Source organism: Equus quagga, chromosome 9 (genome assembly GCF_021613505.1).
Source record: "Equus quagga isolate Etosha38 chromosome 9, UCLA_HA_Equagga_1.0, whole genome shotgun sequence".
Taxonomy (NCBI): Eukaryota; Metazoa; Chordata; class Mammalia; order Perissodactyla; family Equidae; genus Equus; species Equus quagga.
The window spans coordinates 57778868-57923046 of NC_060275.1; positions in this window are offsets into that span (position 1 = coordinate 57778868).

The window sequence follows — 144179 nt, forward strand, 5'->3', positions numbered from 1 at the left end:
AGGGCAAGGTTTGTGGGAAGGGACACAGAGCTTCCATGCTTTCTGAGAGCACCACTCTCAAATCTCCACATGTTCACCAAGCCGAAAGCTCTCTAAACCCAGTCTTTCTGGAGTTTTAAAATTTTTTTGAGGAAGTTTGGCCCTGAGCTAACATCTGTTGCCAATATTCTTCTTTTTGCTTGAAAAAGATTGTCCCTGAGCTAACATCTGTGCCAATCTTCCTCTATTTTATATGTGGGATGCCACCACAGCATGGCTTGATGAGCCGTGTGTAGGTCTGCTCCCGGGATCCGAACCTGCAAACCCCTGGTCACAGAAGCAGAGCACATGAACTTAACCACTACGACACCAGGCCAGCCTGCACGCCCCCTTTTTAGTTTTTATGGAGGCTTCATTACATAGGCATGCTTGATTAAATCATTGGCCGTGGGTGATTGAACTCAACCTACAGCCCCTCTCCCAACCCTAGAAGGCAGGGAGTGGAACTGAAAGGTCAACCCTCCAATCACAGGGTTGGTTCTCCAGGCAACAAGCTCCCATCCTTTCCGAAAACTGCCGCATTAACATAAACCCAGGTGTGGTTGAAAAGGGCTTGTTATGAATAACAAAAGACACCTTTCTGGCTCTTATCACTTAGGAAATTACAAGGGTTTCAGGAGCTCTGTGCCAGAAGCTGAGATGAAGTCCAAATATATACTTAATCACAATATCACAGGTTAATAGTATTTCATGCCTCGAAGAGCTGTTGTGAGGATGAAAAGAGATCATATACATGAAACACACAGCCTGGGGCCCAGCACATAGTAAGCCCTCGACTAGTGCTTGCTATCATTATTATGGAAGTTCTTTCTTTTGGGATCTTCAATCCCTCCAGATGAAATTAATTTGAATTCCCCAAAGTCCCAGCACTAGTGCAGGGCAATGGGTAACCAAAGGAAAAACCCAGCTGTAAATCTGTCACATTTTCTGTTGATGCAATCATTTTTAGATATTCAAATATTCATGAGTTTGGCAAATGCACTAGGGCCAGAGTGATAAATCTGAAACATATGGATGGTTATCTGAGACATTAAAGGAAGACAGATGGTCTTTGGGGCATCAGAGATTGACCAAATTCACATTAGGAATTCAGACTGTTACATGTTATCAAGTTCCGAGCCACTTTTCTTTTCCTTCTCCATTCGCTGCAACAGTAGGTACATTGTATGGATGAGAGCAAAGTGTAATGCGGATCAATATGATCAGCTTTAAAGGGAACTGGAAGTACAGAGAATGTATACCTTGAAAAATCTGATTTTCCTTTTAATGGGAAATAGCTTTATTATTTTAGGTATAGGTCAGTAGATTCTATTTCCTTAAAACACATTTTAAAAAGTTATACAAGCAATTTATTTTTTGGGGAAAAATCTTTGGAATATAGAGAAGAGAAGAAAAAAACTTTACACAGTTTTCCACTCCAACACATCATGTTAAATATTTTGCTACATTTTTTCCAATATAAAATTTCTTCCACACATAAAGTTTTTCTGTTCTTTGTTATGAGATATTGTATTGTCGATGAAAATAATCCATAACCAATCTGTAAATGAAAATTTGGGTGAGTTTATTCTGAGCTGAAATCTGAGGACCATGGCCCGGGGCCTTTCTTCCCAAAGGAAGAAAGGGCACCGAAGAAGTGGGGTGCACAGAGTGGTTATATACCCCCAAACAGGGTGTTTCACATATGATTGAAATGTCCCTCCCACAATAGTCACAAGATTGCCATGTCGCACAGCGCTTGATGGACACAGCAGGTAGTGGGTCTGCTATCTTCGTGGGCGTAGCAGGAGGCAAGTCTATTGTCTCGAGCTGGGCCGTCACAGGTGAGCACAGCAATCAGTTTCTAGCCTAAGGAAAGATGCTTAATCCTTAAGGAGACGCCAACGTTGGGAGGGTGAGGGAAGTTGCACCTTTATCTCAAGGGCCTTTGCTCTTGCCATAGGGAATCTCTAAAGCAGATATACAATGCATGCTCAACAGCCACAGTCAGGCCCTTTTGGAAAGACAAGGTCAGGCCGAATTAGGTTTATACCAAATGGCTTCCTCATATTCTCCAATATATCCTATTGCTTGCCATTTTTATTTGTCAGTATTGTCAGTGCAAATAATCTGTAATTAATCTATAAATCAAATTGGAGTGAGTTTATTATATGAGCCATATCTGAGGACTAGCCCGGGGCCTTCCTTCCTCACAGAAGAAAGCACATCAAAGAAGCAGGGGGTACAGAGAGGTTATGTACCACCTTGGAACAAAGAGCACATATCACATATGGCAGGAATGTCCCTTTTACAACAGTTATGAGGTTGCTTTGCTGGCACAGCAGATCAGCGGTCACAAGGTGAACACAGCAGGTGGGTAATTAATTCTTAGTTTCTAGGAAGAGAGGTTTATCTTTAAAGAGATGCCAATATGGGGGGAAGCCACATTCCTGTCTTTAAGGGCATCGTTCTTGTCTTTGGGACATTGTAAATGTTTAAAGCAGATGTACATTGCATGCTCCAAGGCCGTGTCAGGACTTTTTAGAAAAACAAGGTGAGGCTGAATTAGTTTTAAACCAAATGGCTTCCTCATATACTCCAATATATCCTACTGGATATATTTATCAGTATGCATCATTTATTTTCTAATTCTCTTCTTTGTCATCTATTATTATTATGTCATGAACATTTGAAATTGTTGTAATGTTAATTAATAATTATTATGATAATTAGCTAACATTTATTGAATGCTTACTATGTATCAGGTAGTGTTTAACCAACTGCATGAATGAATACATTTACTCCTCATGACAATCTTCATGGGCAGATACTATTACTAGTCCCATGTTACAGACAGGAAAACAAGGTCCAGAGATGTTTCAATAACTTGCCTGAATCATAGACAGCAGTGAGCGAGAGAGCCAAAATTTACACCCAGACGGTCTGGATGCAGACTCTGACTCTTAACAACTGCTCTAAATCATTGTAAATCAAATGATTATTAAGTTAGGAGGCAATATTTATTTTAAACAGAGGCATTGACAGTTATCACATGTCTAATCATGTCATATTAGTGTTTATATGTCCATCACCCACTAAAGGAACTCAGTACTTTTTTTGGGGCGGGGGCAGGGAGGTAAGGCCTGAGCTATCATCTGCTGCCAATCCTCCTCTTTTTTGCCAAGGAAGACTGGCCCTGAGCTAACATCTGTGCCCATCTTCCCCTACTTTATATGTGGGATGCCTGCCACAGCATGGCTTGACAAGCAGTGTGTGGGTCTGCACCCGGGATCCGAACCAGTGAACCCTGAGCCGCCGAAGTGGAACGTGCGAACTTAACCACCATGCCACTCAGCTGGCCCCTCAGTATGTGTTTTATAAATGAATGAATGAATTTCTAATTTGGATACAAGGCACTGGCGAAACTCCGTAGTAGATAAATACACTGTGTGGATGCGATGAAATCCAGGTGTGATAGAAAATATTTTCCAAAAATGATTGCAAAAATATTTCCTATCCTACTTGCTCTACTAGAACCTTGCCAGTCCCCCACCAAAAGGTGGAGTCTCTGAATCCTAGTGGTCATTTGTGACAGCCTCAGCAAGGGGAACACAGGAGAATTGACGCCATGTGACTTCTGACTCTAGGTCGTAGAAGGTGAAACAGCTTCTTCGTCGCTCTCTCTTGAGAGCCTCACTGTTGAAACCCAGCCATCATTCTGGACAGAAGGCAAACAGCCACATGGAAGGGCTGTGGGGACAGCTGGTGTCAGCCTCCAGACAGGTAGACTAGTGGGACTTCAGATTTTGTCAGCTCCCAGGTGCTGCTCCAAATGATGCCACATGGAGCAGAAGTGAATCAGTCCCTCTGACCCCCCCTGGTGCAGGTCTGTGAGCTACATACCACTTGTTGTTTTAAACTATTGAGTTTGGGGTTGCTTGCACAGAGGAGGAAAACTTTTCCCTTCTTCCCTTCTCAGTTGTTTGGTTGATCTAATAATTAAATTGACATAAGACAGACTAACAGGAGGAAAACAAATTTCATATGCACACGAGCCCAAAGACATGAGACCCAAAGACAGTCAAGCCATTGAGGTGTATATGCCATCCTGAGCTAAGGAGCAGCAGGTAGGGGCCGGGGGCTTCAAAGGGGAGGAAGACAATTGACAGGAAGATGAGAAGAGGAAATGGCTGGTAAACAAATGTTTGCCAGGCCACGCAGAGAAGTCTTTCTGATGAAAAGTTATCTTTGATGTTGGCTCTCTCCTAGTACAGGCCTTGTATCTAAATTCTTTAGGCGGTTAAGGAGAAAAGAAACAGCTCTTTGTCAGGCCTGATTGTTTTCAGCTCAAAATAATCTACATGCCAAAGTGGCATAATTTGGGGTCACATATTCTGTGCCCCTCCGTTTGTTATACAGCATTAGCTGGCTGGAACATCAGGCCTGCTCTCTAGATTTAAATATTTTCCTTATGTTTTTAAGAATCATTTGGATAAGTAAGTAGTTGGAAATCAATTTCTGGATTAAAACAGCATCAATTAATTTGTAAAAGTTGTGGTATTTTATTTAGACTTTTACTATCACCTGCAGAGGAAATAGGTCAACACCCTGATTGTGTAAATCACTGACATTTCCAGCTGGGCAATTATCAGTGTTTTCACTTCTAAGAAAACTTTCTTTTCACTTTTAAAACAGAAACGTAGACTTTGTGTGTGTGAAATGTTCAAGATTTAACTGTCATGATCATGTAATGATCTTCTCTTCTGCTAAAAAGATCAAACTCACACAAAGCCAGCAAAAACAAAAACAGCAACAAAGAAACACAAATGGAAAACTCTGCCTTTGAAATCATAGAGCTTTGCTTCAAAAAGAACAAAAAGAAACATCCAAAGAGAATTTGGCTCTACTAATTTTATAGTTAGGTTGATCTATGACTTTTTAGAAAAGCAGTACACTTTATTGATTTATGATTCTAGTTTTTGGATTTGTATCTCTAATTATTTAAAATATAGAGGCCAGATCCATGGCTGAGTGGTTAAGTTCGCACGCTCCGCTGTGGCGGCCCAGGGTTTGGATCCTGGGTGCGGACATGGCACCACTCATCAGGCCACATTGAGGCAGCGTCCCACATCCCACAACTAGAAGGATGTGCAACTAAAGATATACAACTGTGTACAGGGGGAGTTTGGGGAGATAAAGCAGAAAAAAAAAGAAGGAAGATTGGCAACAGTTGTTAGCTCAGGTGCCAATCTTTAAAAAAATAAAATAAAATAAAATATAAAGGAGGTGCGCACTGAGCTAGAGAAAATTGTTTCAAATCTTTACATACATCATCCCATTTAATTTTCATACAACCCTCTGAGGTAGTACTAACATTATTCCATTTTTATAAATGATAAAATGCAGGTTTATAGAAGTGACGTGATTTTTTACAGTCTTACCATAAGTAGAAGGGCTGGCGCCCAGGCCTGGCAGACCCCCAGGCTTATGCTCTTGCAGGGGAGGAGGAACAAGTCCTCTGCCCTCTAGGTCCTCTGGCTCGCCTAAGATTTAAATTAACGTGAGACAGAATAACAAGAGAAAACCAAACACAGTTTAATAACACGTATATAGAGGAGAAACCTAGGAAACCTGAATAACTTGCCAAAATGGCAGAAGCCACTACCTTAAATACCATCCTCAGCTAAAGACAAAGAAGGATGTCAAGGTAGAGGTTTGGCACTTCAAAGAGGAGGAAGGCAATTCACATGGAGATAGAAAAGCAAATGTTCGGTAAACAAATGTTGACTATGCCTTGCTAAGACAGTGAGAGATGGCGAGGACTCTGATTAAATGGCCCTCATTAGGGTCCCTCCTGTCTGTCACAGCTAGTTTATATTATACTCCAGTTGTGGTATCAGCTCCTTCCTGGAACAGGCCTTCTCTCTTAAACTCTTCTAGGCAGTTGAGGGGATGGTCAGAGTTTCTTCCTGAGTCTTTTGTCCTTAAAAAGTAATCAAGCCAAAGGAGACACATTTTTGGGTGGCAAATTCTGATCCCCACGTTCTTAATTAATCACTCTCCTCTAAAGCCTTCTTAGTTCAGAAAACTCGGTAAACTCCTAGCCAATCATCTAAATCCTTAATTAATTGGATTACTCTTCTCTGCAAACATTTTAAAAGGAGGAAAATAATAAGAAATCAATTTGATGACAGAATTGTTTAGCAAGTCAGTTCTGGTGTCAGCCTTGGGTGCAACAAACAGCCAGATCAGGAAGGATACAGCCCTCAGACTGAGAGGCCCAGGGACATTCTGGGACCAGCCCGGCTGTATCAGAAGCCAAAGGTAATACGACCGGGACTGAAGGAGGCATCTAAGTGAACAAGAGAACCCCAGAACAAAGCAGAGGTCCAGGACCCAAGGCATGAGTGGTCCAGGAGCTCAACAGTAGCTGACCTTTCCCAGAGGTCAGGGTAGATTGTGGATAGGACGTCAAAGAGTGAGCAGGCAAGCCTGCTCAGTCATCGAGTGGTGTTGCCGACAGCTCCTGATCGGGGCTGAAGCTTCCACATGATCCCTATCAGAGAACATAAACAAATCATCAGGTATCGTTGGGCACTTGCCATGTGCAAGGCACCGATTCAGAATGTGGGTGCCAAAATGAAGAATGAAAGAGGACTGCTTGCCACGCACATGGACAACCTAAGGTCCTTAGCAGGCCACAGCATGGAGCAAGTCCCCTGAGAATTCTTCCAGAGGAGATAGCCACCTCCACCACGAATCAGCAACACCAGGCTGCTTTCTGTTCCCAGGACACCGTCTGTGCCTGCCCTTTGCTCCCTCCATCGGGGATGTCTTTTTCGACCTGTCTGCCTGCAAATCTCACATGCATGCTGATAAGCTATCTCCTTGAGGGGCATCCTCTCGCCCCTCAGCATCTGCAGACACTTCCACATCCCTCTGGTCACCTTGCATGGTGAGGTTGCTTATTTGTTTGTCTCTGCCATCAGATCATGGGATCCTTAAGAGCAGGGTACATCTCTGTTTTTCCCGCAGCCTGCCATTTATTAAGTGCCTATATGGACCAGATATAAGGTTAGGTGCTTTATGTATACAATCTATTCCATAATTTCTTGCAATATTCTGATTTATAAGAAATATATTTTGATCATTCAGATGACCAAAATATATTTCTTATATATATTTGGTCTTTGTCCATGATTCCTGGCTCATAGCCCCAAAACCCTTGGAATTTTCTGATTCATAAGAGCAATGGGAGCATCTTTTGTTGTATTTGGTCTTTTATCCTCAGTTCCTGAAAACACTTCAGAGCCATCAAGGTGAAATGGGTGTCTTCTTCTTCATAATAAGCCCCTTTCCACCACAACTGGGTTTATGTTAATGCCGTGACTTTCGGAAAGCACCTAAGAGTCGGGGCTCGTTGCCAGGGGAACCAACCAGGAACAGAGGGTTGGAACCTTCAGTCCCATCTCTTGATTTCCGGGGAAGGGAGAGTGGCTGGAGGTTGAACCCATCACCCACGGCCAATGATTTAATCAAGCATGCCTATGTAACGCAGCCTCCATAAAAACCCAAAGGAGGGGTTTCGGAGAGCTTCCAGTTTGGGGAACCAGAATGCATCCACATGCCACCGTGCCAGGCCCAAACTCCACGAGGACAGAGGCTTCTTTGTTTGGGACCTCGCCCTATGTATGTCTTCATGGGGCTGTTAATTTGTATCCTTTAATATCCTTTGTAATAAATTGGTAATCGAGTGAGTAAATTGGTTTCCTGAGTCTGTGAGCTGCTCCAGCGAGTTACGTGAACCCAGGAAGGGGTTGTGGGAGCCTCTGATTCACAGCCACTCGGTTGGAAGTACAGGTAACAACCTGGATTTGAGGCTGAGCCTTTAACCTGTGGAATCTGATGCTATCTTTGGGTATATAATGTCGGAATGAGTTAAATTATCAGACAACCAGCTGATGTTGAAGAATTGTTTAGTGGTGTGGGGAAAAATCCTCCTCCCCATGTTGGAATTGGGTCCAGAACCTCCTTTATTACCCCCCTTCGTGACTGGGAAAACCAAGGCTCAGAGAGGTTAAGTAACTTGACCAAAGGCACACAGCTACTAAGTCTGTCTGACCTTTTCCGCTAAATGGTCCCAAATCATGTGTAATGAGCAAAAAGTGTGTGTTGAAAGACTGAATGAGTGACAGCAAATGGGTGGCTGAACCTGACTGGAAAGGAGAACCCAAAGGTGGCTGCTAAATGCAGTCCTACAAAGTGATCACAGGCACTGGAAATTTATGTTCCAGCTCTCCCTGGAACAGCAGAATCTACCTTTTAACATTGAAGACTCAGTTGTGTTTTCTTCAAGTCTGTCCCTGATGTACAAATGCTCTCTTGTTCTCTTTGTCCTTGCCTCTTGCTATTTCTTTTTTCTCTTCATTCATTCATTCATTCATTTATTCGCATATTCATTTATTCACTCAAAAGGTATTGATTCTCTACTAGGTACCAGATACAGGATTAGGGTTAGGCTTAGGGTTAGGGCCTCCTTTACTACAAGGTGGGTCCCTTGATCTGATGCAATGATATGTGGGGTGCTGTGTCAGATGGTCAACTCTCTATGAGCCATCAAATAGTTGTTCTGACTGAGGCCCATTGGGAATGTGTACTTATTTCAGCTAATATGAACCACTGCCCCTTCCAGGGGAGAAGGGCTCAATATTATCAACTTGCCATCAAGTGGCTGGTTGGGCTTCATGAGGGATGGCACCATATTGGAGGCTAAGCATTCGTCTCTGTTGCTGGCAGGTTGGACATTTGCCAGTGGCTGTAGCTAGAACAGCCTTGGAGAGTGGGAGCCCATGCTGTTGGGCCGGGGCATCTTCTTCATCCATGCTACCATGGCAACTTGGTTCATGAGCCGACTGTGCCACCGAGGTGGCCTCTGACAGAGGCTGGCTGATATCAGCTGTCTGCGTCTCCTTGGGTCTTTAGTGCTTCTTTCATGGTCAATGCTCTCTGGTGGGTGTTCTCATGATATACAAACACCTTCACACTAGAACCATTCCCACATGTCCATCCATATGCCTCTTCTCCAGAACACCTTGTCCCTGAGAGTCCAATGCCTCTCTTGAAGGTCCCTGACCAACCAGCCAGGCCATTTGCCGCTAGTCATGAGTCTTTGTATATTCTGACCTTGATTTCCTCTTCTCTCACCCCAAGTGGATGACAAGATACACCATTCAAATTCTGCCCCTTGGGAGGCTTTCCTTCATCACTGTCAGGACCAACCACTGCTGAGGGGGGTTGTATGTGTTTTGGCTTCACCTGCAAGCGGAGCTCAACCATTTATGAACAAAGTTTGGCCCCTTCCCGCTCTGTCAGCTGATCGTAAGGGACCCTCACCTCCAATGTGGTGGAACGTGTGAGCTGAGAAGCAACACTGCACGTGTATACTCGGTCCGTCCCCTGAGAAGGCAAGCTGCTGCTGGGCCTTGTTACTGACACAGATGGGAAAAAAATGCATCTGCCATATCAGTGGCTGAAAACCACATACCTGAAACCATGCTAATCTGCTCTGAGAAAGATAATGTATTTGCAGAGAAGCTGTGGCTGGGGATACTGCTTGGTTGAACTGTATGCAATAGTTCAGTGTCATCCATCAGGATCTATCTGGATTTTGTGGGGGCAAACTGGTGAAGAAAATTAGGATATATGGAGACCACCACCCCTGCAATTTTAAAGTGCTCAGGGTAGCACCATTCCCTGTGGGATGTGATAGCTTTGATTCACTGTATAGCAGTGTGTTTGTAGTGTGTCTGTGTAGTGGTTTCAGTGGCTTCCACTTGGCCTTCTCCACGTGCCATAGGCCAACAAACTAATGTCAGTGGTACGTTCACTATCAAGTATGTTCATTCTAATTACATTTGGGGCCCAGTGAAATGATCAAGGATCCAGAAGGCCTGTTTAAGGTTGGCCCTGGGCCAGGACTCTATTACCTGGGCTCATACATTCCATTCTAACAGGGGTGATGTGATGATGTTTTGGGTCCCTAGGTTTCAAAGTCAATTCAGACATTGTGTCTAACGGTGCTGGAAGTGTTTGGGCATTCTCTTTTCCCCACTTCGCAATTCCCTAAGTACATAGCCATGGCCCCTTTGGGGAAGGACTGGGGGAATCAGTGCCATATGCACATGTTTTAGAGTATTCTAGGCATTCCTCCTCGTGGGGACACAACTGCTCCTTCAATCAAAGGGCACCGAGTAAGAAAACTGGCAAAGGGATTGTGACTTTTTATTAAGGCAGCTACTCGAAGTGCCCTAATCATTCATCTTTGATGTTTAGAAATTGCGTGTTTTGAATAATGCTCGTGTTCAATGCCTTTTCATCTTGCCCCTCGGACACTGTTCTGTTAACCATCTCCACAGTTCTTTCCAGGCGAGGCTCCTGGCTACCATTACAGTCTTGCTCCTCATTTTAGTAATTGCATCCACCGTGCTGCTGACAGTTAAGTGCTGACACCTGGTTTCCATCACGTTTTGATCCCCGTCAGCTCCATCACTGTCGGTTCTGTAACAGCATCTCCTGTGATCACTCTGCCTGCAGCCACCTCTGAGCTTCCCAGTGATGCCAATGTTCCTCTCACAGCACATCCCTTTTCTCTGGTAAACAGAGTGTCCTCTGGGTCCTTGCTTGGAGAAAAGCGTATTGGGGGGGTTGTGGCCTTATGCAGAACCTCTCCTCCAGGTTGTCCACTCTGCAACCTTCTGATGGACTCTTCTGTTCTCTGCTATGGCAGTTCTGACATTTCCACTTCATATAGCGTGCACCATTGTTACCCAAGCTTCTAAGAACCATCCTACCGAGTTTCCTGCTGAATGTTTAATTCTGTATTAGAGGAAAGTGTTCTCATTTTAATGTACTTCCCCTTTTCCAACTTCTATATTCTACCACTGTTGATCTAGCACCTTCAGTATCCGGCCCCACATATGCTCTCCTGGCTCTTGCTGGTACAAGTTGTCTTACAGCAACTTCAGCATATTGTCAAACTTAGTGGCTTAAAACAAGAGCTATTTTATTATCTCACAATTTTCTGGGTTTGGAATACAGGCAGGACGCAGCCAAGTGACTCTTTGATTCCATAGACTTCAGTGGAGGTACTTGGTGATAGTTAGCTGGATAACAGGCTGGTCTGGAGGGTCTGAGACAGCTTCACTCCCGTGTCTGGTGTCTTCACAGTAATGGCTGCAAAGGCCTCCCCAGCATGGCGGCCTCAGGGTGACAGACTTCCTACAGTGTCTCAGGGCTCCCAGACAGCATGTTACAAGACACCTGAGCGGAAACTGCGAGGCTTCTTATGACTGAGCCTCAGAAGTCCAAGCACTGTCTGTTCTTCCACATTCTCTTGATCAAACAAGTCACTAAGTCCAGCTCAGATTCAAGGAGAAGAGATTAGACATCATTTTTTAACGGGGAGAGTAGCAAAGAATTGAACACCATCTTTAATCTATCATACTTCCTGAGCAGACCAATGCGGCACTTACCTGACTAAGTTATGTTTTCTCTTGACCCTTGTTATTCATCGGTTGGCCTGGACAACATCTGGGGATGAATTCTGTGGGTGGTACCTATTGCCTTGCAAAGCAGAGGCCTCTGCATTGACTTTAATCAAGTGGGAGCACTAGTTGTTACCAGGGAGGAGAGGGCCCTGAGTGCTCAGGGAAATACAAGGACTCAAAGTTTTCCCAGATGCTCCCATCTCCATCTCAGGACCCCCCTCTCTGTGTGGGGCCTTGACTTCAATATGTCAGACTTGCCAGGTCTGAGTGTTCTGCCCTTTCTGGAGTCAAGGCCTGCACTTGGAGGAGAGGAGAGCCCCCTTCTGTGTTGCTGTGGTGGCCTAGTGACTCTCACATTTTATACCGTAAGTAGGAGCCTCCTTTAAAGGAGACTTTCCTGTCTTTCTGCGATGCACTGATGGCTCTCAGCAGAGCCATCTGGTTCCCTAGACCTCACAGTTACTGCCACCAGAACCTCTCCAGTGTCTCTGAATCAGCACCCAGCACTGACTCCCTTCATAGCGACCCTGGCCTAGGTCACTTCAGGGGACCCTTAGCAGTGGCCTCGCTACAACCTGCCAGGGGTCATCACTGCTCCATCTGCCACCAAGTGGGAGCCTTAGTGCCAGGCAGAGAACAGATGAGTGAGGTCCCAGGACCTTCCATCAGATTATTCCCAGCTCCAAATGCCTTAGTTTGAGTCCTCCTGGGAAGGGACCCTGAGGCGGATATTTGCATGCAGGGTGGAGTGGGGAGCGGTGCTCTCTGGAACAATATCTGTGAGGGGTCAGGGAAGCAGGATTGAGTGAAAGGAGAAGCTGAGCTGTCCTCAGCTGGCCCTTCAGGGACCTCTGGAGCTGCCACATCACAGAGTGAGTGACGGGCCCAGGCCTTTGGCTCCTGTGTTGACCAGCCCCTGCATGCAGGCTGTCCCCAGCATGGAGGCACGACCTTGGGCCAGGCAGCTCCCTTCAGCCAAGGGCAATTGCTGGGGGGCACTCGGCTGCGATCCGTCAATAGCCAGCATCCCGGCAGCAGGAGAAAGAGTGCCTCAGCTCTGAAGGGAAAGCGGCTTGGTGTCCAAGAGGATTTACTACGCAACCATCGATTCGGTCAGTGGGACAGACACTGGTGACGAGAATAAGCAGGCAACTGAGACTGTGCGCAGACCGTGGCCGGGAAGTCCCGATCACAGCTCTGAAGCAGGCTGACTACCAGCAACAGCCACCAGACAATGAGCCACAGCAACATCGCGGTCTCGCAGTTAGAGCAAAGGATTTGTTGAACGAAAATCTTTGAAGGACTCGAAGGTCAGAATGACAGAGAATCGGGACGCAGGGGGCAGTCTGGCTGGGTTGACTTTGGCAAAATTCATCTTTGGTGTCTGAGCTGGTTCACCCCGTTTGGAGCCTCTCAGTCAAATACAGGGTGAGAAGTACAACGAGTCCTGCCTGTGAGGAGGATGGGGATGGGCAGCTTCCACGTCGCAGCCACGACTTCAGGTACGTGATGAGTCCGCGATACTTTACAGACTAGCTTGAAACAGCAACAATTTCTAATTGTGTTTCTATGCGATAATGTGACTAAAGTTCTAAATAGTCCATTAAAAGTGAGTTTTTGGGGGCCGGCCCAGTGGCGCAGTGGTTAAGTGCCCACGTTTCACCTTGGCGGCCTGGGTTCGCGGCTTCGGGTCCTGGGCGCCGACATGGCACTGCTTGGCAAAAACCATGCTGTGGCAGGCATCCCACATATAAAGTAGAGGAAGATGGACATGGATGTTAGCTCAGGGCCAGTCTTCCTCAGCAAAAAGAGGAGGATTGGCAGCAGTTAGCTCAGGGTTCATCTTCCTCAAAAAAAAAAAAAAAAAAGAGTTTTTGAAATAAGCTTATTTGTCTTAAGTTAGAAAGTGCTTGCGCTGTACTTCTTGAGGTGGGGAAGCAGAGTAATTCTAGAAGGATCTCAGCAGCAAGGACTGAAACAATAAGAGACTTCTGGCCAACTCAGTGGCTCAGCCAAATATCCATAGCAAATATAGCTAGGGGCAGAAAATTAAAGATCATATGTTAGAAAAACACGTTATTTGCTCCCTTGTCAGCGACATTTGGTGAAAGTCCCAGTAGAGCATGTATTAAAAACAGTGACAAAGATTTGGGCATATGCCCAGCGTCAGGAGAATTAGGAAAGCTGTAAACTGAGGGATATTGATACGAGACATACAGAATTCAGCAATGGGGCTTTGAACATGAGTGGAGAGAACGATGAGGTTTCCCCAGCCCCTAGCGCAGAGGGAGCACAGGAAGGCATCCCGGTCCAGCCCCACGGCTTTCAGATGGCTGTGGCTCTGAACGTTTTTGGTAAGACAACCTTAGCTTTTAAAAGAAACTGTTTTTCTCTCTTGAGTCTTGTCATTTAGTCCACTTTATTAGCTAAAATGTTGATTAAAAAAATCACTAAAGTACACAGTGCATTTTTGAGCCATCCTGGATTTTAAAGCAAGGGTTTGTTTCTTATAGGGACATTTAAATATATAAAAAAAATTCAGCCCTACTCAAAATGGCAAAAAATGAACATTCCAAAGGCATTTAAGCTTCAGACATGAATAAATATATGCTTTGAATTGGTCTCTGTACCCGTCCCGTATTGAGAATGAATTGCCAAGTCAGCAGTCTAGAAAGCAGAAAAATAATAACTTTCCTGTAGATTTTTGAATAAGTCGAAAAGAGTTTTAAAAACTTAGTGTTTGAGCCCAGGAAGCAAATTTCCTGGAAACATTTATAACCCTGGGTTTGCCCTAGAGCACCTAGGGAACTGCAGAGGGTCGAGGCGACTCGCGAAGGCATCGGTGCCAGTCCTACCAGGTCTGGGCGAGACATCGAGCTTTGGGGAGGTGATGGGTCAACTTGCCTTGTTTTGCTGCGGCTTGTGAAGGACTCTAGTCCTCTCCTCATGGTAGATATTTATTGAAAACACAAATTAGGGGATAAAACATTTTAGATCAAAATCAGTCTTCTGGGGAGTCTGGTTAGCAGTATGACATACAAATTTCTATGTAATTTGCCAGAGTTTGGGCCTACTGTTGCATTAGAGTGAGTGATGAATGTCAAGTTGGATGACCTGATCATCAAGGGTCACATGCGGGCTTTGCCATTTAACTGGCTGAGTGAGCTTTATCATCTCATAAAGTCTCCGAGCTTCCTTTTCATCACTCGTCAAACTGAGAGAGTTCCCATCCCATAGAACAGTTGTGACAATCTGTGATGACGCAGGTAGAAGTGCAGTGTCCCTGCCAGGCATCCTGATCGATGCCCCAAAATGTTAGTGTCTTCTGAATTTATTCAATGAAATAGTGCATCGTTAGCGTTTAGCATAATGCACATAATGTTTAGCATTTAGTGAAGAATCAATATTTTTTTTCTGAAAATTCAAAACAAGAAATTTTCCCTTTGCTGTGTATGTTGGGTGGTAAGGTGCACTTATAAAAGAGAAGTCAATAACAACAACTCCTTATTCTTCATTCATTAGCAAAGCAGTTTTTTTCATGAGCTCTACACTTTGCTCATGCAAAAATATTCTTTTCAACAAATATTAACTATGCAACAGTTATGTTCTGGACCCTGTGTTGGATGGTGAGTACACAACGATGAGCAAAACAGACTTGGTCCCTCCTCATGGGACCCAGGGTTGCGTGGAGGGGAGAGGCATGGACCAAACAGGTAGGGAGCTCAGTCTCTCAGTTTGTATTTACCAGCTGTGACGAGGTCCACGACAGACAAGTCATAGGGGGCTGTGAGAGTTTACCACGAGGGTAGGGAAGGATGTTGATAGGGAATGATTCTGGAGCTGCGATCTGACAATGAGCATCAGCTAACAAGAGAAACCGAGTGGGAAGAAGGCAGGATCTGGAGGAAAAGGAAAGGAGGGCATGAGGCACTGTCGGGGCCAGGGTGGGCTGGAAGCAGGAAGCAGGGGAATCACATGGGGCCGGGCAAGGTGTCCAGGTCACTTGAGGGATTTCCACCTAAGGGCAGTGGGGCTTCAGAAGGAGAACATACTGGTTCAGTATCAACAGCAGGTTTTGGAAGGCAGGGGTGGATTGGGGCCAACTTGAGGGGTCATTTCCATAGGCCCACGTGTACTGTAATTATAGCTTGGACTAGGGAGCGGCAGTGGAGATGGAGAAAATGAAGGGATTCTGTAGATGTTTAGAAATTTAAATTTACAGGACCTGCTGATGAATCGACTATGTCAGGTGGGGAAAAAGGAGTTTTTAATGACTATTCCCATGCTTCTGGATTGTCGTGTGGTAGGACGACTGTGACAATCACTGGTGCAGGAGACACACATGAACCTGTGAAGATGCGAGTTCCCTTTGGACACATGGAGTTGGAGGTGCTTTTGGGACACCCAAATGATGGACATTGGGTCTGGAACTCTGTGAGGGTCTGGCCAAGAGATGGGGGTTTGAAGTGACAGTCCCATATGGGGTCTGGATGAGAAGCGAGAAGAGAAGAGGGTCTGGGTGGGCCTGGAGGAACTCCACTGTTCGTGATCTTTCGGGGCCCAGGCCCAGGAGCATGGTCAGGAATGTAGTGGACTGTTGATCTACTGAGTTTCTTAGGATAAGAAATTCCTAAGTGATTGGATGCCACTTAATGGCTGCTTGTCTAGAGTCAAGAAGGGGCGCAAAGGCAGGAATTCTCTCCCTTACAGCTCTTGGGGATATGGTGTGGGCAGTATGAGGGGGGCATGACCTATGGTTTTTAGAATGGAAGGCGAGAATCTGAACAAAATACTAATGTGAATGCGTTTCTGATGTTCTGTGTCTTCGTTGCTGGTACTGAAGTTTGATGCATACGGAAACCATTTACACATGGTCTTTGTCGCATGCAGAAGGAAGTAAAGGAAAAGGATTGATTTCAGTGTATCATCAGTTTCTTTTTTAGAAGAACTTATGATTAAAAAGACAAATACACACATGCAGTTACACACACATGCACACACACACATAAAACTAGAGGAAGGTCCATGTTAGTTTACACATTGTGAAAGGTCACTCAGAAAAATGAAGGAAAATGGCTCTAATTATTTTTCTGTTAGAGGACAAAATATAAGGATGTCAGGCTGCTTGCTTATGAATTTCCTCTTTTAATTAAGAAAAAACAGAGAAAACTTTCTCAGTCAGGAATTGTTGAGTCATGTATATAATGATTGCTAGAAAGGCTGGCAGCCTCAAAATGTTTGCTCAAAAAGCCACAGGAATAAAGAGCTCTGACTGGAAAAATGCCATAGAGCAGTAGGCATTCAGATGGGCACATCTTGACCTTACCTCAATGGATGTCTTTTGACTTTTTTTGAAAGAAAATTGCTTAAAAAGGAGTGATGTCGGCAACATGGCAGAGTGACCTGTTCCCTTCATCTCTCCCCCTTTTGAACTACAACTGGACATTCACTGACCAATGAAGGAAGTCCACACAGCACAACAGGACACCTGAGAGACACATGCAGCTATACAACTGAAGGTGGATGGACTGGCTCCCTGGGAAGTGGTGGAGTTAGGTGAGCACACTCTGCTCTCCCTTGGTATCTCTGCGCATGCACACAAATGCTTTCCAGCCTGGTGCAAGTTCTTGGAAAGTGGGAACACACAGCAGAGCAACTGTAAGAATTGGAGGTGGTAAACCTTAGCCTAAGCTCATGGTCATTCTCCTGGTGGAGAGAGGGAGCTGACCATGCCCCATGCCAAAAAGGAGCAGTCATAGCCTGGGTCCCAGCAGGGAAGCCCCACCAACCAAGCTCAGCAGCCCTGTGGCCTGCAGATCATAAACAGGGACTTCAGCAGATTTCCACGCTGGGGCAAACACTTCCCAGGTGTGTGCAAGCACTCACAGTGCAGCTGCACTCCCAAAGAGGGAACGTGTCCTGGGCAGCTGCAGGGATAGGCACAGTAGCTTTGAGCCCACTGATGATCACTTTCTGGTGGGGAGGGGGAGCTCAGAGCACCCCTGAGGTGCCAAAGAGTGGCCCTAGCCCAGTGAGGAAGCCCTGCCTGACAAGGACAGTCCACACAAGTGCCTGAACACATCCCAGGCTGGGGCAAGCTTCCAGCAGACGGGGTGGGGCTTGAAATACTGCTCCTGCTCCCCTCTAGTGGTAACAGGGGGAATCTGCATCCTAAGAATACCACAAATGCCCCAATAAAAGATTAGTTCACCAAAAGCCATGAGAAAGTGCAGCAACAATTCAGACTGGAAGGAAAATGACAATTCTCCAGAAACCAACACTGGAGACACAGAAGTATACAACTTAAATGACAAGGAATTCAAAATAGCTGTCATAAGGAAACTCAATGACTTACAAGAAAACACAGAAAGACAATTCAAGGAGCTCTGCAATAAAATGAATCTCTTCACCAAAGAGATTGAAACTATAAAAAAAAAATCAAGGAGAAATTCTTGATATGAAAAACACAATGAAATTAAATAATAATCTAGAATCATTGAGAAACAGAATTGATCTTATGGAGGAAAGAATTACTCTTCTTGAGGATAAAAATGTAGAAATTCTACAGGTGGAGGAGGAGACAGAACTAAGATTTTTAAAAAATGAAGGAATTCTTCGAGTAATATCCAACTCAACTAGGAAAAGCAACATATGGATTATAGGTATCCCAGGGGGAGAGGAGAGGGAGAAAGAAGCAGAGAGCTTATTCAAAGAAAGAATTGCTGAGATCTTCCCAAACATGGAGATGGTTTCAGATTTACAGATAAACAAAGTTAATTGAATGCCCAACTTTATCAATGTGAAAAGAACCTCTCCAAGGCATATAATAGTAAAAATGGCAAACGTCTGGGATAAAGAAAGAATATTAGGAGTAGCAAGGCAGAAGAAAATAGCATACAAAGGAAACCCTATGAGGCTTTCAGTGGATTTCTTGGCAGAAACCCTACAGGATAGGAGAGAATGGAATGATATATTCAAAATACTGAAAGACAAAAACTTTCAGCCAAGAATATTCTATCCAGCAAAACTTTCCTTCAGATATGATGGAGGAATAAAAGCTTTCCCAGATAAACAAAAGCTGAGGAAGTTCACACCACTAGACCTCCCCTACAAGAAATAATTAAAGAAGCTCTCACAACAGCAGCAAAAAGGCAAAGGTCTATAAAGCTCTGAACAAGGAGATAAATAGACAGACGTGATCAGAAACCTGCAGCTCTCCACGAGAACAGGGAGGCAAAGACTCAATTACAACTTAAAAGAGAGAGGGAAAGAAGGCATCAAAAGTAATGATAAACACTTCAACTTAGCCACAAACTCACAAAATTAAAAACACAACAATGTGTAACAGCAATTACTCAGAATGGGAGAGGAACGGGAAGGAATCTGCATAGAATAATAGAGATAAGAGGCTATAGGAAAATGGACTATCCCATCTCCAATATCTTTCATACAATCCTCATGGTAACCACTAAACAAAAAATCAGAGCAGGGCCAAAATTCACAAAAAGAGAGAGAACTGAGAAATCTCTCTCAGAAAACCAACAAAATGAAATGGCAGTCAGAAATATGAGGGAAAAGAAACAGTGGAAACATAGAATAACTAGAAAACAAGAGATAAAATGGCAGCATTAAGCCCTTATATAATAATAATCTCTAAATGTAAATGGACTGAACTCTCCAATCAAAAGACACAGAGTAGCTAAGTGGATTAGAAAAGAAGACCCAACAATATGCTGCCTCCAGGAAACACACCTCAGCCCCAAAGACAAACACAGACTCAGAGTGAAGGGAGGGAAGACAATACTCCAAGCTAATGGACAACAAAAGAAAGCAGGTGTTGCCATACTTTTATCAGACAAAGCAGACTTCAAGTTAAAAAAGACAATGAGAGACAAAGAGGGGCAGTATTTAATGATAAAAGGGACACTCCACTAAGAGGACATAATACTTATTAATATATATGCACCTAACAGAGGGGCACCAAAGTACATAAAGCAATTATTAACACACCTAAAGGAAGAAATTAACAGCAACACAATAATAGTAGGGGACCTCAACACCCCCCTTACTTCAATGGACAGATCATCCAGACAAGAAATCAACAAGGAAACAGTAGGTTTAAATGAAACACCAGACCAGATGGACTCAGACATATATAGAGCATTCCATCCAAAAAGAGCAGAATATACATTCTTCTCAAGTGCCCATGGAACATTCTCAAAGATAGACCATATGTTGGTTAACAAGGTAAGCCTCAATAAATTCAAGAAAATTGAAATCATCCCAACCATCTTTTCTGACCACAATGCCATGAAGCTAGAAATCAACCACAAGAACAAAACTGGGAAAATCAGAAATATGTGGAGGCTAAACATGCTATTGACCAATCCTTGGATCATTGAAGAAATCAAAGAGGAAATTAAAAATACCTGGAGACAAACAAAAATGAAAATACAACATATGAACTCTTATGGGATGCAGCAAAAGCAGTCATAAGAGGGAAATTCATAGCAATACAGGCCCACCTCAATAAGCAAGAAAAATCTCAAATAAGTAATCTTAAAATGCACCTAAGAGAGCTGAAAAAGAAGAACAGACAAAACCCAAAGTCAGCCGAAGGAGGGAAATAATAAAAATTAGAGCAGAAATAAGTGAAATAGAGACGTAAAAAACAGTAAAAAGGATCAATGAAACTAAGAACTGGTTCTTCGAGAAGATAAACAAAATTGACAAACCCTTAGCCAGACTCTCCAAGAAAAAAGGAGAGATGGCTCCAATAAATAAAATTAGAAATGAAAGAGGAGAAATTACAACAGATACTGCAGAAATACAAAAGATTATAAGAGAATACTATGAAAAATGATATGGCCACAAATTTGATAAACTAGAAGAAATGGATGAATTCCTAGACTCATACAACCTCCCAAAACTGAATCAAGAAGAAACAGAGAATCTGAACAGACCAATCACAAGTACAGAGATTGAAACAGTAAGCAAAAACCTCCCAAAAAAACCAAAGTCCAGGACCACATGGCTTCTCTGGAAAATTCTACCAAACATTCAAAGAAGATTTAGTACCTATTCTCACACTATTCCGAAAAATTGAAGGCGATGGAACACTTCCTAACACATTCTATGAGGCCAACATCACCTTGATACCAAAACCAGACAAGGACAACACAAGGAAGGAAAACTACAGGCCAATATCAGTGATGAACTTAGAGGCAAGAACCCTCAACAAAATATTGACAAATCGAATACAGCAATATAGTGAAAGAATTGTACCCCACGATCAAGTGGGATTCATTCTAGGGATGCAGGGATGGTTCAACATCCACAAATCCATCAGTGTGATACACCACATTAACAAAATGAGGAATAAGAATCATGTGATCATCTCAATGGATGCAGAGAAAGCATATTACAAGATCCAACATCCATTTACAAAAAAAAAAAAACTCTCAATAAAATGGGTTTTGAGGGAAACTATCTCGACATAATAAAGGCCATATATGACAAACCCACAGCCAACATCATACTTAATGGTGAAAAACTGAAAGCCATCCCTCTGAGAACAGGAACAAGACACGGGTGCCCACTCTTGCCACTTTTATTCAACATAGTACTGGAGGTATTGGCCAGGGCAATTAGGCAAGAAAAAGAAATAAAAGGAATCCAAATTGGAAAGGAAGAAATGAAACTTTTGCTATTTGCAGATGGTATGATTCTATATATAGAAAATCCTAAAGAATCCACCAGAAAACTACTGGAAATAATCAACAACTACAGCAAAGTTGCAGGGCACAAAATCAATTTTAAAAAAATAAGTTTCATTCCTATACAATAACAATGAACTAGCAGAAAAAGAAATCAAGAATACAATCCCATTTATTATTGCAACAAAAAGAATAATATACCTAGGAATAAACTTAACCAAAGAGATGACCTGGACACTGAAAACTGTTAGTTGTTACTGAAAGAACTTGAGGAAGACATAAAGAAACGGAAAGATATTCCATGTTCATGGGTTGGAAGAATAAATATAGTCAAAATGTCCATACTACTTAAAGCAATCTACAGATTCAATGCAATCCCAATCAGAATCCAAATGACATTCTTCACAGAAATAGAACAAAGAATCCAAAAATTTATATGGAACAACAAAAGGCCATGAATAGCCAAAGCAATCCTGAGAAAAAAGAACAAAGCTGGAAGCATCACAATCCCTGACTTAGAAACATACTACAAAGCTATAGTAATCAAAACAGCACAGTACTGGTACAAAAACAGACAAACAGATCAATGGATCAGAATTGAAAGCCCAGAAATAAAACCACACATCTATGGACAGTTAATCTTTAAGAAAGGAGCCAAGAACATACAATGGAGAAAGGAAAGTCTCTTCAATAAATGGTATTGGGAAAACTGGACAGCTACGTGCAAAAGAATGAAAGCAGGCCATTGCCTTACACCATACACAAAAATTAACTCCAAATTGATTAAAGATTTGAATGTAAGAACTGAAACCATAAAAATCCTAGAAGATAATATAGGCAGTACACTCTTTGATATTGGTCTTAGCCACATCTTTTCAAATACCAAGTTTACTTGGGTAAGGGAAACAAAAGAAAAAGTTAACAAATGGGACTACATCAGACTAAACAGCTTCTACACAACAAAGGAAACCCTCAACAAAATGGAAAGACAACCCACCAACTGGGAGAAAATATTTGCAAATCATTTATCAGACAAGGGGTTGATATGCAAAGCGTATAAAGTACTCACACAATGCAACAAAAACAAAGAACCCAATCAATAAATGGGCAGAGGATACGAACAGACATTTTTCAAAGGAAGATATACAGATGGCCAACAGGCACATGAAAAGATGCTCAACATCACTAATCATTAGGGAAATGCAAATCAAAACTACAATGAGATATCACCTTACACCAGTCAGAATGGCTATAATCACCAAGACAAAAAATAGTAAATATTGGAGAGGATATGGAGAAAAGGGAATGCTCATACATGCTGGTGGGAGTGTAAACTGGTGCAGCCACTATGGAAAACAGTATGGAGATTCCTCAAAAAACTAAAAATAGAAATACCATATGACCCCGCTATCCCACTACTGGATATCTACCCAAACAACTTGAAATCAACAATCCAAAGTAACATATGTACCCTATGTTCACTGCAGCACTATTCACAATAGCCAAGACATGCAAGCAATCCAAGTGCCCATCGACCGATGATTAGATAAAGAGGATGTGCTATATATATATATATGTATACACACAATGGAATACTACTCAGCTATAAAAAAGACAAAATCATCCCATTTGTGACAACATGGATGGACCTGGAGAGTATTATGCTAAGTGAAATAAACCAGACCGAGAAAGACAAGCACCATATGATTTCACTTATATGTGGAATATAAACAAACACATGGACAAAGAAAATAAGTCAGTGGTTACCAGGGGTAGTGGGGTAGACGGTGGGCACAGGGGGTGAAGGGGAGCACCTATGTGGTGACAGACACGAAATAATGCACAACTGAAATTTCACAAAGATGTAACTATTATGAATCTCAACTAAAAAAATATAAACATATGAAAAATAAAAACATTTTGAATCTTGAAAAAGAATTTTTTTTCGATAAAAGTAGAGCTCTAAATTAAAACTTCAGACCAATACCTAATTTTGATTTAATGGTATAATTAGTTAGAATAAACAACTTTAAATTGTTCTGTTTTCTTCTGTGCCTTTTGTAAGAGGTTTCCTTGTGTAACAAAAATATATACTATGAATCAATATGAAAATAAAATAATTATTTCTTTAAAAAATTGCTTAAAGAGATCAATAACCAAAAGAAGAAGAAGAAGAAAATAACTTATGATAATCAATAAACATTGCAGGAATACTTATTGCATTGCAGTATTTGTAGCTAGGAAAGAATTGTACGAGAGCCAGTGTTCAGCAGTGGACAAGATGGGAAACCTCAGAGTTGGTACACAGACTCAGGAAAATCAGAGGATTGCTTAGAACAGTAGAGAACTGCTAAAATCAGGATTTTCCCAATTATCTTTCTTCTGAGGACTTCAAATGGCATCATGCGGTTCTTGCGTCACAATACATCCCTCTAAAAGAACCAGATAAGCAGGACATGGGTTTTGACCTCAAGCTCTAATAAGAAAGGTACGTAGATAAACACTGGAAAGTGAAGACAGCTTCTCCTCCCTCTAATATACGATGTGTGTATTCTCGCAAACTGTACAGTTTGAGTAAAATCCTTTCCCCTATTTTGTCTCCCTTTTCTCTCTTATTCTGTGAAATTTTAGGCTGCACATTGCTCATAACTCTAGATAGGCATTTTATAATTTTAGAATGGTTGAAAACAATCATTTTTTTAAAGAGAAAAAAGTGCATTGCTACTAGGTTTTTTAAAAGCTCTATTTGTTTAATAAAAAATATATGGGAATTTAAACTTAGCTTTAAACTTGAAATAAATAAATTACAACAAACTGCGAATACAGGACTCTGAAAGGGAGGTCTAAGCTTATTTTCATGTTAAAGACTTAAGTTTACCTTTATGAAGAGAAAAAACATTTTTAGGCCTATTTTGCAGTAAAGTAGTTTCAGAACTGGTTGGAAGGAAATAAGGTATTTGCTAAAATGAAAGGCAGTTTTTGTTGCTGAAAACATGCTCTGCTGCGACCGAGAGCTGAAGGTATTTTAGCCTCTTTGAAATTTGCTTTTATTATTTCCACAAGCAGTGACACTGATGCATCTCCAAATTAACTGTAATTTAAACTATTCTATTGGCCAATGGCCAGATCACTGGCCCTCTCCTCAAGAAACGGGGAAGGATCTGTATTCTGCCTGTGGATTTGTCCTTTCATTGAGCTCCTTATTTACAAATTTTCAGTAATATTGTGTGTGCATTTTTCAGCAATGCAGTTTTTGAAGAGAGAGCTTCATGGCTTTCATATCCTCAATGGGGTGCGTAATCCTCTCGAAATGTTAAGGACTGAATTCGCTTTCACGAAACGCCACTAGAGGGCGCGCGTCAGCCAGCAGAAGGAGCCAGGATCGCCTCCATGTCCGGCAACACGGAGAGCAGCCTGGACCTGCTCCCCAGGGACGAGGGGCCCTTGGAAGAGTTTAAGTAGACACAGTTTAAACAGTTTTCCTGTATTCTTTCACACAGTGTGCTTTCAGGTATTAACAATAGTCAGTCTGTGTCAATGAAAGGGTTTGTTTTTATTTGATGCTTTATATTCATGCTTGCAATCTTTGCGATTATGAATTAGGAAATATTAGCTGAGAGAAGAAAACCAAATTGGACCTAAATATTCTATTGGCTTTTGGACGTTATATTTTCAGACTTTCTTTATGTTTGGATTTTATAAAATCTATTTTGAGTCAGTGTGATTTAGTGGGAAATCTGATTAGTAGTATATGACCTCGGGCAAACGTAATGAAATTTAGTTTTTCATCTCTTAAATGGGTTCTTGGTGCCTGCTTCACAGGGATTCTGTGATGATTAAGTGAGGACGTTTTTGGAGGAACCTAGCCCATAAGAATTGCTAAAGAATTGAATAAATCAGAATTAAACACTAATATTAATGATTTTCCCCATCTTTAGTTATTTTATATGCATTGATTAAATCATTTACGTAAAAATTTTTAGAAACTCAAAAGAAATCTCTCTTTCAGAAAAGTTTTATAATTTTCTGATCACAAATAACCAAGAAGTTCTTATCCAACTTTCTATCTCCAATGAAATTAAGTATAAGACAGAAAACAGAATATAGTTTCCAACGTAGGGTGTTTATAGCTTTGATTTTAAGGCCAATAATTGATTGAGAAGAATTTTTAACACCTCAAAGTATAAACTGTGCATTCCTGACCAGCAAATCAGCTTTATCAGTTCAAGAAAAACATTGTAGTAATTGTGATAATTTTCAAAATTAAACACACTACTTTTTTGACAAGAAAACAAAAAGCTTCGTAAATCTTGTGTTACTCATTGTTCCAATGGAAGTTTGAATTTTGGTTGGAAATCCAGTGTTCATCCTTAGCTATTAAGCACAGGAGAAAGACGCTGCCAGCACCTGATCTGAAAATTCACTCAAGAGCCTTTGGAAAAGTTGAGCTCCTTTTATGAGAGAGTGAGTTAAGCCTGCCGCTCTGTTAGGCCTTGATGACTTGATTGATGATTAGTTAGGGGACTTCGGTCTTGCTCCAGAAAAAGATGCTGAAGTTGCCAGATTTCGGCATGCCCTCCATCCAGAGTTAGAATATAAGCAGGTGCTCCTTTTAATACAGAAAAATTGGGACAAGTAGTGTCAATGGCAGGCAGAGAGTGGAACAGTGTGCAAGGAACCTCTTCCTGGCCTCTGTGTTTCTTCCCATGAGGTGGCCAGGCTCTCAGGTTCTGAGGAAAATTTTCCTTTGGGCCAGACAAACCCAGCGCTCCAGGCCAAGGCCAAGTTCAGCTCACGGCCCTTGACAGTTCTTCAGCTTCTCCTGGGACACTAGAAGAACGGCTCCCTCTCCTCCAAACTTCTCATTTCAAATGACTGACTCCGCCCAGACCCTCACCCAAGGTACAACTCCCATTGCTCACTGAGAAATCTGACCCACCAATGTCAGATGGATGATGTCAGATGGATGAGATAAGAGGGGGCTCGTGTCTCTCTGTCTTTCTACTTGCAGCAAAGGCACACATGGTCCTACCATATCTGCTCACCCAAGGCGGCCACGTGAATCAGTCCCTCTAGGGACCCCCACCTCTACGGCACCAAAAGCCTAAAGCACCTTTTGCTACATTCTCAGTTTATACCAAACCACTGGGATCGAGTTGGTCTTCAACAACAAAGTATAGTCCTGCCAATATGGTGGATGGGTCAGAGGGAACCGGCCACCTTCTAAGTGACAGGATCACAATTTAGACTTCTTCTCAATATGCTGTATCTGAACTCGTTTGCTCCCCAGGGGAAGCCACCTTTAGCCTATGAAACTTGAGGCAGAGGTTGTGACAGGTGGGGTGGGATTTGATGAAGTAGAAACCTACCAGTCCTGCTCCCAGCCTCTAAGCCAGAGGTTGGCAAACTTTTTCTTCAAAGGGCCAGATAGTAAATATCTTAAGCCTTACAGGCTGTATGGTCTCTGTCACAATTCAGTTCAGTCATTGTTTCACGAAAGCAGCCATGAAGAATACGTAAATAAAGGAGGGCATGTGTGTTCCCAATAAAACTTTATACAAAGTGGACCATGGGGGCTGCAGCTCGCCGCTCCTGCTCTAAACCATCCCACTGCCATTAGCTCCACAGGAAAACGGCCAGGAAAGCACCTCTGACAATAAGACAGAGAACAGGAAAAGGAGAGACGGGCATCTATTTCACTCTCTCAAATCCTTATTTGGGTTCTTGTTGCCTCTAAAAGCCTCTGAAGTCCTAACAGATGGTGGGCTGGATGCTTTTGCAGGCGGCCCTCTCACAGGGACAGGGGGACAATGCCACCATCTGGAAGGGATTAGGAGCCCACTCCTGACATACATTTGTAGACTAATGCTTTGTCCATTTTGGTGGGCCTGGGGGCAGTGGGCTCCTTCATAAACAAGCATTTCCCCATAGATTATTTGCAAGAGAGACGTTTTTTTCTCCCTCCTGAACTGCACTGCAAAATGTACGAGCTGTGGAAAATTCTCCAACTAACACTTAATCAAGTGGCCCAACAGGCCACTTTTCCTTTCAGCTCGCCTCCGGCTTTGAAGATAATCACTGGCACCAAGCCGGGCAGTCCCAGGGCTCAGGCCTGGGTCAGGGATTCCCCTGGAATGCCCCTGTGACAGCCCAGGAAGTCCTGGGACACTTGCTGTCTGACTACCAACATCATGCTGTCATATACTCAACGATTTAATGTGCATGTTGCAATCTTTAAAATGGTGGGACAAATATTGTAAACGAATTAGGTTTTGCCTCCTTGAATGTTCACATGTGGTCTTCTGATGGGATCCTTGTTACGATGCGCAGCACGCTCTGGTGAAGTCAGCCTTGGCTGAAACCTGAGCGCTGGAGGCAGCGGCTGGAGGGATGCTGGCGTCGGCCGCAGGATTGACGAGACAGGCCGGCACGTGGTGATCTGTTGAATCACTCTACTTCTTGTTATTAAATAACTTCTTCCAGGGTTGTTCAGATGGGTGGAGGATTGTGTTTAAGAATAGTAATTGTTGCTGAAAACCTTGAATGATAACTTGGAAGTGCATAGATTTTCTTCTAAGAAGTAAAATCTGTCTTGTAGATGTTATTTTGATAATCTTCATTTTTCTTTTGAATTCTAAACAATGTGGCCTATAAAACTGAAAAAGCAGCAAAAAATTTATTTTGATAATGATTTCAATATTATTGTTTCCCCTTTCTTGAGGAATTTTTTGTTTTTGATAAATTACAGTTGCTATGAGCAACCCATAGTGTAAGACCATGGTCCTTTTTTCTATAGTAGAACTTGTTTCTTTTCAACACTCCTACTCAACCCAAAGTTTGCTTTCTTTTGCCCCTTTCATCACATTTCTTTAGTCGATGTCTAGAGTGTTCTGTCTGATCCAACCTACTAGTTGACTTACCAAACCTGCTGGTTGACTTACCAATCTTCAACATTTCTGATGAAATAGAAGAGGAGAGTTAGCAGCCTATTGCTTCGAGTCTAGACTCCTCTATCCACTTCTCTCCTTCCTCTCTCATTTCTTTTCCCCCTTTCTCTCTCCCTCCATTTGTTCAAATAGTTAAAAAATGCAGACAGTAAAACGTAAATCTCCTGCTCCCGCCCCAGACTCCCAGGACCCCTCCTCTGAGGCAACCACAAATAATAGTTTGCTGTGTGTCGTTCAGAAGTTTCCCTGCTCTTGTAAGCACACAGGCCCATGTAGCTTGTTAAAGAAGCAGTGTGTCATATAAAGTCAATGTTTTGCGTTTTGTGCTTTTCAGTCAACCTTACGTCTTGAAGATTGTTCCATATCAGCACTTGTGGGTTGACCCAAACTTCTTCGTGGCTCGAGCAGTTTTCAGCGTCCTCCATAATCAGCTCCTCCCTTTCCTAATGCCCATTAGTCCTGGCTGGTCCTCAGTATCCTTGAGTGCAGTCGAGCTGGCTTTCTCCCATCCCTCAAGGGTTGTGTCCTGCTCTGATGTCACATGCTTCCTCCTGCTTCATCTGATGCTTTAGTGTAAGCATCCTTTAGGACTCACTCATCCCGTTCCCTTTGTAAGTCTCGCAAGGCTGGGCTGGTCAGGTACCTTCAGGACTGACGGTGTCCACACGGGTAGTCGCTTCGTTGTTTCCTTTGTGTCATCTTGTTTCCCTTTGATAGGGCCTTAGGGGCATTATGTCCCTCCTGGCAGCAGCTTCACCCATATTGTTCCTTCAAAGTGACTAGCATAGAGCCAAGAACTAATTTCATGTGATTTTCCCTCAAAGGGGTGGCCTCCCCCGTTAGTTTCCCTCTCCGGTGTGAGTGTTTGTAGGGAAGGAGGGAGCTCCTGCCTGGTTTCTAGATTGCTCAGCGCTCCCAGGAGCCCTCCTGTTGCGTACACTACAGGTAAAGGCCGGATCCAAGTTTTATTGATCTTTCTTAATTAGTTATTTACTGTCACATTAAGGTGGAGGCTGAAGCCATGTTTTATTTTACCCTCTATGTTATGGTTTTCCCAGGTTGCTTATAAAACTCTCAAATTTGCAGAATGGTTGGTTCAGGAAACATTGCCTCACTTATGGGCAGTTTCACATCCACTGAAAGATGCACCAAGATCAGAATGTAAAGTCGTTGAAGTTACACCGTTTTGGAGAAAGGGAGATCTCAGCATCTTTTCATGCAGTCTCGTCTTATAGATAAGGCCAGTGAGTCACCTGGAGTGACCTTGACTTAGTGAGGTTAGCGCTCAGGCCTGGCCCTCCAGGCGGTGGGTGGGCTCTCTTTGGTACACTCTGCCACTTCTTCCCTGCTGTCTTTTCCCCCACCCCTGCCCACGTGTACTAAGAGTCTTTAATTTCTGTTGTGTAGTTGTGGCTTCTCTCATGGCTTCTCCCTCAGGAGGCAGAAGCATTTACGATTCATCTACAAGCATTGACTGCATTTGCTTCGGGCTAACTGGACCCACTGGTCAGAGTTGGCGGCTTTCTCCATCACCAGGGCCAGTATTGTTTGGTAACTCTGCGGCAGACCACAGCCTAGACATCACTTGGAGACCCTTCTGTCGTTCTTTCAAAGTTCTGTCTCTTGAGACAATTTTCTTGATGTCATTTTTCTTTAGAGTCTTTTAGTCCCTGGAAACAACCGCTAGGAGGCTGTACCTTATCCAAGAGATAAAGAACTAGCACATTTAAATAAATGAATTTGCCCTCTCTACTTGCGCTAAGCCCTGTCTACTCCCCTTTACTGTCTCCGTGGGTGCTGAAGGAGTTGTGATCATTCCTATATTAAGCACTGTTTTCCCATGCCACTTTATTTTCCAACTTTCAAAGACAAAAACATCTCGGAAAAAAAATAGTGATATCATATTTTTGGCAGATAAGGCTCCATGGAGGTGGAAATTCATGTTAGGATTAAGCAAAGAGTGAGCATATAAACCAGGTGATCACAACAGGCAGAAAATGCCTGGTAGATGAGATGTTGGAAAAAGGATGAGAAAAATGAAGAATACATCTGAAAGGCGAAGTGATAAACATGTCTTCTATATATTCATCAATGTTTGTGTTCACAAAATGCCTTAGGGGAAATGAAGTGTAGTCCAGAAAATATCATGAAATAGTTTCAGAATGGTTCCTTCAGGACAATAACAACTAATTTGTACCCTCTAAGTAGACAGTAGGAGCTCAAGAAGTGTGTCCTGGTCCCAGTATAGAAGTGGTGCAACAAACTTCTCCTAGATGTGAACTATCAGGTGTCTCGTTACCAAAATCCCTATAGTTTTACTCCCTTTTTTATAATATCTCTGTGTTCTATAAAATGCATGTATAAGCACAAACTCATAGACATAAATAATAAATATTACAATATCAGTTGTGTTTTTATGGCTTGAAAAGTCATTCTAATTTCCCATTACAAGGTCTAATGAATTAGAAAAAGGAGCCACCTGGAGATATCAAGGTAAGGATAGTCTATAGAGGATTAGAGAAAGAATGCTTATTTGTTTTCTTGTTTAGAAATGTAGATTGCAAGCAATCTGTGTCCAATTTGTAAACTGATATTTAAGGTGCTTCGAATCAATTCAGTGGTAAGTTTTGGGGAGGCTGGGTAACTAAAGAGCATACGGATTCCATTAATGAAGCCATTTGCTTTCATCTCTTGATGAAATTTGACTTCTTAACAAGCCACTACATATAACAAAGGTCTAATATTCTAAATGCCCCTGCTCATGTTGCTTTAAGAGGATGGATTCAGCTGGAATTAATACTGTATCTTGGAGCTGCTGTTGCTTGAAAATTGGATTATCTTGCTCTAACAGCATGGTTGTTATCCATTCTCAGGTGGATCTCTGATGAACATTGATAGCCGTGGGTGAATCAGACAACACGGGAGAGCCTTGCTTTCCAGATCACAGAACTCCACCCTTCTTCTTCATTTTTCCATTAACCCTTTCTTCCCCCCACCACCATCTTGTCCACTGAAGTGCAGAAACTATACCTTTTCTACAGGATAAAGAAACTTACCTTTCCTACAGAGTTGGCACACTTGAGGGAACACGCTAAATGCAGTTCAGCAGTGAGCTTGGCCCTGGCTTGGAATAGCAAGCAAACCTTTTGGATTGGTGCCTTTCAGACCTGCACACACCTGGGAGCAACTGCAGTGATGGGAACAGATGAAAGTTGAATGCCCAGCGACAGGGAAGGAGGTAGGTGATCTCAGAATTTAGAGGCTGCTATGACAGGCACAGACCTTGGTCCAGAACAATCCTATGATGATGAAAGGGGTTTCGTTGTGCTACATTTTTCATAGTGGACCTGTCTGGACTTAGAGGAGTATAATATATTATCTTCTCATTTCCTTGAAACAGAATGGTCAGCTAGAGAGGGAGGACGCGCTATGCCAAGAATTATCTAAGTGAAACCAAATGCAACTGTGAGAAACACTTGGACTGGGTTGTTTCCAGAACCTGCTCTTCCCTTGTGGAATGAAACCAGCCCAAGCTGCTGTCTGGAATGTAATAAGGATGGAGAGGGTGTTCTGCTTTTAACAATGTGTTAGAAGAAAGTGTTTCGAGGCCAGCCCTTGTGAGGTTATGTGATATACTAAGTTTTACAAGCCTGGTGCCTTTCTCGGGAGGGGAAAACCGATCAAGGAAAACTATTTTGCCAGGGACTTGCCACAGTGTACGCTTGGACCATCTCTGTTCCCATAGCCTGGCTGAGAACCGGCTATGACAGCTGTGGGCTTTCGGTCATTCTGTTGCCCAGTCCACTCCTCTATTAGTTTCAACGTGATTTGCAGGCCAGAAAAATAGTGATGAGAGCCTCGAAGTCTGCAGTCTAATTTAAACAGATTTGCTTAATAGAAGTGGATATTTGAGGTCAGGAGCAAGGGTTTCATTAAAAATGCTTTTGAAGAATAGTTTTATAGAAATAGAAAATTTAGAAAAAACAAAAATGCAAAAAAAAGTAGATTTTTTATAATACTTTACTTGTCTTGTTCTGAAGTATATGAATTAAAAAGTAAAGCTCTCCCTTTTCCTCCCACTGACCCCTGAAGTAGCCACAGTTGATAGGTTAGTAACCATCACCGCAGACCCTTCCTTGTGCCTCTCTGTGGCTGTACACATATGCACAGACATAGTTTTACGGTGTTTTTACTATATTCAATCATGCCAGACATTTCGTTTGAAAGCATCTCTTTTTACTTAATTTTTGATATGGATTCTTTTCAAATCTGTTCATGTAAATCTGCTCCATTTTTAAAAGTTGCTTCGTAGCGCTGCAGTGCTATATACTGTTGGTCAATTTCTACAAACATCTGTGCTGGGATTTTTGCTTGTCTAGACTCTGTAGATCAGCTTGGAGAGAATGGACCCCTTAACCATACTGAGTCTTTTGATTCATGAAGATAGCATGTGTCTCCATTTATTTAGGTCTTCTTTAATTTCCTCTCAGCAATGTTTATAGTTTTCAGTGTAAAGTTCTTTCACCTCTTTTTAAGATTTATTCCTAAGTATTTTATATTTTCTAATGCTATTGTAAGCGGTATTGTTTTAATTTAAATTTCTAACTGTTCATTGTTAACACATAGAAATACAATTGATTTTGTATATCTTATATTCAGCAACATTGCTAACCTCTCCTGTTACTTCTCATAGGTTTTTTTTTGAGATTCTGTAGGATTTCTACACAGATAACCTTGTTGTCTGAGAATAAAGAGTGTTTTCCTTTTTCTATTTCAACTGAGATGAATTTTACGTCTTTGTCTTTATTGCAGAGGTTAGAAATTCTAGTACAAAGTTGAATAGAGGTGGTGAGAATAGACATTCTTGACTTGCTTCTGATTTTAGTGGGAAACCATAAAGTCTTTCACCACTAAATAGCATGTTTAAGGATTGTTTTAGCTGTAGGTTTTTTAAAAGTCTTTATTCTTTCAGAACCACTTTAGGTTCACAGCAAGATTGAGAGGAAGGTACAGAGATTTCCCATATACTCACGGCCCCACACATGCACAGCCTCCCTCATTATCAACATCCCACCATGAGGGTGCATTTGTTATACTGATGAACCTACACTGACACATCGTTATCACCCAAAGTCCATAGTTTACATTAGGGTTCACTATGGATTTGGACAAATGTACAATGACGTATATCCATCATTAGACAATCACACAGAGTATTTTCACTGCCCTAAGCTGTAGACTTTTTACTGCTGCTCTTTATCATGTTAAGAAAGTTTCCTTCATTTCTAATTTGATGAGCATTTTTGTCAATAATATATTTTGGATTTTTTTAAATACTTTTTCTGCATCTATTGACATAATCATATGCCTTTTCTATTTTAGTCTGTTAACATGGTGAGTTATATTGACTGATTTGTGTGTGTGTGTGTGTGCTGAGGAAGATTGGCCCTGACCTAACATCTGTGCCAATCTTCCTCTTTTTCGTATGTGGGACACCCCCCAGCATGACCTGATGAGCAATGTGTAGGTCTGCGCCTGGGATCGGAAGCTGCAAACCCTGGGCTGCTGAAGCAGAGTGCCTGAATTTAACCAGTATGCCACTGGGCCAGCCCCCTTGATTGACTTTGTAATGTTAAAGCAACCTTGCGCTCCTGGGATAATCCCACTTGGTCATGATGTATTCTCCTTCTTATGAATGGTTGGACTTGGTTTTGCTGACATTTTGTTTATAACTTTTGTATCTTTATTCATGAGGGATATTGTTCTGTAGTTTTCTTTTACTGCAAGATCTTTGTCTGGTCTTGATGTTGGAGTAATTCTGGCCTCATAGAATGAGTTGGGAAGCATCCCCGCTTCTTCAACCTTCTGGAAGAGTTTGTGTTCAAGTGGTATTGCTTCTTCCTTAAATGTTTGTGGGAAGGGTTAGAACTACAACTCATTTTTCCAGTACATAGAGGGCTCTCAGATTACCTATTTCTTCTTCAGAGAATTTTGGTAGTTTTGTTTCTTAACAAATTTGGCCATTTCATCTGAATTATCAAATTTATCAGCATGAAGTTGTTCATTATATTTGTGTTCTATTCTTTAACATCTGTGGAATCTGAAGAGCTGGCATTCCTAATGCTGGTCATTTGTTTCATCTCTCTTTTTTTCCCAGATTAGTGGTACTAGAGGTTTGTTGCTTTATTGATCTTCTTAGAGAACCAGCTTTTGGTTCCATTGATTGTATCTCTTATTTCACTGTTTACTATTTAAATGATTGTCACTCTGATATTTATTATTTCCTTCATTCTGATTGCTTTGGGTTAAATTTTTTCTTCTTTTTAATATTTCTTAAGCTTTTCTAATATATGTGTTTAGTGCTATAAATTTCCCTCTACATACTGCTTTAGCTGTGCCCCACTAATTTTGATTTGTAGTGCTTTCAATTTCTTTTAAAATACTTTATAATTTAATTTTGATTTCTTTTATTTTTAGAGGAAGATTAGCCCTGAATGGTAAAATCTGCCACCAAGCCTCCTCTTTTTGCTGAGGAAGATTGGCCCTGAGCTAACATGTATGCCCATCTTCCTTTACTTTATATGTGGGATGCCTGCCACAGCATAGCTTGACAAGTGGTGCATAAGTCTGAACCCAGGATCCGAATTGGCAAACCCCAGGCTGCTGAAGCAGAACATGTGAACTTAACCACTGTGCCACTGGGCCTGCCCCTGATTTCTTTTTGATCCATGAGTTATTTAGAAGTATGTTATTTAATTTCTAAATATTTGGGGGTTTTCCTGATATCTTTCCATTATTAATTTGTAGTTTACATTGTGCTCAAAGAATATATTTTTTATGATTTGAAGGCTTTTAAATTAATTGAGACACTTTTTTATGGCCCAGATTGTGGTCTATCCTAGAAAATGTTCTATGTTTACTTGAAAAGAATGTGCTTCTGCTATATTGTCAAGTGAAGTGTTCTATAAATGCCAATTAGGTCAAGTTGGTTGATAGTGTTTTTCAAGTCTTCCATATTCTTTACTGCTCTTTTGCTTACTTTTAAAATCACCTGTGGAAAAGAGGTGATGAAATCTCAGCCTATAGTTGTGAATTCTTCTATTTCTCCTATAAGTTCTTTCAATTTTTGCTTCCTTTTAAAACCTTGTTATTGTTTGCATAAATATTTAAGAATCATGTCTTTTTGAAGATTTGACCCCTTCATCATTAGGAAATAGCCATCTTTATCCTTGGTAATATTCTTTGTTCTAAAATCCTACTTTGTCTGATATAAATATAGCCACTCCAGCTTTCTTTTGATAAGTGTTACCATGATATATATTTTTGCATCCTTTCACCATTAATCTATTTTTGTCTTTAATTTATAGCAGGTTTCTTGTAGCCAGCCTATAGATAAGGTTTGATTTCTTTAAATCCAATCTGACAATTTTCTGTCTTGTAACTGGGATTTTAGACCATGTACATTTAATGTGATTATTAATGTTGCTGATTTTAAATCCACTATTTTGCTATTTTTAAGAAATTCTCCTGTTTTTTATTTCCTTTTCTCTCTTTTTTCTGTCTTCTTTTGGACTGAGTATGTTTTATAGTTCCATTTTGTGTTTTTTGTTGATTTGTTTTATATATTTCTATCTTACGTTATTTCAGTTGTTGCCTTAGGATTTATAATATGCATCTTTAACTTTTCACTGCCTACCTTCAAATGAGAATAGTTTTTCATGTATCACATAAGAACCTTTTAATAGTGTACTTTTATTTTTCTCATCTGGTTTTTGTGTTATTGTTTTCATACATTTTACGTTTTTTTTTTTTTTGAGGAAGATTAGCCCCGAGCTAACTACTGCCAGTCCTCCTCTTTTTGCTGAGGACGCCTGGCCCTGAGCTAACATCCATGCCCATCTTCCTCTATTTTATACATGGGACGCCTACCACAGCATGGCTTGCCAAGTGGTGCCGTGTCTGCATCCGGGATCCAAACCGGCGAATCCTGGGCCGCTGAAGTGGAACGTGCGCACTTAACTGCTGTGCCTCCGGGCCAGCCCCCATACATTTTACTTTTATATATGTTATAAATCTTCCAATAAAATTTTATTATTTTTGCTTTTAAACAATTTATCTTTTCAGGATGTTTAATAATAAAAAGTCTTTTTAATTTAGCTGCATAGTTAGTTTCTGGTGCTCTTCATTCCTTTGTTTAGACTTTGATTTCATCTGGTTTCATTTTCCATCTGCCTGAAGAAATTTTTTAAAAAATCATTTCACATGATGCTTATCTGCTAGTGATGAATTCTTTCAGCTTTTGTATGTCTGAAAAGTCTTTATTTTGCTTTGTTTTTGGAAGATATTTTGACCGCTTTTAGATTTCTGCATTGAAATGTTTTTCTTTCAGTATTTTAAGTATCTTGCTGCACTGTCTTTTGGCTTTCACTGTTTCTAACAAGAAGTCTGCTGTCATTTCTATCTTTGTTCCTTTGTCTAGAATGTGTCCTTTTATTCTCTGGATGCTTTTAACATTTTCTTTGTCACTAGTTTTAGGCAATTTCATTATGATGTCCCTTGGGGTACTTTTCTTTATGTCTCTTTGATTTGAGTCTTTTAAAAAAATATCTTCCATGTCTCTACGTAGCATGTTTCATCTTCCCTCTAACTTCTTGAACATGTGGACTGCTTTTATAAAACCTGTTTCAAACCAATGTCTAAAAAACCCTTGCTTCATATGTTGTTGTTTTAGGAAGGAGGGTGAATCGTGCCCCTGTTACTCTGTCTTTGCAGGAAAGTCCCTACTTGTCTGTTTCTTCAGAGAGGATCTTGGTTGTTAGTATTTGGAGGCTTCTATAAGGTTGCTTTTCCAAAAAGACCTGCTCCCTGCAGAAGGAGTAGCTAGTGACAGACCATGGAGCAGGAGTGTATCTGGTGTGCTTGAAGAACGTTCAGAAAGCCAGAGTGGCTGCAGTGGAGGGAACAAAGGGAGAAAAATAGAGGGTGTATTCAGAGGAGTAATGGGGGGTAAGATGGTATATAACTTGGTGTGCCTTTGAAAGGACTGTGGGTGGGTTTTTTAAAGAAGGATTTTTTTGTTTTTTCATGAGAAAGATTGGCCCTGAGCTAACATCTGTTGCCAATCTTCCTTTTTTTCTTATTTTTTTGGTCCCTAAAGCCCCAGTACATAGTTGTATATACTAGTTGTAGGTCATTCTAGTTCTTCTATGTGGGATGCCACCTCAGCATGGCTTGATGACTGGTGCTAGGCCCATGTCCAGGATCTGAACTGGCAAATCCTAGTCTGCCGAAGCAGAGTGTGCAAACTTAAGCACTTGACCATGGGGCCAGCTCCACTGTGGGTATTTTGAGTGAGGTTTTAGAGAGTTTAAGCAGAGGAGTGACATGATAAGACACATTATCTGACATAATGATTAGAAACAATTGTTCTGACTTTTGTGTGAAGAATTGAATCTGGGTTGGGGACAAATGTGGAAAAAAGTTGCTGAGTGAGGGGGCCGTTTCAATCATACATCTATCCATCCATTATATACTTATAGAATTTCCACAGTTTTCTAAACATTTTCAAATTTATTTAATACCCATTCATCAAATAACATTTGAGTACCTACTAGCTCCTGGTAATCCCACAGTGAAAAGACAAATATAGCTCTGCCTTCATGGAGTTTTTATTCTAGTGGAGGATATGGACAATAAGCAAACAGTTTCACAATTAATTACTTAGCAACAGTTGTGAAATGTGCTCAAGAGGAGGTTATGGATGCTCTGAGAACAGAGAATGGGGGATTGGATCTAGCTGGTAGAAGGTTAGGGTGCAAGGTCAGAAGCCTTCCTGGAGGAAGAGGCACCTCACTTTAGCTTAAAGGTAAACTGGAGTTACTGTAAAAAGGGCATTTCGAATAGCTTATTCTTTTAGAAGTAACTGAAGTCAGTGTCGCACAAGACCAAGGGAGCAGGAAGATGGGCCAAGTCTGATATGAACCAGGACTTTCCAATGTATCCTCAGGGTTCTGGCCTATGTCATAAGGGCAATGAGAAGCTACTCAAGGATTTTTATGCAGAGCAGCTGGCGTCAGATTTTCATTTTGAGAAGATCACTCTGGTGACCGTGTGGACAATAGGTTAGAGGGAGCAGGAAAACAAGAGGAGGTTCCTTTAGGAAATTATTGCACAGCTCAGGAGAGACAGTGTTAGTGTGGCCCCGCGTCATCCCAGAGGATATGTTGGGAATACAGAGGTTCAAGAAGATGACCTTATCCTGATGGGGCTTATAGTCCAATGGAGGAAATAAGCACAGGCATTAGCAATTCCTCACGGAGCAGTCAAGTTTACGTTTGCATTATGTTGTGTAGGAGATGGAAGCACGGAAGGAATGCACGCAACTTAGACTCTGGTTCAGAGAAGGCTTTCTGGACAAGGAGACACAGGGGCTGTCTTGAAGGATGAGTAAGTCACTTGAAGATACGTGCAGAAGTATTTCAGGCAGAGTCTTCATTCTTTTGGTGAAGAGATTAACACTGCTTCCCTTTTAGTCACAGGTGGTAATGCACACATCGCCACTGGCATTTGAGACTCTCTCCAACCGGAATTCAATAACTGAAGTTTTAGAGTTTTCATACTGACTCTGAAAGTGAGGTTATCGTGAGAGTCACAGAGGAGGGTGTTGAAATTCAGGGAGTTTAATTGATTTGCACAGCCCCTCCCCCAGAGGTAAGGGTGCTATGACTGGCCACTCCCTCTGCCTCTTCCGTCGCTGAGGCCAAGGTGTCCCTAAAAGTTGTTCCCTCTGCTCTCTGAGGATAAACTTCCCCAGCTCCTATTTGTAAGGTAACGCTTTTGAACATTTTGTTTGATTAAGGGGGAATGTTGGTCAAAGAGTACAAACTTCCAGTTAGAAGATAAATAAGTTCTGAGGATCTAATCCACAGCACTGTGCTTATAGTTAACAATACTGTATTATATACTTGAAAGTTGCTAAAAGAGTGGATCTTAAATGTTTTCACCACAGAAAAGAAGTGGTAATTATGTGACATGATGAAGGTGTTAGCTAATGCCTTGGTGGTAATTATACTGTGATATATAAGTATTTCAGATAACATGTTGTACACCTTAAACTTACAGTGTTATATGTCAATTATATCCCAATAAAGCTGAGAAAAAAAGAAAAAATCTGAAAGTGACTTTTCATCTTGCAGGTCACTCAGTCTTGCTGGAGACGACATGGAATGAAAACGTTATTTTCATGAGTTGATAATGAACCACACCCGCATCAGCACTTCAGCTTTCCTTGAGAGTGACCATGGCATAATTAACAAATTCTTTTGTGGTATTTAGTTTAATCAACTCTCTGTCATTTGTGTGCAGCGTTTTCTTCCTGAGGGTTCTCCATGGTGAGCATTTCGTCCTGTCTTCCTGCCTTCAGCCAGCATGCACGGCCCATGTCAACGTGCTGATAGCGTCCAGGGCCAACTCCAGGAAGAAGTGTGAAGAGTTTCCCATGCCACCTTTTCCTTTTCTGATGAAGCCATCTCATCCGCTCCTGCTCTTCTCATGTTACCCAGGTCCTCAGTCAGGAGAAAAATATCTGAAGAAATAGCTATCGTTTTGGCGTGAGTTACTTAATATGTCTAGCCTCACAGGAGCGTTTAAAAGAGAACCGCAGAGGAAGGAACCCAGAGAAAGGCAGTCAGAGAAAGGCGCAGCGGGGCACCAGGAGGGGGGTGATGTTCAGTAGTGCCTGCGAAGCATGCAGTCTCCCACTTAGGCATTCATAAAGTTGGCCCTGGGCGCATGTTCAGGAGTGCAGACTCGTTTCAAAATTAGTATCAGCAAAGCAAAGTAGAACCAGCTGCCCAAAGTTTGTTTACCACATCATAAGGTGAGGTGGAAAGAAAGGGTTTTCCTATGAATAATGTTTGTTTCATTTAAGCCATGGAGCCCCACCAACAGTGCTGCTGCTACTACCGTAATCACATGTCTGAAGGACAGCAGAGCCGCGTTACTGAGGCCACGGCTAGGTCTCTCCATCACTGGAGCATTCATTTGGACATAAACTCTCACTTTCCTCTTCAGAGTTGAGTTTGCTCCTTGCAAATGAGAGGGAGAGGGGCTCTTTGGTGTGGAAGAGGGGCCAGGGGAGGTGGGCAGCTCCGGGCGTGAGCTTCACTTAACCACATAACCCCTTGGGTTAAGTTTTAGCCATTTTGGGTTAAATTAGGTTTGGTTTAGTAGTCTCTAAAACAATGAACTGAAAGAAGGGATTGCTAAGAACTCCTATGTCCTAATCTCCTTCCATTTTATGGATGAACCGCCCCCTAGCGCTGACCTGTTGAACAGCACCACAGCTGAAACCTGGTGATTTAAAGCGGATGAGAGACTGAGAACACAGGCTGGAGCCCGGCGCTCCCTGCTGGAGACGCGCAGCACCTGGCCTCCGGGCCCCATGGGTGTCATGTCTGTGTGTGAGCTGGCTGGCACTGTTTCTGAATAGCACATTGTAGTTGGGTATTAATGGTGTTAAAATTTCTATTATAAAAGATGTTTTGGGTTTAAAAATGACGCTCCCTAACTTAGACCAGATTTAAAGTGTTTGTAAAAGGAGAGTAAAATGTCAAAGTAGGTGTTCCTATAACTGCTCTTCTACCTAAGCAACTGCAAATGTCTACAGGTGACTTTAATTTTCCACTGGGAATATTGGGGCTGCCTCTGTCCCTGTCCTCCTCACTGTCTCACATTTGGGTGAGTCTTACGTAATTGCTCCTCTAAGCAAGTGCTTTATCTGTCTCATGAAACCTACACCATCGCAGGGGACCCTTGGGATTATCCAGGAAAACCAGAGGTGACACTGCCAGCCCTGGTCCTCTCTGGGATAGGGCTCGTCTTATCTTGGAGAGTTGACCCTGATGTCCCTCTCTTTGTCATTTTTATTCTGTGGAGACACCACCTCCCACCCTCAAGGCCCAGCACGTCAAGACAGCCTTGTGTGCAGAAGTTTCTGGTAACATAGGACTTTGTTACACAATTAGTTCTACCTCAAATTGTAGAGAGAGGCTTTATCCTTCCAGTTATTTCTGGAAGGAGTAAACAGGGTGAAAGAGAGCCAGGTGATGAAGCCCTCCCTATTGCCCCAGATGATAACGTAGACTTCCATGCACTCCTTTGTAAACGGGGCTATGTGTGGACCTGTCTCAGGGTTGTTGTGCATGTTGAAGACGCAGGGGTCCGCCCAGCACAGCACAGAGCCCAGCGTGCATGCACTTAGCAGGGATTATCTACGCCAACCGCCCCCACTGCTGAGACTTCCACTTTTGTCACTTTAGGTTCTTTAGAGAAGGGCTCCTAATAACCCGCAGCCCGGGTGGGCTGCCTCGTGTGTAGAGATTGCTAAGGTCTGAGACCCAGAGAGGCCTGGATGAAGTCTTCTCCCAGTTTTTTCACCTTTTAATGGTGCTAATAACGCCTGATTCACATGTGAAGATTAAATAATCCATGCAAACCATTCTGCAAATATAATTATTTAACTAGTGGAGAACTAGTTAGTGCAAAGCGAGAGCCAGGTTGGGAAGCTAGGTTTTATTGGTGCTTGTTTCTAAGTGTCTCAGAAGCCCAGCTCCCTGGATCCTATGCATTGTTTCCTATGCAGCGGGTGACCAGTTAACCCGGAGGCAGAAATTCCTGCTGTTTGTAGATTTGAGGTTTGTATCATAAAATTGTAAGCAGATGACCTTTTATCAGAGTGCAGACTTTCTGCGCAAACAAGACATTACTTTGAGAACTGGTCTTGTGTCTGGAAAGGGCAAGTTGAGGTTTGCCCCTAGTCTCCTCTTTTGCATGCCTGGATCATCCGTTCAGGCAGATGGGTTCACCAAACAGCTTCTGATTAACATCAAAGCCAAGAGGTGGTGGAATGAGTGGTGTGCACCCTCGTGCTGAAGGGCTTTGTTCTAGTCTCCTCTGCTTCTCCAAAGTCCCAGTTATAGTACTTAATTTTGTGGAAATTACTCTTAGTTACAGGTGGAAAATTCTGGAAAAAAGAAGAGATATCAACCGTTGGAGGGAAAAGAGAGGTTCAGGAGGTGAGCACCTGCATGGGATGGATTGGAGCTCCTAAAGATTCCAGAACTACGCCTTCAAGAATTGATTCAACTTGATTCATCGTGGGCGGACAGATGAATCATAATTTGCTGCAACGTAGGAATAGTTTTAGTGAGGCTGCAGCCCCAGATGCTGCTGGGAGATGGCAGCATGTTGTGTTTCCAGCACGGCTTGTTGGATACGTGGGCACGGATCGGCCCTGCGCTCCGCCTGAGTTATGCTGTGTGCGTTGTGGCTCTGAGGCGAGTGACCACGGGGTGTCACTCACCAGTCTCCATGATCTTCCTGAGAGCATCCCCTCCCCCTCCCTGGGGAGCATCTACATTTAGGCCAAACATTAGGAATTTAATATTTAATGTTAAAAGAGAAAACTGTTTAGAAAGTCTAGGAACCTCTCATGTGCCTAGTGGCAATTATGAGATCCCTGGGCCCCCCTTAAACAAAGAGCTTTGTTCTTTTAAAGCAATTACCAGAAGTAAAAAAGCAGTAATGCCAGTCAAACTTTTTAAAGGCACATCTGCAGAAAGAAGATTTGAGTTTGGGCTATCTGTGGGTAGCTGGATAGCCAGCTGTGACCCCGGAAGAGCCTGTTGTCAGGAGTGTCTGTAAGCTCTGTGTCCTTCCTTTGAAAGGCCATCTCTGGTTCCTGCAGATGTTAGCACTTAGCTGACACTATTACCTGGTTGGGATGGAAGACATTGCATCAGTTACACAGTCTGTGGGAGAATAACTGGGTCTATAACAAGTAACCACTGTTACTTGTTTACCAGTTTGCCAGCATCTTTAGTAACAAGTTATAATCAGATTAGTCAAGTGATTGAATCAACTAAAAATAGCTAAGCATTATGAAATAATTTTGCTTGTGAATCATCCTTTGTTCATTGGGAAAAATGCCCAGGTCCTGGCGTTCACACTAGTGTCACCTGTCCCAGGCTGCCTTTTCAGCTTCACACCAGATTCCTGCCGTGAGCCGTGCCCACTGGAAACTCCACCCCTGCTCACCTTGACACCCCGCCCTTCAGCCTGGACACCGTGGCTGCAGGGGCCTTGCTGCATGTGAGGGTCTGCTGGCCGCTCTTCCACTGATGTGAGCAAGTCCACCGTGGGAGAAAAGGGCTACAAGGATGCAGGGCAGGTCGGCGGAAGGCAGCTGATCCTTATCTCCGGAGACTATTTGCTCATCTGACCTTCTCCCCCAGAAATCTGCTTCCTGGCCTGGTTTCCTCCGGCAGGCTCTGGGCTCTCTGCGACAGGGGCTCGTCTAAGAGAGGTTCCAATCCTTTGCAGGTAGAACAGGCTAGAATCATAGCCTTTGACAAGAATCATTTTTGGATAAGAGCAGGCAGTCTCTTTCTCTATTTTTATTGACATGATGAGATTTATGTATGTGTGGTGGGGAGAGCTGTTTTAAAAACTATTAAAATTATAGAAGTCCTCTGAAAATTTATTTTCATCCGTCTGAATACCTGATTCACTTACCTTAGTTAAAAAGTGACAGAATACTCTACTTATATTTCTCCGAGTTGCTGTCTTCAGAAAACATTATGTTTAAAGATCTGATAAACAAATGGCAAGCAATAGGATATATTGGCGTATATGAGGAAACCATTTGGTATAAACATAATTGGGCCTGACCTTATTTTTCCAAAAGGGCCTGACGTGGCCGTTGAGCATGCATTGTGTATCTGCTTTAAGCATTTGCTATGTCCCAAAGACAAGAACAAATAAAGATGCAATTTCCCCCACATTGGCATTTCCTTAAGGATAAGCGTCTCTCCCTAGGCTAGGAACTGATTGCTGTGCTCGCCTGTGACCACCCAGCTGGAGACAACAGACCTGAGACAGCAAACCTGCTACCTGCTGTGTGACTCCCTGTGCTGGCGAGGCAGTCTCCTGACTATTGTAAAAGGGACTTTCCTATCATATGTGATGCCTGCTCTTTGTTCCAAGATGGTACATAACCGCTCTGTATACCCCACTTCTTTGGTGCCCTTCCTTCCTTGGGGAAGGAAGACCCCAGGCTAGTCCTCAGATCCAGCTCACAGTAAAGTCACCCCAATTTTGATTTACAGATTGGTTGTGGATCATTTGTGTTGACAATTCTTTCCATGTTAGTACATATAGATTAACTTCTTTTCAACTTTTGCATATAATGCTATACTATGAATTTATTGCTGTATGTAACTATTTCCCTATTGATGGAAACGTTGGGACTGAAGTGTATATTTCTGTCAAAAATATTTTAATTATTTAAAAACACTTCTACAGTTAGATTAAAAAATACTTTCTATAGAAAGTCAAATTCTTATTTTTTAAGGACACTACCATTTGAAAGGTAGTAGTTCCAGGAAGATATGGAGTAGCTTTGTTTTGTAAAATAATCAAGTCTCATTTCGCGTGTGTTTTTATTAAGTTTCGGTTGAATGAAAACTCTATACCAAGCACTGTGCCAGGCACTGGGGACACACGGAGACGGGTGAGCCCCAGCCCTGAGGAGCATTGTACCATCTAGACCACTAGTTAATACCAGGCAAGGGAAACAAGTACTATTGTTTTCTGAAAAAAAGGAGTGATCACTTTGACCAGGGGAGCAGGCATAGGGGCAAGCCCAGGTCTGCGGACAGGCCGTGGAAGGGTGACACAGGCGCCTGGGGGGATCTGGTCCCAGTGCTGGCGGCAGCCACGCTGTCTGGGCTAGAAGAAGCTGCCTCCCTCTTCCTCAGGCACAGCTCCCCTCATCTTCAAGTAAGAGGGTGAGGGAGCGGCGGGCTCTCAGTGTTGCTGAAGGCTGGGATGGAAGTTAGAAATTTAAAATTACCTTTCAAAGGTATGAAAAGAATGTCCTGAGAACATATGATCATTTAGTTACCAGGTTTCTGCGCTTCAATCTTTTTACCTATAAAACGGGGATGATAATGTCTACTTCATGCTGTTACTGTGAGACTTAGCAATCATCTGTTCAACGGGCTTCGCAATATGCTTCGCCCAGAGCAGGCCTTCAGCAATACTACACATTATTATATGGATATGATATGGATATACTATATTATTATTCCATTGTTAATGACACTAAGGATATGAAATTCAGACTCAAAGATATTTGCTGTGTCCACTAGTAAGTGGTAAAGCCAGTATGGCCACTGGGTTTTCTGACACGAAATCACTGCTTGTGCCAGCACACTGTGCTTCCTCTTGGCAAATGCTCTCCAAAAGGGTATGGGGCCACATTTACTCTTCCAGAAAGCCGCTGACTGTTTATTTATTAGGACTAGATAGAAAGAAATACTGCAGTCTAAAAAGTAGGTTTTTTTCCAAAATGTACATCTCAAATGCTTATTTTAAATTTAAAAATGTAATATATATTATGAAGTAGGTAGAACTAGATGATTTTAAAAGCACCGAGTATTTAAAGAAATGTCTCCAAAAACTGAAAATCCCTTCGCCTTTACCCAGCAACTATATACTGCTACATTTCCTCACAGTCTCTTCTTTATTAAATTTTAAAGTTAAATTTCCTTTCACAAATGACATAAATAGCACATTTAGACAATGCCCAAGAGGAGAGAAACAGCTCGGAAGACCCTGACACCGTCCCCTCCTAAGTCCCCCACTCGTGCAGGACAGCAGCCATGTACGTGTTCTTCTGCACTTTCCTTCCAGCTTACAGGTAACGTGTAATTGTTTTTACAAGAATGGACTGTCCATATCCATAGATAGATGTAAATAGAGATGTCTGAGATAAGTAGATATAGATCTCTACATCTATCTCAGAATTTTCTTTTTAAATCACACGTAAATGTAACAAACATTTATTTTTTATTTATCTTTACATACTGATATTCTTGCTTCCATTGGATAGATTCCTAAAAATGGACTGAAGGTTATATATAGTTTTTGCTGCAAGTCTTACTCCAACCAATGGCCTTAACAGCACAATTTCTGTCTCTTATGATAGTAATTGTGCAGGCTACACAGTTTTAACGGTTATAAACCTTTGTTTATATACCTTCCTAACCTTCATATTTGTGACCTTTTAATGACTTCATTTCCTTTCATTTATGGAATGTTCAGTAAAGGCTGATGTTTCCTCAGCTGTTCAGTGTAGTGGGTGAGGAAGACAGTGGACCCCTTGTGAAGAATACTCATTTATTGCTCTTTCTCTTCCTGACCGTCCACACACAGGGTGACTGGATTTCCTGAAGTGGTAGAGAAAAAACCCCACAGGGTTATTTTGATAACACAAAGTACTTGAGCCTGTCCTGTCATCTTTGAGCAGGAGATTGTGAACACTTGGGGTATGTTCTATTGATAGAAAAGAGCGTTGGTCCTCCAATATGTCAACAAGACTGAATTTACTACAAATTAAAAAAGGATTAATGAATTTTGATTTTTCAGTTGTCACATCTGTAGCACACTAGAGAGCTATTTCCTGCTTTGACATCTTCCATGGGGTTTCTTTGTTTCCAAATTGAGCCACTGAAGGCTTCAAAGAGCCTCATTCAAAGTGAATATCTGATCTACAATGTGCAGTAACGCCACTGTTTGCTGCTTCTATTGTCAGATCACTTGGTCATTAAAAAAAGCTGCATATACAGCTCTTTTTTGCTTTTGTTTGCTTCTTAGAACGTCTATATTACAGAGTTTATCATTCCTGGAGGGCAACTAAAATCCCGACCAAATATGATTTCATTGCCCAGATAGTGGAAGACGATGTTGGATTGGAATGTTGAGTGGTTGCCTTTGGTTGCTGAAGCCCATTTTCCAAAAACAATATGGTGAAAATAAAGTTATACACTCTATTTTTCCAGAAAGCACTGGGTATATATTATATAAAATACAGTCCTTGGTTTAAGACTATTTGTTTAAGATGTTTTAGGAGGCAGCTTTGTTGTCTCCTTGTAATAACATCAAGGCATTTCACAAACCACTGTTCGATATGTGGGGCTTACCGGTCTTCTGGTTTAAGGGTGGGAACAGCAAAACCAAACTGGAGTCAGCCTGGAAACACGGCTGCTCCCAGGGGTGCTCTGACCCTCTGCAGCCCCTTGGGAGATGGGGTTTTAGTCTAGAGAGGACTCGAGTCAAGTCCTTGATGTGAGTGACTGAAGGTCATGATGGCCCAGTCAGGACAGGTCCATGGGACACTAAAAGTTAAGGTCAGCTTCATGGAAGATATTGTGACTGTGAAATGTGAAACAAAATGGAGTCACTTATGTCCAAGGGCCTTACAACAGAGCTAGGAGGCTGTTAATAAAGTGTATCTTTGCGTGTCCTCATCGGGCAAAACGTGAATTTTTGAACAGAGTCAAGACACAAATATTCTGAGGACGCTGCAGCTCCTCACAGCGATGGGCTTTTGCCTCCCTCTAGCCTTAGCAATCAATTATGTTTAGCCAAGGTTAGCTTTCTGCCACCAACCCCAATTAATGTTCTTTGCAATGCAAACCTCCCTTCTTGGCCTTTAAAAGCCCCTGACTTTTGCTCCCTAGCAGGACACTATTTGGGTTTCTACCTGAATGTGTGCTCCCCAATTGCAATTCTTTGATCCCCAAATAAATGCGTCTCTGCCTCTCATTTTGACTCTTTACTTTTAGGTTACCATGACTTAGGGGAGCTTCTAAGAGACAAAAAAGTGAAATTCTTTTAAGTTGATGTAGATGGATGTAATATTTAGGAAGGTGCTAGATTGCAATAGCATTCAGCACCTTTGGGAAATCACAGCGATATCAATCAAAATGGGGAAGCGCCAAAGAACTTGCTTCCGAGTGAGGCCACGTGGACTTTGGCATTGGGTATATTTGGTTGCACTAATAGCAATTCTCCAAATCACTGTATTGAAATGCAGATTTCTAGGTCCTCACCCTGTCCTAGTGAATTAGGATCTCTGGAAGCGGGTCCTGGAAACTTAATTTTTAGCATGCTGTGTAGGTGATTTTTAAACATAGCTAAATCTTTAAAAAACTTACTATGTGCCAGAAACCGCTGTAAGTGCTTTGCTTGCATTATTGCACTTAGAATGTGACACGACTCCAGGAGATCTAATTTTTATATTCTCCATTTATAGTCAGGGAAGCTGAGGCTCAGAGTGGTCATTGAACTCGCCTGCGGACACACAGTGAGTGATCAGGCAGGAGTGGACACATGAATCTGACTTTTGAGTCCTTGTTCTAAGCACCACTCAGCTTTTTATGTCCTTTATACTTTGAGAGCCACTAAGCAAACAAATTCTTCTCCGAGTGTTGATTTCCTTATCTGTACAGTGGGTATAAACACATCTAAAGTGTGAAAATCAGATAATGAAGACAAGTCCAGCAACCCTACTTTCTTAAGGTTTGAAGAATGTCTATATTAATTCAATATTCTAAATTTGTTATTTGCATATAGACAAACTTCAAATACGGAAATAATCGTGATAATGAAGGTAATATTATTTATATTTTTGTATAGCATGCATTCTTTTCCCCCAACTTTATTGAAGTATAATTGATAAGTAAAATTGTATAAATTTGAGGTGTACAGCATGATAATTTGATTTACGTATATATATTGTGAAATGATCCACAGTGAAGTTAACACAGCCATCACCTCACATAGTTACCTTTTGTCTGTGTGTGGTCAGAAGATTTAAGATCTACTCTCTTAGCAAATTTCAAGTACACGATACAGTTTTGTTAACGATAGTCACCATGCTGCACATTATGCCACCAGGACTTGTTCATCTGATAACAGAGACTTATGCCCTTTGAACAACATCTCCCCATTCCCCCACCCTGCAACCTTTGGTAACTACCATTGTCCTCTCTGTTTCTCCGAGTTCAACTTTTTTAGATTCTGCATATAAGTGAGATCATACAGTATTTGTTTTTCTCTGTCTGACTTAATTCACTGAGCATAATGCCCTCAGGCTTCATCTATGTTGTTGCAAATGGCAGGATTTCCTGTTCACTGCAGCATTATTCACAGTAGCCAAGAAATGGAATGGAAACAACCTAAGTGTCCATCGACAGATGAATGGTACATATACACAATGGAATATTATTCAGCCATAAAACAGAAGGAAATCCTGACATTTGCAACAACATGAAGGGACTCTTGAGGGAGTTATGCTAAGTGAAATAAGTCAGACAGAGAAAGGCAAACACTGTATAGCGTGTTTCCTGAGCCAGCTCCTGTGCTGAGTGATCTCATTGTGGCTAAAAGATCTGGATCCCTTCCAATCTGAAAATTTCTATTTTCTTTTCCTTTTTAAAATTTTTTTTCCTGCTTTTTAAAGTTCTTAGCCTGATAAAGATGAAATGCTTTCTTCTTCAGGTTAAGTATTTAAAAGTCATCCAGTTTAAACACAGGCATCTGTATAACCCCTCGTAAATCAATCATTCTCTTGTCTGCAGTGAGGAACTTTGACTAGTGGCCTACTCTCCACTGGAAAAATACGTGAGGCTTATGGCCCCTCCTTGTTGTCCTGGCAGAGATAACCAGCCAGAAGTTTGGTGTCCTGACTTTTTCCTTTTCAGAGGATAAAGAGAATTATTTGTTTTTAAAATTAAAATCTTTTTTATAAAAGTGACTAAGTACCCTATTAAATTTAAGAGCAGGAACTTAATTCAAAAATACACTTACAAATTTATTGCCTGTTGCTGAGGCTAAATATGACAATGTGACCTTTATCCTTTTATTAGTTATTTGGCTGAAGGATTTGAATCTCTGTCAAGACTGTTCTTTCCAGAACCGCAGGGTGACTCATTTGAAGCCGAGAGCAGGTACCTTGGGTATGACTGCCCTGGGGCACAGCTGTGACCTCTATTTTAGATTAGTCATCTTTGCAGCTTACTTTCATGAGTCTATTCTCATGTGGCATTAGGATGATGAGAATTGATCAAATCCTCAAACTGATTTTTGTTAGTGGTTTTAATATCTTCGCCAGAAAAATGTTTCTAGCATGAGGAGTAAGTAGGCAGAATAAATGGCCCCTTTTGTCTATCTCTGGAAGGAGGGTAAGTTGTCTCTGGTAGCAGAGATGAAAATATTTAGTGAAATTGGTGACGTCAGGCTGGTTGAAGGAGGAGGAGGGCGTAGGTGAGAGAATCTATTAGGCTGATAACTTGGGGACAAACTATCTACCCCTGAATAATCCAGTTCACATCTTGGAAATCTTCAGGGAAAGGGTAAAAATATTGACTGATATTTACTCAACAAATATTTATCAAGCGTCTGCTATGTGCCAGGCCGTGGGCTTGGCTCTGTAGATTCAGTACAGAAAACAAAAAAACCAGGCGTGCTTCCTGCTCCCATGGAGCTTAGAGCTGAGAGCCATACAATCAAGTCACCACAGAAACGATCGTCCAGGACTGCTGTGGCAGGTGCTGCAAAGGCAAGGCAGATGGAGCTGTGAGAGCACAGAGTGAGCAGCCCCGACTCAGACGGGGGTTCCAGAAAAGCTCTCCAAGGGAGTCGTGTTTCAGCTGAGAGCTGAAGGAGAAACAAGACTTAACCTTTCAAAGTTTGGGAAATGCCTTCTAGCTAGAAGGAAAATGGATTCAGGGGCCCTGTGGTGGTGGCAGGGGCAGGGAGAAAATTAGTGCCTTTGGAGAACTGAAAGCACATGGTGTAGCTGGTGTTGGGCATCCTAGGGGTGTGGCTAGTGCTTGGGCATCCTGGGGATGTGGCTGGTGCTTGGGCATCCTGGGGGTGTGGCTGGTGCTTGGGCATCCTGGGGTGTAACTGGTGATTGGGCATCCTGGGGGCGTGGCTGGTGCTTGGGCATCCTGGCATGCATGGTGGAGATGAAGCTAATGATTTCAGGATGGGCAGACCATAAAGAGCCTCTTGGGCTTTGAAAAGGGAGTTGAGGTAAGCTACTGGAGGGCTTTAAGCAGAGGGTGATCTAATCAGATTTGCATTTGGTAAAGACCTTTCTAAGTATCATGTGGAGAACAACTGCAGAATGGCAGCTGGGTGTACGGAGACAAGTTGAGGGGTGGTGGCAGAGGTAGGCAGTAGATGTGGCTTCTAGGATGAAGGTGGTGGTGAGGGCAGAGATTGAGATACCCGGGAAGTTAAAAATCCTCCTTCATTTGGAGATGGATCACTTACGGGGGTGAGAGAGAGGAAGTCTGTAGATTGACTCCCAGATTTTGGGCTTCTCCAAATGGCTGGATGGTGGTCTAATTCACTCACGTAGAGACTGCTGGAAGAGGATGAAGTTTTCTGGGGAAATACTATCAATTTATATGTGTATAATGTTGAGTTTGAAGTATATATTTCTGATATATTATTGGAGACATCTGAAGACAGTTGATTATATAGAAATGGATCTCATAAAAGCTATTGAAATTGGATTTAGGAATTCGGGAGTCTTTACATGGCCATGGGTAGTGAGAGAGTGTGAAATGAATGAACTATAAATGAACTTTGAGAAATTGCAGCATTTAATGACTGAGTGGAGGAAGATGAGCCAGCAAAGACTATTGAGAGGAAAATGTAGGAGGAAAACCAAGAGACTATAGTTTTCCTGGAAACCAAAAGAAAGTGGTGTTTCAAGAAGGAGAGAATAATACTCAGTGGTGCCAAGTGCTACAGATGGTCAAGTAAGATGAGGACTGATCAGATTCCACTGGACTTAGCCACATGGAGATTCTTGGTCACCTCAGGAAGATTAACTTCAGAAATTAAAGTGAAATCCCAGTGAAAATCCAAATTTTTACCCAATACAAAATATAACAATAGCTTTAGAGCACTGACTGTGAGTTTAAATCACAAATAAACACTGAACTCTGGCCTGGATGATTTCACAAAGAGATATGCCTTATGAATGTTTTTGGAAAGATTTGTAACTTTTTGAATAAATTGGTGTAGGGAAAGAGGGTAACAAGTCCAAGTGTGGAGGAAAAAAGTAATCAGAAGACCTTTGGTCCTCCTTCAGCTAACTGTTATAACTCCTCTTAGCAGCTCTGCTTATCTGTCTGAGCTGTGGCTCTTGTGTCTAAGGCTGCAGGTTAGGAAAAAATGATTCCTATAGCCCCTTAGGTACCAGGGGAGCTCTTTCCTATGGGGACAGAAGGGTGTGAGCGAGAGTTCCCTTCTACTGCTGGCTCTGCATTCTATTGGGGTAATTTACTCAACTTCTCTGGGTTTCAGTTTTTTCACTTGAAAATGAGGCTACCTAGGCTCTTTTTTGCTTTTTCCCCCCAAGGCCATTGAAGTTTTGAAACTGCAATAATTAGGTTCATCAAGGTGAACATCTAATTTTGTCTGCTCAATTAAGCTAATTAGGATTTGCTAGAATATCTTTGTCACTGGATGAGCAAATTCTTTGTACATTTTTCTAGAATCATAATATTTTGTCTTTCCACTTGCTTTTTAATTCTCTGTGCGTATGCAAGTGAGCTGTTGCTCTCCTTCCCAGTGGCTGAGATCATGTTTACTCTCTCGAGGCCTTCTCTGTGTAATCAGGGTCTCTCTGTAACACTAAGGCCCAAATTTTCAGGAATAAACACAGTTGGGACTAAATGATTCCCTGGTTTTATAAAACCTCTAAGGAACTTTAGACAATATTCTTTATAGAAGTAAAACTCAATTATCCTCTGTGCCAGAAGTTGTTAGGTCTCATAAGACGTTGTACTGGACGGATCACTGGGCATTCCAAAGACATTTGGAAACAATGTACTGATGGAATTGTCTTCAATGGAAAGTTGTTAAGTGTTTGTTTATGACTTTTGTGGGTCTATTAAAACCACTTAGCCTTATCATTGTTGAATTTTGGAGTCAATTTTTTAAAAAGTGTTGGAGGGAACTAACTTTGCAGCAAAGGGATAAATCCTCTTGAGTACTAATAACTCACTGAATTCTGGAAGAATAGGAGCTTGAGAGTTATGCCTCATTGGGAGAAATAATTAGACAATTTTAGTTGCTTTGTATTCTATAGTGCCAATGGAATAATTAAAAACATGGTAATTTAAGCTGTCTGTGGATATGAGGGAAGAAATATTAAATTTCATTTGAATAGGGTGTTTAAATTTTTTCAAAAATTATATTGAAATCTTAGGAGACAATGGGAACTGATAAAAGTTAATTCACTGACTAAAAAGCACCTGCACAACAAAAGAAATCAGAAACAAAATGAAAAGGCAGCCTACTGAATGGAAGAAAATATTTTCAAATGTCTGATAAAAGTTTAATATCCAAAATATTTCAAGAACTCATACAACTCAAAAGCAAAAAGACAAACAATCTGATTAAAAAATGGGCAGAGGAACCTGAATAGACATTTTTCCAAAGAAGACATACAGATGGCCAACAGACACACAAAAAGATGCTCAACATCACTAATCATCAGGGAAATACAACTCAAAACCACTATGAGACATCACTTCTCTCCTGTTAGAATGGCTGTTATCAAAAAGACAAGAGATAAGTGTTGATGAGTCTGTGGAGAAAAGGGAACACTTATGCCCTGTTGGTGGGGATGTAAATTAGTGTGGCCACTATGGAAAACAGTATGGATGTTCCTTAAAAAATTAATAATAGAACTACCACATGATGCAACAATGCCACTTCTGGGTATTTATCTGAAGAAAATGAACATAGTAACTCAAAAAGATATATATACCCCATGTTCATTGCAGCGCTATTTATAATAGCCAAGATAGGGAAACAACCTAAATGTCCATTGATGGATGAATGGATAAAGAAGATGTGATTGACAAATACACACACACACACATGCACGCACATGCACACACACACAGACACTGGAATATTATTCCGCCATAAAACAAAAGGAAATCTTGCCATTTGTGACAACACAGATGGATATTGAGGGCATTATGCTGAGTGAAATAAGTCAGACAGAGAAGGAAAAATACCATATGATCTCTCCTATACATGGAATCTAAAAACAACAACAACAACAAAAAATCAAGCTCATAGATACAGAGAAGAGATTGGTGGTTGCCAGAGGCAGGGGGTAGTGGTGGGTGAAATGAGTGAAGGGGGTCAAAAGGTACGAACTTCCAGTTATAAAATAAATAAGTCCTGGAGATGAAATGTACAGCACAGTGACTATGGTTAAGAATACTGTATGTGTATTTGAAAGTTGCTAAGGGAGTACATCTTAAAAGTTGCCTTCATAAGAAAAAAATTTGTAACTATTTGTGGTGACGGATGTTAACTAGACTTATTGTGATGACCATTTTACAACATGTACAAATATCTGATCATTATGTTGTACACCTGAAACTAATATAATGTTATATGTCAATTATACCTCAATTAGAAAAAGTGGATCCACTGGAACATCTTTAATACATATCTTATACACACACAGGAAAAAATATAATATTTAGAGCAATGCTGGCTACCCTTCTGCGTGTCATGGGTACCTTTGAGAATTTGATGAAAGCTGAGTGTCTTCTTTCAGATGAAGGCAGATACCCACAAAAGCCAGGTACACTGCCCAAAACTGATGGGGCAGGGTTGGGCATTAACCATCAGCGACCCAGCGTAGGATGCAATTCTGGCTCACGAGGTGTTTTAGCACAAGGATGTTGCTCATTAGGGATGCTTCATAGTGAGCAGTTACCAGCTGGCACAATCTCGTATTTTTTCAATGTGAAACAGAGAGGCAAACTAGCAAAAGCAAAAGATAAGCGCAACAAGAGGCAGGAGTGAAAGACTTGGAGGAAAGAGCCACAACAGAGAGGCCTCGCCATGGGAATGATATAGTCAGTCAAGAGGAAGAGGCCAGCATCTGCTTCTGGAAGCTATTCAAGATGGCGTAGTCATGCTGCGTTCAGACAATGAGGTGCATGTTCATTTCATCATGAGAGCTGGCTGTGCTGCTTCTGAGCTATTTTCTGAGTTCCCTTTAGTCATTATCATAAACCTCTAACACCTAAAGCAGGGCGCCTCAAAATTTCAAATCTAATTATCTCCAGTCTGAGAGACATGACAGGGAGCTCTGGAGGTCTGGGGGCCTGGGCCAAAGCTGCAGGCAGCAAGTGAGAGAGAGTCCTTCATTTTTCTTATTATCTCAAAAATTACCTGATTTTCATATTTCAATTTATAATATATTTATTTCATGTAAAAAGACTATCATCCAGAAAACTGATTTAATAGGAAAATGCTCTGCTGTTTGTATACCACATTTGGAGAATTGATTTAAGCATCCTGGCACATCTCCATTCTTTACAAACGAAATAGCCGGGAAAGAAGATGACCTCACTCTTTCCCAGAAAGCAGAGATGGTCAGTTGCAGCCTCTTGCAAGATTGCAAGGGGGTCTGTCAGCCAAGCTACAATCTCCGCAGCTGTAGCTGGCCTTGGGATCCTACTTAATAGTCCTCATTTCCTCTCTTTACTGCCCATTCAAGGTTTCCTCACCATTAACCAGCACTTCAGCCAAGCTGGGTGCTTTGATTGGTGGAGTAACCCAAGCCTTTAACCCCGATGGGTCTGAAATCTTAGTTGCCTTGTTCTTACAGGTGTGTAGTTGCAGACATTGCTATTTACAGCTGGCATGGAGCATGGAAGCACCTGGAGAAGCCTGGAGGGCCCTCCTGATAGTACAGAAGGCAAAGGTGCAGATATGAGAGATGCGTAAACAAAACCCGACATGATAACTCTCTGTGTACAGTGGCTCATACTCCTTGACATTTTGCTTTTCCCATGTAAGGTTTCATAGATGCATTTCCAAGTAGCAATAGAATTCACATTTGAAACAGACCATTTTGGCTACCTGCAGTGTTTAAGTATACTGATGTGTCACAATTTCTTTAGTTGGTATTCAACTACAAGATATTTGTCTCCCTAGTATTGTTTTGCTCTCAGCTTTTGGAGTATCCATCTTCCTTGGGTGAAACTCTGCACGATCTTTCCAGCTGGTCATTTTAAAGTACAGGGGAAATGATTACATCTTAGATTCAAAAATCCACTTGATTTTACATCAGCTTAAAAATTCAGACTAAGGAATTATAAAATTTCAAAACCAGAGATCTCAATCATCACCTGAACTTATTTTGTAGATTAAAAATAATTCCAAGTATTTGAAATGGCCTGCTTTACTAATAAGATGTGCTGTCATAGATATATATATAAGTGCTCAATACATGCTAGGTACTGTGCTAAGCATTTTATTTGTATGACCTCTTATAGTAATCTATTTCTACCCACAATTTACAGATGAGAAAACATATCTAACCAGTAGTGGAGCTAGGACTCAAAATAGACACTGTGTGACTGCTAACTCCACACACTCTCAACACTGCACACCCGCTGCCATGGCCAGTGCGAGCCGGCGGCCCTGGAGGTGAAGCCTCGGCAGGCGTGCAGGTACGCCCTTGGATCACAGCGCGAGAGAGCTGTGCCCGTCTATACCGATGCTGAACCCACTGAAATGTCAAACAAAATCCCGTCAAAACCGTCGTGAGCTAAGTCTAAGAACAAGAACTGATCGCAGCACACAGTCCATATAGCTGCAGCCCTGCAACTTTTGGGGAAGCATTTTGAAGGCACTTTCTCCGCAAAACAATTTAAAAAGATTACTCTAACCAGCAACTCGATAATTTAAACATGTTGCCTTAGTCGAAATACTTAGATCACAGTCAGATATTTGGATATTATTTCTCTTTTGAAATATTTTCCAAATAGATATCATTTTCTTCAAGTAGACTGATAAATAGACAATGGTAAAATATCTGATACATGGGTTTATTCTTTGGCTAGAATTTATTATATTCCTTTTGGATAAGCAGAGTTCCTGTGGGATAGTGACCAGGAAAGGAAACTTCCATTTGCTTAACAATCACTTACTCATTTATCGAGAATTTGAGTCCCCACTATGTGCCAGACTTGCTATTTGTTGATGCGGGTACAAGTAGCAGAGAGCAGAATTTTCCTATGCTGTACACTGCATAGTTTAAAACTGTTATTGAGGAAGAATTTCCACAGTGCCTCTGTAGAGGTCGTGTCTTTAGAAATTTCCCATTCTTTGCCGTTATTCTTTAATAGTACTGAGATCTTGAACAATGACATCAAAGGCCTGAGGATGTCATCCTACAGTTGTAGAGTTGCATATGGAAGCACATCATAGACGCTTTCTTTATTCCACAAAAAGGAAATAGAGACCAGGGAGTAAAGTGAGCTGCAAGAGGTCGCAGAACTAGTTAGGGATGTAGGCTGGAGTGGAAACCAAGTCTTCTGATTTCCATCTTGTCCTTATTTTACTACACTACTGAACAAAAAGTCACATATGTTCACCTTCAAGGCGATAAATCTATTTCACCCATTCCAGATATAGGAGAAATTATTAATATTTCCTACAAGCTCATAATCCTTCAAATAACTTCAAAGAGTTGCACATGTTGCCAAGAAATTCTTCATTATAAGTAAACTAAATTCCTTATTAAGATGTTAAATTAAGCTAAATATGTAGGTTAATCCAATATCTGCTGTGTGTTTTTATTTCAGTGAAAAACTGGAATTGATGATTAGACTAATTTTGATAAATGTTCATGATAATAACAATAAAGTGCTCTAACTTTTGTAACTTTGGGGGATGTATTTTGAGGCTGCTTGAAATAATAAGTAATTGCTCAGTTTTAGATTTAACATATATGTAGGATCCATAGATAGTATATGTAATAAGATGGCACATGTCAGATCTAGGTTGACTTCGACTCTGGATGTCTTTCCTTCTTCTGTATTGTAGATATAGTAATTTGGTTCCCTAGGACACTGACTGAGATTTACGTGTGGGTGGTTTAATGGGGAAGGCTTTTGGGGAACAGCACCTGTTAGAGGTAAGGTGAGCAGGATCGGGCTGGGGAGAATTTGAACTGTGAGGTGATGCGGTAGAGGCCTCAGCCAATCCTGTGAGGAGTTCTGGGGCCAGGCCAGGCTGGCTCTTCAGAGTTATCTGGCCTTGAGACAAGGGTCGAGGCCTCTCTATGCCTCACTCCCTGTCTTGTCATTGGAAGGGGGATGCCCCTGGGAAGAGAGCGTAAGCTTGGGTGAAGTGGCCCTTTTTAGTTGAGGGCAATTCTTGGAGAAGGACTCAACTCCCAACACTTCCAGCAGCGGGGACATTGAAAGCTACAATCCTACAAAGGCACATGGAGCAGCCACTGAAAGGAATGAAATTGGTTTGGAACTTATCTGTTGTTGAACTCATCTTTGGAAGATGAGTGGCTGAAATCACATTAAGAAAATGAGAGTTGAAGCAATTGGTAAGTTATTGTTGTTATTACCATCTTAAAAATAGTTAATAAGGCTGAAGGTGGAGAGATGAGTTGTAATTTGAATGTATCTTCTTTTTCAGTTTCACAACAAGGCAATCCATAGTGTTTTGCTGGAAGGGAGATGTGTAAATGGCATAAAACAGCTGCCCCTTCCAGAATTCTCCTCGATTGTCTGGAGCTGTGGTTGGGAAGCCCAGACAGGCAATGATCATAGATCACTTGCTACATTGAGACATTTTTTATTAAAGATTAACTTTCAAGTAGGATTTTGGAAACAGCCCAGTTCTCCACTGACTTACTAAATGCCCGGAAGATGAGAATTAAAAGCAGTAACGTCTATCAAAAGGCTCGGGCATTGAGACGTGGGCGTCTGGGAGGACGGCCGCAAGTTCTTTACGATCAAGCATTTCCTGTGCACTTTGGTATCACGGCGTGATGAGAAATGCTTTTGGGAGGCCAATCCAGCTTGAGTGTAGGACAAAGAAGTTAGGAAAGAAATTAAGAGTTTTAAAGAGAATATTTATAGATTTAGGAAGCTAAACAATTCAAATTTTCAACTCTGAAAATTAAAAAATCTCCTATGCCTATTTTTATGGAAATACTGTCTGTTTTCTATCCAAGTCATAATTATAAGGTGTGATTCTAGTTATTTGTAACATATTTGAACAGTTCTCTTGGGCCACCAAGATGTTGAAGGTCAAAAGACTATGTCACAAATGGACTAATTGAAAGAAAAGAGAGTGTTCAGCCTGGATCGCTCCTTACAAGAGAGCTGACAGTGGCCTTCAAACATGACATTCTGACCTGTAGAAAAGGAAGTAAATGTATATTGTGTTGCTCCAGAGAAAAGAACAGGAAGCAACGAGCAGACACAGGGAGACAGATTTTGGTCCAACCTGAGGAAGGACCTTCTGACATTAAGTTGCACAGCATTGCACCCCCACCCCAGCTGGACTTCCTCAAGCAGAAGCTGAGGGCGTCTGCAGGGGGCTGAAGAGGTGTTTCCTTGACCGAATGGGAGGTCGGCTGTATGTCTGCTGCAGACCTGCCTTATCCGAGGATTTCATTACTCTGAGTCCTCAGAGATCAATTTTTCTGCCCGCTGCCCTGGTTTCTTTCTCATTTTTAGTTATCACCATTGGGACCGTGGCTGGTTCAGAATGTAAAGCTGGCTATCGTTTGACTTGGCACGTCCCCTGCAGCCCTAACTTCGGTGCACCCTGGGGCGCAGGGCAGGGCGTGTGGTAGTAAGAGTCTGACTGGGAATGGGGCAGAATTTTATTTGAATTCCTGCCATTAGTTTGCCTCCGGTCAGTCACTTCACTTTTCTAAGCATTAGATTTCCCTCCTTAAAGTGGCCACAATACGTAACTTTAAAATGTCTCTGTGAGAGTCAGGGGAGAGGGATTATTTCAAAGTGACTAGTTTGATACCCAGCCCAAGGTAGGCACCCAGAAATGTTCACTCCCTTTCTCCAGGACCCCTCAAATTTCCCTTCTAATTACGGCCACTATAGAATCACACGTAATGCGCAGTAACTTCAGCCCCACTCTGGTACTGCCTTTTGTCAAAATTCGGTTTCAGAGATTTGCTGCCAAAAACAGTCAGGAAGAAAAATAGAGGGTCCGAGAGGGAAAGCACTGCGCACCCGGATATTTCTCATCATACTCCAAACCAAAGGCATCGTCTTTCTCACCCAGTTGTGCTTGAAGATTTTAGGTGGATGTTGGTTTGAACAATTTTTCTTGCAGAACCATTCTCGTAAAACCTTAGTCAGCTGTCTGCCAATTTCGCTTTTGAGAACTCTGTTTGCTAGAGACTAACATCGGGAACATTGCTGTGGTGTCTCTGTGAAGCTCCTGGCTTGATAAACTCCCAGGGCTAACTCATACCTTTGGGGCTTCTGACTTTTAGTGGAAACTCTGGGCCTCCACCTATTTCGTGTTTTCTCTTAACAACCTCAGAGCACGAGTGAGATATGATGGACTGGAGTTTTGGTGTGGGTTGCAGGGAGAAGTTCTCCTCAAACCTGCTTTCGAGTGTTGCCAAAATGTTTCATTACAGTCAACTGAGTATTACAAAGGGAAGCATCATCATCGTTTCTGCTTGACAATGGAGAAGGTCCATCGTAAAGGGTTTGCTAAAACTTCCAGCTCCTCCTATGTATCCTCATTCCAATTGCTAGCAATCCTGTTTGTCACACACACGGACACACACGCACATGAATCTGGCCCCTGCAATGTGGCCAAGCTAACAGTGGATTTGTGGCCTGGAGCCATGCGGTCTCCTGGGGTGCCCTCCATTCTCTCTGCATTGGTTTCCACGGGGCAGCTCTAGAATGGAGTTCACGTTGCCTCTTGCCTTTACTGGAGGCCATCAGGAAGCACTAACACAACCTGATTTTCTGGCACTTAAGAAAATGAATTCCCCTAAAGCCTCACTGTCTGATGACATAGGGGGTCTGAATCCCAAGAAACAAGACATATTGCTACCATGAAGCATGCATTGCCAACTCTCCATCCCAAGGCAATAGACTTCTTGCTGCACCCAATCCACCTTGGCTCAGTCAGTCCCACATTTGCTCTGCAACCCCATTCCCAATACTAATTTTCTTATTAATTTCAATGGTTTGTCAGCAAGTGATAGAAATCCCCCAAACTGAGGGAAGGCTAAAACAGGATGCAGTAAAGTCTGCTGGAATTCTAGGGTAGCAATAAACCCAGATCTCTGCTGCACTTGCTATGGCTGGCAAACAACCCCAAAACTTGTGGCTTAAAACAACCATTGTATATGCTCACAGATTCTGTGGGTGAGTAATCCACACAGAACACAGCAGGGTTGGCTTGCCTCTGCTCCACGATGCCCGAGGCTTCAGCTGGAAGATTTAGAGGCTGGGGATGCATCGGCATTTGGGGCCTGGAGTTCTGGAGGTGTCATCGCCCGTGTGTCTCATGGTTGAGGCTGATTGTCAGTGGAGCCTCATTTGGTGCTCTGCTGGAACATTTATGTGACCTCTCCGTGTAGCTTGGGCTTCCTCACAACGTGGTGGCTTCAGGGTACTCAGACTTCTTCTGTAGTGGCTCAGGATTCCAAGGAGAGTATTCCAGTTCAAAAGGCACAAGCTGTAATGCTTCTAGTGACCTAGCTTCAGAAGTCACATGCCACTAAATCTGCCATGTTCTATTGGTTACAAGTCAAGCTCCACCCAGCAGGCTCTAGAGGGAGGAACCGGACTCCACGTCTTGATAGAGATGTGAATGGCAAGGCTTCGGAAGTGCATGTGGAATGGGGGACACAGTTTTGGTCATCTTTGGACAATACCATCTGCAGCTTCTCCTTAGTACTAAAGTTAGCACTCTCAAAACCATCAGGTACCAAGCAGCTTCTCTCTTTACATCTATTTCCTTCTTCTCTCCTTTTGCTTCCGACTCTGCTTTTCAGTCTCCATGTGGGACAAGGGAGGAGAAAGATGTATTATTCCATGGTCCTCAATATCATGTTGCTGAGGTGGGGACAACAATCCCTCATAAATTTTGAGAATTATAAGATACTCTGTATAAAAGAGATTAGCACAGACTAAATTAGAGTTGTATAGCTCTGATGACAAACTGTCAGGAAGGATAATCTTATTTTCCAAAGTTGGATCTGGTATCCTTCTGGTTTCAGTCAGCTGTGGCTGGGACCAGGGTTATGGGCCTGACTGTGAGCTCACAGGCTGTCCCTTAAGCCAGGCAGGCAATTTGAAGGAGTCTGCTATGTTTATTACACCATTTTACCTCCCCCAATTTATTTTAAAACTGTATTGTCAGACTCAGAATTTCTATTCATCCATTAAAAGTATGCACCCTCTTAGAATTCCCCAAGTACCCTTTGCAATTAGCAAAGCCTATGTAAATAGTTAATGAAATTTATTAGACTTACTATAGAGATGGCAGTGTTGCCTTAGCAAAGTACTTTATGGGCATCAATTTATTTTTGTTTCTCATATCATTTTTATTTGAGCCAGGCCTGGGACAAATCTTGAAGTTGGCAAACTTGCCTCGGTTTTCTTTGTGTGAATGCTTTCAATATCCATTCCAAACATAATGCACACACACGTGCATGCACACACACACACCTCATGGGTTCAGTGCCTAGGATCTTCAGGCTTCATACTTTCCTGACAGTCGTTTATACTCGTCCTGGCCTGCTCTCCGCGGGCAATGTTCATCATCTTCTGGACATGCTTGAACAAGCTCTTATTCCAACCCAGTTCTAAGTGGGCTGTAACATCAAAACTAACATCAGAGGCTTTTTAGTTGTTCACAATCACAATAGAATGCAAACTGTATAGGGGCAGGGACTTCTGTTTGTTTTGTTTATTGCTGTAACACCAGCATCTATAACAAAGTGGACACTCCGTGAATATTTGCTCAACGTGGGGTGCGTAGAATGTTTAATGTATTCTCTCTCCAAGGAATATTGGTACTTTTGTGTTCAGTCCTTTGATAACTTAAAAACATGTTGAAGTAGATTGCTAATCATAAACTTTAAGGCAGAGCTATTGCTGAGGCCCTGTCCCCTCAGTGTCCCTTCAATAATAGTTAGAGGCTACTTTCACCCCTCAATCCTCGCCTTTGCACACACCATGCCCACTTTTCCTCACTCGTATTCTTGGACACCATCTATTCAAATTCAGCAAGAGGAAAGGGGGTTCCTGGTTTGCCAGTCTGCGCCGTCGTGGACCAGTGACTCCCCTGCCTTCTTCTGTGCTTGGCTCGGGAGCCTTGGGTTTTGCCTAAATTATGAGATGAGGTAGTTTCTATAATGGAGGCTGGCCTAGCATTCATCTCTTATTCAGTTTCTTTGACTTTTTTTTCCCCTCCAGCGGAGTCAGGAGTTAGAAGCAGAAACTAAAGGATATGCTTTCGTAAGATTTTGTAAGGCTTTAGTTACACAAAATGTTGGTTTGAGGTTTAAGTGGCAAAATTCTGTACAGAACTGGGAGAATTCTGATCGCTCTGGCCCACCCCAATGGCCTCTTCCAGAAGTCACGTCCCTGCCTTCGTGGCCAGATTAATGAAGTGCTGATTAGACGTCACCAAACTCCAGAGCTGCGTTTGCCCCGGTTTCTGAGACACCGACTGGATAACCCACAGCTCCCGCAGGACCGTGTAGGTTGACTTTTTAGGTATGTTCTTAGACTGTACAAACAACAAGGCAGAAAGAGATCTGTAGAGTTGTTGATATTATTAATAAAATTATCAAAGAAGAATTCTATTGTATGCATGCTAACATTTATTGCACGTCTCCATTTACATTGTCAAACTGGTTTTTTGTGATCAATTGTACATGCAGAGCAGCAGTTTCCATTTTTTTCCCCATAAATCACTAGTCTTATATGATGCTCCTTCAAAAATAATTCTGCCATTGAATAAGCTTTCGGGGTGTGTTTCGTATCATATTACCCTCTAGGAGAGGTTCACTATGCATTAGCATATTAAATCCCAAGGAAATCTTTAGTAAGGAAATATTATTCCTTCTTAACCTACAATATCTAAAGCTTATATGACCAGATGAACCCCCTCAACCACATTCTTTTCTTCCTGAGGACCAATCACTATCTGGGGGAACTAACAGACTCAGAGCACTTGTGGGGGAACCCTATCTTTGTTCATATACTTCAAAAGCAAGTCCTGGATCTCAGTTTTTGTGGTTAGAAGGACTTGTAAGGAAGTGTTGCTCTTCCTATGGCCACCGCTGCTGATGCCATTCATGTACTGAATCTTTCCTGTGGATCAGGTGCAGGGCCAGGTCTTTACATATGTTTTCTGAAATCTTTACAATATTCCAAGCAGGAGAGTGTGAAAAATCTATTTTACCAATGAGGAAACTGAGTTTCATGGAAGTTGAATAATTTTCACAAAGTCCAAGTGAATCCAAGTCTGTCTGCCTATGCACACGTTGCCTATGCATTGTTATCTTTCAAATAATGCTCTTTTTTGCAGCCCAGAGTCACCCTCCGGCAGTCAACCAATAAACACACAAAGTCTTTTCTCATTGTTTAAGATGAATAACTTTTCCTTGTCCATTAGTATAATTCCTTGTTTAGTACTGCGTGCATGTGTGGTAGTCATGGAGCAGGAAGGTACCTACGGTGATGGATTATGCATAGCCTCCTTAAATAATGGATTACAGACAGACATAAAAGGTTATGTGTTCAGCTGCTGATGTAGCATGAGGAAAGTGGATAATGTTGGATCAGGAGAGCAGAGGAGCTAACAAATGCTTCTTTCTGTGAACTTGCTGAGCAGCAAATTTGACGAAATCGCCTCTCTAGTTCTCTTGATGGTTTCCTTCCTACCTCTCCCCACTCTAGCTCCAAACCTGCTTTTCCAGCCATCTGAGGGTGCCTGAAAATCATTCTGATAGACCCTGTTGTTGGCTTTGGGGGCGGGGGCTTTGTTTAAGGCTGCACTAAAACCAAAGTTTGGGCTGCTGGAGGCTATTAATGGACTCATATCGGTTTTCCAGGTGCCAGCATTTTGGAAAATTCAATTTAAGCAATCATACAGTACAAACCTGCATGTGAAACACCATTCATTTATTTTAAAACAATTTTCTATACGTTTTAGGAACAAAAGTGATTATGCTCTCTTTAGAACAGCTGTATATATGATGGTCAATTTTCTCTTTATCTGAAGAAAATTGGGCCCTAATTTCTTCAGGGGCTCAGCTAAATGATGTTTAGCATCTCTTGTTGATTAAAAATCCTATGATTTTATGATTTGGGCGGTAGTTTATGATTGGTGAGGGAATAGTCATGTGTGTGTAGAGACTTCTTTCTCTTCTTGAACATGTTACTATGAGTTGCAGTTGTAATTATTATGTAGATCTGTGGGTAAGGCTCGAAGAGCAGGTGATATCCAATGGCTCAATCTATAGAATGTGTTCTTCATGGTCACCTTAAAGTAATGTCACCAGTATTAGTTCACCAACAGAAATGTTGAGATTAAAAACCATACTCCAAAAAATGTATTCCAAAAATGAATCATTAGAGAAATTTGAAGTGTTACCTCTAGTATTTATAAAGTTACAAAATGCCAGATAATGCTCTCATTTCTCATATGTCTCAAAGACAATCAACTTCAATAAAAACAAATAAACAGAGAAGTGAGAACTAAAAATCACCTTAAAAAACTACATGTTACTACATTTTAATTTTAAAATGAATTTGTTTGGTTATTGCCTTTTTCCCCACCATCAAATTTCCTAAGTCCTGACTAAAATATATCACAAATTTTAATCTTGGGAAGAGTAGCAAACCAAGAGGTAAAGCGCAGCATTCAGGGGAGACCCAGAAGTCTGAAGTGATTCTCAAATAATAAGAAAGAGAGACAGTGAAGATATGAGCTTGTCTTTTATTTTGATTACCCTCTGAACCTGTTCTCTGAACTCTTCCTATTACTATCTACACATAAGGTCTACTCCAGAAAAAAATTCTCTTACAGCTATGTATGGTTTTCTATGTGTTTGTGTTGGAAGCGCCGTGGACAACAGACCTTCTCCAGTTTGTTTAGCTACTTTTTCTTAGAGGGTGAGAATCTCCTGGAGGCCATGGCTGACCACAAAGCAGCCATGTTGTTTTTCTGAAAAAGCTGGTTGTTCTTGCTGTGCTTTTCCTGATACAGGGATTTCATTTCAGGCCGTGCAGATGCTATGTGATGGTGAGCCTTGAAGCAATTCCACCCCATGATATGAGTAGAATCAAATGTGCTGAACTATTTGTGTCACCCATCTAGAAATTTTTAAAAAATAAGTATAGGAAAATTTACTTGAAGCAAATTATCTTTTTTCCACCCCTGAAACACAAATCTATATAAATCTTTTAGGCACCTGGTTGAAAACATGAGAAGGCAGATAACAGATATTCATCTTAAACTGGAAAGGATGTTTGCTTCCTACTTTGGAGGAGTGCAGCCACATCAAAATTTCTAATTTCCCAAGGAAAGAGACTTATTGGGCTGTTCAGTCTCCACAATTAGAAAACTGGTTGCCTCTTGAGTAGCTAAATAAATATTTCCCAACTCAGCTTAAAAACCAGGGTTATATCAGTCTTGTCCAGTCAATTTTGGAATAGTCCTGGGGTTAGGCAAGGTTAAAATGAAAAAGTAGAATGCGTGCACAAAAAAGATCATATAAAACTTTAGAATAAACAGATCTACAGGTTGCCTAACTGTAAACATGGTCACATTGCCCATAAGAAGTGCTTCGTTTCTTAAAAGATTCTTAAAAGTCTAATGATTTATCGGTGTGTGTTTTAAGTCAACTGTAGCAATTCTTCTCTAAGAATGTTATGCTTACTGATATTATTGCATTTGTTCCCAAACCTGTGTGTGCCTATTGAAATTATTATTGTAAGTAAAATAGTTTTCATATTATAACCCAGCAGAAGTAGAAGAATCTTAATTGCCAGGCATTTGAAAAATGTTGTATTCAGGTGAAAGCCTGTGTTTCTCCATCAACTCTCCAAGTTGTCTGTGTGTAGAGAGATGGGTTTTTTATAAAAATTAAGTTGGATGTGAAAAAATAGTGTAAAAGAAAGAGCCTTCACTTGAGTTGATTTCCAGAATGTTTTTAATATCTTTCTCCACTTCAAAAAAGAAAAAGAGAAATCCTTAGGTGATGCATTATAGGTAGTTTATGCAAGAAAGATCCTGCAAAACTCCAAATTCAGAACCACACACAAAGAAAATGTCTTACCTGTAGATCAAAAGAGGGACAGAAATGTGTATTTACATCTTTTTCTTTAAAGTGAAATGCTAAGGTATAAATATATCATTGTTTTAAGATTCTCTAACTTAACGTTTTTACCCTACAATTCTACTACCAGCCTGAATTTTAGTAGACAGGTGGGATTTCATTGCTGTACTTACCTCTAAGGTAGCAGGTCTCAACATTCTTGGTCTCAGAACCTGTTTACACCCATAAAAAATATTGAGGACCCCAAAAAGTCCATATTAGTTTCCCATATTAGAAATTTAAAATGAGAAACTCTAAAATCTCCCTATAAAAGTCATTTAAAACTAATATAAATAACATACTTTTTAATGAAAAATAATTATATTTTCCAAAACAAAGAAAATATTTAGAACACTGGCATTGTTTTACAATTTTCCAATCTCTTTACCGTCTTCTACGTCTCTTTAATAATAGGAGACAGCCAGATTCATATCTGCTCCTGCATTCAATCTTGTGCTATGTTGTTTTGATTAAAGTATATGAAGAAAATCTGGCCTCATATTTTAATAAACTTTTCCGATGGATGTGGGTACTGTTCTTTGATACTACACCAAAACTCAACAAGTAGTAGTTTCTTAAAGGCTAGTTGTAATGTATAAACTGAAAGTGTATCAGTAAACTTTTCATTCTGGATTACATTAAAATTCCTTGGTCTATCTGGCACTTTGAATGGATCTTATACTCTGAAAGATTTTGTAACATCATGCATATGTTCACTGAGTTATCTAGATCTTCCAAATGTTGACATGCCTTATTACATGATAACACAAAAAATCCCATATTCATTAATATTACTACTGATTTCATGTAAAAAGACTCTAAGTGTTGAAAACATGTCAAGTTCACTATAATAGGTATTGTTTTTCAGCTTCTAAGTTTTGCTCAAAGGCTCCAATTTTTTCCTTGGAAACAAATACTCAGTTGTTTTTCTTGAAGTTACATGCTTACTTCGTCATATTCAAGAAAATGTCTGCCAGATATCCATTTGAATAATCACAGTTGATCAGTAGGTCAGTCTTTCAAGTACTATAGAAAATGGCATTCCAAGAAAAGAGCAGTTGGATCAGCTCATGACTCAGACAACTGTACAAGCCCATTTCCTCAAGACAGCTGTCATCTTCCATGTATGGTAGAGGGTGTTTTATGAGAACCTCCCATTTATCTCATGGAACATTAAAAAGATGCATACTTAAGGGTGAAAATTTAATAAAATAAGTTTTTGTTTTACTCCTTTAGCAAAAACATTCTTAAGTAAAACTGGCTTTTTAAAAACCTTGTAGTGCTTGGTGGTGAAGAATACCATGACTGCCCACATGGTTTGGTGCCACTGCACTGGTTTGTGGTCAGGCACTGCAAGTTTCACCCCCTGTTGCTTTTGTGCCCTCAGTGCCCATGTCAACACAGTGAGAAAGGCAAACAGTGTCTTCATAGTATTATAAAAATTATTATAAAGATTATAGAAGTAAAAATATTTTAAAACATTAGTAAGGTATACAAAATATAAAACAATTATAAAATATTAAAATAAAATAATAAAAATATGAAAGTGCCCTGAGGAACTCCCAGGGATCCATGGACCACACTTTTGGAGCCTCTGATCTAAGAGTTATGGAAAGGGTTGAGTGAGTTAGTACACAAAACACGTGTAGCACAACATGTATGAAGGACACAGAGGCGCCATTGGTTATCATAACTAACTTTCTTAATGCTGATGCCCCGCCAAAAATGCCTCAAGCTCATAGATATGTCTAGATTCTGTCTAAGGGACTTTGGCAATTAGTTTGTGATTTTCCTGGGGAAAGGACAGCATAAGAACTAGCATTGAAAAGAAAGGATATAATCAGTTAGATTTGAGCTCAGGGTCTTAATTATTCAATTCATTTCATTCTAGTATTTATTATCACAATGGAAACTTGTCAGGCCAGGGCACATATGAAGAGTGTCCTGTTGCCCTTTGGGGTGTGGAGGTCTTAATGCTAACCAGTCCTGGCTCTGCCCATTGGTTTGTTCACCCATCCAGGGGTCAGTCATAATCTGAGAAACCAGCCATACATAACTCAAAAAATTGATTTGTAGCAAAAAGGCAATTTGCGCTTTGTGATAGGCAGTAATTAAATTTCCTTCTGGGAAGGCCATGAACAATCACATTCTGACCAGGGGCACTGAAAGTTTGCTTTCTTTGAGATGTATTTGAGAGGAGTGTGAATTATGCTGAGCAATGTTATGTCTAGAATAATGACTCCTTAAAAAGGGCCTTACTTTAAATATTCTTTTGGGTTTGGACAGTTTATACAAGGCATGGATGGGCTTATGCATGTGCTTGAGTATGCATGTAGTTTGCTAGAAATTCCATTATTTCTCTTGATAAGTTTTGGGAAGAGCTGATAAGAATTGACTGTGCTCGACTCACCTTATATTTGTCAAAGAGTCTGCATAAAAGAGAACAAGAGAGCCCGAGTCCTCAGTAATGTGTACTTAGCCTGTTTCTTTTCCAGGATGTCAGCAGTTCCTTTTCTTTCCTGAGGGAGCTAAGGAGCACTTGCAAATAATTTGATCCAGAGAAGATTGATGCTTTTAAAGTCATATTCCTTTATCTTGCTAGTCACCTCTCTGATTTCAGATCTACAAGCAATATTAGATCATCTCTTAAAGTAAAGCCTTTGGCTATGGCACTTTTGGGAAAACACTGAAATGTTGCATAATCTTAAACATGTTGACGTAATACGTACCTTAGAAATATGAATTAGCATTAGAATATAGTTTAATAAAAAGTTATTTTAGAATAACACATATAAGCATGAAAAATACAACTTAAATTGTACTTCCCAATGTACATGCCATTTTCAAACACGATTTAATGTTTCACTACAAGATGTGGGTGCATTCATTTGATAATCATTAAGATTCCTTATAGCTCAAAAATTCTAAGGCTGCTTTGGTTTCAATCATAGTTCATAGATGATTTGGGCATAGTGATCTAACCACAGTTTCTTCGCTATGCACTTCTCTCTGTGTGTGGTGTTCATCTGATTTTGAAGATGAGCCAGCTTTGGCGTCTGTGATCCTAGTGTGGTTCCTTGGAACATGAGATGTGGCCCTTCTGAGACTTCTCTCAGAGCTCATGTCCCACTAACAGTCATGCCAAGTTTGCCCACTTGGTCTTCATGGTGATGGGAGGGACTGAAGAGACAAAATGAACCTGCTTAGCTACTCCTCGTATTCAGGATTCATGGATAAATTTGAGTAATTGCCATAGTTTACCCAGCTCTTTCTGTTCATTCCTTTATGGGTATCGTGGAAAAATGCTTCCAATACAATGTGTTTTGTTTTTCAATTCTATGCTTCCAGGGAAGCATGAAAGAATACTTTTTAAATCCAATTTGCAAGTTTTCTAATTCTCAAGAATTCTCTTGTAATCCTTCTTTTGGATCTGTCAGCACAGAAAAGCTAAAATGTTATTTTTCATATAAATGGGTCATTTTAGTTGTCATTTCGAAATGCCTTCTATGCTGTAGTTTATGGATTTTGCACTGCACAAAAACTACTGTTCTAAAAATTAATTTAGTGAGAGTCTTATTTTTCTTTTAAACTGGGCTACCTAAAGGTTTCTGACAAACATCCATGATATTCATTAAGAAAAACCAACGAAGTGAAACAACTGCTTTTCCATCCTTCATGCCACACCCTAGAGAACAACACAGCTATGATTTTGCCATGTGAAAAATAGACCCTAAGCAACAAAGCGTCTTAATTGACCCAAATATGAGCTAGTATCACTTGTAATTGCCCAGATGAACTATTACACCTGCAATTGAAAGATATTTTGTTTGTTGTGAAATAATCTGAGCAAGATAATTAAAGATGAAAAGATTTAGGTGCAGAATTTGTGTGAGAATAAGAGAACATGATCATTACAGGACGCAATAAGGGTTCCCATTGTGACTGTCTTACACCTTCCCAAATTTGGGTAAAGGTTTATTGCCGAACTTCGTTTATTGTGTTTGTTCAATTATATATAATATGCTCATTTCATACACTTTCTAATTTGTGCCCACCTTAAGAGAAAGCTTAATATTGGGCATTTGGTAGTGTTCTTACAACTGAAGTTATATACATCAAGACAAAGAAAGCTATGAATTTCTTCTAGAGTGAACATAACTTTTAAAAGCTAAAAAAGAAAGTTTACAGAATTTCAGAAACCTTTTCTTTTTACAAGACCTGGAGGTCTGGTCCTTGCATTGTCATTGATCATCTATGCACCTGAAATGGTCACTTTGTCATGTTGGGTTTCAGTTTCTTCCTCAGTGAAATAAAGAGTTGGGACTAGATTCATTTTTGTGTCTCTTTATCTCTAAAATTCTATCTTAAAATGGATGGTGGAATCCATGTACACACAGACAAAAAGGACGGAGAGCTTCCAGATCTCGGGCCTGAGCGTGACTCCTGTGCAGCCCTCTCCTTTTGAGGATAAGCCGGACTTGACTTGCTTCTAATAAACAGAATATGCTAATGAGATGTCAGTCCCTTGATCAGGTTAGAGTGCATCATGACATTGATGGGACATCACTCCCATGATTACATTATGCTGCATAAGACTCCATTTTAGCAGGCTGGAGGAAGGTTCTCTTGCTGACCTTGAAGAAGTGAGCTGCCATGTTGTGATAGAGCCAAATGGCAAGGAGATGTGGGCAGCTCTAGTAGCTGAGAGTGGCCTCCAACCGACAGCCAGCAGAAAACTTTAGTCTTATAACTATGAGAAACTGAACTTTTCCAATATTTACATGAACTTGGAACAATATTCCTTGTTCTAGAAAGAAATGCAGTCTGACTGACACCTTGCTTACAGCCAGTGAGACCTCGAGCAGGGGATCCAGCTAAGCCATGCTGGCACTCCTGACCTGTGGAGATGGTAGGATAATAAATGGGTGCAGAGGGTTCCCCTACACTCTTCATCCAGTTTTATTTTCCTCTAATATTATCATTTTGCCTTATTGTGGTCTATTTATCAAAACTAAAAAATCAACATTGGTTTACTGCTATTAACTAGTCTCCAGCTTCTCTTAATGCCCTTTCACTGCCCCAGGTCCAGTACAGGATCCCGTGTTTAGTTGTGGTGTTTCCTTACTCTCCTGCAATCTGGGACAGTTTCTCTTTCTTGCCTTGTTTTTCATGACTTGACATTTTGAGGAAGACCAGTCACGTAGTTTGTGCAATGTCCCTCAGTTTGGATGTGTGATGTTTTTCTCATCATTAGACTTGGATTATGGATTTATGGAAAGAATAATGAGGGAAATTTTTGGAGTGATGGAAATGTTCTATATTTTTTACTGTGGTAGTGGTTACATGGGTGTATACGTTTGTCAGTGAGGTTTTTGGAAAGAGATGTTTCATCCACGTGTACATACATATAATGTACACATACATCAATCAATCAATCAGTCTGTGTTAAATAATATTTAGTTGGTTCTCTACTGCAAGACTGCCCAAAACCTTTAAGATTCTAAATGCACTAATGTTTTTTGTGACTTTCTTAGCATTACGCATCATATGCAGCATTTCCAAACTTTCTGGAGTATAAGACTCTTTCTAGCACCTCCTAGAATCTGAAACACAGATGGAGAAATGTTGGCTTAAGTAAATTATAGTTGAGTTTATAAAAAAAATAACCAAAGTATGGAGAGTTGTTCAATTTTTCTACTGTGGCTGGCCGAAGACTAGGAAAATGTTTTTGTCCATCGAAGTGAAGATGTCTTTTGGGTTTAGCATGTGAGTGTGAAAAAGTAATAACAGTTTAGAGCTGGAACATATCTCTCACTAAACCTAATAATCTGTATATACACATTATTGACAAGTTGTCTTAGAACCTCTTTGGAGACAGGCACGACAGAGGACTTCAGTGGGTGAATGGAGGAAGCCAGCCCTCTGGCAGCCTAGCACTGCATGGCAAGAGCTGCTGAAGAAGTTGGGGCTCTTTTTACCCTTTGCCATTGCTGAGTACTCAAGCCCAGGATCTGTATGGATTTTGGACAGGTCTCAGGGTGCTAGGGCCCGTTGCTGGGGGCCTGAGGTGATGGCCCTTCCCTTACAAGTGGGAAGAAGAAAGTACGGGAATGCTGAGCCCTGGAGGCAATTCTCCTACCCAAGGACACCCCCTCAGGCATGCAGTTGTTGTTTTTGATGTGGTGCCCTTGCTGATCACAAAAAGCTATTTACTTGCTAAACAAGGCTGCCTGTGTTTCTGTGAGCACCAGTGGTTCTCTGTTTGGAGTCTGAATTCGTGGATGAAACAGCTTTAGTTGATTTAGGTTTAGAAGAAAGGCCCTCTAATCTGAAGTTGTGTTTCAATACCTTGACAAGACTTACTGGCAGGTTATGATTTACAACTTGTTTCACGTGATCCATGGGTCATGTTCGCAATTATATTGATAAAATAAACATTCCTTGCATATGCAGTTCCATTACGCACTTAAATATTGAGACAGTATTGAATGCTTTCAAGCTTTTCTTGTGGATCTCAGACCCGAAGTCTGCAATAATAAAGATTTGTAATGTTTGGAGAGGCCGTAAATGTAGTTAAAAGTATTCAACCTTTTATAATTGTGTTTGCTTCTTCCTGGCCAGTGCTGTGTCTTGCGACATGGCTAAGCATGGTCAAGGTCACCTTGGTGACAGTACAGGTGCCAAAGTGTGTTGAGGCGGGGGGGGGGGGGGCAGCAACTGGGAAAGAAGTTGCTGACTTGGATGGGGCAGGTTTGGAACTTAGCCTCAGTCTGAGACACTGGGCAAAAGTCTAGTCTGGGGATCTGGATGGGATATTTTAAAGAGGTGGTGCATAGGGGGGCTCTACCCTAATGTAAAGATAAGGCATGGGGCGGGGGGGCGTTTCTGACCTAAAGGGACGTGGAGGTTGCATGCTGCAATTAGAAAGGAACAAGCAAGGAGACCAGGAGGCATCCTGAAGAAGGCTGGCTGTCTGCCAGGCGGGTCTCCCCAGCAGTGCAGGAGGCAGGTTAACCTCTCCTCACCTTTGGCTTTCTGGACTCAGAATACAATAGTGTTCTCAGAAGTAAATGAGGTGGAAGACTGACTTCCACCAACTTCAGAAGGGACTGATAAGTAAAAAACAAAATACTAATTTACTACTTTACACTCAGAAGTTGAAACAGAAGAGATATTAGGTCTGCTGCCTGGCTTATTTTCTCTTTGTAGACAAATGTACATGGGAGCCATTTGATAATCAGTGGCTGCTTGTGGTGATGGGCTCTTAGCAAGAGGAGGTGTCTGATGTGTTAGTCCCACGCACTCACCCCTACTAATGGAATATTCGGCCCCATGAACGGGTTTCTGCTACCTGACATAGGGCATCATCTCCCTTGCACCAGACAGGAGACACAGTGTCAGAAGTTGCCCCTCCCCTGCCTTTTTCTCTGCCTGCATGGCTGATCATTCCCTTTCTTCTTGGCACAATATTTCTTGAGACAAGCCAGTATCTTTCTGGTTCTAGTCACGTATTGCTGACCTGGGACCAATTCTGCCTCTTGAGAGTGAATTGGAGTAATTCTGTCCTCATCAATTAAATGTTTGTTGTAAGGTTTTGAGCTTAGAGATTATGCACTTTCCAAGTTGCTAGGGTGGGGAAGTTGAGGGAGACAATCCCCTCATGGTTGAACCTAAGCACCACCTATGGTGAGTAGCAAAGCAGACTGATAAAGATGCCAGAAACTGCCATGTTTAAAGCCTTCAGCCATAGGAAAGTGTCTAAGAGAGCTGAGAATACCATCATGTTCACTGCCACATCACTTTTGGTATTCCAATTGGCAGAGGCACAACCCTATCTTTAATTAGATTTGTTACTGCAGATGAGAAAGCAAAAACATTCTTTCTTCCCTCTCTCATTCTTTCCTCTCTGTTCCTTCCAACAATTAAAGGCGTAATGGCTTCCATATACAGTTGCTGAAACTACAGTTGCCACATCTGAATTCTTTTTAACGACAATTTGCATTCTGGATCTGAAATATTCACGTTTACTTGATGTTGATACTATCGTCTGTGTGTTATGCCCATCCTCTATCTTGGAGATTTCTTCATATAGATTGACTTTGAGATGGTAGGAGTAGATATATTTCCCCTTATCCATCAACTCCATCTTGACTTGTTCCTTAAGAGATTTTTTATTATTATTATTTACCTTCTTCTGGTCTTGTTCTTTCCTCCCAAGAGGATGATGCTGGATGGATGCTTCATTTTCTTTACTGATTGTTTTACTGAAACATTTGCTTCAATTAGAAGAATTGGCAAATCTAAAAGGTTCTTAAATATTTCAGAAAAATAAATGGCAGATAAATTTCCTAAATAGTTAATTGTTGGGGCTTCTGGGAAGATGGAGTAGATATAGTTTTCCTTATTCCTCCCACTAAGTACAACTAACACCCTGAATATTATATATATAACAAATAGGAGAAGACTCTGAAAGGTGCAGAGAAGAAGGCAAACTTGCTAGGGAGTGTGGACACAAGAAATAGCATAGTAATGGATTCCTTGGGCCTTCTTTTTTGCCTCATGTATTCCAGACTCAGAGCTGAAGAAGTCAGCAACCTGGAAACACCAATGGGCACAGACAACAAAATCCTGCTGTCTCTAGTCAAAGGTCCAGGCAAAGGTCAGCTTGGTAAGACAGAACACTGTTAGATAATAACTGCTCTACTGCAGCCAAACATCAAAGAAAAAACCGTGGCCTCACCTTCACCCACAGGGGTCAGGTGGGGAGCTTCGACTTCCACTCTTATCAGGCTGTAGTGAAGAGCCACAATCCCCCAAAAGGGGTGATATGAGAGGAAGCAGAGTAGAAAGCTTGGACTTCCAGCCTTGCCAGCCAGCTGCAGTGGCAGTGGAGGCCATGTGGGAGGCCTGTACTTTCTCCCTACCAGGCAGAAATGAGGATGGTCAGAGGAGCCCTACTGGAGACTCAGGACTTCTGCCACTGTCTAGGAGTAATGAGTTCCCTGGTGTCAATGAGGCTATGTTGGGAACAGTAATGAGGCATTTCTGCTACTCCCAGTCAGGGTCATATCAGCAGAGGCCTAGTGGAAAGCTGAACCCCCCAATTCTGCCCCACCATGTTGAGGATCCTCTCTTCCTCATGTGTTTCAACAGAATCTGAGTGGGAAACCTGGACTTCTACCCTCATCTGGTGGTAATGAAGCAGTGCACTCCTCCTTCCTCTGTTGAAGTGGTGTCAGAGGAAGCCAGCTGGGATTAAATATGATCCAGAGTTTCATAAGATAACACTCTGAATATCCAGCCTTCAAAAGATAATCACTTGTCATTCCAAGAATCAGGAAAATCTCAACTTGAATGAAAAAATATAATCAACAGATGATAACACCGAGATGACTTAGATGTTAGAATTGTATGGCAAAGGTTTCAAAGCATCCACAATAAAAATATTTCAATAAGAAATTACCAACATGCTTGAAACAAATAAAAAGAAAGATTCAGCAAAGAAATAGATGATATAATGAAAAACCAATTGGAAGTGAGAAAAAAATATAATAACCAAAATTTTAAAAACTCAACTGATGGACTCAATAACAGAGTGAATATGATGGAGGAAAGAATCAGTTAATTTGAAGAGAGAGCAATAGAAATTACCCCATCTACACAATAAAGAGAAAATAGACTGAAAAAAACCCCCCAGAATCTGAGGGACTTGAGGACTACAACAAAAAGTCTAGTATTTGTGTCATTGCAGTCCTATAAAGAGAAAAGAAAGAAAGCAGGGCTGAAAACTGCCCAACTTTGACAAAATACATACACCTATAGACTCCAGAAGCTGAGAGAATATCAAACACAACCAACCCAAGAAATCCATACCCACGCACATCATAGTCAAACCACTAAAATGTAAAGACAAAAATCTTGAGAGTGGTGAGAGAGAAAGACACCTATAAGGGTGAAGGAGTTCAGGGCAGGTTGCCCCAAGATGTACTGCTCTGTATGTCGATTGTTTCAAGCTGAAAACAATCAAAGCCCAGAAGGCTCAGAAAGGAACTATAGCCTTTCCCCTTACTGCCTAAAAGAATTTAAACATAGGGTACCAGTTCCAAGAAGAACTATCCCCATAGATAGCTAAAGTAAAATACGAAGTAGGTGTGATAGACAGGGAGGAACCTAACAAGGCCCACTTGATCGAAGTCCCCTCTGTGGCCCATCCTCTTGGCATGACCTAGCAAACATTTGTTTACTAAAACTTAACTCTCTTCATCTTCCTGTGGATTGTCTTCCCTCCCTTTGAAGTCCTAGACCTCTACATCCTCTCCTTAGTTTAGAATGATATATATGTCAATGAAAATAATCCACAACCAATCTATAAATGAAAATTTGGGTGAGTTTATTCTGAGCCAAAATGTGAGGACCATGGCCCTGGTCCTTCCTTCCCAAAGAAAGGAAGGGCACCAAAGAAGTGGGATGTACAGAGTGGTTATATACCTTCAAAGAGCATGTTTCACATATGATTGAAATGTCCCTTTTACTATAGTCATGAGACTGCTCTCTCGGCACAGCAATTGATGGACACAGCAGGTGGTAGGTCTGCTGTCTCGGTGGACACAGCAGGGTGTCAGATCTGCTATCTCGAGCTGGGTGGTCACAGGTGAGCAGAGCAATCAGTTCCTAGTCTAGGGAGAGATGCTTATGGTTAAGGAAATGACAATGTAGGGGAAGTTGCACTTTTATCTTATGGGCATTTGTTCTTGCCATAGGAAATGTTTAAAGCAGATATACAATGTATGCTCAATGGCCATGTCAGGCCTTTTTGGAAAAACAAAGTCAGGCCAAATTAGGTTTACACCAAGTGGCTTCCTCATATACTCCAATATATCCTATTGCTTGCCATTTCTATTTGTCATATATATGTCTCATTTTGCCTGATTGTCTGTGGAATTTTTCATGCTTATGTGAATTTCCTGTGTCCACACATTAAATTTGATTTTCCTCTGTTAACCTGCCTTATGTCATTTTAATTGTTCAACCAGTCATAAGAACCAAGAGGAGAAGGGGCAAACAATTCAAGTACCAGTGTATTTGTCATCAGAAACCATGCAGACCAGCTGGAGGAAGTAGCACAGCATTTTTTGAAATGTTTAAAGAAAAAAAATGTCAGTCCAGAATTCTATAGCAAGTGAAAATACCCTTCAGGAATAAAGGAGAAATCAAGATGAAGGGGAAACTTTCAGATGAAGAAAAATGAAGAGAATTTGTCACCAGCAGTCTTACCTAAAAAAACAGCTAAAAAAGTTCTTTAGAAAGTAAGGAAGTGATAAGAAAAGGAATTTTTGAACACTAGGAAGGAAGAAAGAACAACGGAACGAGTAAAAATATGTGTAATACAGTGCATATTTCTTTTCCTCTTTAATTTTCTAAATTATATTTGATGGGTAAAGCAAAAATTATAGCACTATGTATCTAAATGTATGTCTAGAAAATATTTAAGAGAATTATAAATGGGTAATGATAAACAGATGTAGAGGGAGGCAAATTTTCCATGCTTGAATTGGTAAGATATTGACAGCAGTAGCCTGTGGTAAATTATATATATATAATATAATAGCTAGAGCAACACTAAGATACATTAAAAAACACTAGAGATAAATGAAAGTGGAGTTGTAAATAAATGTTCAAGTAATCCATAGGAAGAAAGGAAAAAGAAAACAGAGATGAAAAACAGAGAAGACAAATGAAAGACAAAAACCAAATAAGTAAAAAGGCAACTTAAATTCTAACATATCAATAATTACATTTAATTAAATGACTTACATATACCAATTAAAAGACAGAAATTGACAGAGTTGGGTTAAAAAACATGGCCAGCCATATGCTGTCTGCAAGAAACTCACTTCCAATATAACTGTACAGAAAGGTTGAAAATAAAAGGATCCAAAAAGATATATCATGTAAACATTATTCAAAAGAAAGAAAGAATGACTGTATTATTATCAGATAGACTTTAGAGGAAAGACAATTGCCAGAGACTGAGAAAGACATTATATAATTATAAAATGATCAATCCACTAAGAAGATGTAGCAATCCTAAATGCGTATCAAAAAGCAACAGATTTGCAAAATATGTAAAGCAAAAACTATTTGACCTGAAAGAAGAAATAGGAAAATCCATATTTACAGCTGAGACTTCAGCACTCCTTTCTCAACAGCTGATAGAACAACTAGATAGAAAAGCAGCAAGGTTAAAGAAGAACTCAAAAGCACCATCAATCAACAGGATCTGACTGACATTTATAGAACCCTCTACCCCAAACAGAAGAATATATATTCTTTACAAACATCCATTGAACATACTCCACTATAGACTATATCCTGGGCCATCAAACCTCAACAACCTTAAAAGAATTGAAATCATACAGTGTGTGTTCTGATCACAGTGGAATCAATAAGAGAAAGATAATGGAAAAATCTACAAACACTTAGAAAGTAAACAATGCCTTTGCAAATAATCCATACATCAAAGAGAAATTATCAAAAGATGTTAAAAAGTACACCGGTTGAACGAAAATGAAAATGTAACACATCAAAACTTGTGGGCACAGCTAAAGCAGTACTGAGAGGGAAATTTATAGCATTGAATACTTACATTTTCTTGAAAAGAGCAAAAATCTCAAATCAATAACCGAAACTCCTGTCTCAAGAACCTGGAAAAAGAGGAGCAAAATAAACCCAAAGCAAGGTGAAGGAAGGAAATTATAAAGATAAAGAGCAAAAATAAATGAAACTGAAAACAAGAAAATCAATAAAACAAAGAGCTGGTTCTTTTAAAAAATCAATAAAATTGACAAACTTCTAGCAAGACTGCCAAAGAATGAAAGAGAGGAGGCAAAATATTGATGATGAAAAAGAGACTATTACTACAGACCCTGCAGACATCAAAAGGATAATAAAGATAAGTACTACAAACAATTCTATACACACACATTTGACAAATTAAATGGACCAACTTTAAAACCAATCCAAACTGTCACAATACTCACACAACATGAAATTCATAATTTATATACTCCTATAAGTATTAAAGAAATTGAATTTATATTAAAATTCCCCCCAAAGTAATCTCTAGTCCCAGATAGATTCACTGGATAATTCTACTAAATATTTAAAGAAGAATCAACACCACTTCTACAAATCTTCCAAAAACTAGAAAAGGAGGTAAACTTATTCATTTTAGGAAGCTAGCAGTACACTGATACTAAAACCAGACAAAGACAGTACAAAACAGAAACCTACAGACCAATATTCCTTATGAATATAGATGCAAACATCCTTAACAAACTATTGGTAAACAGAGTTCAGCAATATGTGAACATAATTATTCACCATGGACAAGTTTTTCTTCCAGGTATGCAAGGCTGGCTCTAAATGTGAAAATCAGTCAATGTAAGACACCATATTAACAGGCTAGAGAAGGAAAATCACATGATTATATCAATTGATGCAGAAAAAATATTTGATGAAATTCAATACTTATTCATGATAAAAATCTTCAGAAAAATAGAACTACAGGAACTTCTTCAACTTGATAAAAAGTCATCTACAAAATATTTGCAGATAACATTACACTTAACAGTGAAAGATTGAATGCTTTCTTCTAAATTAGGAACAAGATGAGGATGTCCATTCTTACCATTCTTATTCAATATAGTACTAGGAGCTCTGGCCAGTGTAATAAGACCAGAAAAGGAAATAAATGGAATGCAAATTGAAAATGGAGAAATAAAACTGTCCTTTTCTGCATATGACATGATTGTTAATGTAAAAAGTTCCAACAAATCTACCCAAAACTCCTAGAACGAATAAATGAGTTCAGCAAGGTTTCAAAATACAAGATATATATGTGAAAATCAATTGCATTTATATCTACTAGTAATGAACACAAGGACACTGAAATTAAAAGTACAATACTATTTACAACTTGTCAAAAAAATGGAGCAACTTAGGTGTAAATCTAACAAACATTCAGTTGTATGCGGAAAACTACCAATAACTAATAAAAGAAATCAAAAAGAGACATAAATAAACGGAGAGACATACCATGTTCATAGACTGGAAGACTTAACATAGTAAAGATGTCAATTTTCCCCAAACTGATAGACAGGTTTAATGCAGAGACGAGATTTTTCTAAAATTTATGCACAAATGCAAAAGAACTAGAATAAATAAAATAATTATTTAGAAGAATAAAAAATTGGCAGATTCAATCTACCCAATTTCAAGAATAATTATATAGCTTCTGTATCAAGACTCTGTGGTATTGATGGAGTGACAGACATACAGATAAACGGAACAGAATTGAAAACCAAGAAATAGACCCACACAAAGATTCCCTACTTTAGTTTTGACCAAGGTTCAAAAGCAACTCCATGGAGGAAAGACAGCCTTTTTAACAAGTGATGCTGGAGTAACTGGACATCCATAAGCCAAAAAATGAACCTCAACCTAATTCTCACAGTTTATGTTAAAATTAACTCAAAACTGATCACAAGCTTAAACATAAACTTTAAAACTATAAAAGTTCTAGAAAAAAGTGGGAAAAAATCTTTGTTATCTGGGGCTAGGCCAAGAGTTCTTAGACTCAACACTAAAAGCACAATCCATAAAAGGAAAAAGTCATAAACTAGACTTCATCAAGATTTAAAACTTCTACTCTGCAAAGAACCCTGTTAGGAGGCTGAAAATACAAGCCATAGACTGGGAGAAAGTATTTGAAAACAACATCAATCAAGGTACTTATGTCTAGAATACATAAAAAAATCTCAAAAATCCACTATAGAGAAAAACCTCAATTAGAATATATATAGAAACATGAAGAGAATCTTGTCCAACAGAATATACAGATGGAAAATAATGTTCAATATCTTTAGCTATTACAGAAATATAAGTTCATACTACAAGGAGATATCACTACACACTTACCAGAATGACTAAAATACAAAAATAGGAATCACACCATATGCTGGTGAGGACGTGGAGAAACTGGATTACTCATACATTGCCGGTGGCAAAGCAAGCTGGTACAGCCACACTGGACACACTGGAAAATAGTTTGGAGTTTTTTTTTAAAACTAACGTATGACCCAGCAATTGCATTGCTGGGTATTTATGTCAGAGAAATGAAAATTCATGTTCACAAAAAAACTTGTACCTGAATCTTCATAGCAGCTTTATTTCATTTTATGTTTTGCATTTTTTAAGATTTACTTTTACACGTGGTACAGGGGAAAACCTACTGTTCAGACAGTGAAAAGAATGAGATAGTTAACCTCTCCTCATCTGAAGGGTTTAGCTAATTTATTACTCTGAACTGTCTTTCCCCCAGGAATCATTTTCCTTATTTATTTATTTGTTTGTTTATTTATTTAGTGGAAAACATAAGGGAGATGGCTGTTAACATGATAAATCTGTTATACCAAAAGGAGCATTTATGTATACTGTTAAAAAATTGCACTACATCATTGTTTAAATCCATGAAGAAAAATTGTAACAGGAAAAACAGAATCTTATGTACCTTCTTTGACATTTTCTTAAAACAATCCAGGACTTTATGTCATTGTAACTGATATTTTTCCTTAAAGGTTCTCCTCTTTGAATACAAAATCACATTGTATAAAATAAGATGGAAAATTTTTTCTGTGGGTTACAAGGAGCATATTGTACACTGCTGGAAACAAATCATCTGAGAGTAAACATATTAGGAGATACAAATGCCTTTTTTATACTCATAAAGAAAGACGGCACCAGACGCCTGGAGCTTGACGTGAAGGCTTATATATTAAATGTGTTACCTCACCTTGTCTCTGAAGCATAATGACTTTTACATGAGATTTCAAAAGTGGGCCATGGCCTCTTTGCTCTACTTTAAGTGGAGTTGAAGCAATTTTGCTGCTTTCTTAGTTTGGCACCGATTCACATAAATATTGGTGTATTTTGGATTTCTAAATTATTTCAGGCATGGAGATTGAACAGCAGCACCAGACGTTAGAACTTTTTCTCTCTATATAGAAGTGTGAATATCTTTATAAACTGGAGTGACGCTACTACAGGAAGCCTTTCATGCAGCCGTTTATACAGGTCACCAAAGTTGGAGTGTCCGGGTGGGTGAATTTCATTCTTGTTTTTGTAAACATAATTACTCAGTGCTAGACAATAGGAAATGGAAAACACTCAAGTGGGGTTATTATATCTGGATTTCTTTGTTTTGTTTTGTTTTCAGGTGATAAGAATTTTTTTAATTTTTTTTATTGAGTTAATGATAGGTTACAATCTTGTGAAATTTCAGTTGTATATTATTGTCTGTCAGTCGTGTTGTAGGTGCACCCCCTCACCCTTAGTGCCCACCCCCCACCCCACCTTTCCCCTGGTAGCCAATAATCTGTTCTTTTTGTCTCCATTTTTAAATTCCTCATATGCGTGGAGTCATACAGAGATTGTCTTTCTCTATCTGGCTTATTTCACTTAACATAATTCCCTCAAGATCCATCCATGTTGTTGCAAATGGGACGATTTTGTTCTTTTTTATGGCTGAGTAGTATTCCATTGTATATATATATACCACATCTTCTTTATCCAATCATCTGTTGATGGGTGCTTAGGTTGCTTCCACGTCTTGGCTATTGTAAATAATGCTGCAATGAACATTGGGGTGCATGGGACTTTTGGGATTGCTGACTTCAAGCTCTTTGAATAGATACCCAGTAGTGAGACAGCTGGATCGTATGGTAGTTCTATTTTTAATTTTTTGAGGAATCTCCATACTGTTTTCCATAGTGGCTACACCAGTTTTCATTCCTACCAGCAGTGTTTGAGGGTTCCTTTTTCTCCACAACCTCTACAACATTTATTACTACTTGTTTTAGTTATTTTTATCATTCTAATGGGTGTAAGGTGATATCTTAGTGTAGCTTTGATTTGCATTTCCCTGATGATCAGCAATGATGAACATCTTTTCATGTGCCTGTTGTCCATCCATATATCTTCTTTGGAGAAATGTCTGTTCATGTCTCCAGCCCATTTTTTGATCAGGTTGATTGATTTTTTGTTGTTGAGTTGTGTAAGTTCTTTATATATTATGGATATTAAGCTTTTGTCAGATGTATGACTTGCAAATATTTTTCCCCAGTTAGTGGTTTTTTTTTTGTTTGTTTCAATCCTGTTTTCATTTACTTTGAAGCAGCTCTTTAGTCTGATGAAGTCCCATTTGTTTATTCTTTCTATTGTTTCCCTTGTCTGAGAAGACATGGTGTCCGAAAAGATCCCATTAATACTGATGTCAAAGAGTGTACTGCCTACATTTTCTTCTAGAAGCCTTACAGTTTCAGGTCTCACTTTTAGGTCTTTGATCCATTTTGAGTTTATTTTTGTGAATGGTGAAAAAGAATGGGCAATTTTCATTCTTTTACATGTGGTTTTCCAAGCACCATTTGTTGAAGAGACTTTCTTTTCTCCATTGTATGCCCTCAGCTCCTTTGTCAAAGATTAGCTGTCCATAGATGTGCGGTTTTATTTCTGGGCTTTCGGTTTTGTTCCATTGATCTGTGCATCTGTTTTTGTACCAGTACCATGCTGTTTTGATTACTGTAGCGTTGTAGTATGTTTTGAAGTCAGGGATTGTGATGCCTCCCGTTTTGTTCTTTTTTCTCAGGATTGCTTTAGCAATTCAGGGTCTTTTGTTGCCCCATATGAATTACAGGATTCTTTGTTCTAATTCTGTAAAGAATGTCTTTGGGATTCTGATTGGGATGGCATTGAATCTGTAGATTGCTTTAGGTAGAATAGACATTTTAACTATGTTTATTCTTCCAATCCATGTACATGGAATGTCTTTCCATCTCTTTATGTCGTCATCCATTTCTTTCAGAAAAGCCTTGTAAGTTTTGTTGTATAGGTCTTTCACTTCCTTACTTAAATTCACCTTAAGGTATTTTATTCTTTTTGTAGTGATTGTGAATGATATTGTGTTCTTGAGTTCTTTTTCTGTTAGCTCGTTACTAGAGTATACAAATGCTACTAATTTATGTAAATTGATTTTATATCCTGCATCTATGCTGTAGTTGTTGATTACTTCTAAAAGTTTTCCAGTGGATTCTTTGGGGTTTTCTATATATAAGATCATGTCGTCTCCAAACAGCAAGAGTTTCACTTCTTCCCTCCCTATTTGGATTCCTTTTATTCCTTTTTCTTGCCTAATTGCTCTGGCCAGGGCCTCCAGTACTATGTTAAATAAGAGTGGTGATACAGGGCATCCTTGTCTCGTTCCTGTTTTCAGGGGGATGGCACTCAGTTTTTGCACATTGAGTATGATGTCGGCTGTAGGCTTGTCATATATGGGCTTTATTATGTTGAGGAAGTTCCCTTCTATCCTGATTTTTTTCAGAGTTTTTATCATAAATAGCTGTTGGATCTTGTCAAATACTTTCTCTGCATCTATTGAGATGATCATGTGGTTTTTATTCCTCAGTTTGTTGATGTGGTGTATCACATTGATTGATTTGCAGATGTTGAACCATCCCTGTGTCCCTGGTATGAATCCCACTTGATCCTGATGTATGATCCTTTTGATGAATTGCTGAATTTGGGTTGCCAAAATTTTGTTGAGAATTTTTGCATCTGTGTTCACCAGCAATATGGAGCTGTAGTTCTCTTTTTTCGTGGTGTCCTTGTCAGGCTTTGGTATCAGCATGATGTTGGCCTTGGAGAACATGTTAGGAAATGTTCCATCCTCCCTAAGTTTTGGAATAGCTTGAAAAGGATAGGTATTAAATCCTCTCTGAAAGTTTGGTAAAATTCCCCAAGAAAGCCATCTGGTCCTGGGGTTTTATTCTTTGGGATGCTTTTGATTGCTGTTTCAATCTCTTTCCTTGTGATTGGTCTGTTCAAATTGTCTGCTTCTTCTTGACTAAGCTTTGGGAGATTGTAAGAGTTCAAGAATTTATCCATTTCCTCTAGGTTATCCATTTTGTTGGCATAGAATTTTTCATAGTATTCTCTTATAATCTATTGTGTTTCTGCAGAGCCTATTGTTATTTCTCCTCTTTCATTTCTGATTTTGTTTATTTGAGCTTTCTCTCTTTTTTTCTTTGTAAGTCTGACTAGGGGTTTGTCAATTTTATTTATCTTCTCAGAGAACCAGCTCTTTGTTTCATTGATCCTTTCTACTGCCTTTTTTGTTTCAATAGGATTTATTTCTGTTCTGAATTTTATTATTTTTCTCCTTCTGCTGACTTTGGGCTTTGTTTGTTCTTCTTTCTCTAAATCAGTTAGGTGTAGTTTAAGATTGCTGATTTGGGATTTTTCTTGTTTGTTAAGATGTGCCTGTATTGTGATGAATTTTCCTCTTAATACAGCTTTTGCTGTATCCCATGTGAGTTGGTATGGCATGTTATCATTTTCATTTGTCTCCAGGTATTTTTTTATTTCTTCTTTAATTTCTTCAATGATCCATTACTTGTTCAATAGCATATTGTTTAGTCTCCACAACCTTGTGCCTTTCTCAGCTTTTTTCTTGTAATTAATTTCTAGCTTTATAGCATTATGATTGGAGAAGACGCTTGTTATTATTTGATTTTTTTTAATTTGTAGAAGCTTGCCTTGTTTCCCAACATATGGTCTATCCTTGAGAATGTTCCATGTGCACTTGAGGAGAATGTGCATTCTGCTCTTTTTGGATGAAGTGTTCTATATATGTCTATTAAGTCCAACTGTTTTAGCTTTTTGTTTAGCTCCACTGTTTCTTTGTTGATTTTCTGTCTGGATGATCTGTCCATTGATGTGAGTGGGGTGTTGAGGTTCCCTACTATTATTGTGTTATATTTGATATCTTCTTTTAGGTTTGTTAATAGTTGCTTTATGAAATTTGGTGCTCCTGTGTTGGGTGCATAGACATTTATAAGTGTTATTTCTTCTTGATGAAGTGTCCCTTTGATCATTATATATTGGCCCTCTATGTCTCTCTTTACCTGCCTTATCTTGAAGTCTGTTTTGTCTGATATAAGTATTGCAACACCTGCTTTCTTTTGTTTGCTATTAGCTTGGAGTATTGTCTTCCATCCCTTCACTATGAGCCTGTGTTTGTCCTTGGAGCTGAGGTGTGTTTCCTGGAGGCAACAAATTGTTGGATCTTGTTCTTTAATCCATTTTGCCACTCTGTGTCTTTTTATTGGAGAGTTCAATCCGTTTACATTGAGGGTGAGTATTGATGCATGAGGGCTTAATGCTGTCATTCTGGTGCTCATATTCCGGCTTTCCTGTGTTTCCTTTGTTTCTCATCCTGTGTGTTTTAGCCTACCCATTGACTTCTGCAATTTCTTATGCTGGGTTTCTTAGATTTTTTCTTATTTATGTTTTGTGTCTCTGTTCTGTTTTTTAGTTTAGTGGTTACCCTGAAATTTGTATTCAGAATCTCGTGTATAACATAGTCCATTTTCTGGTGATCTATTACTTCCTTAGCCTAGACTGTTTCAGTCCCTTTCCTCCTCCCCTCCTAAATTATTATTTTCATCTCTCATTCCACCTTGTGTTGTGAGTTTGTGGTTAGAGTGATAAGATTGTCTTTGCTTTGGTGATTTCCTTCCCTTTATCCTAATGCTATAGTTGAATATTTACTATCATATTCTGATCCTATCTATTTGCCTCCCTACTCTGTGTTTTGTGACCTCTTTCTCCCTTTTATTTCATTTTTCAGGTATCAGAGCCATCTTGAGAATTTCTTGTAGTGGAGGTCTTGTGGCTACGAAGTCCCTTAGCTTTTGTTTGTCTGGAAAAGATTTAACTTCTTCCTCATATCTGAAGGATATTTTTGCTGTATAGAGTATACTTGGCTGAAGATTTTTATCCTTTAAAGTTTTAAATATCCCATTCCAATCTCTCCTAGTTTGTAAGGTTTCTATAGAGAAATCCACTGAAAGTCTTATAGGGGTTCCTTTGTAAGTTATTTTCTTCTGCCTTGCTGCCCTGAGTATTCTTTCATTGTCATTCATTTTTGCCATTTTTACTACTATATTCCTTGCAGCAGGTCTTTTTACTTTGACAAATCTAGGAGCTCTGAAATCTTCCTCCACACATATTTCTCTCTCAATCCCTAGATTTGGGAAGTTCTCTGCTATTATGTAGTTGAGCACACTTTCTGCCCGATTTTCCTTTTCCACGCCCTCAGGAATTCTGATTATTCTTAATTTGCATTTTCTCATTGAGTCAGCTATTTCTTGGAGATTTTCTTCAGTTTTTTTAAATTCTTAGTTCTCTTTCTTCCACTGTCTGGAGCCATTCAGCCTGTCTATCTTCGATTATGCTATTTTGCTCCTCTATGGTGTCTACATGGGCATTCAGGGAATCCATATTCTGTCTTATCTGATCCATTGTATTTTTCATCTCTAGTATTTCTGAGTTGGTTCTTCTTTATAGTTTCAACCTCTTTTGTGAAGTAACTCCAGAACTCATTGACTTGTTTCTCTATATTTCCCTTTATCTCATTGAGTTTTTTGACGATAGCTACTCTGAACTCATTTTCACTTAGTTTACCTATTTCCAAGTCCTCAGGACATACTTCTGTGTTTTTATTGTTTTTGTTTTGGACCGGAGCTTTTATAAATTGCTGGATGGTAGAGGAGCAGTTTTTGCACGTGATGCTATTATTCAGTTGCAGTTACAGCCTGTCACCACTAGATGGGGGTCGAGAGGCGCACATTCTGAGCCATCTGCCTTCAGCCCCGATGGCGGCACACAGCACGGGTTGGGGGAGCAAGGGCACTTTCACTGGAGCCCCTGGATTCTGATCAGCTCTTGCTCTCTGGTTTCCTGGGGCCCTGGCTTGATGGGGCCCCCCCACGTGAAAGCTTTCTCCCATTAGAGGGTTTCTGCTGCACAGGTGGTTGGAGTCCTGGACAATCCCGTGGATGTGCAGCCCCTCCCCTGCTCCTTCCCTCACCTGCGCAGCCATCCCAGTCTCCAGGGGAGGGAACGAAGATCTCTCTTACCCCGTTGCAAGTCCTTCGAGGGTGGCTCCGGCCTCTCCACCTTCTGTCATTTGGCTGTTGTGGGTCTCTGATGATTTCTATTAGGATTTATTTTTTTTGGCTGGAAAGCAGTTGCTCTTTTTGGTTGTAATTTGGAGGGAAGAGAGTCCCTGGCAAGGTCACACCACCATGTTGATGACATCACTCTTGTTTTTATTTTTTAATTATTTTTTCTAATTCACTGTTTACTTATTTTTATTGAAGTATAATTGATATATAACATTATATTAGTTTCAGATGTACAATACAATGATTTGATATTTGTATATATTGCAAAATGGTCACCACAATAAGTCTAGTTAACATCTGGATAGCAACTTTATTCATAATAACATCAAACTGCTGACAATCTAGATGTCCCTCTAGATGGGTGGGTGAATGGTTAAACTAACTATGTTACTACATGGAATACTACTCGACAATGAAAAATGAAAACACTGGTTATACACACAATGCCTTGGATCAGATTCCAGAGGGTTATGCTGACTGTAAAAAGTTAATTCTTCTGAATGAAGAGTCGATTTTGATGTAAATTTCATTGTACACTGAGAATGAGTCTCTTTGGAGTATTTGTCTTGTATTCACCTTATTCCTTGTCATGAATAAGGATGAATTTGCATTTGAAAGTTGCTGAGTTTTATTTTTATGCTTAATTAATTTATCCACTGTTCAAGAGTTATCTCTTCATAGTATTGATTATTGAGTAGAAAAGTTGTAATTAGTAAAAGAAAAATGATAAAACTTAGTCAACAGTGTATACATTTAAACCTATGAGACTCTGAAAATTGATTACACTTAGAATTTCAGATTTTTCTTGCCCAAATGATGTGGATTTTATACCCTAATATTTGCTACCTTTCTATTTAGTTTTTAAAGATAATAAGTACAGTTTTACTTTACACATATTCTATCTGGCATTATAAAGGAGCAGAGGAAACATGGAGCAACGAGTTGTAACAACTAAAGGGAAGTGGCATTATACAAGAGAAATTTCACTGGAATTTGAGCCCTTGTCCACTTACTAACCGAGCAAGTAAATTACTCTCTCAGAGGCTATTTCTTAATCCATAAAGTTGGTAATATAATATCTATTTTATTGGGTTGGGAGGAATGCTTCATGTGAAAGGCTTCATAAATTGTGAAGTGCTCTGCAAATGGGAGTGAAGGCTGTTGATATCTGATGCAAGTGGGACAAGACTAACTGAAAAAGCCCGTCATACAAAAAGGAGTATGGATGATGTAACGTTTACATAGATATTAGAAGACAAGCAGGGAGGCATCCTTGGGTAGATTAGTAAAGTACTTGGAGATCTTGCTGAAGTTTTTGTTATGGGAATATTGGAGGTGGAGCCGAGATAACGAAAGGTTGTGTGTGGGAGGGCATCTTCTCCTGCCTCCAACTTTGCAGTTCCTACATTGCGGTTACTGAAATTGTGCCATTCAGTTTATATTTAAAAATGTTACTGATATGATTGAATGTGTTTTCAAATATTTATAATTGACCTATATTTTCCCATGTTCTTTATCCATATATCTTTTAGGGCCTTATCATGCTTATTCATCTATATAAAAATTTTACATGTTGACATTTGTTATGTTTGTTACAAATCTTTTTCTTTTTCTTTTTCTTTTTTTTTTGAGCAAGATCAGCCCTGAGCTAACATCTGCTGCCAATCCTCCTCTTTTTGCTGGGGAAGACTGGCCCTGATCTATCATCTGTGCCCATCTTCCTCTACTTTATACATGGGACGCCTACCACAGCATGGCTTGCCAGACGGTGCCATGTCTGCACCTGGGATCCAAACCGGAGAACCCTGGGCCACGGAAGAAGAACATGCGCACTTAACTGCTGTGCCACTGGGCTGGCCCTCCACAGATCTTTTTCTTTTGATCAGTTGTTTTAAAAATTTCAGCAATTATTAGGTGCTCGGGAATTTTTGATCTTTATATAGTGGAAATTTTTATTTTTTCTTTGCTGATTTTTCCATGTCTTTAAAATGTCCTAATCATGAGATGAAATGTATATTTGCTTCTCCTTTTAATAACTTAATGTTAAATAATTTTTAAATAATTTGCTTCTTTTTAAATTTAATTTTATACACTTATTTCTCTAATCTATCTGTCATTCGCGTTTATGGTGTGAGGGAAATATCTCTGTCATTTTAACTTTCAAATGTTTGTTTTAGCTCTAAGTTTCACTCTAATATTCTCAGTTCTTGATCAACTATAAATAACTGGGGTCAGCATCCATTCATAAATATAATTTCATTCAATAGCTTCAACTGTTGCTTTCACCAAACCTCCTATTGATATACTTGACTGAAAACCAAATGAGTTGATACACTTACTATACTCTTCTGCTGGTGCAGTTGCAAATAGAAGCTTTCTTCACAGGAAAGTGCTCACGGAAATTATCTGCAGGAAGCTAGCAACAGATGAGTATGGTACTCTGGGATGAACAATTTACTCCACTTAGGGAATTCAGTTACACTTGCTATGAGAATCACGAAATGTAAAGAAAACTGAGACTAAAGACATTAATGGCTAGACCAAGTTTACGAAACACTTTAGAGGCAGGACTGTATTAAGAAAACTATTGCTCATTCCTCTGGTCAATGCTCATTTATCACATTGCAAATGACCTTTAGACTGCCCATTTATCATAGATCCTGGGTTTTGAATCCTAGACAGAGTAATTTTGTTATTACTTATTCAGCTTATTTTACTATTGGGTTCTTCTTGTCTGGTTAAATGATGGGATTAAAAAACATGGCTTGTAAATCTTTGGGTATTTATAAAAGAAAAATAGCCATCCTATTTTTCTCTAATTTATTCTTTTTCAGTGAATTTTTAAATCTCCTCTCAATTTATAATTTTCAAAGTTGAATGATGAGAACAGAGCTCACAATAGGGAATCAGGGCCAGTAATTTGAGATCACATTAGAATGTTCCATTAGTTTTATACTTATTTTATTGAATGGCCTTAACGTTATTAGCAATCTTTTAAAAATGTTTCTATATCCTGTGAAAAGGACAACAAATGATTTCATTATCTCTTAGGATCAATACTTCTTAAGTTTCTACAATTAGGTTATGTAGAGCCAGTGGAACTGGGCGGTTATAGATTTAGTATGGATGTGATTAGAAGTGTGAGAAAACTCCTTGGCTGCATTGAGATTCCCTGACTAAATGACTAAACAGGGGGCACGAGCACAGGCGCGTGTGCTCACACACACACACTTCTCTTTGAGGGCGGTGTTGGGACAGAGGAGTGGCAAAGAAAAGAGGAAATAATGTGAATTGTTTAGAGCATATTATCACTGGCTGTTTTTAGAGACACTGTATTCTAGAGGTTTCTGATTTAGGTGTCCAAGAAAATTAGAATCAATACTAGAAATCATAAAATGAAAATTGAAACTATTTGATGCCTCATTAGTAAAGTACTTCTAATTCCTTCTTGTTTCTCAAGTATTTGACTATTCTTGTGGGAGGCACTGATGAATGGCTGGTCTGGAGCCTTCACAAAGGCACAGGGAGCTTAGACAATAAAACAAAATTCTTTGGCAGGGAAGAGATTGTTTATGCTTTTCTTTTATTGCTTGCTAAAGGCCAATATTCTACTTTAGAGAGATCAATATTCCTGAATTGCAAACTTTTGAGAAGCCTAAAGGAAATGGATCCTTGTCAAGCTTAATTGTTAACCCTCTGTCTGCTATAGGAGAGCAAAGCACTTTCTCCCCTGCAATTTAATTTTGCTCTGATTTGGTAAAAAGAAGAGATAACCTCCCAGGAGCCCATAGCTGGTTAGCTGTAGCTTTAGTATTCTAACCAGCCCTCTCCTTAAAGAATGTAAGCTGGGTCTGGGGCTCCAGAGAGCACCATGTAGGACGGGAATATTGCTGAGGCCGTGACTACATTTTCTCCTTATTGCTCTGCATTCTCAAGGATTCAGCTTAAACAGCACCTCCTTAGGGAGGACTTCTCTGGCTCCCAAGAGCAGTTGGACCTCCTGGTATGTGTTCTCAGTGCTATCTAGTTTTCTTCTATCATAGCTTCTCATTCCATTGTTAATATTTGCTTAATTTTCTGTCTTCTCTGCTACTCTATAAACTCTGTGAGCACAGAGACTCACTCTGCTGTGTTGTTTTCAAGATGAGTGTTTGCCTCAGGGTTAGACACTTAATAAACATATGTATTGCAAGACTGAGTGAATGTCATTCGCTGGGCTCCCACCATGTCTGATGATGGACATCATTACTCTCTTAGAAAACCCATGCAAAGGATTTTGGACAGAGAAGTGACAAAATCAGTCTTGTGTTTTAGGAAGATTATTCTGGTAGCAGAGTAGAATGTGAAACATACTAGGGGCTAGGCTATAGGGAGGGAGACCAGTTAAGAAGCTATTGCACTAATTTAGGTGAGAATCAATGACGATTCAAAAAACAGTCACAGTGGGAAAGGAGGGAGAGGAATAGATTAATTGGTATTAAGGAGGGAAAAATAGGATGTGCTTTATTATTGTGTGTGTGGGCGTGTGTGTGCGCATGCATACACAGGGTGCTATAAACTAATATGAATTAGCAGGAGTCAAGGCCGATACCCAGAAGAATTGTAATTTATTGAGCTCTCTTGGCAGAACCAACCTACACAAAAGGCAAGTGGCCATAGCTTATCATTGGCAATCTTGTTTCCCATTCAGATTATACTTAAATTCTTCCTTTTCTTTCTGCTCTATTCCAATTTTGTCGAACTTTTTCCAAGTAATTTAATTTAATGCAAGCATTGGTGGCATCAGCCAAAGTTTATTGCTCACTAGTTTTTCTTTACGTATTCAAGACATAGTTAGCCATTTTAACGGCTTTAGTTGTTATTGTTATTGCTGCACCTTCTAGACAGAGATTCATTCCTCTCTTGAAATTTCCTGCCTCCATCCTCTAATGGAGCTTTAGAGGGCACATTCTTCTATTATTATCCTCTTGCTGAACCTTCATGGAACAACAATTGTGTCTGCTGCACAGTCCTTGATGCTGGTAGAAAGAAGATCTTTCTCGTAGACACACAGAGGCCATGTCTTTCTTCTGTAGGGACCTACGCTCAAAATTTGCATAGCAACAGACTGTTTTTTAAATCAACACTAAAATTGTATCTCCTTCAATATCCCTTCAGCCATAGCTGATTCTCTTTATTCAGTAGGATCATGCTGCTTTGATTGGAAGATTTGCTCCCAACTTTCGTATTTTCTTTCCTTCCTTCCTGGCTTATATGAAAATATATTTATTGAACGACTTCTAGGTTGTTCTAAGAGTAGACATTGTACTAAGATCTGGGAATTTAGTGGTAAAGATTAGAAGGTCTTGCCCACAAAGATTTTATATTCTAGAGGATGAAAAAACAAAAATGAGTACATAAATTCCTAAAAAGATCATTTGAAGTAGCAACAACTGATATAAGAGGAATACATAAGATGTTGTGATAGAGGTTGAGCATGAAGATGAACACAAGTTAAGTGAATTTTTTAAAGGTCTCTTTGGGATGTTGACGTTTGAGCTAAGCCATTACGGATAAAATGAGCCAGGTGCAGAGCTGTTAAGGAACATTCCAGACAGATGGAAGAGTAGATGAAGAGGATCTGAGAAAAAGCTGAGCTTGCTATGTTTGAAGGCCAGTGTGGCTGGTGTGTATTGAGAGATAAGAGTGATGCAAAGTGAGATTGAAGAAATATGTGTGATTCTGATCATGCTGGACTTCGTGGCCCATGGGAAGAAATTAAATATTACCCTAAAAACAATGTAGCAGCATTAAACTATTTTAAGCAAGGAAGTGACACAAGATAATCCATATTTTAAAAGTTTAGTTGGGTTGCTTGCAGAGGGTATGTCAGAGAAAGGTAGAATAAGAAGCTTAGCTGGAAGCATTGCAATAATCCAAACAAGAGATGAGACGGGCTGACGCTAGGGTGATGGCAGTGGAGAGAGATAAGTGGGCACATTTTAAAGTGTATTTTGGAGGTGGAATTAAAAGGACTTGAGAGACTGGATGAGTAATACTGTTAGTTACCGAGATATAGAAGTACAGAGGAAAGAGAGAGTTGATGGAAAAAAATCAGAAGCTCTATTTTAGGTATATAATGTTTGAAGGTTCTGATAGATGTCAAAATGGCATACAAAGTAAACAGAGTGACCTGAAAGTAAACCAAAGAACCTGGAAAATAAACAGGGTGAGTTGTCCCTGTAGCTGCCTGAGCAGGAGTTACTGGTATTAAGAACGAAAAGGATTAGGTCCTATGGTCACACAGGGACAACAGTTTAGGTATGTCATGTGAAGTATGGCTAATTGCTGAATCTGAGATACTGCTACGAATCTTGGAGTTTTGGAACACGATACCATAGTGAAATAGTAAATAAAAATTTGCACTTTGACATAGTAAGATGACAAATGAATTTGTCTCTTTTAACTTGAGATCTGGGTAAAATAAAGGATTACACCTGAGAATTTGTAACCATAGGCCTATTCTCATGTGGTTGGTGATTTGAATATACATTGCCCACTTGATCTGATAAGCCATAAACTAAACAATTAAAATTTAAACCAAGGTTGTGTAGTTCCAGATCCAGAAACGTTGGGATACTTTTTATCAAACTAATCCTCCTGCACATAACAGTCATAAACTCTGGATGAAAAATCTTAAAAAACACAACTATTAGAAACACAGAAGAAGGAAAAAAAGCAGGCTGAAGCTGGAGGAAGTTTGATCCTTGAAAGGAAAAAAATGCAATAGGTGAGAGCTACATTTATATTGCTTTTCCCCCGAAAATAATTCTAGTTCCCATATTGTGGGGATAGCTGGAATTTAAACAGAAAAACGCCACTGTCTTACTGGGATGGAGTGTCAGAAGATGGAGTTCAGAGCTGATGGAGAGGCTGGAAATTGAGGAGGAAAATCTTGCAAAGGAAGGAGGCACAGAGAAAGGAGTCCCCAAATCTCATATGTTATGCCCATGGGTATCTGGCTCACCTGTAAGCTGTGCGGAGGGAGAATCCCAGGAGCCGAGAGAAAGCAGCAACAGAAAGCCTGGGAAACCTAAACAGAACTTTAGCTGCTTCCCATCACAGGGAAGGCACAGTTTGAAATTTGAATCTCATCAAGTTAAAAGGATTTGGTCTTGGGCCTGGCCCCATGGCTGAGCAGTTAAAGTTCTGCACACATCACTTCGGTGACACGGGTTCACCAGTTCTGATCCCAGGCAGACCTACTCCACACACCAGCCATGCTGTGGCAGTGTCCCACACACAAAACAATCGAGGAGGATCAGCACAGATGTATGGGCACAGCTCAGGGCTAATCTTCCTCAAGCAAAAAAAGAGGAGGATTGGCAATGGATGTTAGCTCAAGGTAAGTCTTCTTCAGCAAAAAAAAAAAAAAAAAAACAAACAAAGGATTTGGTCTTTCCACTGAAATCCTAGAGGGGCCATAATATAGGAAAAATATTATGTCCCAACCATAGGATGAGCTTTAAGAGTAACAGAAAATCTGAAAATTTTGTACTCTAAAAAAGTGTAAAATGTAGCTTCCATATGTACAAAGGGATGAATTAGTAGTTAAATTGCATGCCAGAACAAAAGAAAACGCTATTCAGAGTAGAGTAACAGGATTAAGAATCTCACAGTCCTTTCCACCACAATGTCCAGTGTACAACATAAAATTACTACACATATGAATAATTAGGAAAGATATAACACTTAGGCAAGAGTAAAAGTGGTCACTAGAAGCAGATTACGAAATCTCCCCACATGTTAGAACTAACAATCTCTGAGGCAACAATTTAAAATATGGTGATACGAACTTAAAGGAAAAGAAAGTCAAAATGAGTGAATAGGTGTGGTATGCCAGCAAAGAAATGGGAGCTATACAAAAAGCCAAAGGGAATAAAATGGAAAAGTAACTACAATATTTAAAGTTTAAAAAATGGATTGGGCTTAATAGCAAATTAGAGATGGCAAAAGAAAAAGTCAATGTGAAGAATAATTAACAGAAATGATCTAATTTGAAGAAAAAAATTATAAAAAATAAACAGCCTCAGTGATCTGTGGAACAATATCAGACAATAGCAAATATTCTAACATACGTGTAACTAAATTCTCACGAGGTGAAGAGAAGGAGAATGAGAAAAAAATAATTTGAAGAAATAATGGCTCCAAATTTCCCAAATTTGGGGGAAAATAACCATTATATTACATACCCAGGAAGCACAGAGAAATCCCAACACAAGAAAAAATAAATTAATTAAACTTTAAAAAGCCCGCACCTCCACACAGCATGGTCGAACTGCTGAAAATGGAACAGAAGATAAAGAAAAAAATTTGAAATGAATATTGCACACAATGAATAAGGATCCTATTGGGGATCTCTGAAAGAGGGGAGAAACCTTGTCAATCTAGAAATCTATATTCTATAAAAATACCCTTCAATAAGGAGGTGAAATAAATTTTCAGATAAGCAAAAGGTGAGTGAATTCTCAGACCTGAAAGAAAAATGATAGTAGAGGACGTTCTTTGGGATGAAAGAAAATGACTCCAGACGGAAACCCGGATATACAAGAAGGGATGAAGAGTGACTGCATGGGAAACGTGGAGGTAAATATAGCATAATTCTTGCTTTCTCTTCTCTTAGTAGTTAATAGATAATTTATTGAAAAATATATCATATTTTTGGATTTATAACAGGTACAAATGTAAAATAAATGACAAAAATAGCAGAAGGAATGGGGTAAGTAAATAGAATTATGTCCTTGCAAGATTTTTTACATTTCATGTGAAGTGGTACACCGCTCACTGTAAATAGACTGTAAGAAATTAGAGACATATCGTAATTCTTTACACTGCACTAAAATAGTAAAAAGGTATATCTGAAACCCACTGGAAGAAATAAAATGGAATAGTAAAAAAGTTCACTCATAACAGAAGAATTTATAGTAAGAGTAACTGAAGAAAAAAAAACAGATGAGAAAATTATTAAATCAGAATAGTAATCCTAAATCCAGTCATATTAGTAATAACAGTATGTCTTGCTGGATTAATTCTTCAATTAAAAGGCACAGACTATCAGACCAGATGAAAAAGCAAGGCCCAATTGTATGCTGTTTTGAAGAAACTCTAATTCTAAAGGCACAGGGAAAAACATAAAAGAAGGGAAAAATATAGACCTTGAAAACTGTGAACATAAGAAAACTGGTATAACTATATTAATATCATATATTTCAAAACTAAGGATTATCACCAAAATAAAGAATCACATTTTATAATGATAAAAGGAAAAATACATAAAGAAGACATAATGGTGTATGTCTCCAATAATAAAGCTTAAAAATAGTGAAACAAAAATGGACAGAATTAAAAGGAGAAGTATACAAATCCAAAATAATGACAAAAAATTTTAACAACGCTTTCTCAGTAATTGAGAGAATAATTACGCAAAATATCAGTAAGACCTTCAACTAATTTGACCTGGCTGATATTCATAGAGCGCTGGACCCAAGAACTGCATATTGTACATTTCTGGTGCAAAAGATCACTCTACTGGATAGAACATATGCTGTGCCACAGATTTCTGAATTTCAGTAAATTTCAGAAGACTAAAATTTTACAAAATATGTCCTCTGATGGCAATGGAATTAAATTAGATCTGAATATAATAAGAACTCTAGAAAAAGCCCTCAATATTTGGCAACTAAATAACACATTTCTAAACAACCCATGGGTTAAAGATGAACGAATAAGAGAGATTATGACATATTTCACAGTAAATAAAAATGAAATGCAGCAAATAAAAGTTTGTAGGGTGCACATAAAGCAGTACTTAGAGGAAATTCACAGCTTCAAATGCTTATACTAAAATAGAAAAGGCTAAAATCAGTTATCTAATTTTCTTTATAGGGTGGTTGAAAATGATGAACAAATCAAAACCAAAGTAAACCAATAGAGGGAAATAAAGATAAGAATAGAAATAAATGAAATACAAAACAAGAAAATAATAAGGTATATTTACACAGCCAAACTTGGATTGTCTGAAAAGATTAATAAAATTGAAGAAGCTTTAGAAAGAATGATTAAGAATAAAAAGTAGAAAAAAAAATTCCCCATTTTAGGAATAAAAAGAAATATTGCTACAGATCCTACAGATATAAAAACATATAAGGAAATATTGTGAACAAATTTGTTCCAATAAACTCCTTACCTTAAATGAAGTGGACAAATTCCTTGCAGAACAACACACCAAAATTGTCCCAATAAAAACGTGAATAGTCCTATACCCACCAGATTCTGGACATACATCTGAAATGTTCTGTAACGGAAGCTCCAGACTCCAGTGGTTTTACAGGTGAATTCTCTGAGTATTTAAGGCAGAAGTAAAACCAATTTTATGCATGTTCTTTCAGAAACTTTGTTATAGGGAAAAACATCCCCAACATTTTTATGAGGCTGGCATAACTCTAATATTAAAACCAGGTAAGAACATAACAAACAAAGAAAATTAAAGAGCAATACTACCATGAACATAGATACAGATATTCTTAAAAATTATTAGCAAACATGGCCAGTAATATTTAAAAATGGATAATACTTTATGATAAAGTGGAGTTAATCCCAGAAATACAATCAATAGAGGAAAATCAATCAATGTGATTCACCATATTGACAGAATGAAGGAGATACAATAAATAGTTAAATCAATAGATGATACAAAAACAATTTTATAAAATTCAACACCCACTGTGATAAAAATCTCAGTAAAATAAGAATAAAAAGAAAGTTCTTTAAGCTGATAAAAGGTATCATTTAATGACCTTTAGCTAACATCATACTTAATGGGGAAAGATTGAAAAATTTCCCCCTCCTGTGGGGACTAACGTAAGTTTGTCCACTCTCACCATTTCTATTCAACAATGTAGTAGAAGTTCTAGTCTGAGAAATAAGTCAAGAAGTTGAAATAAAAGGCATATAGTTTGGAAAGGGAGAAATAGTATTGAAAATGGGCTTAATATTATTAGATATCAGAAAAAGATAACATTATATATCCAAAAGAATGCACTGAAATGAAAAACACTGACAACACCAAATGTCAACAATGATTTGGAGCAGCTTGAAATCCCATCACTGCCCTAAACTGTTGTGACCCCCTTGAAAACTGACTGGCTCTTTCTTACCTAGTTAAATATATACAGTGATGTGATCTCACAACTCCACTCCTACTATTTATCCAAGAATGAAAAAAGTATATTAACAAAAAAGTCTTTTAGAGGAATATTCATAGACGCTTTATGCATAATAGCCCCAAGCTGGGAATAACCCAGATAACATCAATAAGAGAATGGAAAAACAAGTTGTGCCTATTCATACACATTACATTACATCACATCACATTACATTATTCATTACTCAGCAATAAAAAGTATAAATTCCGTTATACAAAATAACATGGGTAAATCTCAAAAGTATGCTGAATAAAATAAGCAAGACATAAAATAGTAAACACTGTATGATATATTTATGAAGTTCTATGGTGACAGTAATAAGTATAGTCATTTCCTATGGGAGATGGGAATTGACTGGAAGTGGGCATGAGAGAGACTGCTAGGGTGATAGAAATGGTCTATGTATGGATTTGTGTAATAGTTACACCAGTTTATACAATTTCAAAACTCATTGAATTTCACACTTAATGCATGCTTATTTTGCTGTATATAAATGTTATCTCATTAGCAAAATAGAGAAGAAGATAGTCCAAGCTGATGATACATCTGGGGTTCATGAAAGAAGCTAAATTAAAACTTTTCAGGAGGCGTATATCTCCAACCAGCCAAAGGAAAGTCCCAGAAATAAAGCCCCACTAAGAATAATAATAAGCCCAAATTTAGAACAATTGAGAAAATAGTCTACAATAGGTAAGTGTAAGCTTACAATAAGCACTTCAGATTTGGAGCTCTCATATAGTGTCTATCAAATAAATATATTAACAGTGATTAAGAAAAAAATTAAAAAATAAAAAATGTGAGGAAAACAAAAGCCCATGAAAATATAAAAAATATGTTTGATAGAAATAAATAGTACATCTACAAATAAAAAATATGGTCTTTGAAATTAAAACTCTGTTGGCATGTACAGTTGAAAGGAGACTAGAGAACTGGAAGATAGAGCTGAGAAGATTTATCAAAATACAGCGTAAGAGCTCAAAATACTGAAAAGATGTAACAAAAGTAAAGAGACAAGGAAAATAAAATAAGAAAGTCCAGAATATTTCACATAGAAATTGTTGTGCATAGAGAGAAGGGAGGAGAGGCAATATTTAAAAAAATGTTTGGTACTTTTCCAAAATCAAAGATAAGAATTCTTCAGCTCAAGAATCATGATACTTAAGCATAGTTTTTGTTTTAATTCACACCTAGGAATATCAGAGTCAAACAGAAGACTATCAAGACAAAGAAATGATCTTAAAAATAACCTAAGAGAAAATACAGATTCCCAAAAGGAAAAAGACTGATAACAGACTTTTCAACAATAGAAACTAGAATCTAAGTTTCCATAGAAAACAACTGCAAACGACTATTCTATATATCTAAATAATATTTTAAGACTAAAGATGAAATAAAGACATTTTCAGACAAAGAATGGGAATAGTTGACCATTCATAGACCCTCACTGAGAGAACTGTTAAAGGACTTACTCATGGAAAAGAAAATTCAACCAAGAAGGAAGAACTCAGGTGAAATAACAAACAATGATTGAAGAAGCTGATACTTATGTGGGTAAATCTAAGTAAGTGTTAACTATATATTATGATTATCTATTCAAAGAAAATGTCTGTGAGGACATACAAGAAACTATTAACATAAGTTACTTCTGAGAAATGATTTTATAATAAGTAATGGGAGAAAGATTTTAATTTTATTTTTCTGTTCTAAAAGAAATATAAATGATAGCAAATAAATATTTACTTCAGAGAACTTATTTAAATTTCAAAAAAAATTCTTAGAAAATGTAATTTTTATACTTACTTTACCCAAATACTTTTAATTGAAGATATACTCATGTTTTATGAAATGTGCTTGAGGAAATATATTTATTGGCTCTAAACTTTGCAAATTTTAGATTCTTGCCAGCAAATACTCATAAAACACTTTGAAAGACACTTAAGACAAAAATAAATACCTAATATATAATAAAAGAAGCAAGAAAGTATTGACGGCATAGAACAATAAAAATAACAATCGTGGAGGAATGAAAACTAGACAAGGAGAGGTCATCAAATATAAAGCAAACTAAGGTCTTGTACTATTTAGGAGGGTAAAGATGTTAAATAACTTTACAAAATGTTAATTAAATACACATATATTGAAATTTAAAGGTAAGCACTAAAGAAGTAAGGATTTTTTTTTTTTTTTTTTTTTTTTGCTGAGGGAGAGTCACTCTGAGCTAACAGCTGTTGCCAATCTTCCTCTTTTTTGTGTGAGACACTGCCACAGCATGGCCACCAACAGACAAGTGGTGTAGGTCTGCACCCAGGAGCCCAACTTGGGCTGCTGAAGCAAAGTGTCTTAAATTTAACCAGTGGGCACTGGGGCTGGCCCAAGAAATGAGATTTTCAAACATAATTCTCTCTGTAAGAAATAATTTAAGCACAAAATAAATTAGTGAGAATGCACTCAAGATTTGACCAAGGGCTCAAGGAATAGTTATTAAATTAGACCATGTAGGAGACCATACAGCAAATATCAAAAGATAGCAAAAATCTAGTCTCATGCAGAACATCTTATCTGACCACAGTGCCATTAAGCTAGAAATCAACTACAAAATATAATTAATTCATCCATGCTTCTGAAAATTTTAACTCATATTTCAAAGCAATAAGAATGAAATTTAGGAAATATTTAAGACTAAATGGACAGAGTAAATTGTTGTGTAAAGAAGTTGAATGACTCCTCCAAAAGAGAAAAATTATAAAAACTGGTCAAAAATTGGAAAATGGACAAAAGCAGGAAGAAACTTGAGATAAGTTTACTCATGAAAGACGGTCAGTGTGTGGGGTAAAAACTATGAGTTTATGTAGAGTTTGTGCTCAGATTTTGGATCTTGGCTTTCTTGTTTGGGGCCGCTCGACAATGCCCTTCCCTAGTCAGACAGTGGCATTAGTGACCTGAAGGGGAAAAAGATAGTCGGGCAGAGCAGCTAGAAATTTTAAGCGAAATTTTGAAAGAAAGAGAACCACAGAAAGGCTAAGATCCAAAATCTGAGCATAAACTCTGCATAAATCCTTGCATGACCACGGAACTCTGCGTACACAGAAGAGATTCCAGAAAGCTGCAAGAAAAAAGCACGTAGAATTTACAGAAGAATCTACACCTCAAGGTCAGAACTCCAGGTAAGATTTTTGAGTTTTCAGTGCCTTTGACTGAGTGTGTTTCTCAACACACACATGGTTCAAGCAACAGAAAGTGAAAATCTTACTGGATTGAAGTGTCTGCACAGAACTTAGGGCTGGCACGGCAACTGGGAATTTAGGAGACAAAAACCGGAATCAAGGAAAGCACTGACAAGATAAGACTCAAAATCTAAGTATAAACTCTGCATAAATCTTTGGCTGATGGCTAAACTACACAGGTGCAAGGGAGATCCCTCCAGGGGCCAAGCTAAAAAAGCAGCAGCTGTATGCCAAAATCCAGCTGATGCAAGACACCGGCTGCTGCAAACCATAGGCGTGAGAGATTTCACAGTTTGGTTCCAGGCAAATTAACTGCCTAATAGACCGAGGAACTCCATGAAAGCCTCAGAAAAATAAGACCAATTCCAGAGTTCATACAATGTATAATGCACTATCTATAGTGTCCAGTTTTCAACCAAAATTGACTTGATATGCAAATAAATAGGAAATTCTGTTACATAATCAGAAAAAGAGTAATCAGTAGAAATTGATTCAAAGTAGCCCAGAAGTTGCATTCAACAACAAAGAATTTAAAATAGCTTTGTAAATATGTTCAAAGAATTAAAGGAATATATGGTATTAATGAGTAAACAGGTAAAGAATCTCAACAAAGAAATGGAAACTATAAAACAACTAACAAATAGAAATTCTAGAGCTGAAAAGCATAATACATATAATGAAAAATTTATTAGATGGACTTAAAAAAATCTTTTAGATGGAAGAAAAAAATCAGTGAACTTAAAGATAAATAATAGGAATTACAGAATTTGGAGAACCTATCAAGAAAGATTGAAGAAACATGAACAAATCCTCAGAGATTTGTGGAGCAATATCAAGATGTCCAACACATATGAAATTGGAGCTTCAGAAGGTGAGAATAAAGAGAATGAGGGTTAAAAATATTTGAAAACTAGTGACTGAAACTTCTAAATTTGGTGAAAACTTTTAACTTACAGATACAACAAGCCTAATAAGTACCAAATAAACTAAATACAAAGAGGCCAGACTAAGTACATCATAGCCAAACTTCCAAAAGCCAAATATAAGAGATAAATCTTGAAATCAGCAAGAGAAAAAAGTGATGTATTGCATACAAATGAGCAATTAGATTAGTAGGCAGCATTTCAACAGAAACAATGGAAGCCAGAAGTTGCTGGAATGACATACATTTGGCCTTCTGTATCTGTGGGCTTTGCATCCACAAATTCAACCAATCACAAATTGATAGGCCTACAGTGATTATACTTGTACTGAACACATACAGACTTTTTTCCTGTCATTATTCCCTAAGTAATATAGTATAGCAACTATTTATATGGCATTTACATTGTTAGGTATTAGAAGTAATCTAGAGATGATTTAAAGAATACTAGAGGATGTGCATAGGTTATATGCAGATACTATGCCATTTTATATAAGGGATTTGAATGTCTGTGAATTTTGGTATCTGTGGGGGTTCCTGGAACCAATTCCCTGCAGATACTGAGGGACAACCATATTCAAAGGAGTGAAAGAAAAAAACCTAACTAAGAAGTCTGTATCCATCAAATTATCTTTCAAAATTAAAGTATTAAAACATTTTCAGATGAACAAAATTAGAATTCCTTGCTAGCAAACTTGTACTTCAAGATATGCTAAAGAAAATCTTTCAAACTGAAGGAGAATGACATCTGATGGCAACTTGACCCTCAACCGGGAAGTAAGAGCATCAGAAATGACAAATAAATGCATGAGTATTGATGAGTATATATATTTTTCCTTGAGTTTTTATGAACTTCTGTTGCAAAGTTTCTACATTTCATCAGAAGTAATTAAAAATTAACTTTCAATTATGGTAAGTTAAAGACGCATGTTGTAATCCCTAAAGTAACCTCAAAAAATAGTTTAAAGAACTAACATTAAAGATGTCAGCAACACATACTCATGCTGACCAGGTATTTGACAAAAGCCCTTAATTGCCAATCAGTGATGACCACTCAATATTTTAGACTAGGAAATTGCCTGAAATAGCTGTCAGATATATTCTTTTTGAGGGAAAACTATTAGCCTGTTATTGATCACTGACTGAAACTGTATCTCTTACTAAATGATGTAAATTATTTTGAGGACTGAAATACTCTGCGTGTAATGGGTTATGTCAGAAAAACACTCCAATCAACAGGGAACCGCACAGAAGAGTTCCCTCATCAAAAACAAACGGTGTAGTCAAGAATATGCAGCAGGGCAATCCACTGAAGAAACTCTTTGCAGACATGAGCAAGTGGCACCTATGTCTTTGAGCCCTACATAAATCTCCTTGATGAGTTATTTAATCCATAGCTGAATAGATATCCCCACATGACTGATGTTGGCGGATTTCAAAAAGACCTCATGGCTTATGGAGAGCAGCTTAAATGTGGAGGGCCAACATTTCGTCTCAAAGGTGGCTGTGCTGTGCCTGCTGAGAGCTAGACAATTACTGCAGAAGGGAAAGATTAGTCCACTCAATGGATAGAAGTCAGAGTGGTGTTCCTCAAAGTACCAGAGAAATGAAATGACATTAACAAAAAAGGTGGTAGGGATTGATATTGACTTTTGGGATACAATCAAGAAATTGGTGATTTCCCCAATGGGAAATGGGCCTTAGATAATTGGAAAATAAAAGAAACCCTGGTATGAGATTCAATGTTATGGAAAAACATTGCATATATTGTAGTAGCCACCCTCCAAGCTTCCCCAAATTCCTACCTCCTGGTGTTTACAACCTTGCATAGTCCCCTCCCTCAGTGTACTAGGGATGGACTGTGTAACCTATAAAACATGGCAGAAGGGATCGTGTATTGCTTCCAAGGCTAGATTATGAAAGACACTGACTCTGTCCAGGTTCTCTTGCTCTTTTGATCTCCCTTGGATTGCTTACTCTGGGGAAAGCCAGTTGCAATATGGTATGGAGAGGACTGTGGTATTCAGATGCCTGTAGCCAGGGTAGACAGCTTCACTGTCATTTCATGAGAGGTTCTAATCTACCCAGCCAAGCTGCTACTGAATTCCTTACCCTCAGAAATTTTGTGAGATAATAAGTACCTGTCGTTTTAAACTGTTTGAGGGGATATTTGTTATGCAGAAACAGCTAACTAATATAGATATGAAAAGGGAAAAATCAAAGTGGAACATGTTGATTCTCAAGAGCAAAAATTTCTTTCATATTAAGACGGGCCCTGGAGTCAACAAATGAATATTCTTGTCCTCACTGGAGGTGCATCTTGGGTACACGAGAGGAGTGGTCATGGAGACATTCAAAAAATTTGATGATGAACAGAAGAAAGGCAGATCCTACTGGCTACCTCTTTGGCTTAAAATAAGACTAAAACTTGTTTAGTTTGTCAACAGGCTGACCATAGAGTAAAAGCTTGTATGTACTGAGAGGATCCAGGCAGGAAGTGGACTACACTGGCCAGTGGTTATGGCCCCAGTAGCATATAGATGGTTTTTGAATGTGATAAACATTTATTTTGGATTTGGATTTGGTAATGAAAACAATTGCTTCTAATATCATCAGACATTAGGACATTAAACATTATTTCAATTTACATACATATGCTTATATATCTTCATATCAAGGAACACATTTACTGAAGATGCAGTGCAACAATGGGGTAAAAATACTATATGCAATAGACTTATCATATATTATACGATTCACAGAGCAGTGGATTAATAGAAAACTAGAGTGGACAATTAAAATACCTGCTTACTAGATTGGGGGGGGGGGAGAGATAAAGGATTAAAGGGATGGCTTACATTTCTAAATGAATGTGTGACATTAAGGTGGATCACCATCAGATCAATTGTAATATATATTGGGAAATATAGAGAAGAGAAGAGGGAAAAGATATTGTAATTTACATAAACATCTTCCCTTCTTCTCAAAATTTTTCTTTTTTTTAATTAAGATTATGATAGTTAACAACCTTGTGAAATTACAGTTGTACATCATTATTAGTCATGTTGTAGGTACACCACTTCACCCCTAGTGCCCTCCCCCCACGCCCCCTTTTCCCTGGTAACCACAGATCAGTTCTCTTTGTCCATATGTTAACTACCACCTACGAGTGGAGTCATACATAGTTCGTCTTTCTCTGTCTGGCTTATTTCACTCAACATAATACCCTCAAGGTCTATCCATGTTGTTGTGAATGGGCTGACTTTGTCCTTTTTTATGGCTGAGTAGTATTCCATTGTGTAAACCATATGTTCTTTATCCAATCATCAGTTGCTGGGCACTTAGGTTGGTTCCATGACTTGGCTATTTCAAAATTTTTCTTTTTAAAAAATTTGCTTGATCTTATAGAATGGGATTCAGATTGCATCCACAATTTCTATTGCTAAACAAGACAAAATGACAATGCTTTTGAATATAATTGCCTAAATTCCTAAGCACATGAGAGTTGTCAGCTTTCCTTACTCATCTAAGTTAGGATTGACATCTTCAGCATCCTTCCTACCTAGCAGATGAGGCAATTCTATATGCCTATAGCTACGTGATCCTATCTGGAACAACTGGGAATGGATGAAAGGGGAAGAATAGATACGACTCATATTGCTACCAGCTTTATGGATTAATCCTTTTGCTAAGCCCAATAGTTCTACTATATTGATGAAGGTATAGGTAAAAATTAATAGTAAATGAAAAAAAGGTGAAATGATTACTGAAAGAAAGAATTAATAAATGTGTAATACAACATATTGCTGTAGTATCTATGAGAAGTTCAGGACAGGAAAATAATATTGTCTCTTAGCTATATCCTCAGATGCTAAACTCCAAACAAAGGTAGAATTATTGGACTGGACAAAAAGTAATAACCAATTATATGTTGCTTTTAAGAAATACATTTTGACTACAAAGAGACAAGTAAAGTGAAAGTAAAAATCATGGAAAAAGATATATTATAAGACGGTAAGAATAAGAAAAATGAATTGTCTACATTAATACCAGAAAAAATAGACTTTAAGATAAAGAGTATTGCTAAAGGCATAGAGTAATATTTTATAGTAATAAAATGGCCAATTCAGAAGAAAGAAATAACACTTATAAACACATATATGTGCCTTAAAACAGAGCCCAGAATATATTAAACAAAACTGTCAAAATGAAAAAAAGAAATGGAAAAATGAACAACTATAGTTGGAGATTTCAACACTGTTTTCTCTATAATTGATAGTAGACAACCAGTAAGGATAGAGACTTGAACAATACTATCAAACAACTTGATTTAAATGACATTTATAGAGTACTCCACTGAACAATGGAAAAATGCATACTCTTTTCAAGTGCACATGAATACTTACCAAGATAAATCATATGCTGAGACACTGAACAAATCTCAACTAATATAAAAGCACTGAAATCATAGCATATGTTGCATAATTACAAAAGAATTAAATCACAAATCAATAACGAAAAGATATTGGGAAAATCTTGACATTTGGAAATTAAACAATTTATAGATAATTCATTGGCCAAGAAGAAATCACACAGGAAACTAGAAAACATTCTTAATTCAATAACAATGAAAGTACAGCATAAAAGTTGTGAGATGTCCTAAAACAGCATCTAGAGAGCTCATTTATTGCCTTAGTATTTATATTCAATAAGGAAGAAAGTCCCAAAAACAATGATCTAAGCTTCCATCTTAAGAAGGTATGAGAGCATATTAAACCAAAGGAAATTTCTAATATCAAGAGTAACAGAGAGGACATCAATTCTGTTTCTAAGACATGAAAAGGAAAATAAAGGAATATCATGGCAACCCCAATGAAATGGGCATATTTCTTGAAAAATCACACTTACCAATACTAACTGAAGAAGCAACAGACACCTAAATTGTCCTCTATCAATGAAAGAAATTGAATTCATAATTAAAACTCTTCTCAAATTTCAATCTCTGGACTCAGATGGCTTCATTGATGAATTCTATCAAACATTCAAAAAAGAAAGAGCACTGACACTACAAAAGCTGTTGCATAAAACTGAAATAGATGAAGTCTCCTGAACTAGTTTTATAAGGCTAGGATACCCTCAAATCTAAGCCAGACAAAAAATTACAAGAATATAAAACAGAGAAAAATATTTCTCATAAACATATATGCAAAAATCCTTAACAAAACATTTTCCAATCAAATTTAAAATACATAAAAAGAATAATAAAGTACGAAAAATTGTGTTTTATTTCAGGAATTCAAGATTGTTTTAATATCTGAAAATCAACCAACGTATTTCACTATTTTCACTTTTATAATATATTCTCTTTTATATTAGAATAAAGATAAAAAAAAGATGGTTTTTTTCAATAGAGGTCCAACAAGCATGTGGTTGAATTCAACACAAACAATAAAAACTCTCAGCAAACTAGTAATAAAAGATAACTTCCTCAGCCTGACAAAAGACAGATATGATAAAGTCACAACTAACAGCATACTTAACGGAAAAAATACATCATACTTTGTACTTAGATCAGGAACAAGCCAGGATGTCCTTCCAACATTGCACTCTAAGTCCTATAAGGTTATGAAAAAAAGTAAAAGGAATGGAGTCTGGAAATAAGTAAAATTAACTTTATTTGTCAACATGATTATCCAGGCAGAAAATCTAAAGAAATCTACAAAAAAGCTAAAGCAAAGAAGTGGTTTAAGCAAGGTCACAAAATGCAAGGTTGAGATTAAAAGTTAAAATTGCATTTCTATATATCAGCAAAAACTCTTAGATATTGAAATGAAGGACAACTCTGTTTAACAAGCAATTTTATTTACAAAAGCAAAAACACAATTCCTCTGACTAAATTTAACAAAAGATGTATGAAAACCACACATCTTGCTCACTGAAAACTACAAAATCTTGCTGAGAGAGATTAAATACCAAATAAATGGAGAAATATATCAGCTTATATATTGGAAGACATGATAGTTAAGATGGCAATTTTTTCCAAGTTGATTTGCAGATTCAGTGCACTCTCAATCAAAGCCACAGCAAGCTTTCATAGAAAGTGTCAAGGGATGATTTAAAATTTATATGGAAACAAATAATTGACTTTTGGCAAGGGCTGCAAGGTAATTCAATGGTGAAAGCATCATCTTTTTAAAAAATGGTGCTAAAGTTATTGGATATATGTATGAAAAAGAAAAAAAAAGCCAATAATGTATGTAGAGCATATCTCACAACAACTCTGAATGGATCATAGACCTAAACATGAGAGCCATAAAACTTTCAGCAGAACACATAGAAGAAAATCTTTATGACTTTGGGGTAGGCAATAATTTCTTACATGGAGTCCTAAAAAATGAATCACAAAAGATATAAAAAGCTTATTTGGGCTTTATGAAAATTTAAAACTTTTTTCTTTAAAATAAGAAAATGCAAAGGCAATTTTGAGACTGGAGTAAATACTTACATATATCTGAAGAATGATTTTAATCCAGAATATATGTTTTAAAAAAAACTTACAACTCAAGAAGATGCAAATTTTTAAAAGAATTAGCAAAAGGCTTAGGTATTTTACAAAAGAAGTGATATGAATGACCAATAACACATGGAAAGTTGGTCAACATTACTAGTTTTCAGGAAAATTAATATTAAAACCACCCTACACTGTCCAGAATAGCTGAAATTAAAAAAGAAAAGAACTTACAGTATGGATGCTGGCAAGGATGTGAACCAACTGTCACTCCCGTCCATTGGTTGCAGGAATATGGTACAGTCACTTTGGAAAGCAGTTTTGCAGTTTGTTTGGAAGTTGAAGGTATGCTTAACATATGATTCAGTAATTACGATTCTAGGTTTTACCCAAGAGAATGAATATGTCTATACTAAGACTTCCACGTGAATATTCACTCCAGCATCATTTACTATAGTCAAAACTGGAAATAATCCAAATGTCGATCAACTGGTGAATGGATAAAGAAGAGGTAATATGTCCATCAAGTGGAATAACAGTCAGCAATAAAAGCTAATGACCACTGATACACACAACAAAGTGGAGAGATCTCAAAAGCATCATGCTAAACTACATACTGTATGATTTCATTTATACAAAATTCTACAAAAGGCAAAACTATAGTGATCAAAAGTAGATCTGTGGCTGCCTGAGACTGGGGTGGCAGTGGGAATGAGGAGACAGGAGAGGAGAGACAGTAGCAAAAGGCAGTGAGAAACATTTCTGAGTGGTGGAAATGATCCGTATCTTGAGCGTGGTTGTGGTTACTTGACTGAATTTATTTGCCAAACTCAACAAACTATATTATTAGGCCTCAAAAAAGCTGTTTAAATAAGGATAGCTAGAAAAGTCTGCAATGATGAAAATACTAAATATTTAAAAACTGAGTTTCAATTACAGTGACATATCCAGAATTTTGTATATATTCAAATGTTATATTATTGAAAAAAGAATGATTGTAAATTATGTGCTCGTTAATATGGTTTACAATCACGTAATGTGAGGCATGATGGCAGTAATCCTCACAGAAATAGGTGGTAATGGGCTCATGCTGTAGCTCTGAATATTCAGCCCAGTGGTATGGTGGCCTGGGGCATTTTCTTCTCTTGAAGCCTGTGATCTCAAGGTGATTATACGAGAATTCTCAAGCTGCTGCCCTTCTTTTGATGAGTTCTTTTGAGGAACTAACTCAGCCTTGTGGATTGGCTTATTGTTCCAGGTACTGGAAGTGGAGAGGCAGAGCACCACTGGAGCCCCTTGGACACATAGGAACAATCTCTCATGAAGATGTATTAGAGAAAAGAGCCTGAACTGAGGAAGCGATGGTGGAGATGAAGAAGAGAAGGTGGATTTCAGAGGAATTTAGGAGGAAAATTGGTCACTAATTGGTGTTTGTATGTGTGTGTGTGTAAAGAAGAGGATTCAAGAGTTATGTCCAGGGTTTTGCTTTGGGAGAATGACTGGAATAACAGAGTAATTTGCTGAGGTAGGAAATATAGGAGGAGGAATCTATTCAGATTTGTTGGGTACATTGGGCACGTTGAGGAGCGAGGTGGCCCAGCTGGAGATCTCCAACGTGTCATGGGCAGTGGAGGTCTGGGGAAGGGGAGAAAAGGCTCGGCTGGAATAGCTGAGATTCACCCATGGAGATGAGATCATTGAAGTCATTAGTACAAAGAAGATGACTTGAGGAGCCTGTCAGCATGAGACAAGGTTGGAGGGTAGAACAATGGAAGCACTAATGCTTAAAGAAGTGGAGCTGGAAAGGAAGATGAAGCCACCCACAGACTGAGAAGGAGAAGGCAGGCAGGAGGAAATTCAGGTGAAAGTGGGGAGGCAGCAACTTTGATCTGCTGAAAGTATGGGATAGAGGTCAGGACACCTGATTAGTTCTTATTGACATGGAACAGGGGGCTTCACTCCTTTGGACCTCAGTTTTCTCATCATGATGGTTTGGGTCAGATAATCTCTTAGATTCTATTTTTAAAATTCTATCATCTAAATATGATTCTTTATTGGCAAAGAAGTAGCTTAAACGCACTTCATGTTATCTTTATAGGAAATATGAGAGCATGTGCATGCGAACACAAACACCTTAGAGAGCAAACACCACTTCTATCAGTGTGGTTTGTCTCAAGGGAGTGGCATAAAAAGGTGGAGTAAGAAACTGGTCAGTTAAGTAAATGCAATATCTGAAATATGGTCTTGACACAGCAAGTCATGCAGAGTGTTGAAGAGGCAGGAACACAGACTGCTCCCTGTGCAAACACTGAGGGGTAGGAATGGAGCAGATGCGCTGTGGCCTTGTCAGCCCAGCCCCTCAGAACTCACATGGACCTGGAGAGTTAAAAATGAGAGGTGAAGTGGATACGCAGACAGCCAGGAAGGCTCCCAGGCTCCCATAACTGCTGCCCTTTGGAAAGCTCAATTTTAAATCTAAAATAAAAGCTACATTTAGCTGTTAGTTGACTTTAATGGGTTCATTCCACACCTATTGGGCAGGCTGCTGAAATCAGCGCATGTCACAAATTTACAATTTCTTTCAGCAAAACGCTATGAAAATTGATCAGAGACTTTAAGATGACTTTTTTTCATAGAATAACTCTCTCTTCTTCATATTGCCTCACTTCTCTTAACACACTGTGAGAATTAATTAATAATTTTCCATAGGTGTTACCACATTTTCCTGTCAATTGGTAATGTAATAATCATAATTTTCTAGGATTAAATGATGATTATAAGCATGCATAATGATTATGTTACTTCAAAGAGTAGAATATGTAATCTCAACAGACTGAAAGAGTCCACAGACCTAAGTGTTCTGTGCAAACCATATTGTCTTCAATAATATCCTCAAAGTAGCTTGAAGCTGAAGATTCTTGACCTTTCTTTCTGGTCTGGTTCCACTACCCAGGCAAGTCCAGCTGCTCTCCAGAGCCCCTAAATTCCCTTCTTCTAAATTCATAAAAAGAAGTGGGAACGAAATCTCTCAGAGGACTCTACCTAAATAATAGTTGAAACTTGAAGAAGCTTTTGTCTTCTTTAAACAAGTGAAAAATTTAAATGTAAAAGTTTTTGTATTGTATCTAACTGTTGAGTATTATGAGAAGCAAACAGAAAGCTAGAACTAGGTGGATCAGAAAGCCTGGTATACTGAGTCTTAATCTTACTCTGATATTTTTCTGAGGTGATATTGAGTTAAATTACATAATACGTTTTCTTCTTCAGACCCTTTCTGGTGAAATAAGAGGAAGTAGTAATTCTCCATATTTTGCAATATGAACACAAATAACACTATTTAAGACTGTCAAGAAAGGTGAAATCATGAAGTTTATAAATGTCTGAAAGGAATTGCAGGATGTAGTACTGAGTAACTTCAGGCCTTATTTAATTTTACTAGACAATCTTAACACACTGAGAACATAACAAACATGTGGAAAGCAAAAACTGAACCAAAAAGTGAAATTTGATTGTCCATCTGTTGTGGACTAAATTGTCTCCTCACAGTTCACATGTTGAAGATCTAACCCGCAATGTGACTGTATTTAGAGACAGGGCCTTTAAAGAGGTAATTAAGGCTAAATGAGCTCATGGGGGTGGGGCCTGAATCCTGCAGGACTGGCATCCTTAGAAGAACTGGAAGAGACACCAGAGGGCTCTCTCTAGTCCACACGCATAGACGAAGGAAGCCCACGTGAAGACACAGGGAAAAGGTGGCTGCCTGCAAGCCGGGGAGAGGTCCCACAAAAACCCAACCTTGCTGGCACTTGATCTTGGATTTCTAGCCTGCAGAACTATGAGAAAATCAATTTCTCTTGTTCAAGTCACCTTGTGTGTGGTGTTTTGTTATGGCAGCCCTAGCAAACTTACACACCATCTATGTTCTTCCTAAACAGAGTTTTTCCCATGTTTAGAGGGATACAGAGAAAAATTTTTATTTGTTTTCCACAGAAATTTAGACTTCTGGTTTAATTCCAGAGTCCCTTGTTTCTTTCGTAGGCAAAAGATAACTGAGGAAATAGTACATATTATGATGGAAAAGGTTCTTTTGCTGGATATAGAAACATTGATGATATCCTCAAATTAGTTTTTATGAGACTGGTCTAGTACCATCCCAATACTCTCTTCTTTAATTTTGGATCACTGAGTTGTTACATACATGCCAAAGAGGCCAAATGAAATTGAAATTTCAACACAAAACCTATTTTATTTCTTTTATCACTAGGTTTCCATGGAGACTTTCTTAAGAAAGCATATTCATTCAAATACTGCTTCATAAGCAATGTTGAGTCTGTCTCATGTTTTATGACATAAAAAGTCTCATTAATCATCTTTGCCAATTTTTTGGTGAGAAAAATTGGGCCAGGTGTTCACAGTCATAATCTTAATCATAATGAAGAAAGGATGTTAGAGATCATACTAGAGTAGGAGTATGAGAAGGCTGATGTATGAATGGGCAAGGCAGATAAAAGGAAAGTAAAAAGGCAACTCTGATTTTCTTAAGGGTGGAATTGATGCTGTTGTAATTTAATTTTTAATTAAAATCCATTCTTTATTCGTGTTTCCTTAATTTTCACCCAGTGTCTTTTTCCTCTTTGAGGATACTATGCAGGATCCCACTACATTTAGCCACCATGTCTTCTTATCCTCCTCTTGGCTCTAGTATTTCTCAGATTTTCCTTGTTTTTGATGACGTTGACAGTTTGGGGAGTATTGCTCAGCTATTTTGTCGAATGGCCCTCAGCTGGGATTTGTCTGATGTTTTTCTCGTGGTTAGACTCAGGTGATGGGTTCTGGAAAGGAAGATCACAGAAGTAAAGTACTGTTCTCATCACATCATATCAAGGGTGCATACTATCGGCATGATCAATGATGTTGACATGATTGTCATTAATTTTGATTACCTGGCTGTGGTGTTTGTTTGGTCTCTAGACTGTAAATCTGATCTCCCCACTCCCTTTCCATACTGTACTTATTGGAAGGAAGCCACTGTGCAGTTTTTAGAAGAAAGACCACACTGGGAGTTATGTTCCACCTTCTTGAGGGCAAATATCTGTATGCATTATTTGGAATTCTACTGCAGGGGAGATTCTGCTCTCTTTTATTTATCTATTTAATCATTTGTTCACATCAGTACTTACTCCTGGATGTTTGTTTTATACTTGGGTTAGAATCCAGAACTACTTTACTTTGTTGCTCAAATTGTTCCAGCTTTGGACAGTGGGAGCTGTTTCAGTTGTGTGTTACTTTGACATAGCTGCAACATTATACAAGGTTTTTGAAAGCTTCTTTACTTTCTGGACTACAAGATGTTCCAGGCTACCTTGCATATTTTCTGCCCCAGTCCTAGAGTCAGCCATTTCTCCAAAGAGCCTTTGTGTCTTTCCCTGGAGACTGGTATTAGAAACCATGATCTGAGTACTAGGTGTGCTCCTTGCTACTGGAGTGACATTGCTTCTAGGCCTCTCAGCTGGCAGAAAGGGAATATTTGTGCAATACTAACTTGTGCATATACACATATCTATAAAGATTTCTATGCGTAACTATGCATCTTTATTAAGCTAAGCACAAGAGCATACTGAAGTCTCCAACTCTAACCTATTGCCACATGGATCATTACAGACTCCTCCCTTTGCTTGTCTGTAACCTTCTACTCCAACACGGAGATCTGGCTCCTTCCACCTGCCGTGCTTTTACTTAATTGTTCAATTCCAGTATACAGGTTTAGTGATTTCTGAAGTGTTAACTTCTACCTCCGTGGGAAACGACTTTATCAACTAGGGTACAGTGCTTATGTACAGTTCATTTTGCCTTTCGTCTTACAGAGTCCACTCATTTCCATAGGTAGATCAGCACCTTTATCCCCTACCCACTTCAGAGAGTTGTTTCATATGGCTCTAATACAATCAGATACTTTTGTCACAATCTGCATTCCATCCTGTGACTCCTCTACCTGCTATTTATTAAGAAATTTGTATATATTAAGGTTCATTCTTGCTGCGGTAAAGCTTTATGGGTTTTGACAAATGCATAGTATCAAATATCTACCACTGCAGATATTTTCACCACCCTAAAATATCCCCTGTGCTTTCTCTGTTCCAGCCTCCCTCACCCTCCTTCTGGTACGTCTACAACCTGTGATCTATTTACCATCTCTATGGTTTTTCCTTTTCCAAGGTGTCATATAAATGGAATTCATAGTATGTAGCCTTTTCAGACTGGCTTCTTTCACTTTGCAATATGGATTTAAGATTCAACCATGTCTTCACATGGCTTAATATTTCATTTATTTAAATTACTGAATGCCATTTCATTGTGTGGACACACCATAGTTTGCTTATCGTTCACCTAATTGAAGGGTATCTTGGTTGCTTTCATTTTTTGGTGGTTTTAAATATAGGTGCTATTAACATTCATGTGCTGGTTTTTGTGTGGACGTTTTCAATTCAATTGAGTAAATACCTAGAACCATGATTTCTAGATTGTCTGTAAGGCAATATCTAGCTTTGTAAGAAATTGCCAAACTGTCTTCCAGAGTGGCTGTACTATTTTGCATTGCTGCCAGCAATGAGCAAGCGTTCCTATTGCTCTATATCCTGGTTAGCATTTGGTATTGTCAGCTTTTTGGATTTTGGCCATTCTAACAGGAGTGTAGTTATACCTTATTGTTGTTTTTTTTATTGGGATATAATTGACACAAGATTTATTAGTTTTAGGTGTAAAACATAATGATTTGATATATGTATATATTGGGAAATAATTACCACAATAATTTCAGTTAATATTCATCACCGCACACACTTAGAACTTTTTTCTTATGATGAGAACTTTTAAGATTTACTCTGTTAGCAACTTTCAAATATACAATACAGTATTGTTAACTATAGTCACTATGTTATACAGTACATCCCCAGGACTTATTTCTCTCATAACTGGAATTTTGTACCTTTTGACCACCTTGACTTGTTTTACCCCCCTCACCCTCCACCTCTGGCAGCAATCTGTTCTCTATCTATGACTTCAGCTTCTTTTAGGTTCCACATATAAGTGAGATCATGCAGAATTTGTCTTTCTCTGTATGACTTATTTCACTTAGCATAATGCCCTTGAGGTCTATACATGTTGTCACAAATAGCAGGATTTCCTCCTATTTATAGCTGAATTTTACATATATATATATATATATATATATATATATAAAATCTTATTTGTCCATTCATTTATCAGTGAACACTTAGATTGTTTCCATGTCTTTGCTATTGTAAATAATGCTGCAGTGAATGTGGGGTGCAGATGTCTTACTGAGATAGTCATTTGGTTTCCTTCAGACAAATACCCAGAAGTAGGATTTCTGGATCATATGGTAGCTCTATTTTTAATTTTTTGAGGAACTTCTATACTGTTTGCCATAGTGGCTGCACAAGTTTACATTCCCACCAACAGTGCCCAACAATACCCTTTTGTCCACATCCTTGCCAAGGCTTGTTAGTTCTTGTCTTTTTGATAATAGCCGTTTGTTCTAATAGGTGTGAGATGGTATCTCATTGTGATTTTGATTTGTGTTTCCTTGATGATTAGGGATGTTGAGCACCTTTTCATGTAGCTGTTGGCCATCTATATGTCTTCCTTGGAAAAATATCTATTCAGTTCCCTGCCATTTTTTAGTTCAATTGTTTTTTTCTATTAAGTTGTATGAATCTTTTATAGATTTTAATATTAACCTCTCATCAGATAGTTTGTGAATATTTTCTCACATTCAGTGGGTTGTCTTCTCATATTTTGATGGTTTTCTTTGCTGTGCAGAAGCTTTTTAGTTTCATGTAGTCCCACTTGCTTACTTTTGCTTTTGTTGCCTGTGCTTTTCAGTGTTGTTTTCATTTGCATTTATATAATTGCAAATGATGTTGAGCATCTTTTCATATGCTTATTTCCCATTTGTATCTCTTCTTTGGTGAACAATCTGTTCAGATCTTTGCCCATTTTTCAATTGAATTGTTTGTTTTCTTATCCCTAGGTTTTAAGAATCTTGGTTTTTTAAAAGAAATTATGAAAGGATACATTAGAGCAAAGAAAGTTTAGAAACTTTATAGCAATTTGATAATGTCTATTGACTCTCATAATAACAAATTTGTGTTTGTATACCTTTATTATTTTTCATTTTATTTTCCAGTAGTTCATTTTTATTATATTTTACAAAATTTAAAAACAAAAACAATAAACAAAATCTAGTCCTTCACCACAGATAGTTTGCAAATAACTACATTACAAGATTGATGAAATTTTCAGAGTAATGCACCGTATTACTCAGGATGGAACAAATGCCTTAATCACAAACCCCCATGTATACTGCTGCCTAGCACTGTAGGAGTTTATTTTTTGGCCTCATAAGTGTTGGATGTTGGTTTTCAATAGGGGGCCCTACACATCGCAAGGCAGGGACCCAGGCTTTTCCCGCTGTGTGGTTTGGCTAATTCCTAGGCCTGAGAGTCCTCTGCTGGATACTCTGCCCCCAGCCCTCAGTCAGGGGAATAGGTAGACTGGAAAACTGCACAGGAGAATCTAATGGGCAAGGCTTGGAAGAGCTGAACATCATTTCTGCTTCACTTCCCACTGGACACCACTGCCATATGCTGACACTAAGGTTGAGAAATGTGATCTGGGAGCCTGAGAAGAAAGGAAAGCAGGTTAGGTGACCTCTAGTCAGTCTTTGTCATACAAATGGATAGATAGAAACTATGTGCTTTATTATTTTAATATCATCAAAAGGTGTTATTAAATGCTTCCATCTTTGTAGCTATGCCAACAGGAACGTATGGCCACCAACTTCATTATGAGGAGGGGAAGTGGTGAAAAGAGGGAATAAAGAAATGTGCATAGCTATTTTTGAAAGGACAGGGTAAAGAGCATGCATGTAATTTAAAACAAGAAAGTGAAAAAAATTATTTGTTCCACCCCTACCTGGGTTTTTTTCCTTTGTATAAAATCCTGTAATAAATCTTTATTTTGCTTAGTTCCTTGCATACTCATACTATTGTCTGCCTTTAAGTCATACCAGTCAGATTTTCTCACTATTGTGGGCATTTCTCCTTTCAAAAATCTTTCAACCAAGCTTCAGAAGCTCCAGATTTCCCACATTTATTCTAGAAGTAATTGATTCAGCCCCCAAGTGAAAACTATACGCTTATTCTTATCATATTCTATTTGTCTGCAGCAATTTCTGTCAATCATTTACAATTTTGTAGTTGTATTTACAGACAATTTTCTATGGTTTACTAGACCCTTTGGCTACCTGGCCCATGCAATTGGATTTTCTGGTAAATATTTTAAATACTTCAGGAATTATCATAATAAAATCAATTGGTTGGGTTTTACATGCACAGCCATCTTTTTTGGACCAAAATTTTACTATATGTAACCCCAAATCTAACCTATAGTACAAGTGAATCCCTTTTCTTTCAACGTCTAACTTTTTCAATTTCCTTAACTTTTTCAATTTCCTTAACTTTTTGGCATTTCCTATCTAAAGTGCAACAATATATTTGTTGAAGCATGTATATAAACTCTTAATAATGAGAGTGAATGTGGGGCCTATGCTTCAATTTTTCTGGGGCCAAAGTTTCCAGGAGTATCATTTAATCCAGTGCCACATCTCAAATACTATGATATAATTATTCATATTATGACAGTTCTGTTCCTTGCTTCTTCTAGGATTTTATCTTTGGTCTTTGTTCTCAATATCATCTCACATTTCTTGGGGATGATTTAGGTTTCTGCATTTACATGCTGTTTATTGAAATCTGACGTAATTCTAGTTGAGGTTGGGGCTTAGCAAACAACCAGTAAGTGGTCAAAAGTATCAGAAGTGAGCAGAAGGAGGGTTAAGGGTCTAGCAGTATGCAAAAGGAAAGTAAACAAGAAGTTGGGTACTGAGTGGACATAAGACAACATCTCAAGGCCACTAAGTCAAAGAAAGTTAGGAATAACAGAATGTATACACCTCACTGTTACAGTATAAAAAAGAAACTTTTCCTATAAACAAAATATGAAGCAAATCAATGGATCAGAATTTCAGTTGGTGTCTCCCAGCCACTTGCGATTTTAAGCAGATAGATTGAACCTCCACTCCAGGCCCCGTGATTTCTAAAGTTTTCCTCAGGACTTCTGTGTACTCTCTGGGGACTTTTCTTTCACATGTGCTATTGGATCTACACTTTACCCTTAATCTCTTTACTAGTTTTTATTAAAAACAACTCCAGGAATGCAAATTTTCTGTTTTAGGGGGCAAAATTATGCTAAGAAGCTGAGACTGTCTTTGCCAGTAACTTGTTTAACACAGGTTCACTGTGGGATTTACAATAATTTCACAAGCCAATAGCATACAGAATAATGTCTCTTGATAAACCAATAAAGAAATAACATAACATACTCCAAACTATCAATAGATTAATCACACTATTGTTCCAGGTGTTGATGCAAATAATCCATAGTCAATCTATAAATCAAAATTGGGATGAGTTTATTATGATCCAATTTGAGGGCTATCCTGGGAGAACTTTTCCACCAAGGAAGGAAGAAGTGGGGTGTACAGAGTGGTTATAGACCATCTTGTAACAAAGAACATCCATCACACGTGACAGGAAGTTGCCTTTCACAACAGTCATGAGACTGCTTTGCTGGCACAGCAGGTCAGTGGTCACAAGGTGAACTCAGCAGGTCAGTAATTAATCCTTAGTTTCTGAGAAGAGATGAATATCCTTAAAGAAATGCCAATGTCGGGGGAAACTACATCACTATCTTTAAGGGAGTCATTCTCATCTTTGAGACATTGCAAGTGTTTAAAGCAGATGTAAAATGCATGTCAACAGGCCACACCAGGCCTTTCTGGAAAAACAAAGTCAGGCCAAATTAGTTTTAAAACAAATGGCTTCTTCAGATACTCCAACATAGCCTATTGCTTTTCATTCATTTATCATTTTTCCCCTTTTGATTAATAATCTTTTTGATAGAAAGCATTGATGAGCAAAATATCGTTCCTTGGCACCAGGGTGGCTTCTGTTTACCCTTGGTTCATCATGTCCCATGGCGATAGGCTTTTATCTCATATATTTGTCCAGTTACCCACATTGGGGAAAACAGTAGGATATAATAGACAAGCATAGAGGTATATATGAACAGGAAAAGCATTTCATAGGTTATATAAGCTTTCAATTAATATTAGATTGTGGCACAATGATTGTTCATGTGTTTTTACATGACTCCTTATGCTTACATTGTTTACCATTATAAAACAGTTATAGTAACAATGATAATAATTCAATACTTGAAAAGATTAGTTTTAAAATGAGTTCTTAGGCATAGTCTTTACTAGAAAAGGAAATTTGTCTAGGGTTGTAAAATCAATTGACTATCTCAAGTCACTGAGCAGTCATTACTCTAGCCTGCATGTCAGTCATACAACACTGAGTTAAGGAAACAGTACTAATACAAGAATTCCAAGGACCAATAGAAATAGGAACTGCAATCCACGTCACAAAAGAGAGCCAATACTTGGAGGGAGCCAACCAAACTGATCAAGACTGGGTGTAGAATCACTTAAACATTCACCTGCCTTTTCATGTGCTTTAGCAGAAATGACACATTGGAAGATCCATCAGGTATAAAAACAGTTTGAATGGGTGCACATGTACCACCTTGGGATGCTATTAGAATATCTAAGGCCAGGGGCTGGCCCAGTGATGCAGCAGTTAAGTTTGCATGTTCTGCTTTGGTGGCCCGTGGTTCGCTTGTCAAGCTATGCTGTGGCAGGCATCCTACATATAAAGTAGAGGAAGTTGAGCATGGATGTTAGCTCAGGGCCAGTCTTCCTCAGAAAAAAGAAGAGCATTGGTGGTGGATATTAGCTCAGGGCTAATCTTCCTCAAAAAACAAATCTAAGGCCATTCTACTTTGAAGGACAGCCTTTCTCACTAAAGACATTTCAGTATTTAATAAGGCTGTTATTGCTTGACAATCATTAAGATCTTGTTGAGTAAATTTAGTCAGAGCTTCTGTATGTGATATGACATCTTCTATCCCCAAGGAAGGAACAAATGTAGCTGTGAGGTGATCATACGAGTGGAACACTGAATGAGCCCATCTGGCCTTAAGGAGAGGAAGATTGGCAACAGATGTTAGCTCATGGCAAATCCTTCTCTGCATCCAAGGGAAGCCCAGGGTGGAGTGTCCTAGCCATCTCTGTGGTAGCCAAGGCCAGAGGTTTGTTCAACATAACCATTGAGTTCCACTAGGAGCCACCCAATAAATGCCTGGCCTTTGAGACAAGTCTGTTCCAAACCAATGCCTTTCTTTAAGTATGATAGCATTCTAAAAACCTTAAATGGAACATTTATAAAATGCGTATATGGCTTAAGCATTACAGGGGTTTAAATGAGGAGATATAAGGTTGGGAATACAGACCTGGTTTGGAGTCTTGGGACAGCTGTCTACAATATATGCTGTCTTCTTCTTATCCTGGCTTGGAGATATTTGTATTGGTCAATTGAAGTTGGGTATCAGAAATAGGAACTGAAACTCCCTAGGTAGAGAAGCCTTTTTTTGAAATGAGAAATGTGAATCTATGTGTCTATGCCTGTTGATTCTGCAGTGCATGAATTGGTTAAGAGTACCTGGTATGGTCCTTTCCAATGGGGCTGCAAAGAGTCTTCTATCTGATGTCTTTTCCAATAAACAAAATCTCCAGGGTGTAGTCCATGACCCTTAAGGTCTTCATCTCCTGGGAGCTCACTGTGAAAAGAATCAGCTACCAACCTTTCGTTCCTTTTAAGTGTCTCAATGAGACCTTGACAATAATGTAAGATATCTCTTTTAAGCAAAGGTTTTTCATATATTCCTTCATCTAATTGGATAGGCCATGCAGTTTTTATTTCAAAAGGAGACAGCTGATGTTTACCAAAGGGTGTAGATCTAAGAGTGAGGAGCACTAGTGGAAAAGCTATTGGCCATCAGAGATTAAATGCATCTGAAAGCCTTGCCAATCAAGTTTTTCAATTGTGCCATTAGTTAAAATGTTTTCATTATTGGTCAAATATCACAAATAGATTTAATCACTTGTCCAGTGACATGAGTTCCTCTGTCACTGTGTAAATCGGTAGGAATCCCCCAGGCAGGAATTATCCATTCCAATAATAATTTATCTACTATTAAAGTCGTTACTTTTCTTCAAGGAAAGGCCTCAACCCAATGTGAGAAGATACAGATCATCATTAAGATATATTTATTTTTAAGATGACGGCATTTGAACAAAGTCCAAGTGCTATACCTCAAAGGATCCCTTAGGAAGAGGAAAGAGGCCTTGTGACCCATGAAATGGTTTCCTCAGATTGTATTTTGGGCACATAGCACAAGAAGTAAAGGTTTTATGAGCCACTATGGGAAAAAGTTTCCAAAAGTATTGTTTTTTCCATAAAATCATATTTTCAGGGGCCCAGTGAGTTAATTGATGTATATGCTGGAGCAATGGCAACTATGCTCCAATAAGCACTATATTTTTTTAATGGAGTCCGAGTCACATCTGTGTGGTGGGGTCAAAAATCCTCCTTTTTGTTGCCATTAGTTTTTCTTCTTCCATGGTGATTTATTGAGCCTGTAGAAGGAAATCTTTCACTGAGTAAGCAAAGTTAATAGAAAGGAGCACCATTCTCAAGGCTGAACAGCATACCCAGCTTGATAATGTCCTTGCTTATACTTTAAGTAAGACCCATCTGTAAACCAAATGAGATAATAAAATGCTGTCGTGGCCAATTTCTCCTGTGGTACTGGAAGCAAGGAAGCTGGGTTAAGATAGTGAATAATATTTATCTATGCAATATAACCTAAGAAGATTTATCATCATTTACTTGACAATGCTTCCCATGCAATTTAGCATACCAAAAAAGCCTAATTAGTCTAGTATCTCCCTCTTTATAGGAAGAGAGAACAAATTTCTTTGAGAAGTCCCGGGGCCCGTTGTAAAGTCTCAAAGTTATTTTTTTTTCAAGTCAAAAGAAAGACTTCGTTTAGGATTTGAATTTTGGGGAAGCTTGTCAAAAATATCAAAATGTTTTGGGGCCAACCTGGTGGTGCAGTTGTTAAGATCATGAGCTCCTTTTGGAGGCCCAAAGCTTGTGAGTTGGGATCCCCAGCTTGGACCTGCACACCACTCATTAAACCATGTTGTGGTGGCATCCCAAATAGAAAAAAATAGAGGAAGCCTGGCACAGATGTTAGCTCGGCGACAACCTTTCTCAAGCAAAAAGAGGAAGTTTGGCAACGGATGTTAGCTCAGGGACAATCTTCCTCACCAAAAAAGAATATATATATCCATATAAAGGTTTCAAGGCACTTGGTGAAACAAGATCAAGTGTTTGCTGTCACTGTGAAGCAATGGTCACTGTGAAACAATGCTTCGTTATCCATTTAACCAAAGTGGCAACAGAAGATGTTAAAGGCAAACATACGTTAAACAGTTTTTTAAAACCCTTAGTTCTCTTAATAGAGAGATTTCAGCATTTTAGAACATAGGAAATTATTTTGACAAAACATAGAATTTGTCTTTTAGATAGATTTACTCAAAAATAAAGAAAAACCTTTTACAATCTCTTTATCAAGGGCACACTAAAAGTCCAAGAAAATTATCTTTGAAGAGAAAGAAGACCAAATTCTAATTTTTGTACCAGCTTACTTTTGATATTAAAACTTATTCACTTAAATAAATTTACTTTAATCTTAGCCATCTTGACCATGCACAAAACTCTTTCCTCAAGGTTCCTCTTCCACAAACTTTCTATAACTTTCCTTTTACATTAAGAATTTGTCCCATGCCTTCATTCCTTCCTCATACTTTAGGACAAATTTATCTTTCTTAATAAAACAAAGAAAAATATCTCTACTCCTTAAATCTTCTTTACTAAAAACATACGTCTTACTTCCCTTAATTTTTTATATATTGGCATTCTGTGGGCTGGCAGATCCACAAATACTGTCTAGAAACGTGCGCTTTCTCATGGAAAATTTCTCATTGTTTCACAAAACATGTTTATGAATAAATTCAAGTATTTTCCTAGGTTCTCTGTAATAAGAAACCAAAGGTAGATAAATCTATGCTTAGTAATTAATGCCTAATATTTTACCCTGTGTAGAAATGACCTAGATACTCAATGAATTTTAATCATTTAACTTAGCAAAATTCTCAGGTTTTGAGTTACCAAAAGCTTTTGGAGTTATTTTAAATACATACATCATAACACATAATTATTGCTTAAAATTTCACCCAAAAGCTTTATCTTTTCCATATCAATTTAGTTTACTTGTTCTCAATAATTATTTAGATTGTGTAAAAACTTGATGACGCATTAGGCAAAATCAGCTATTATTCTAAGTTTTTTTCTTTGTTGACAAATTTTGTAACAGAGCTAACATGTCTGTATCATAGACAATGTTGATAACTCTGAAAACATGTTTATTTTAATGAAACCAACAAAGTTAAATAAACTTTCACTTACCAAAGATTGTTTTATATCATGTTAACTTGAAAGACATTTGGGTTAATTTCCATTAAATTTATATAAGTGCTTACTTTAAGCCAACTAAATAGAGCTCTTTTAGAAATTATATCATCCAGAGGTGAAAAAAATATATATATATCACACAGATATATAACATCTATATAGACATACATACACAGAGACTCCATGGCTATTGTTTTAAAATTACTGCCGTGAATCAGGTACAGTAATACAAAGCTCCTTTTTTTCTTTCAGCCTCAGGAATTGGTGAAGGGCTAGATAAAAGCTCCCAGAAAGGCTATGAGCCTTTTGAGATAAAGGAGATGGGTGGAATCTGAACGGCCTTCAGAGCTGCTTTCCTGTTTTGCAATGGTTTGTAAGTTGAGACAGTTGCTCTTAATTTCTCAGAAATTTGGGTTGTAGCTTAAATGACATTATAGGTGGTTTACCTGTCCAACTATATCACCCTAATTTGCTTCTTTCCCTCTGGGTGCTTAGTTTATTTTAACTTATGGAAGAAGACCTAAAAATATTCTTATCAAGCTCTGAATATCAGCTTCCAGTTTGGCTGAATTTCTGATTATAACTTGCTAAATCCTTTTAAATATCTAGTCAGGTTTCAGCTGAGACAAATGGTAACTGTATTTGGCAGTATTGAACAATTCCATTAATCTTTCAAATAGTAGTTTCTCAGAAAATCTCCAGGTCTTGTTAACTCTAGGAGGGGCTCATCTTGGACCGTCCTTTGAAGGTAGATTATGCAGGTGTCTATAAAGCCATGGACTAATATAGTTTTCTTTTATAACTAAATTTTCTATTAGCTTTTTGTAGCAAAACTTTCAATAATGTTATTTTGGAATTTTGAAATTTTTCCTTTTAAGTGTTCTTCTTAAATGAGCTTATCTAATCAGAACATTCCTGCTAATGGCCAGTGTAATTTCCCTGAGGCTGGCAGCAATTTGGTGAGACATTTTGCTGAGAATGGAGTGCAACCCACATTTCTATCTGACCATTTCTGACTGCAAAATGGGGCGCAACCACATTTTTGTTGGACCGTATTTTGAGATCCCAACCTAACCTGATGATTGGCAAGCTAAGCCCTCAAGACATAAAACAAGCTTAGTAAGATTTTGGTAAATATTTACAGCTTCTAGAGCTTTTTGTTTTTGAGCAATTGTGCCAGAAGGTGGTCAGCTTGACTCTTTAAAGACTTCTCTGTTACCTGAGTCTTAAAAAGGAACCATGGGGCTGGCCTGGTGATGTAGTGGTTAAGTGGCCCAGGGTTCAAGGGTTCAGATCCAAGGCATGGATCTACACATCACTCATTAAGCCATGCTGTGGCAGTGTGCCACATGTAAACTAGAGGACGATTGGCACAGATGTTTGCTCAGGGACAATCTTCCTCAGGCAAAAAGAGGAATATAGACAACAGATGTTAGCTCAGGGCCAATCTTCCTCATCAGAAAAAAAAAAAGAGAGAGAGAGGGCCCCCAACATGGCCACTGTAATTTTAAATTATCCTAGGTTATCTTCTCAGCCATTTACAGCTATGCTCATTTTAGTAAGCACTTGGAAGTCTCAGCATGAAGCCAGCCAGAGTTCCCAGGGGAAGCTGTCTGTTCAGGAATTGGTTGGCTTTTAGAAACACAATTTCTCATTTTTTCTTTTAGTTTAATTTTACTAGAAAGTCTGAACAGTTTCTAGGGACAGTGTAATGGGTCATAAATGTGCTGCTTGTGAGCGTTACTCCCTAAAGAAAGGTCATAGACACTCTTTTACGTGCCTTGATTTGTCCCACTGGCAGTCTAAAACTCTGTGGGGGCTCAGAGTGCTGGAAAGCAACACCTCATGTGAGCGTCCCCAAATGAGCCTTTAATTAATTAAGGTGAGTAATAGTGGAGCTCCCCACGGGACCCTACGAGTCACAGGGATTGATGCTCGGACACTTTCAGCTGATTCTCAGTCACCTGAGATGCCTTTCAGCTGGAAGGAGCTGCACCTTTCTCTTCAGAGCTGAAGAAGTTCAGGCTCTCATTTCTCTATCAAGCAGTTTGTTCAGACTTTATAAACACAATTTTTTTCTATTTAAAACCCAATTAAAAAGGTCAGCCTGTCCCATTCACTCCAAAGTTCCCCCTCGACTCCCCTAGGGTAGGAAATTCCCTCCAGGTTCCTTTTTCCTAGGAATTCCCCCTGGGTTCTTCCTACCTAGGGTATGTACTTGTACCCCCTTAAGATAGCCAGTGTTAATGCTTGAAACAACTCATACAAACTCTAGATCATCAACTTAAAATAAGGAAGTCTGGGTTTCAGGAGAATTCATTAGGATCACCTGAAGAATGCAGTGATCTGGGGGGGCTCAACAGGCCCGTAGTGGCACCAAATGCCAGTTCAGTGTAGATTCCCAGTGGTCTCTGGTGGGTTTCTCTGAAATCCTGCCAGCTACACCAAGAAATGTCAGTGCAAACAATCTAGAAATCAAAATTGGGGAGTGTTTACTATGAGCCAATTTGAGGACTCACCTGGGAGAACTCTTCCACCAAGGAAGGAAGAAGCTCTCCATAGAAGTGGGATGTGCAGAGTGGTTATATACAATCTTGAAACAAAGAGCATGTATCACATATGACAGGAACGTCCCTTTTACAACACCCACAAGACTGCTTTGCTGGCACAGCAGGTCAGTGGTCACAAGGTGAACTCAGCAGGTCAGTGATTAATCCTTAGCGTCTGGGAAGAGATGCTTATCCTTAAAGAAATGCTGATATGGGAGGAAGATACATCCCTAACTTTAAGGGCATCATTCTGTCTTTGAGACATTGTAAATGTTTAAAGCAGATGTACAACGCATACTCAACAGGCCACATTGGGCCTTTCTGGAAAAAGAAGATCAGGCTGAAATAGTTTTAAACCAAATGGCTTCCTCATATACTCCAATATACCCTATTGCTTTTCGTTTATTAATCACAGGCAAGGGGAGATGAAAGGAAAAAAGTCCAAATTTAGTTCAAGGTGTACCTTTTTTTTTTGGAGGAAGATTAGCCCTGAGCTAACATCCACTGCCAATCTTCCTTTCTTTAATGAGGAAGATCGGCCCTGAGCCAACATCTGTGCCCATCTTCCTCTACTTTATACATGGCATGCCTGCCCCGGTGCCGCTTGATAAGCAATGCGTAGGTTCGAGCCTGGGATCGAAACCGACAAACCCTGGGCTGCCGAAGTAGAGCTCATGAACTTAACTGCTATGCTGCTGGGCCAGCCCCTCGAGGTGTACCTTTTTATAGGAGTAGGCACTCAGGAAAGATGGCTTGACCAACTGAGAGCTGGCATCCAGCTGCTAGCACAAGATAAAAATTCCTTATTGCTAGAGCATGTTGCCCGGGAACGATGGTGCTAGTGTCGGCAGGCAGGCTGATGTCCTCCATGGGGCTGCTGTGAAGTTTATCACCTCTAGCAATCAGGGAGCTGCCCTTACTACAGTAGGAGCTAATGCTCCAAGATCTTCAGAGAGTTTATTTAGGTCAGCAAATGTTGCCTTATCAGACCTAAACTTTTGAATTATTCTCACAAACTCTGAGTATTTATAGTCTAAATGTCTCCTTGCCATAGTCATTTCTCCACATACTCTTACTGATAAGCTCCCAAAAGTATTTGTCATCAGCTGAGCTACTGAGTGCTTATCAATGACAACAGATGAGATGATAACATCCTGACACAACTTACTTCATTCTAATATTAAAACAACTTTTTGTTTGGCTATTTTTGTCATAAAGTGGATTAAAACAACTCCACTTAAGTCATAAACAGGTGGATTTGAAATCATATTGAACCAATACACAATAGTAAATAACTTATGAGTTTAATAGATTTAAACTAAGGTTTAATTATGGTTCTGATGGGTTTGGAGTCCCATCAGAAACTGCCCATTGCGTTTCTGTTCTTCAGAAGTCCTTATGCCTTCTAGCATGGCTGTTCTTGTAGCCTGCTTCCACAAAGCACCTAGTCTCAGAGCTCCAATGCTCTCTTTGAGCTCCTCTAGAGCAACAAAATTCTCCTTCCTTTATTTGTCTCGAACAAAGCAACCGTGCCTTTTCTGAATCCTTAATATAATTCAATACCCAGGTTGTACCTTGTACCTTACGTATCAAGGTAGTTTTCTGAACAGAGGCAATTTCGTTCCTGAGAGGAATTTTGATCTCAATTATTGTTAACTTTTTTGCACCCTGCATTGTCCATAAATGTAATTAGTTTTGTAAATAATTAAGCTGAATTAAAAAGTTAAATATTTTGAATACTCATATAGACCTGAGGGGGATGGTTTATCAAAACCTCATGATCATTAGTCTACTAGTTAAATGTTAAAAATAAAGCTTGAGAGGCCAGCCCCCATGGCATGCTGGTTAAGTTTGGCACACTGCTTCAGTGGCCCAGGTTTGCAGGTTTGGATCCTGGGCACAGACCTACACCACTCATCAGCCATGCTGTGTCAGTGACCCACATATGAAGTGCAGGAAGACTGGCACAGATGTTAGCTCAGGGCTAATCTTTCTCAGCAAAAGATAAAAATAAAAAAATAAAGCTTGATATGGTTGGTATCAATGCATATGGTTATTGTTGATCTTTGTTAAGGCTTAGAATGTAGAAAGATGATGCCAAATTTACTCTGGATTGGTCTTAAACCCTGAATGTGAGATGAATTGGAGCAGTGAAGCAACTTTTCTTAGATGCTGGTGTAATCAAATAACTGGATGACTCAGTTACTCAGGTTCTGGGATCCCTGACTTGCTCTTGGTAATGGTTTGTTTGAACGCAACTCTCTCTTATGCACTCATTCATTTGTCAAGCCGACCTTTGATAATACATACTTTCAGTCCCATACAACCTAGGCATACAGTAAATATTGAAGTTATAAAATAAACTCATCAAAACCCTGTCGTCAAGGAGCATGAAGGGATAGGCAGCATATTAGTCTTGGTCCCTCCTCTGTGATTTTTTCCCAGGTCTCTTTCCCTTCACCTTGGAAAACTCTATGATTAGTAACAATTGAAATCTTTTTCCCTACTCTTCTTTCCTTTTTGAAACAACTCCTGCAATATCGGCTTCTTCAGGAAATCTCTTTCTACTTGGATTAGGAGAGGATACTCTTGAACAGCCCCTTTAAACATCTGATTCTTCACTTACCTTGGAATTACCATCCATCCCCAATAATTCGGATTTACTAATTGACTTATATTAACTGGCTATTAAATCAAGTACATGTAGATATAAAATAATACATGGTTTATATCTATATTTAAAAATATTCAATCAACAAGTGTTTAGTAAGTGTCTATTCTATGTAGGTAGTGTTTAAGTTGTTGAGGCTAAAGGACTGAACAAAACGAATACAAATCTGTCCTTACATCACATGCTCTGGGGAGTTCGTCAGATTTTGGTTTGACAAATGACGTGATTTAAACATTTCAAAAATTTTGAGTAGTTGAATTGTTTAACATAGTAAATGTTACATTTCATTTAAGGTTTTTATTGTCCATGAAAATAATTCTATGGGAGATTAAATCTATAAATTGATTGTTCATAATTTAAGATTCACGAGTTTAAAACCAGTTTACAATGCATCCACTTTGCACTCTTGGGACAATAAGCCATTTACTTTCATAACCTCTGATGGGGTTTGGAAGAGAACATGAGTGGGTTTGTGGAAAAATATTCCCCCAAATGGGAAAATGTTTCTTACTACCGGTATTGTCGGCACCTACGTGGAGCAGTTTCTATATGTCCTTTTCAGAGTACAGAACCATAGAAGTTTAGGACTGAGAGCTTCTTCACTTTGGGCACGAGGTCCCCAAGTGTGAATTGTCCCACCCTGGCTCACTCAGCAAGTTTGCAGGTGGCCAATGGGCCAGAGTCAGCCCTCTGACCCCACCGAGGAGCTCCATCACTCGGGGACTCTTCTGCTCCCTTTCAACCTGAGGTGCTTGACACAGCACTCAGCACATGGCAAACACTTAATAAACACTTTGTTGAACGGGTAGAATGAATGGTTTTTTCCCTCTGAATCTGCCATGAATAAATTACCCCTAATTGGCTGAAATGAACTGAAGACATTTTTGTACTTGCTGGTGTCTGGTTTGAGGCCTACAAGTGAATGAACCTGGATACCTTCAAGGAAAAAGAAAACCTTTCTAAACGACTTAGAGAAACACATATGACAGAAAAAAGTGTCTAATAAATAATATTTCTGCCTGTGACTATAAAAATCTCTTCAACCTATGATTTGTCAGATGACAGCACAAAGATATGATTTTTTCCTGAAATATTTTTAGATAATTCCAGTTTTCAAATATTCAAATCTAAACCCAAAATTTACATTTGCATTTGCTGTGTTTAAACATTGGGAAGTTTTTCATCTTGTTGAATTCTTCTACATTATATGTATAATGTATGTATTCTACATTATACTTCCCTGCTTTTCTAGGAATTACTGCACCACCATTTTGGGGATTTCTGACCTGAATTGACTTGCATACCTGAAAACAGTCTCCATATTCGTCTGTAAAAACCAGAGCAGGCTGCTTTATTTGCTGCGCTGGCAGAAGAGTTTGTGGAACAAAAAAATAAAGATTTCCATAGTATGGATATCTTCTTCAATGGGCTATCTTCTTGAAAATTACCTAAAATTCTTAACAGGAATTCTTAAACATGATCCAGGCCCTGAGAAGGACTTGATGATTTTCATAAGGACAACGGGTAGCTGCTGAAGGGGATGGTGTGACAAAATCAAACAAATAGGGATGGCAGAATTCTATGCAGTTTTCTTCATTTTGATTTCTGTGAGGGTAATTCTAATGCTGTCTGTGCAAGAAGAAACAAAGTGTGAGAGACTGTCTGCTCTGCTCACCATTGTACGTTACACTAACATTTAGCACAAGGTTTGGTATTCAAAAGTAGATGGACCAATAAATATTTGCTGAGTAAATTAAGGGATAGACAGATAAAACATATACTTTAAAAAACCTTCCCAAACTTATATAAGAGTAACTCAATTTGATTTATTTATAGCATCTTCATTAAGAGGTTCCAACTATGTGAGTCTCTGTGGGCCAAGCAGTGTCCTGGAACCCCAGACATTTAGTCTTACAGAGGCTCCTGATGTAGATATAGGGAGAGTGTGGAGAATATATTTTCTTTCAGAAGGTCAGTAAGTTATAGATCTAAAATTAAAATGTTTTTCAGAAATTGCAAGTCTAGGAGGAAACTATTACTCCTTTAGATTAGATGAGTCAAGCTTCATTGTTTTTACACAAGTGCAAAAGAGTAAATTTTATGTGATGACAGTATTGCCATAGTTACAAGAAATGTGAACAGAATGGTCATTTTTCTACTGACATTTTAGGAATGAGGTTGCTGGTCTGACAGAGGTATTTGTCATGGGCTTGATGCTTTGGAAATCCAGACAGAGGCTGCTGATAGCTGTGTAATATTACTGGGAAAGTTTTCTCTTCAGGTCTCTAGACAGTCCTCAGAAAGCCATCACAGGCTTCAGATATGGTCATTTATTTTATAACGCCTTTAGAACCACAAGCAGTGTTTTCAACCTTGCTGGCATAAACTTTTTATAATTTTTCTAAAATGACTTAGATCGCTTGAGGACTGAGTCGGTTGCCTGCCTGATCTTGGCAGAGTGTGGCGAGAACAGTGTTCAGTTTTCTATCTCTGCCGTTTTGGGGGGAGACTGCTACCCAAGCATCATGGCATGTCAGACAGCTTTTAAAACGGTCATCATGGCCAAGACAGCATTCCATGTGTAGCAGATGCTGCCGCGCCCGCACGCCACCTTGCTCTTAGCAATTCAGTGCACCGACTGATTTATTGCCCATGCCTGCATTTCTTTTTCTAAGGGCTTTCTTTGGCCGGTAAAGCCTTAGCTGCTCCATGCAGCAGAGCAGCAAAGAAATCAATTGGGGGAACTAACACCCGCTGGGGAGTGGTCCTCAACCAATGACGGGAGTTGGTGGATAGAATGCCCAGCAATTTCATCCCTTGGTTGAGGTAGCTCCAGGCATATCTTTTACACTGGCTCCCAGAATTCCCCAGGGCCCTTCGTGGTAGCTGGTTTGATAATGCGCCGTTTGTTGGCTACCTTCACTGCTGTGTTTCACCTCCCTACTCCCAGGGATGTTTTCTTTACCGCCTCCATAAACTATGAATGCTCAAATCCTTAATCAAATAACTTTTAGTGAAAATCTGTACCTGGGCTCAGTAGCTGTAGAGCGGACACTCAGGAAAAATCCATGTTTGCCCACAGACTTTTGCTTAATGCTGTCAGTGTTCTCAGCATGTGGTACTCTCAGGGTAGTTGCAGTAAAACTAACAAAATGAAAGCAATCTTCCTCAATCTAATTTGATGATGGAATCTATGCTCACTCTCTCCAGATATTTTTTCAGTATTTAAGGACCTTCAATGATGTGAACTTGGGATGTTTCTTTTTCTATATGAATTAAAGTTGTGCTTAAGACGAGTAAGAAGGTGAGGTCAGTCTGGCGGCATAGTGGTTAAGTTTGCATGCTCTGCTTCCGTGGCCCAGGGTTCAGGGGTTTGGGTCCCAGGCGTGGACTGACACCGCTGTCAAGCCATGCTGCGGCAGCATCCCACACACCAAATAGAAGAAGATTGGCACAGACCTTAGCTCAGGGATAATCTTCCTCAAAAAAAAAGAAGAAGATTGGCAACAGAGGTTAGCTCAGGGCCGATCTTCCTCACCAAAAAAAAAAAAAGAAGAAGAAGAAGAAGAAGAAGAAGAAGAGTAAGAACATTATAGGATCAGTTTTAAAGGATTTTTATTATTTTAAATTTATCCTCATGAAAATCTGACTGTCTCCATAGCTGTTTAGGTTGTTCTTTTCAGAATCTCAGGATCACACTATACTTCAGCTAAAGATACCTTCTATTTTATTTCTAACATTTCCCTCACGGATTCATGGAACAAAAATTTACTTGGCACATACTGTGTCTGTGGTCTGTAATAGACTCCAGTGATTCGTTACATTTTCTGAGATTTTGATGTTGCAATTTATTAAATTAATGTATTTATGGAAGACATGACTCCAATATTTAAAATTTTTCTTAACAATTTAAACCCACCCCTTCAATAGGAAGTATGTTTTCTCTTCTCTAAACATCCAAGACACTTTATCCATACCTTTCATATGGCACTTACATTTTAGCTCGCAATAATTTTTTTTGCAAACAATTTCTGTATATAGCCACCATATTATAAACTCCTCGAGGAGCAAACCAAGTAGGATTAGCTGCCTGAAATACACTCTATGTAAAATAGAAGCCAAATAGATGCTCCTTTTATAACTCTTTCACATAATTTTACTCCTAAAAATTAAACTTGCTCACGATGAAACTTATTTGCCACTCTCATATTCATTTACTGATTATTGAGATCATGTTGGATTTATTTTTCATCATGTAGAGAAACAAAACAAGGCAACTAAATGTCTTCCTTCTTAGAGATTTTCTCTCTGGTATATCGAGGAGGGGCCAAGGCAGATTTCTGCTTTGAACTGGTACATGGGTGGAGGATTTCTAGGTTTCTTCTCAATGTTGAGATTATTAAATTAATTAGTAAGGGAAACACACGCTTATTGGTAGCTGAGTGAGCCTACTGAAAGAGAACGTTCTTCTTTTGCTGTTAAGTGCATATCCCATTTTGCTTATGCTATCTTCGTGGTCACAAAAAGCATTTCCATATGATGAGTGCACGTGGATAATTCTACTAAAAACCTGACGTCATTGCCAGTATGGAGTTTAACTATTCAAGTCCCAAGAAATATTGTAAAAATTCATAGCTAACTGGATTATCTATTGTATCTTAATTTAAGAATACTTTTAACTGAATGTGCAGGACCACATGGGTTTTTTATTGAATTTGCTTTTTAAAGGGATTTGTGATGTTAAATTAAATATAGCTAGTCTGAGCACTGATGAAGGATGAGTAGCCTTTGAAGTAAATGGTAGGAATACAAAATGTCGATTATTTTTATTATTTTTTCTATGATGATCTCACTCATTGATATCTGGATTAATATAGGAGAAAGCAATTTTCATATGAATCAGAAAATTAGAGGTAATGTTGCTAAATATTAATCAAAACTAGTATTAAAGTTCTCAGATCAAGTTAAATTGCAGTCAAAAGTAGGGGAAATACCAGACACAGAGGAAGAAAGAAGGATAAATGGAGGTTGAAAAATAAGGAAGGTATTTTTATGTTCTAGGCTATGGTAGATCATTTCACATATGTAATTTCATTTAATCTTCACAAACTTTTGCAAGGGAAGAATTATTTCTAGGTCTACTGATGACGTTACTGAAAGTAAGGATAGACTTGTTGGGGGTCTTATTGCTTATAAGTGATAGAGCTGGCATCAAACCCACATCTGTCTGATTCTAAAGCCCTTGACTATAATAGGAGAGAGAAAATGAAAGAAAGAAAGAAATAGAGAGAGAAAGAAAGAGAGAGAGAAAGAAAGAGAGAAAGAGAAAACGAAAGACAGAAAGAAAGAAAGGAAGAAAGGAAGAAAGAAAGAAAGAAAGGGAGGGAAAGAAAGAAAGGGAGGGAAAGAGAAAAGAGATGGAAGAAAGGGAGAAAGATGAAAGGAAGGAAAGAAGGAGCAAAGAAACAAAGGAAAGGAGGGAGGGAGGAAGTAAGAGGGAGAAAAAGAAAAAGAAGGAAGGAAGGGAGGGAGAGAGAGGGAAAGAAAGAAGGAAATCAAGAAGGAAGGAAGGAAAGAAAGAAGGAAAGAAGGAGGGAAAAGGATAATGTACAGGACACAAGATAATAATAGTGAATGAAGGGCCACAAGAATTGGAAGGCTAGAGAGAGGGTAGGAATAAAACGAGGTGGTGGCTCTTGGTAGGTAACAAGAGCAAGAGGTGCAGATGAAATCCGGGGCACCGATTCTCTTTTCCTGAAAGTGCCTTGGCCCAACACCTGCCTGATTGCAGGTACCATCCTCCAGCATTTCTCAGTTCCTCCATCTGATCCACAGAGCCCCAAACTTTGGGTTTAATCAGTTTACCTCTTTCAAAGAAGGGATAATAATTTTAATAATTATTTTCAAAATTTGATTATATTACAAACTTGGAGACTCAAGGCTTACAAGTAAAACACCCTGGACGTTTACTAAAAGTTAAGGGGCTGGTCCAGTGGTGCAGCAGTTAAGTTCCCACGTTCTGCTTCTTGTCAGCCTGGGGTTTGCCGGTTCGGATCCCGGGTGCTGACATGGCACTGCTTGGCAAGCGATGCTGTGGTAGGCGTCCCACGTATAAAGTTGAGGAAGATGGGCGTGGATGTTAGCTCAGGGCCAGGCTTCCTCAGCAAAAAGAGGTGGATGGGCAGTAGTTAGCTCAGGGCTAATCTTCCTCAAAAAAAAAAAAAAAGTTGAAATATTCAGAGCAAGCAAAGAAAAGCTTTTTCCATGGAGCATCCTTTTTACTATTTCAAGACAATCCTAGTACTTTTCCACTTCCTTTCTGCACAATAACTAATTTTAAATGACATTTTTCCATTTAGGCTCAACTGAGGTGCTTTTACTTTTTAGGTAGTCAGTGGAGCTAAGGCCCGGGGTATACCACCTCTCTCATCTCTGATGGCTGCAAGAGGGCACCAGGTCCAGTGGAGGCCTCAGTGGTTAACGTGAAGTTTGTAAATGCACTGTATTTATGAACAAGACATCGGGATGTATTATTAATGCATGACTGAGAGGGATAACAAGAGGCTTTTGTGGTTTATGCAGTAAATTGTGTTTTCACTTAAGAGTGGAATATAGTAAATACAAATTGATGATACAGGCAATAGTAATCATAAAACCACAGCACAGGCAGGCTGACAACAGAGTTCTGGTGCCAATTTGCAGTTAATTCAATGGTACATCTTTGCCTTTAAAATGTTTCTATCCTTAGTAGATGAGTGTTAGCAAATACTTTTGTCACTTCAGAAAGCTTTGTTCATGTAAGGATCTCTGAATTTCCCTGGTTAGAAAAGCCAATTTATTCTTCAGATATATTGGGGTTATGAACTTATTTAATAGTTACTGTTTGGGGAACACAATTGTTTTTCATTTATAAGCAATGTAATTAAAAAGATAATGACTTGAAACCAATTTTTTTTTTTATTCTCAATAATGAAAAGATACTAGTCCTTACTGAGACAACGTTTTCTTACTCATCTCACTCCTCTGAGAGAAGTTGGCTTCTGTAAAAACTTTTGGCTTTATGCAACTAAAGAATACGCATACCAACAAAGAGGCAGCCTGGCCAGGCAGTCCTCAGTTCACAAGTCCTTGGTTTATGAGCCACCAGGCAGCACAAATAGACTTTTCTGGCATCCACTCGTTATTGAAGCCACGGCTGGAGGAGTCACTGCTCTGGTCAGGACCACTTCAGTGTTAGTTGGTGGAAAATATGTTTCTGTGCCCTGCCCGGGTAGTCTATCTACCGTGCAGTTACCTGGGAGAAGAGTCCTAATGGCAAGCAATCAAGTTAGGAAAGAGCAGTGGGAATGCCACCCATCTTAGGTTGAGAGTGTAAAATGTGAAACAAAAAGAGGTCACTTATGTCTAAGGACTTTAAAATGCAGCCAGGAAGTCATTAAGGAAATAGAACTTATGTGCATTCTCATTGGGAAGAATGTGAACTTTTGAACTGAGTAATCTGCAAGAAACCTGCAGCTTGTCACAGTGACAAACTTCCCTCCCTCTAGCTAGCCTTTAGCTGTGTTTAGCCAAGGTTAGCTTTCTGCCACCAACCCAATTAACATTCTTTGTAATGCAAATCTCTCTCTTTTGCCTTTAAACCTCCTGCCTCTTACTCCCTAGTGGGGCACTATTTGAGTTGCTACCCAAACCTGTGTATCCCAAATTGCATCTTTTTGATTCAAAAATAAATGCCTCTGTGCCTCTCATTTTGGCTCTTTATTTTTAGGCTAATATACATGGTGTCAGAAGTGGGATCTGAAGTGGCCTCACCTTCATGGACCAGTGTCTTCTGCAACTGAGTATGGTACTTATATGAGCCCCGTGGGGTCACTGCTTCCACAGATCACTGACTCCTCCAATTGTGAGTCATCTCAGGTTCTGACCTCCCTCCACTTGGTCAAGGTCAGTGCCTTGTGTTTGGGATCAGGGGAGACTGCCCAGGAAACACTTGTCTCAGTGCTGGTGTGGCTTATTGCCACAGGAGGGGCTTCCTTTGGCAGGGTTTCTTTTTTTTCCCCGATTGGTGAGTACTCCAACATGATTGAGGGGTTTTCTGTTGTCATTCGTATTGTACTTCTTGTTTGCACACTCTTCTTTAACATAGGACTTTCATTACCTATAATTGCCCAAGAAGTTTCTCCCTTGGAAACTCCAGTTGGTTTTATGTTTAAGAACTATGGTCCCTTCTCTTGTAAATTTCTCCTGTAAATTGTTCAGTGGACCAAAATTACTAAGAATGATTTAAAATTACAATGGCCAGTGGAAGGAACATTCTAATTACAAAATCATTTAAAAGGTGCACTTAATTGTGCTTCAAAAGGCTTCAAAATTCTAAAGTAGCTTCATTGAGAGTTTAATTACAAAAAGCTAATGAAAAATTAGAGATTTAAGAGGTGTCTAAAATAAAAGACTACACAACTGTGAACAAAAGTCCACCAAGTTCCTGGCCTTACAGGAGCTCTCAGATAAACTCACCTCAGACAGACTCTCGTAGCAGGGCCCTCACACAGGCCCCTCCCAGAGTTGATGAGACTTTGAAGGTTTTCCTGGTAAACTGCTACCTTATTCCCTTAAACAGCCTAAGGGAAACTAAAATTAGAATTAATGGGGTTGTTTAAACCCAATTGAAAAATGGGCAAAAGATCTGAACAGAGATTTCTCCAAAGAAGATACACAGATGGCCAACAGGCATATGAAAAGATGTTCAACATCATTAACTATGAGGGAAATGCAAATCAAAACTACAGTGAGGTATCACCTTACTCCGGTCAGAATGCCTGTAATTAATAAGACAGGAAACAACAAGTGTTGGAGAGGAGGTGGAGAGGAGGGAACCTTGTTCACTGCTGGTGGGAGTGCAAACTGGTGCAGCCACTATGGAAAGCAGTATGGAGTATCCTCAGAAAATTAAGAATAGGTCTGCCATATGATCCAGCTATTCCACTGCTGGGTATTTATCCAAAGAACCTGAAAACACAAATGCATAAAGATACATGCACCCCTATGTTCATTGCAGCATTATACACAATAGCCAAGACTTGGAAGCAATCTAGATGTCCATCAAGGGATGAATGGATAAAGAAGATGTGGTATATATACACAATGGAATACTTCTCAGCCATAAGAAATGATGCAATAAAATTTTTTTAAAAAGTGAAGTGGTGCGGGAGTAGGTTGGGCCTTAATCCAATATGACAGGTGTCCTTATTAAAAGGGGAAATATGCACACAGGGGAGCACCCTGTGAAGGCTAGAGTTATGCTACCACAAGCTAAGGAATTACCGGTGCCTTCAGAGGTAGCATGGCCCTGACAGCGCCTGGATCTCTGCCTTCTAGCCCCCAGAACTGTGAGAGAATAAATGTCTGTGGTTTAAGGAAAAAAAAAAAAAAAAAAAAAAGAATTAATGTGGTTGCTTAATACTGCCAGAATACTTACTGTTTGTCTGGACCAAAACCCAATAAGACATTTCAAAGGATTTAATAATTTTATAATCAGAAATTTGGCCAAATTGAAAACTAATATTCAGAGCCTGATAGGAATTTTTCTTTTTTTTAGCTTTTCTCCCCTGAGCTAAAACAAAACTATGTACCCACAGGGAGAGAAGGAAATTGGAGATTATGTAATTGGATGGGCATATCCATCCATGATGTCATTTAAGTTACAATACAATTCCTGGGCAATTGAGAACAACTGTCCTTATCTTACAAATCTTTGCAAAACTGGAAATGCAACTCTAGAGGCAGTTCAGATTCCACTCATTCCCTTTCACCAATCCCCAAACCTCCCTTATTTATTTCAAAAGGTTTGTAACCTCTCCAGGAACTCTTATCTAGACCATTCTTAATTCCTAAAACTGAAGAAAAAAATTAAAGGGCAACTACCCCAGAACTCTTAGGAAAAAACTTGCATTGTTTCCTCTCTGTCCTTTGAAGTTGTAAATTTTACCATACCTTTAGAAGATAAACATCCCAGGAGATGACAGCCCTCACAATTGCCTGAGACTGAACCTGGCTAGATCAATTAGTAAAGCCTGAGGTTAAAGAAAAAAAAGGAAAAGTGGTTTGTTTTAAATGCAAGTTGCTAGAGAGGCTTTCTTACCCAGGATCTAATTCACAGCCTCCTTGTCTAAGGCAAAGATAAATCTTACAAGTCTCCTCCAAAAATATTAACAACACCAAAAAGCTTTTAAGCAGGTAATTTTAACTTGTTCCATGTGCTAGTGGCACAATTATTTATAAATTAGTGAGTTTTGTATTGTACCTGATTCATGACCCAAAATTTTTTTTATTGAGTTCATAGTAGTTTACATTCTTGTGAAATTTCAGTTGTACATATTTCGCGCACATGCTCCCCTTTACCCTCCGGGCCCACCCCCACTCCCGTCCCCTGGTAACCACTGAACCGTTTTCTTTGTCCATGTGTTTGTTTATATTCCACATACGAGAGAAATCATATGGTGTTTGTCATGACCAAAATTTTAAAATAAAAGCTGTAAGATCTTTGTGTCCGTCTATATATATGTATATACATTGTATATGTATTGTATTTTTCTACCTCCAGATGATATTAACAAAATTAATTTCTAAAAAGAGTTCTATTTAATTAACTTCAAGTTAGCACTTGCATAGATTATTTCTGAATATAATAGAAACTAACCCAAATGTTTATCAAGATAACATGATATAAAATAATCTTTGGTAAATAAAAGCTTACTTAAGTTTATCGGTTTAATTAAAACAAGCATGTCTTCAGAGTTATCAAAATTAAATATAAAACTTTTCTTTTAGCTTGGCTTACTAAAAGTCAAACAAATTCATGTTATCTCTGTTACAAAATTTGTCAGTAAAAAAATTGATGGCTGACTTTGTTTAATGTCTTATGAAGTTTTTGCAGGTAATCTGAACATAACTATTGGGAACAAGTAAATTAAACAGAAGTAAGAAAGATAAAAGGGTTTTAGGTAAACTTTTTAACAATAATTTTATGTTATGGTATATGTACTTAAACACAACTTCAAAACCTTTTGGTAACTTAAAACTTTAGAGCTTTGCTAAGTTCAATTATATGATGAAAAATTCATTGAATACCTAGGTCACTTCCAGATAAGGGAAAATAGGAAAATATTAGTTACTAAATAGAGGCTTATCTACTTCGGGCTTCTTATTACAGGGAAACTCAACAATAAATTTGTCTGTTAATTAACATGATTTTGGTTTTATTAAAAGATTGTACTATGAGGAAACATATTTCTAGAAATTATAAAATGTATTCATAAATTTGCTAATTTAAAGAATATGGGTATAACATACAGTTCATAATTGCTTGCATTTTAGTTTTCACTAGAAATTACGGTTTCTAAGGGTTAAGAATTCTAATTAATACGAGTAATTAAAGCTACTAAAAATAAGAAAAAAAGTCTCTGTGTGCAAGGAAAATAAAATATATGTTTTGGTAAGAAAAAGTATGAGGAAGGAAGATACATTTTTGTTGAGGAAAAAAGAATTTGTTCCAAAATAAAGCTGGTTATTTCTGAATGAGAAAAAGAACAAGAGACAAGATAAAATGGGCTTAGAAAGTTATAGAAGGTTTATGGAAAAGGAATCCCTGAGAAAAAAGTTTTATGCATTGTCAAGATGGCTAAATTTATTGGAATGAATTTGACTAAGTAAATTAGTTTTAACATCAAAATAAGATAGTGCAAAATTATCGGTTGGTTTTCTGTCTGTTATAGGACGAGGTTTTCTTGTGCTTTTAGTCTGCTCTTGATAAAGAGATTCTGAAAGATTTTTCTTTATTTCTGAGTAATCTTCCTAAAAGGCAGGGATTTTATGTTTTTTCAAAATAATTTCCTGTGCTTTATGTTAAAAGCTGAGTCTTTTCTATTAAGAAGAGCTGAGATTTTTCAGCTATATAAGCTTCCACACTTCTCTTTGAAATCTTTTTGTGACTTCGGTTAAATATATCTTCAATATTGTGGGGGATCAGAACTGGCCACTCCAAATGTGTCTCTTTGGCTT